The sequence below is a fragment of the Aythya fuligula genome, chromosome 2 (assembly GCF_009819795.1).
Source record: "Aythya fuligula isolate bAytFul2 chromosome 2, bAytFul2.pri, whole genome shotgun sequence".
Taxonomy (NCBI): Eukaryota; Metazoa; Chordata; class Aves; order Anseriformes; family Anatidae; genus Aythya; species Aythya fuligula.
Genome location: NC_045560.1, coordinates 78,625,095 through 78,746,990, shown reverse-complemented (window position 1 = coordinate 78,746,990; position 121,896 = coordinate 78,625,095). Strand labels below are relative to the sequence as shown.

General features: G+C 41.3%; 1 protein-coding gene across 1 annotated transcript; it reads right to left on the bottom strand.

Moving 5' to 3' along the window:
- Positions 1-14,312: 14,312 nt before the first annotated feature.
- CDH6 (cadherin 6) lies at positions 14,313-69,251 on the bottom strand. The gene is made up of 12 exons (XM_032182308.1): positions 69,215-69,251; positions 63,774-64,128; positions 39,623-39,917; positions 37,971-38,090; positions 35,784-35,951; positions 34,216-34,403; positions 32,480-32,733; positions 26,548-26,684; positions 22,110-22,231; positions 21,167-21,284; positions 20,828-21,079; positions 14,313-16,975 (listed from the first exon to the last, which is right to left on the bottom strand). Exons 2-12 carry the CDS (start codon positions 63,999-64,001, stop codon positions 16,485-16,487), a joined length of 2,373 nt encoding a protein of 790 aa, XP_032038199.1. The 5' UTR covers positions 64,002-64,128; positions 69,215-69,251; the 3' UTR covers positions 14,313-16,484.
- Between the last annotated feature and the right edge of the window lie 52,645 nt (positions 69,252-121,896).

Genomic DNA, 121,896 nt, shown 5'->3' with positions numbered 1-121,896 from the left:
GAAACTTGGGTTCAAGTGTTTTTTTCCAGGAAAATCTGAAGGACTGCTGGAACACCACAAAAGTCCTTTTGGAGTAGGTCACCAAGGTTATGTAGGCACCCGAGTCCTTTTTAACTGCATGTCAATTGCCCATCTGCAAAAGCAGAAAAGAACACTTCTTGGCCATACAATGTTGGAAGTGTAAGTCTGTTTTCGATTTCTGAGTGCTCGCATACAAAGGCATTGAGCACTGTGAGGACTGAAGACAGCCTGTTGAATTACAGTGCAGTTGGTGATGGCAGAAGTGGAAGCTATTGTACTGACTGTGTTAAAGGATCCAAATGGCAAATTTATGTTCTGGGTTACTTAAACTTGAATAGAAGTATAAGGCCTCATTCTAAACTCATCCGAGTTGATAGGATCCTTCCCTTGACTTTAATAAGTGTCTATACTCAGCTGAAAGTTGAACCTTGAAATGAAACCTTGGCATGTGAGTAACTGAGACTTTAAAAGCATGAATTTACAGTTTGTCAAAATATCAAGGAGACAGTGTTGATGAAACAACACCTATTCTGTGTACTAAATCATAATGTACTTATTGAAACACAGATGTCTCTTGAAAGAAAATACCTATTGAAAACCACCCCCGTGTTGAACAAAGGTCATCCATTTGTGCAGCTTTTAACAGTGGCCACTTACATCTGAACAGCTACGGGCTCTCTTTGCAACATGACGATTTGAAATGCTTGGGGCAAATGCAGCTGAAGGAATATACAGCCGAATTAGTGCTCACTGCAAAAGAGGCATCTGTCTATATGTCCATATAAACAGATTGAAGGAACCGGATGGAGAGAGGAGAAAATGATGAGCTGAGCTGAGGAGATGCTGTGACTGAGGTATAACTGATGAAAAGTCAAATAAGATCCAAAAAAAAAAAAAAACCAACAAAAAAAGGGACTGATGTCAGCTGTCACAAAAGAAAAAACTTACGAACAAGCAGGTGTAATGAAAAAACAGGTATGTTGCAAGTAACAGAAGTTGAGCACTGTGCCAATCTGAAGTCAATCAGATGATTGAGGAGAAAAGTCACAGAGTGCCAGGGAGGAAGACTTTCTTTTTTGCTTCCTCTCAAAGCTTAAATTTTACAGATCTGCTCTCTCCAATTTTTTTCTTCTTTGTCTAGTGTTCTTAAATCTGGGCATTAATTACATCTCAGCTATCTCTGAATTTATTTCACTAGCCTAATTACTCTTAGATTTTTGCTCATGTTTAGCCTAAACTTCTCCTTCCTTTGCTTGTGGCCATTACTTCTTTATCTGTTATCTTCTGAGACTTGGTGTTATTTCCTTCCTTCATTTACATTGTTACCTTGAAGATATTTACAGGCTATGTTCATTTTCCTCCCGAGGTTTCACTTCTCCCCCTGTACTGCTCTCTTCGGTTCCTTTATTTTTTCCTCTCTTTCCCTCATTTGTATGCTCACCGTCTTTTCTATCACCAGTACAGCTCAGTACCTTAACTAATTTTACATGTGATCTTCTTTCCCATGTTTGACTAATAGTAAGGAGCAGAACTCACCTTAAAATGGTTTGGGGGCAGGGAATATCATAAAAATACTCCATAATATTGCCAGTTTTCTCACATTGTTTTGTGCTTTTAATATACATCAGCAGCAAACATTTTGTATTACTAAAGTAGCTGCTGCAGTGGTGCAAAAACCCATAGCAAAACCAAAACTAAAACCTTCATTTTTTCAAGGAGGACATTATATTCCCATTGCTTGGATTCATTACTGGTGCACAGTTATTTGCAAGCAGCCTGGACTTGCATGGAGCCTGTGTAACTTGTGGTCTGTGTCTGTCCCTGGTGTGTGCATTTGAACAAGCAGGTAGCGAACGTGTGCTCTACAACTAATGTACAAGAATGGCACTCAGGATGCGTTTTCTGCTTCGGATGCTTTTCCTTTCCTTTTTCCTGCCAAGGGTCAGGCCAGGTTTCCAGCTCTATTTAAGCACATTGACCTGCGTGTAGAGGTCTAGGGGGATTTTCAGGAGTGACTACTAGGCTGGCTGAGTTTCTAATGCTTACATTTTTGATCTTACCTTCCAACTTTGAATTCCTTTTGACATCTGCAACCTGGTTGTGGTAAGTTTTCTAGGCAGAAGCTGCCCTTTTCTCCATGCAGTACTGGGAACAGCAGAGCCCTGCTCTTCCCAGCTCCTCCTCTGCACCAGGCTGCAAACAGCAGCAAAACAAGACTGAAGCAACACCAGGGTGCCGTACAGGGTGAATTTAATGCAAAGTAAAAGGAGCCAAGCCAAACAGACACAATGCAATCAGCTCATCTGATGATGAGGGAGTGAAGAACTGACAAGCAGAAACACCTTGCTAATTGATCCAAGGTGAGGCATTGTGTTTCTGTTCCTTGCAAGCAGTCTGATAAAAAATATATCCTTAAATAGAATGGAGGAATAGAAAGTGCAAGAATACACTTTTTCTTGCAGCCTTTGGCCTCATATTTGTTACCACTTATAAAAATTGTCTAATAGAGGGGCAGCCACAATATGAGAGTGTGCCAGTGCTGGCAATACAGTGCTGCAGTGCCAGGGAAGGGGAAGCTCGAAGATGCCAGGAAAAGCAATGGGCATCACAACTGACAAACTGGAGGTGATGCTGCTCCTGAGCCCCCTGTTGTCCCTGGCTGCTGTCATCCAGAGGGTTTGGTTTCAATGTTGTGAGAAACCTTAGGCGATCTCACACGAAGCGAGTGAGAAAATGACAGCCCTGTGATGATGCAGCCGGTTTTCCTGATCAGCGTGATTGTAGAAGAGTGCTGTACTTAGTTATATTGATTTGTCTCTGAGAGCTCTTTCTGCCACATAAATCTCATCGAAAATCTTTAAAGATCTTGCCCCAGAAGGCCACTGTGTTTTCTTTCTCAGTAAAGAGAAGCAGAGCCAGGAATTCATTTCTCCAAGTTTCAACTAGAACAGCCCATTTTTGAGGCAGGTCTGAATGCATCCCTGCTTTACGTTCTGAAACATGTAAAAAGAGCACTGCACTTTATGATTAACTTTCGCATCTGAGCAGTGCCACAAAGAGCTGTATCTATCTCCTCTCCCTTTCTTTCTCACTTCAAGGGACTCAAATAAAGAAAATCACCTTTCTTGTACACGGGGGAATTTGGAGGAGCATTGTGCTTTTTTGTAGCTCAAGCGTTAAGTACAATAGGCACCACATTATAAAGATACTATGTGTGCCAGTCTTGTTAAAAAGCCTGATAGTGTTTCCCTGATGAATTTTTTCAACTAGGGTAACTAAAATGATTTGAAAAATAAATATCTGAAATTAAAGCATCAGGTCTTTCAACTCAGCCAGAGATAAGGAAGCACAAAATACAAATTCATAGTTATTCTCCATACAACTCTCAACAAGTCTGAGTCATAAACTCTGTCTTTATGCCTGGCAGACTCATTTGTTCTAGTATATATAAAAGCAAGTAGGAGAAAACAGAGGGAGCCTGACCTTTTTTTTTTTTTTTTCCCCAGGACAAAAATACCCTTTTGAAAAAATGAATTATTACATCAAGTCAACCTGTAGCATGGAAAGAAACTGTTTGTCTGAACACTTTCATGTGTGTGATTTTTGACTGTCTGTGGACAGAACAGCTTGTACTCTGGGGCTTTAAATATATCACTAACACTAAATGTTTAGTAACATTTTATCTTTTTCCCTTTTGATAGCCTTGTAAATTATTCCTTGGCTTGTTGTGCTTCTCTGCACTGATGCAGCTGTCTGTCCGCACACTGTAATAGAAGACTGGGGACTGCGTTTCCTTTTTTTTTTTCCTAAACAAACTAACTCCAATGCATGCCAAATTGTTATTTATTCGCTTAAATTGTGCAGCACAGGGTGATTTAAATATAGTTACTGCGTAGCAAAGAAAGCTACCTCCATAAAATCAGGACATGGCAAACATCTGATTAGACAAGCATCCTCAGACAGGTGCAGAACCATTGACAACAAAGGAGAGTATTGCATTAATCCAGAACGTAACAAGAAATTTAACAAACTCTTGTTTTGTCACTTATTGCAGGGGGGCACACTGGTACATTGGTACAGAGCCAATTCAAGGAAGTGAGCACTGTAGCAATCCTTCCAAATGCAGCGAGTTTGTGGATAGGGCATTAATTGTGTTAATGAACCCTGTCCTAGAGTACGTTCACACATTGATGAGTTTACTCTTCAAAGCTTCTTTGCACAAGTATGCTTATTCTGACTTTATTGTAAATGACTTGAAGTTGTTACAGTAAATAGAGGAGAAATCTAATGCAGTAAAGCAGCAGGGTTTTGAGGACTAGAACTGACAATGCCTAACACCACATGATAATTTTGTCATGAGTGTGAACCCTCATACCTGCAGCATATCAGCACTTATTCTGATATACCCAGCTCCAGCTATTTGCCCTGCACAACGTTATCATACCTTTTGGTGTGGAGTGAGTGAAGAATGACTCAAAGAGATGATGGAAAATACAGATAATGTTATTTAAAAGGATTGTTCTGGTCTTCACAAGTGCAGAATTGTGTTTTCAAATAACAGCTCAGTCTGGCTACAGTTTGGATCCTTGTCCTGCTGCTGAAGAAAATAAGGTACCCATTTTGCCCAGATTTATGCATATTTTTCATTTATGTACCTGGACTAGCATCTTTGGTTTCAAAGAACTGGCAGGTGGAAAAAACATCAAACTAAGTATATATATAAAGTCAGTTTCTGAGCCCCCATCAGGTTCTAGAAATTAATTCATGTTTTTTGGAGCAGTCTTTGGATTTTTGAGTTCCCCTTGCTCAGCTCTTGTGTGCTTGTGATATTAATGGTTCAGGGTTATGGATGTAAACGTGCCCAGTAACCCTGTATGACAGTCCAAGTTATAATTGCATCAGGAACAACATTTCTCCAGTCTACCACTCTGTTCTTCCTTTGCCATGGTACTACAGGTGGAGGGATGGGAAGATAATTTTAGCTGGCTGCTGATTTGATCATTAAAAAGGCTTCTTAAAGCTACTTTCTGCTCTATCCTTTCGGTGCTGTGCTTAACACCTGGTACCTGGCGGGTGCCCAGACCTAAGGGCAGCAGTGAAGCGTGAGCAGCCCATTTACACTGAGAGGGGTGACCCAGAGCATGGGCTTTGTGCCTGGCAGGGTTTCAAAACACAATATGGAGCAGGATAAGGCTGTGCCATCATTCACATTACAGCTCTATACGTACAGGGTTAGTATATAGCACACATGTTTATGAATGTATGCAGGCTGCGCAGAGGATAAAAGAAAGGAGATGCCAGAAGAAGAGCTGAATGAAATGTAAGTCTGCCGTTCAGCTTTGGTCCAGTTAGTCTAGAGGCTGGGCATGCAGGAGGAACAGCCAGAGCTGGCACAAGATAAGGACCACCAGACACACCAGGGATGTGACCTTTCTGTGGAGAGGGACTGGGAGAGAGCAGGGAAACAGCTGGCATACAGTGAGGTTGTTTATTTTATTTTATTTTATTTTATTTTATTTTATTTTATTTTATTTTATTTTATTTTATTTTATTTTATTTTATTTTTATTCTTGTGCAAGGTAACTGTTCCTGAGCAATGAGAAGAATTGCTGAAATCTCAACAGAATATTTTGTATGTTATGTTCCTTCTGCCGGAAATCTTTCTTCATGTGTGGTTCTTTTATTTCATGGCCCTCTGGAGCAATATCCACAGTCTGAGTCCCTTTGCCCTCTGCTGCAGCTCCTCCTGGCCATCACACAGTTAAGGCGTGTTGCCTTCCAGGAGTCCCGTCTCACTCCTGCCAGAATCAATGATAAAATTCTGACTGCAGAAGCGATCGAGCCCATGGGCCAGATGGGTATTTGTTATCAGAACATTCGAAAGGCTCTTACTGCAATAAAGAGCTATATGAAGTATCTGCTCTAAAGAAAAGTACCAATCTCTTGTCTCCAGGGCATTCGTAATCAATATTATATTACAGGTTGATTAAATACCAAGATATTAGAACGGTGAATCTCCAAGTTTAGTTTTGACTTTTCTCTGTTACTCAAAAACAACTGTAAAAATTGTTTAGAGAAATGTTGACAATACCGGAGAACAACAGAATCAAAACAGCATCGTAGCTGCTGTGTCTGAATGTGTAAGCTTGGCTAGGGGGAAATGCTCATCACTGGATCCGTGCCTGGCAGATGCTGTAGGTGTAGAGTATTACATCTTTGTGGGCTAAATATTTTGCCCATGTATCCTGTGATCTGTGCAAGTGGGACGATTTCTGTGTATAGCTTCTTAGGCTGGAACCCAGCATGTGTATAAAAGGTGGGTGCCTCTCAAAAAGCTGGTGGCAGTCGTGGGAAGCCAAATAGGAAGGTGAAAATCTGCAGTTTTCACAAATCTGTAGCAAAGTGTGTGTCTGGTACTGGAAGCTGCAGCTTTGATGCATTGACACTGTGATGAAAAATGGGTAAGCAGGAGACCCAGGGCCATGTGAGGAGGCATGACTACACCAACCATCATCTGGAGCTGTAACACTTGGCTTCTCCCTCTTGCCACAGGACTCTCTTTATTTCTTTAGGCTTTCCGTGTTTGATAATAGGTATTAGGTTCATGTCCATCAAACAGGAGTGATAAAGTCTGGGAGTGGAGTGAGGAGGAGGTGGAGAGAGCCTGGCTCCAGCCTCAAACTGTACAGAGGCAGGGACAGCAAAATGCCCAGCGTTATCAAAGCAAAGTTGCATTTAGCTCAGCGTTTTGTTTCTAAGAGGAACCCTTTGGTATGTGGAGGGAAAAAGCATATGGAATGAGTGACGGTGAAGTGCTCGCCCTCTGTGAGTCACCAGCATGCAGACCTTTAAGAATGCTAAATAAGAAATTGAGCTGGACAATCAGACCCCACTTTCTCCTTCTGCTTCTCCAGCTTCCAAAGCACCCCACTCTTTCCCTTACCAGAGCTGTTTTATTCAGTCCCTTTCTCAGTGTCTTGTTACCAAAGTTAGCATTTGTTCTTTGGGGGTGTTTCTGGTTGTATTATATTTTATTAAAGGAGGTTTGAGAGTTTGTTTGTTCTAATAAGCTGGAGCTGTAATTGGGAAATGGGTTAAGCTTGCTTCCAATTAAGATAATTGACGTGAAAAACCCAATTGCGTCCTGAGAGAGAGAAAGAAATAAGTTCCCCAGCTGAGCTGTGGAAGAGAACAGCTTTGTCTAACAATGTAGGTAGAAGCAGATGTTTAGAAGAACGTGTAAAAGCAATCAGGAGGGGATTTATTCATTTGTTTATTAATTAAGATGCATGCATGAGCAGACAGCCAGCAAAGTTCTGAGTGAAGAAAGGCGAAGTTCTAGCAGGGGGTAGAGAGAAGCTCAATATGGGTGATTATTGGCTTTTTGTACAGGAAGAACCACCCCACTGGGGGGGAGGATTCAGGTTGATGTATCCCCTTGCATACAACTTTCCTATCTGTGTTCCCCTGGTCCTAGTAAATCTCTTCTCTTTTGCTCAAATGAAGTGAGATGCACGATGAGGTCCCATTAGGCCAAAAGTAGATCCACAGCTAGTGTACAGGGGTTTGCGCACTCAGTGCTTAGGCATGGCTTAAAAAATGCATGATGAGTACTAGGGCAATTCTGAGGTTGACAGGGAGTGGCTGGGGACTTCTGATGGTGCTGAATTTTGCTTTCTGATTTGGTGGGAATAAGCAGAGGCTGACTGGGCAGAGAGTGGCTGAGAATCTGTTAGTTGGTATGGTCAGTCTGGAGAAAAGGGAATGCAGAGGATAGGCGTTTGCTAGACAGCCATCTGTGCTTAAAATGGGACAATATTCCATTGTTGGTAAGAAAGAGGGAAGGTTTTAAAGGCTTTGGGTGGGAATATATATATCTTTCTTTTCTTTTTTGTTTTTCCTTTTTTTTTTCTTTTTTCTCCCCCATGCCCTATGGTCTGTATCTTATCCTACGAAGTTGGATTTTATTTACAGTGTCAAATGTAACATCATCTGGTATTAAAATTGGAGGGACCAACACTGATTTCACTTGGCTGCTCATGTAAATGATCATTACTGCAATTCCTATGTAAGGATTAAAGCCTTAGTGAAACATATTGCTCTCGTCTTGGGTTTCTTGTTTGAGCTGCCCTTGAAATTCAGCAATGACTGGTAAAACTTTTTTAAGACACTGTAGCCATTAATGGCTCATCTACGTAACTTGTCTCTGTGATGACTTTGATAGGATTAATGAATGATGAACTTTCAGCATGTTTGTGGTTTGTGTGTTGCTTGTTGCAGGGTGGAAAGAGGCATTTTACATAGATAAAACTGGTAAATGACTGTCTGAGAACCAGATATGCTTTCTAGCTGAAATACCAGCCTCTAGCTGACTTTCCTGTGATTGAGATGCTCTGTAATACAGTAAATAAAACAAATAATGGTTCCAATTCCTCTTTCCCATAAAGAAAAGTTGTAGGGTCCATCTGCTCTGATGCTGGCACTCAGCCCTCCGTGTATGTGGAGGTCTGCAGAGCCTGGACCACTGCTCAAGCAGTGGGCAACCAGGATTCCTCCTCCTCCTCTTCCTGCTGCTGCTGCTAACATCTTCATTTAAAAGATGGAGCACTCAGTCTGATATTTTCTGAAATCTTGTAGGGCTGCTCTAACACCAAAAGTAACATTGGTAGCCTCTCTGTGCTGGCTCCTGCAAGTGTGTGACCTTACTGCAAGGTCTGGGGGAAAGGAGATGGGTGCAGGGCTTAGTTTCTGTGATTTGGTGTTTGGATAATGAAACAAAAATAAGCAAAAACTTCTAGTTAATATGTAGACCTCTGTATTTATCACTTTATGGTCTATTATTGAGTGTCCAACAAAACTGTTTCTGGGCTAATCATACAGAAGACCTTCTTGAGGTCCACCAAGGATTGCAGGTGGATGTTTAGGTTAACTCCTTTAACCAGTTACAGAAGTTCCTCAGTTCATTCATAAACTACAGGTAGATCTCAGTGTTATACTACTTGCTCTTTTTGGTTAGTAATGCTTTTGGTGAAGTACTGCTTTGCTGTAACTTTTCCCAGTCTGTTCTTTGTCCTTCCATTTAGGAAGGATTTTAAATACGATCAAATTTCTGGAGATGTAGACAGATCTTTTATTTAGGAAATGTTAAAATGAATCATTTTCTCTGGAGGTTGTTCTGCTTATGTAAAAAGATATTGAAAATGACATTTGGACTCTTCTCAAGTGAACCAAGATTTAGTCTTTTTTTTTTTTTTTTTTTTTTTTTTTTGGTACTTCATGCAATGAAAGGCAAATAACCGAACAGTGCCACTGTAGATGCTATGATCTTTATATCCTTCAGGGATGGTATTCCACATGCTTTACTTAGGCAAAGCTCCTGCTGACTTCTAAGGAAGCCAGAGCTAGTCAAAATGTGGCTTGTTTTCATAGATTAATATCCTCTTGATAGTAAGCATAACTAATGAATGCTTTCTGAAATTATATCACTCTTCTGGGATGCCTCACTGACCACAGGCTACCGATCCTACTGCTTTTACAGCATGTTGCAAGCCAGGCACTTACAAATGGTGTTTTAAAGACTGAGCCAGTTTACCTCTGTACTTCAAAGTGATTGCAGAATCTTTTTGAAGGCTTAGTGTTACAATTGCTTTGTAAATACAAACCATATCTTGAGAGAATTAGGGAAAAAAAAAAAGCAAGTTAGAAAAAAACAATTTATTAAGTAGCATCATATAAATAACTTGTTACAAAAATCAATTTGCAAAAAGGCAAATTCATTCTGTCTGTGAGAAATTGTTGTTCAAATTGGTTTCTCATTAAATCCTTAAGTTTCATTTCCCCCTGCTCCCCACCCCCAAAAAAGAAGCCAGTACAGTGAACAAGAAATATAAGGGAGAGAGTGCACACTTGCCATCTGACCATAACAAATTGCCCACCCATGCTGCAGAAGAGATGATCGTTCCAGCATGGATCCCTTTGTAATAGAGGGAAGCTTCTAGGTGTAAATCTTGAAAAATGTTGTCACCTGCAAATGTTCTTCAGTGGTGAGCAGATCCATCCGATGCTCAGGCTTCCCCTACTCAGGGGGACACATCATGAGAGACTGTGTAGCTGGAGCATACCAGCAAGTAAATCTTCCCAGGTGGTGGCACTAGTTTCAATTTATGCTTGGAAGTATTTTTAATTAAAAAAGATCAATACCGAAAAGCATTTATTTTAAGGGTTTAAAAATCACAAATCGCAATAGGAGTTTGCCAGATTGATTTAGCTCAGTAACACAGTTAAGATGCACATAGCATTTATTATAAGGCCTTTTTTTTTTTAAGTTTAATTTTCAAAGCAATGAAAGTAATCACAGAATGAAAACAGTACAGTGTTTCTGAAGAGTTTTTATATGTCAAAATCCAGAACAGCTTTGTGTTTGCAGTGTTGTTTCTTTGTTGTGTTCACCTGAATGCTTAATAATACTATACATTTGTTTCCTTAATAAACACTAAAGTAATAGATTGTAGAAAACTAAAAGCTTATAGAAAGTGTCTCCAAGTATATTTACATAAATAGTGCAGTCTCATAGGAAAGGTCAAAAGCCCATGGGAGTGGAAAGGATTTCTCTATGTGCTGGACTTGCATCTTCTTTGTCAAATTAAATTTGCAGAAGGAAAAATTTGGAGTTTGCAGCACCTTTTTTTCCTTTTTTTCCTTTTTTTTTTTTTTTTTTTTTGAGAGAGAGAAGACATGCAGAAAACAAAATAAGAGCAGCTTCTGTAAAAGCTCCTTTGAAATCTAGTAACTCTATGTATAATATGACAGCTTTGTGGCTTTTAAGTGCCGTGGGCCTGCCTTGCACATGACTGATTACCTCCCCCTGTCTCCCACCCCCTGCAATTCATTTTCCATTCTTCTGCCTGAAAATCCTGGGTCTCTGACTCTTGAACTCCCTGCAACCCTAGACATGGCTTTTGGATACTGTTCAGGGAAGTGTTTAGTGTGTGACCAGTGCAGGTATGGGCTGAAAAGTATAATATTGCAAAATGATGGGCAGGATCAAGATTGTCTCAGCTGTGCCTAAATAAAAGTGCTGAGAGGACAGGCTGGTGTTAAATCATGGAGTCGGCTGCTGTGTTTTTTCCCTTCTTCTGGAGCATGAAGCTGTAGATATTAAATATACTTTTGTTCCTTTTTTTTTTTTTTTTTTTTTTTTTTATTAAATAAAGAATCAACCTCTAAGAAAACAAGTCTTTCTGAAGGCTAAATTTAAAATAATAAATGTCGTGGCTCTGACATTTACTGGGGAAGGCTGCTGTTTCACAGGTCTAGAGGGGCTGGAAAAATACCCTGCCTTTCACAACTTACAAAATAGTTCATACTTGTCAGAAATAGCATAATGGCTGTTAATTTGTCAGCTCTCATTTGACAAGGGAGCTCAGACTGCAGTGTTAATTGAAACACAAATGGGCAGGGGATGGCAGCATCCAGTTGGGATGGTGGCCTTGTAAAACACTTCAGTACTGCTTATAGCCAAATGAAACATGGAGAGATTTGAAACAGATGGTGGCAGGAAGAGGTAACATGATGGTGTCTGCAGAGAGTTACCTGCTCAGAATCACTGTCCATAATTCACTGAAAACACTGCAGGAGGCCATCAAGATATATCTGATGCAGAAATTTAGCACATTTAATAATCAAGAGAAAAGGACTTTCTTCACTAGAAATTTGCATGGAAATGGCCTTGATTTAATTTACTTGGTCTGAAAAAGATGATGTCTGTCTTCCTATCCACACCAGTCTCCCTCTGGCTGTTGTACGCAGTCTGGAAGTGTAGAAGTGACTGCGCACTGTTGTCCCTGTTCAACACAGTTAAGTCTGACTTTGAAACATGCCTAGCTCCCAATGTTCCCTTTATTATTTCCCTTCTTTTTATGCATACTGTACATGTGCACACATTCCCAAAGGCATTTCTCCCTGTTCCACTCCTTTATGACCACTGTATTTCTGTAGGACTAGAAATATTCAGTTAATGGTTTTTGTTAGTTTATTTCGTGACAGAGAAATGAAAATGTTGTGCCTTATAATGCAGCCCTTTTACTTCCAAAACTGGATCATTTGAAAGTTGCCTCTCCCATTCGTGTTTAACAACTATGAAATACCTTTCCATAGAATGAACTAAGACCTGACAGCTAACAATATAAACAATCATCAGAAAAATATATCTGTTTCTTAGGACAAATTTAAAAAATATTGTTGTTGTTACATGTAGAGTGTTTCTCTTCTACTTGGGATCTTTCCCAGACATTTTTTATAAGCAATAGCTGAAACATAGATAACTTGTTCTTGTGGGAGATTTTTTTTTTCCTTATGATTAGATAGTGTATCCATCCATATCGGGTCTGGGAACATATTCCAGCCCTGTGGTACTGCCAGTCGAGCCGTCTGGAAAATCCCAAATTCCTTTGTTCAGAGCTCACTGCAAGATTTTGCCTTAGCTCTCTTCCAAGGGCCGGTCTGCATGGGGAGGTGTCCTGGCACAATCGTGTCGGCACCGTCTGCAGGCGCGCTGGTTTGCTGCATCTTCACATACTGTTGCTGCTGAGGGATAGAGGGATTCTTAACCTGAAACATTCATTCTTCTGGAATAAAAATCCCTTTTCTGGAATAAAGTGGTTGATTTGGGAGTTGGGATGGAATACACTGTGTTAGAAATGCTATTCTATTTCAAGTGTGGAGATGTTATTGTTCTGCAATAGCAAGGCTGGAAATGTCTCCCTTGTAAACAGGTCCCTGTGAATTCCTCGGTATCTTTTAATAGCTCCCCTATTGTTAGATCAGATGCATTTCCAAATTAAAAGCCAACTGTGTTGCTCATCTCTGCCTGGCTTAGCTAAATTTACTAGTAATGTTTCTTCTCTTCAAATAGGTGTGGTTGTAAGAACAGCAGGCTTAAAACAGCCTTGAAACCCACTTTATAGCCCCTAATCTAACACTTGCTTATCTATAAATGACAATTCTAGCGATGTGTGAAAGCATTGTTAAATACTAATTCTATCATCTAGCACGCTGGCATGCAACAAGGTGCAAAGAAATACTACTGCGAATTTTTGTATCCACTGCAATATGGCACTTTCAATATTTAATATGCAGTACTGATTTTATAAATTGCACTTTGTGGTACTGCCAAGCAAGAAGAAAAGACAGAATTGAATTCTTCTTGCTGTGAGAGGGATGCTAAGTCTGTCTAATTTGCAAGAAAAAATAGACCTTAAAACCTAGATGCATAATAAAGAATTTGAATGGAGTTTGCCTTGAGTTTTCCTAGGAGAATCCATTTGCTATTCAGGCACCGTATTTGTGGTGACACTGTATAATTTTATATATAATATATTTACACAACAGGCACAAGAAGCCACTCTGTTATCTACTGTGTCACACAGTGGACAAGATAGAACCAGCTTTCAATAAAAAAATAATAAAAATAATAATAAAAAAAAATAATAATAATAATAAAAGAGGACAGAAAAAAAATAAACTTGAGCTTGAACTGCCACTAACAATCACTAAATTCGACAAAGTCACCATACAAAGGTAGGGAAGTAGTTACAAGGAGGTGAGCAGTCCTCCTGTTGTGGAAGTAATGGGCGCTGCCTGGCGGGGTGCCTGCTACTGTCAGGGCTGCGGCCGGGCTGCCTCCAGCCAGATGGCCACAGTTCCCTCTCCCCGGTGAGCCAGGGAGGTTTTGTGGGGCTGAATATGCTCGGGCAACCCCTGGCCTGCAAGGTTTGGCAGCCACCTCTGCTGTGGCTCACTGGTCTGAGGTGTGGGGAGGATTGGCCTGATCGCTCTCGGCATCCAGCTCTGCCCTGAGTTTTTGAGGCAATTTGCTGCAGGTGGACCTCACAAAAAGGGCGAGGAGCCCCTGAAGGGTACGCTGTCTCAGTGTACGCTGTCTCCAGGGATTGAGCGTAGCCCCAAGCGAGGAGCCTGTGTGAGCACCTCCTTTTCCTACTATGTGTCTGAAAACCACTGAGAAACCAGGCGGCCTGCTCCTGTGCCAGGGCTGGGGTTGAGGCAGGTTGCCTCCTGGATACACTGATTTCTAGGAGGCTACAAAGGGATAGGCTTTCAAAGATTATCATCTGAAATTGCAGAGAGGCCCTGAGGAGAACAAGAGAAGGGTCTGGCTGTGTCACTGCTGCCGTGCAGGCTCAGCCCTGCTATGCAGTGGAGTTGGGCACCTGACCCCTGAGAGGCCTCCACCAGCGGCACTGGGGATCAGCGCTCCCTGAAATTCTGGCCTCCTCTGTTCTGAAAACCCATCTGAGCTGCAGCGCTGGGCACCTGTAAACCATTAGCTGCCTTGCCCTAAGCCTGCGAGCGTGTGGTGCTCCCCACTGCAAAGGCGTCCTTCCCAGTGCTGCGGGACACCGCAAATCCTGCATTTATGTCATCGTGCTTATATGTGTCTCATGCTCTGGAATCTTACTACTCTCTTTATTTAACTCTCTTGGAGTAATGAATTCCAGGGATTAATTTTTAATCCCTTTTAATTTTCTGTTTATTAACTTTTTTCCCTTGTCTCTTCATGTTTTAAAGTAAATTGGAGCCGTTGTTTAGTTTTCAAACTGATTCACGAAAAATTCGAGGGGAGAGGAGGAAGGAAATAGATCCATGCCTGTAATTCTAGTATTAAATACAGTTTCAAAATAAAATACATTAGATTAGTTATTTATGAGGTATATTAAAAATAAAAATTCTTCTTTCCTTGGCACAGTGCCATAGGCCATATCCCTACTTTGGGTCCAAGAGGTGCTCCTAGCTCCTGGAATTGGGTATGTCCCATGGCTGTCCCTTAGAGTTTTCTCCAACTAGCCTCTCCTAGATCACTGGATTTGAAGAGTAGCCACTGTATAGGTTTGACAACCAACAGAAAGAGTGAGTGGTGCATAAGTCATACGTAGAGAAAATTGTTCTGGCCTGAGACTATGGCATCTTCCCTGCCCTCATCCTTGGACAAAAATTACTTCGCTTGGCAAAGAAGATAAGCACACCCATGGAAAGACGTGATTAAACTGTCACCTTTTGGTGATGTCTTTAACAACCCTGGTTGAGTTGTTTATGAAAAAAAAAAAAAAAAAAGTTATAAACCCTACTTTTCAGGCCATTAGAATGATAATTGATTTTCACTTATTTTTGCATTCAAGGCTTGAATCTGAAAGGGGGTTGGGGTGAAGGGAGACAAAAAAGCATGAGAAATTACTTCCTCTGGCAGAATACCAGCATTGTCCATCTGTAAAGTATTTTCCAAATGACTTATCTAATTCTTGCAACATCCTGATGAGGTAGGCATTATTTCCCCACTTTACAGATAGCAAAACTGGGCAGAGAATCAGTCAGAAGACACCCTGGCAGGGGAGTTTAGGACATAAAAGCACTCCTTCCTCCTTTGCGCTTGCTTCTTTTGACTCAATGGGTGGCAGTCACCTTGAGGTTACAGCTGCCCTCCTGCACGTGGGAACAGGCAGAAGTAGATGGATATGAAAAGCCTGACTCCTACCTCCCCAGCACAGTGGCCTTCACCACTGAACTGCGGTGCACGTGGAAACTATCACAAGTACAAAGAAAAGCACAGCTATGTTCTGCTCCTTCCTCTAAATTGTGGTTCAATCTGGAGTTGGATTAGATGACTTGTTCCATATCACAAGGCAAGTCTGGGTCAGAACTGGGAAACCACTTAAGAACTGGATTGGGGTTACTGACCACACACACATGCACACACATCTCTCCAGCAATGCTAGGTCAGAAGAATATATACATAGCAGTCAATGAACTATATATATGTGTTTCTATGATTCAGTGCATTGGGGGCAATGGCAAGTTCTGAAAAAAAAGACTTGGATTTAAATGACCATTAGGCCTCACTACCCTCCTCATGAGTAAAATGCATTTGTTTTTTTCTCAGCTGACTCTACTTGTATAATAAACCTTCATTCCATCACCACTACTTTTGACTATAATACATAGGTTAAACTAGGGTACCTCATTACATTGGGATGTGCAATACACAATCGACAGAGCAGTCGTCTGAGCTGAATAATCTGAATACAAGTAAAAAGAGCAAGTGAGCTTAAACAGTAATATACTCCAATTTACAATATAAGCAGAACAAGTAAAAATATTGCTCCCCATCTGATCTTTTTTTTTCCCCTCCACTACTGCTGTGCCTGTAAGGTTGGCTTAGTAAACCGGATGCACTAAAAAATAAGAAGTTTGCCTCTTGGAAGCTCATAAAATGATATTAGAAAAAGTTTTCTGACAGCTGATCCACACAGACTGCAGTCATTAGACAACTGGAACCGGTTGGATAGAGAACCCTTTCACAGAGCTGTGGAGAAATAGAAAGAAATAGCCACTTCACATATCTCAATGCTGTTTCTGAAAATGAGGGAGGAAAAAAAAAAAAAGGCAACATATTAAGAGTCTTTGTCACTGTCCATCGTGCCATACATATCTGCCAGCTTTTTAAACCGTGGCCCCCAGTCACTGAGGTAATCATAGTCCTGATCTCCGTCCGTGGTCACCGACTCCAAGGAGCTGAGAGACTCTGCCACAGAACCATTACCTTCGTATGCGTAGGTTGCTAACGAGTCATACGGGGGGGCCGCTGGATCTGTATCGTTTTCCTTTAACCTTTGGTTAATGAAATCTCTGACATCCGTGTTATCTCGTGCTGTCGCAGTCCGCCGTGGCATAAAAAGCGTTTCTGGCACAATGTCTCTGCGCAATTTATTATCGTCTATGGCTTCGGGATTCCTCAGCGTGCCGATATCGAATGCCTGGGTGTCTTCCTCTCCACCACCTTCATCATTATAACTGACAATGTTGTCTCTGATGTCTTCTTTGGAAATAATCAAAGGCTCTTTTTTCCGCTGCCGTCTCAGTGCTGCAAACAGCACCACTGTAACTAGAAATAAACCAACAGGGGGAGAGGAAGGGAAAAGTTAATCCCCAACTCCATTAAAACCCAGGCGAAATGCTGCACCAGGGCTTACATTTCAAGTTTTTCTAAGATGTTTAGCAAAACTGCAGACGTACACATCCAACTTTTAGACTGTGTTCTGTCTGTGAGTACTGTGAGAGATGGGGTGGCATGGGTGGGTACGAGATGAAAGGAGATGTCAAGCTTGCAAGAAGTGGAGTGTCTTTCTGTCAGTAGGCATGTTTTTACTGGAGTCAAACAGCAACTTCATTGCTTGGGGAACAGAATTAGTTTCAGGAGAGCTGGGAAGGGAGAAACACCTTCCCCAAAACAACCAACCTGCAGTGTTATGTATCTTGGACCTCTGGGATGAAATGAAACCTGTGCTGTGGACTATGCTAGTATCTACTGGGCTACGATAAAAGGTTAGCAAAGCTGCTCTTCAAGATCAGTAAATCTTTCCTCCTCTGGAAACGTTTGGAATATGGAGTCTCAGCCAGCAGAAAGTCCAAGCTGTATTAACTTTCCTGGCATGCTTTTACAATGGATGCCACATTAAAAAGTCTGTAGCTTGCCTTAAAAATTACATAGCTTAAATCTTAAAGCCTGCCAACATACAGCAATGGTTTTGTTTAATCTGACAGGGATGAGATTTCTCAAACAGATATCTTATGCTTTTCATTCTAGTTTGTGTAAATTTATACATTTAAATTACAGAGAGGGCAGGAATTCTATCCAAGCCCCCGATTTAAACTTAAGTATTTTTACTCAATAATGATCCATGGTACTGTTGGAGAATTGTGCTATGTTCAATGTTTTATTTCCTTTTGAAGCTAATTTCAAATTTCTTAGCTGGATTCTGTCTTAAAATGGTAAATGACTGAATATTTACAAATGAACAGCAGCAAGAAGCAGGGATGTATTACTACTATCACTGTTGCTTTGGTAGTCTGAGGTCCACAGTGCCCAGTTTTCAGCTCTGCTTGCAAACTCTGAGAAAAAAGACAAATCTTGCTCTTTATAGTTCTTTCAGAGCAAAGCAAAGCAAATCAGAAAACGCCTGAACTCATTGATATGAGACGATAAGGTGGATCAAAGTTATCTTTCATGTCAGCTGTATTTCTAAAACTGTATTTCTAAAATGGTATGAGTCAAAGCACAGTAACTTTAAGACTTTTTTTTTTTTCCCTGCCTGCAGTCCCTTCCTTGTTTGTAACTCTGTTAAGGGCAATACTAAGGACTAAGGATATACCCAAAGCAAAATTTAACTCCATAGAAACTTAGTTTCACCTCACAGACAAAAAGCTGGCTGTTGCCCCCCCCCCCCCCCCCCTTTTTTTTTTAATGTTTAGTTTGTTTTTGTTTGTTTGTTTGTTTGTTTGTTTGTTTTCATTTATTTATTTAATTCTCTTCCCTGGAGAATTGCTTAGATCTACATGCTCTCTGCAGGTGTGCTCAAGCATGCTGTGAAAGTGCCTCATACTCTTTCTCTACGTTGACTGTAGAGGGATCCTGAGATGATAAGGTAAAATAGTCTAATTCTTACTATGTCTTTACCACAAGAATTGTCTGTTGTATAATACAAGTCAAAAGGAAATAAGTAATGTGGTGAAACTGGAAGAATGAGGAAGACTGGTTCAGATGGTGAAAGCCTCAGACTCTCACCCCAGCGATGACGATTTACTTATGGGGTCACATAAATGCCCTAACTTGAGCGATGCTTCTTTGTGCTGCTGTGCAGTAAGGGAGAAGCCTTGTCTTTAAGAGCATAAACCTTTGACCCTACTCAGGAAACTGGGTCTATGTGAGAGAACAATGATAGCTGGGGAAAATTTTGGAGAACTTGAAAAATACAGTCAATTTTGAATGGGCTCCTGTAACAGTGAGGGGCAGAATTATCTGAGAAAGCATAGGATTGATAGTTTTTATGTGAAAGGGTTTCTAAAGTATCTCATTAACAAAACAAAAAAAAAAAAAAAAAAAAAAAAGGTTTTACACAGAATATTCTAGGCAACTGGAACTTGCAGGGAAAAAAAAAAAAGGAAAAAAAAAAAAAAAAAGATGTTATATGTTAAAGTACATCACCTTTATTTGTATGTCAGTTTTTAGCAATATCTGAGGCCTCCTGATAAGCTGCTAGGCTTACTCAATCTGAAAATAAACCCAGCACTTTACAGGCACTTTTTGTTGCTGCTAAACTTTAAATTGTGGTTCAGGTCTGCCCAGAGTATTGTTTTTCTCTCAGTAGTGGTTGCACATGCAAACCCTGCAACCAGCCTGAAAATAGAAAATTATATAGCTGAGTTAATTGAAAATCTGCTTATGGTGCATGGTGGCGTGAGCAGTAATTGACATAAAGTGCTGCTTAGCACACAGAATCAATTATTTTCGATTGACATAAAACAGGAAATCGTTTAATGTCAGATTGATATTAATGAGTACAGTTGTATTAACTAGTGCAAGACTATCTGCAGCACTAGATTTCTTTTTCTGGAAAGGAACTTGATGCAAATTGAGCTCTATCTTTAGAGGCAATGATAAAACGTTTTGAAAAATAAATTTAATGACAAATTAAGAGCACGATTGTTATTGTGGGAATCTGTTCTGAAGAGGTGATAGTGCTTATTTGGGCAAGCCATGACTAGGTTGTTAAAGCCTGAGTGTCACAACATGTCTTTGGCTTATCACTGGAGAGGGAAGTCATTTGTTAACAGTAACTAATGATCAGGGTGATTCTGCAGTGGTGATAAGCATGTCTGAGGAAGATACAAGCATGGCAGAAACAAGTGAAATCACTGAGGAAACATTTTCTCCTCTGCTTGTCCCTTCTGCTACAAAATTGGTCTGACTCCCTTCTTTCCTGGCCAGATGCTATTGGTGACTAATAAAGTCTTCCTGAGGACTGACTGTGGTGTGTTGGACGGTTCTCCTCAGACTAACAGGTTATGGCTAATGGCTGTTGGATAGATCTTCTCCGTTTGCTGAACAAGAGGGATGGAAGTTGCCTAACAGGAATGTGAGAGATGTTGCAAACTGGCCTTATTTTTTAAATTAAAAAAAAAAAAAAGAAAAAGAAAAAGAAAATAAAAGGTGACCACCTGTAAGTGCTGTGGCCAGATATCTGCACATCCTTGAGATGTGAGAGTGTGCCTTAGTAGCCACCCTATTTCAGCGTCCTTTTCCAGAAGACCAGAAAGACTGAGTGTGACTCGTTTCCCCTTACGTTAGACAGGGCAACTTAATTGGTTAAAACCAAGCTATCTCGCCTCTTTCTATGGTCAACAGTAAGAGTCATATTCACCCTGCAGAGGGTAATTAGTCTCGTCCTCCTCAGATACCAGTAACGGGATGGGATGGATGGCTTTCTAGAGGTGCCTGTCTCTTTCCCTTGAGCAGAGGGTAGAGCTCAGCTGCCTCATTTTGATTGGACATGTCTAGCTTTTAGACAGGGAAGATAAGGTGGGATGTATTCTGTACACACTACAGAATATATCACACATATCCAGCATCCCTCAAAGGATGACATACAATAATAAAAATGCAGGATAACACACAAATGCCTCTGCTTTGCTCTTGCCCTAGCCTTGGTATAACCACTTGCAGCAATGCAAAATAAGTCCCTGTCATCTGTGACACCGATTGCTTTGATCTGGCAGGCTTACCCTCTTCCCCCTTGTGCCATTTCTTTTGAGGTGAGCCTTTTGAATTTCTTGTTTGTTTTGAAAGCGTTAAGAAGAGAAACCTTCATTTTTTGTTTGTTTGTTTGATTGATTGTTTTGTGAAATGCTCAAACCCAATTCAACTGTGAAAGCAACAAAATGCCACTGAGCCACTTACCAAGTAATATAATGATACAGAGAAGAATGGCAATAAGAGCCCCAGTGCTAAGACCGGTAGGATGAATCAAGGCTTCTGCATTACAGGACAGCATTTTTCCTCGATGGTCACAAGCACATACTCGAATAGTCACTGTTTCAGTGCTGCTCTGGATAGGGTAGTCATTGTCTGATATTACCACTGGCAAGAGGTAGGTACTCATTTCATGCCGGCTGTACCTGGTTTTTCGGGTGAAAATCCCTGCTGTGTTATCTGGAAACACAAAACACACATTTTATACTCATCTGAAGACTGAAAGCAAGGGTGAGATAATAAAGAAAGGTCTTCCTAGAAATTCACCTCTGTTGTCCTGGAGTGTAAAGTTTGAGCTGCTGGCTGCCTCAGGAGCTAAGGAGAATGAAAACTGGTGTCCACTGTAAGAGTCATCTTTATCAACAGCACTTAATGTTTGTATCAGCTGAAACAATAAGAACAAAATTACCTTTGAAGTCAGTGGACCTTACATTTATTTATCTACTGTAGGATTGTAAAGTGATATAACTGTTGTTTTTTTTTTTTTTTGTCTGTTTGTTTGTTTTATTTGTTTTGTTTTGTTTTCCTGCTTTAAGGCAGCTGACGTTGCCATGTTGACCTTAACAAAAGTGATCCATGTGCTACTGATGCTGTTTCAGATCATCAGGCTATTGTATCCCATGCCGTTAGCCAGTAACATAATGAATCTGAAAGCTGGCAGGGAAATTGCATTGACATAGAGAGCAGGTTTGGGTTGATGCCACTCCAGCTGGGTAGGAAATCTTTGCATGTGACAGGCAACAGAAATGACAGGTGAGACAGTCCAAGCTGGCTACGTGTTCATCTAACCAAATCCCCCATCACAGGAACTGTTTGGCTGACTCTTTCAAATTATTTGCTACTTTGAACCATTTAGTAATGGGACTGGTAGAGTGAGAGTTATCTGGCAGAAAATAATTATCTCAGAGACAGGACCTGTAACAGTTTTTGAAGGAGACAGTGGAGGTGCCTGAATATAACAGAGAATCACAGAGGGAAAATGAATCAGAGATAACAAGGCACAGTACGGAAAACAGGTGTAAAACACAGTGTCACATTAGCTGCAAGAATACTAAGTGTAATCAGGTACTGTGCAGCCACTGTTTAGTTTAATTTTGCAAAACTGACAGTTTGATGCAATGCAAAGTATATCTCCTGATGAGGTGATGCAAGAGTAGTAGAAAAACTCAATTCATTTGGAATATGTTCTTAGTACAAGCACGCAACACACCTGTTCTGCCTTTGCATTTTCACAGACGAAGGTCTCATAAAACATGGCAAACTCTGGAGCATTGTCATTTACATCCAAAACCTTAATGAACACTGGGACACGGCTGCTTTGTTTTGGGTTGTCTGAAATGATAAAACCAGAAAGAACAGAGATTTTATTTAGCCTAGCTACTGACCCAGTGCAGGAGAAGAAAAGGACAGACTTGGGGCCTCATTGCCTTAATTCTTTTCTCATTCATTATATTCTCCTGATTCCTGTGGAATGAATTATGGGGTGAATTCGACAAAATCATGCTCTATCACCACACTGATTCTGTGTAAGCTACACAGTTAAGATTGGATAGGATTTTAAGGTTTGCAAATTCCTTTTTTGAACATTCCAAGTATGATTATGAATGTATGTTTCATATATATATACACACATACAAACCTAATAATGGAATTAAATTAAATCTGTGTATTAGCCTAACTGATACAGTTTGGTGGTAACAAATTTCCCAGAACTTACTAACTTCCTTATCTCTGAAACGGGACGACTGAACAGTCATGAAAGATGGGCTTGTGTTTTTGTTCCCTCTCCATGCATAATAGACAATATTCCCTCCCCTGCAATCTCCCAACAAAGTTCCTTAAGCTACCATCACTACTCTTATGATAAATAAATAATAACTGCTGTTGTGATCACAGGTATTTTCTAACCTGCTGTGGATTGATTTGGCTACTATTCTAGAGTTGATATTAAAATGTATCAGCTGAAGAACACCAGCACTATGTAAAATCTGCAGGTATCTATATGTAAACTTTTCTTTTACCTTTAAGAACTAGATAGGATCAGGAGATTGAAACTGGCAAGGATATATCTGACCGTAAAATACTGATAAAAATATTGTTAACTTCACATACAAAAATGGAAACATTTGGAAATACAGCACATTGTATAGACCATTCCTCTTCCTGTTGGACTACAGAGGAGAGAGGTTTTTGTCAAAAAAATAGTCAAAATAAGGAAAGAAAGGCAATGGGCAGCAACCTTGCCTGGGAGGCGTGAAAGAGAAAATAGGCATGATTCTGAGGCAAAGGGACACTTTGCAGTGACCGGTGGCTCCTAAAAGAGTAAGACCTGCCAACAAACCAATTGGTCATCACCAATCAAGAGGAAAACAAGAGATTTTTTTCCAGGAATTTACATCAATGTCCTTTGTCCTCCACATCACACAAATATGATCCAAACCAGCTCACCTAGACATAACATACCCGCCTTAGTGGCTGTGGGAGTGCAAGAGTGAAATTGGAGGGAATGAATGGGACTGAAATGAGTTTTGTTTAAAATAAATACCTAGCCCCTTCCTTTCATGAGGACTTGCACTGCATTTTGCTACATTCATTTCCAACCCATGTAAATATAGTTTATTAAAACATTTTAACATATTATCCAAGTGAAAAAATAGTGGAATAAAGTACAGATCTGTGAGTCCACATGCTTCTACAAACATTCATTATAGTAACTTGTTGAGTTAAGCCTTAATAAAAGCCCTATTACTGTATTTATCAAACTTTTATAAATTTGAAAATGCCTTCTCCAAAATTGGCGCTGTATATTTGTATTACAGAGCTCAGTCATTTGGACAAAATACTGCACTTTAAAGCTCCACAGGCCCATTGAAGTTAATATGATTCCATTAGGCATAAAACACTTTCTAATATAAACCATTGGGCTAAATTCATTCAATGTATAAAATATCAGTTTATGTACAATATAGACTAGGCTGAATTTTATGGTAAAATACATCAATATAAATGTTGAATTTTTATAATAGGTGGAAATCAAATGTATTCATTTGAATTTGCAGGACTACTTGGAGGACTATTTATAAGAGTATACCTTTCTAACAAATGCATTTAAATATATAGCCAAATGCATTTCTTTTCCTCCCAAGAATTACAATTTCTTTCTTTCCTGCCTTTTTTTTTTTTTTTTTGGAACTGTTCATTACATATTTTCATTTTACTTCTTCAAGGTGCTTAAGATCCCTACAATTGAAAATGATACTACAATAAACAGTAGCAGTATAAATACTACATGCTCTACGGACAGGGGCCTTCTTTTATGATTTCATGGCAATATGGGTTGAAAGATATTTATGCATCGTTAAGTTCTTTTTGTTTCTTTCAAATTATTTTTGCAAATGAATTGGTGTAGATTAATTTGTTTGCATTATCCTTTCATTACTACTGAGCTCCATCTCCAACAAAAATGTCCACCATATGAAAGAGACACATCTGCTTAAATCTATTCTCCTCTGTAGTGTTATGTTTTGTTTAGCCAGCAATCACACCACTAAAGATTTTTATTTTTTTTTCTGAATGCAGCCTCAACGTCCTGCCAATGTTTGAGTTAACTTTAAGTGTTAAGTAAAGAATATTTATTATAAAATGCTCTCAGAATTGTCTCTGGCGAATTGGCTGTGATTCGGCATCTGAGAGTCAGAAGCCCTGGGATCTGAGCTTTATTAACAGTTTCCCTCAGAGTGTGGCAGATGTAGTGAGCCTGTCTTTCACCAAGTATTTGTTTGCAACACCAAGAGCATGATTCTTAGGGCTGCTGAGCAACTGCAGCTCATGCTGGTGAAAACAGAGAAGATTAAAAATGCAGCTAGCTATGCTTACTGGCAATTTCAGAAAATTCAAAGCAAAACAACTTCTGCATTTCCATTTATTTTCTACTGTCAAATGAAATTATGAACAGTCAGCACTGAAAGATGTTTCTCTTCATGACTACTATTATTATTATTTATTTATTTATTTACTTTTTTTTTTTTTAAAAAAAAAAAGGGAGCACACATCTCTCTGAGTGCGTGTACTGCCCGTAACTTGACTGGCTATTTCTTTTAGCTAACTTCAGTGAAATATACCTGGAGTTCGATGTGATGGGGTGTCACTGAGTGCAATTAATGGTTAGCTCTAAGTTAGTGGAATGGGAAGTAGCTAGCTTTGCTAGAAGTGACTGGTTTTAGCCAGGAGCATTAAGCAGTGGTATTTTCCAGTCTAGTCTCTTGAGACTAAAATTAGTGTGGTAGCCTGGATCAGACCAAGGCTCATTTCAAGAGTAGCTGAATTTCAGCCAAGAAAATTGCCTTTGGAAGGCATCTACCCCAGTTACGCCAAATTCGGTCTGGGCTCAGTGATGCACAGCCTGGGAAGCAGCTTGTTGCAGCCTGGAAGGTTTCAGACTAAAGAGGAATTGTAATTAAGACATAAACCTGTGTCAGACACAAAAGGTTTATTTGAGAGCATTTGGCCCAGGAGGTCTGCCCTTAGGGGAGGAGTCAAGGACTGAAATGGGTATTTCATATAGATGCTAACTTGGTTTTCAGGTAGTATACAGTTTGCTGTAGTGTATATTATTTCAATTCCACTGGGATCAAAGCAAGTGAGCTTGCTAAATATTCTTGCTATTCTGTCCTTTTCAGGTGTTTATTTTTTCACTTCTCTTCTACCCATGAGCTCAGTCTGTACTGCACAACTCTTGACCCTAGATCACTCCTTCAAAGACTTAACAGAAACACAAACAACTGGCTAAGTCAGCCAGAAGTCAGAGTGTTTGGTATGCTAAAACCACATACCTAGCATAAAAAGGTGCAAGCTTTCAAAAGAAGGGGAAAACTATTTAAAAAACATAATTCCTGTAGGCTCTAGTGCACTACTCTCATACAACTCCATCTGCTTGCCTCACTAGTTTTGTATCACTTCAGTTTTCAGCTTTAAAAAGACCTAAAGAACAAAGAAAACTGGAGTGAAATACCCCTTCGTTACACTCTTCTCGCCATAGTGAGAACTGCAGCTGAGTGAGCCATACACACGTACATGCAAAATGAGAAAGTAGAACTTGTATTTCTCTCAGATCATGTTTAAAAAAAGAAAGTCATTTAGCCTCTGCACTGTACAAAGACTCTGGGACAGTCACAGAACTGGTGGCAACATTAGATCTACCATTCCACTATGCTTCACAGTCATAGGCAACGGCTAGCATGCACATCTTTATCTAGATCCCTGGCAATTCAGCTCTTAAAATAAATGCGATTATTAGCAGTACCACAAGATGACTGTTTTCTGAGCAGTCCTAAACTAAGCAACAGACCAACAGACAAATTTGTGATACGGGTTGTGAATTCAAAGGACATTAAAAAAATGGCTATTAGTGATCAGAAAACATAGCATAGTTGCCTTCCTCCCTGCTCAGCTAAGTTACCTCTTGATGTGCGGTGTCCCTAGTAAACATAAAGCTGCAGACCACCTCCTCCAGAGTTTCAGCTTCTTCATTAGTATTGAGTGGACTATCCATATAACCTGACATCTGTCCAGCCGTGCTTTCCACACACTCAGCTAGAAAGCTAAATTCATTACATCAGGGACAGCAGTGGTATTTAGGTTTGACTTACTGATCTCTGCTGCTATTACTGTAATGTTGTGCCATAGCAGTGTTTCCCGGTCAAGGGGTTTTGAAGTAAATATCGAACCGTTTCCTGAATCGATGTTGAATACTCTGTCCATATCAGTGTGTCGATCTACAGAATATCTGCAAATACAGAGAGAGGGGTTAGGAGAATGCTTTCCTTTTAATTTCTATCTTCTTTAACCATTTTCTAAGACTAGACATAAAACACCCAGTAAATGGGGTTGCCTTTTGTTTTCAGCGCAGTCTTCAGCATCGTTATATATTCACTCAAAGAGCTTGTTCTGAGCTTCTGGATAATGACACATTGGAGATTTGATTTAGAAGGTGGGGCATTGTCACTGAATAAATGAATTACTGTGGAATTTACATACCTCGGAGAATCATCAAAGCTTTGTTTTTAGTGAGAAATGTGAAGTCTGTGCCCTGAAAGATAGGAAGTTTATTTTGAGGCTGAGATGTCTTTCCCATTATCAAACCCTCTTTTCATGGTTTGATATCTCAACTGTTCCACATCATTTCTGATTTAAGATTTGACAGCTGGGGCGCGTTCCTGCCTTTCACTTCCCAGTGTTTAAAAAGACTGCCCCCCAAAAAAAACAAGCTGGCATGGAACAGATGTTCCACAGTGCCTCTCACATGCAGGTTTGCAGTAATTCATTAAAACTAATGTGCTCAGCCCCGCTTGATGGTATCTAGACGTGAAAATGAATGCTAACAGGCTCTGGAGGAGCTCAGAGCTTAAATACAGATGCAATTTTCAATCTGAACTTTTTTTTTTCCTGATGAACTGAATCCAACTTTAAATGTGAACACTCCAGTTCATGGGACAGTGTCCTACTATCCTGATCCAGATGCTTTTGCTTCATTTCATCTCTCATGCAAATTCTTGCATAAATTATGATGTTGCTAAAGCAAGAATACAACTGCATTATTCTGCTTTTGTTTCTAGCTTGAATGTGTGCTGACACACAGTCCAGGGCAGAGCCTTATGAAGCCCAGTGTCCTCCCTTGGTCTCCTTGCAGGCCACATCGGTGGAGGCAAGGAAGCTACAGCTATCCCTTGTGTCTAGTCCAGGATAAAGACATGACTGAGCTGGCATGCAGTCAGATGAAAACTGGGCCAGGAGAATGACAGGCAGAGTTCATTGTCACTACAGAACTGCGGGGAAGGCAGAGGGTGAAAAAAATTTCCACTCCCTGCTCTGCCCTAGGAGTAGCTGTGTGACATGTCCCTTACTCTGCACAGATTTCCCAGGGCCTGTGTAGCGTTTCTTAACTTCTGAGAATAATCTTGTATGGAGGCAGGAGAGAATAGAAGAGTCCAGCTGAAATGTGATTTTAAGAAAGGTTTATATTTAAAAAAATAACTTGCTAATTATTTTGTAACTGCATGTTTTCCCTTTTCAAATAAAACATACAGAAAAAGGGATAGAGTATCCACATCAAATTAGACTGGTCTTATTCTAAAATAAGAACTTAGTGTCTAGTACCTTCCTAAACAAAATTATTGTAGGTATTCATTATTCTTTTATCTTTTTACACATGAAGTTCCTATGGAAGCAACCAAATGAGATTCAAAGGTACTCGCACAGCAAACTTTTTTTTTTTTTTTTTTGGTAGGACTTGCATAGGCATGCCTTGTTAGTTGATTTAGTCTTTATTCTTCCTGTCATTTGACTAAAAGTGTCAAAATTTTAGCTGCACAAAGTCAACTGTGGTGTCAACCTAGTTCCTTTATGCAGCATTATAGCATTACCATCAGCTTGAACAGAGCATGTGAGAAGGTACGTAATAGGCAGCGCTGAGTGATGGGACAGCTCCAGCAAACCATGTCATTGTGTCCAAATCTAAATATTACACATGAGTTTGTTGACTTAGCTGAAATGTTTGATGGAAACTAGTTTACACCAAGCAGTCTGACTCTCTTATATTTTGACAAAGTAAGTATTTGATATGGTAAACATTTCATTTTAACTTTCATTCAGGCTTTTATATGATATTATGTTGGTATTTTGTGAATTAATTTTTTTTTTCAGAGATTCTTCAGATCTTTTCCATACCTTTCAGCTGAAATACTTCAGTATTTCCACTTCACAGTATATCTAGATTTTTCATTCTTATTTGAACTGAAAATATCAGGACTTTCCATAGATTATCTGTTCCAGCAAACTGCAATAGTATGTTTCAGGCTCTTATTCAGCAAGATATTTAAGTAAGCATCTAGCTGTAGGCATGAGTTGTCCATTTGTTGTTTTCTTTCTTCAATTATGCCATCACTTATTCTTCATATTATGAATGAACTTAAAATTTCTTACAGCCTTAGCATATTTTAATGCTTTGTCATATTGCAATCACTATCACTACTTTGTAAAATTGCCCAGTTCAATTGCATCTGTTGTAAAGTTTCTGAATAAAATAAAAGCAAATGTTCTGGACTTTTTCTAAGGTTACCAGAGCTGTATACATTGAGGATTTATTCAGGATGTTAAGAATTAAAACATGTAAATCCCAATGAAACAATTTGTATATTTAGTCATTTGTGCAGTGGAAAGTTAAACTCAAAAAATAAAAAATAAAAAGAACCAGAGAGCAGCTTCTTAATGAAATGTTAATTTTATTTCTTCATATTCAAGAGAAAATACATACAAGGTCATTGCAGTTAAAGTATAGTCTAATTATACCATTAACCCTGATCTAGAAGGATGATTTTAATAAGCTAGACTGTCACTTCTGTTTCCCAGTTTGTATAATCCAGTCTCTTTTGATCAAGGACCGTTAATTATGTTGAATTGGTGGTGATTCTGACTTATGGATCATAACCTAGTAAGAATTAAGCAGACATCAAACTCGTTTTTATATTTATTTAATGAAATTACTCGTGCATATTTGTCAGATTTCAGACATTGTCCCTTACAAACGGTTATGAATTGACAAGCTAGGAAGTTAAAGGTATCTATAGAGATTCCATTCTCTCCTTGTACATAACAGGAAAAAGGAGAGAGTGAAAGAGAGACTCAAACACATGCAAATATGTTGTCAGTAAAATACACAAACAAAATTAAGCCTTACATTTGTTTGCAGTTCATTTTCATCTGGGAAACTTTAGTAAATCAAATCACAGCAGGGAGACAGTTCCAGTGACTGATGAACTTCATTATGCCTCTGAGGAGTTACTATAGCAAAAAAACTCAACTAGCAATTTAAAAAGATCTGATGTACAATACAGCAGTGCCAGCTGCAGCATTATTTTTCCAGTATGCAGTGGTTCCTAACATCATTTCTGTTTAGATCGAGCACAAGCAGAATGCAGAACTTTTTTTTTTACAATGCAGCTGGACAGTGGTGTGTTACTCGTGAGTGTATTAATGTCACAATGTATGGATGATTATTCAAACATAGCCAAACATCTATTGGTGTATTTTTGTATTGTTTTAATGTCATGTGGCAGCAAAGCTTAGTTATAAGACCTGGACTGATTCTCTACCAAAACACAGGTTGTGAATGATGAAGCACTCTTACAACCAGGGCAGGTGCCTGCCTCATATTCTGCTATTGCTTCATTGTCCCCTGATGCTCAGCAGCTTGCTGTCTAATGCAACCACAAGTCAGGAAGATTTGTGGGTCAGGAAGGGATGTGTGTGTGAATTTTTCATAATGCATTTTCATAATGATATTGTGAAGGTTTCCTTTAATGGAAGATCAAAGGGGCTTTCATCTAACAGAGTTAGGGCTCACTTTGTTTAAAAAGAGAAATCTTCACTCAAGTAGAGGAGAAAATGAAAGGTTTTCATTGTAATATCAACTGTCTAAAGATCTTATTTTTAACTGTCAAGGAAAATTGACAAGCAAGTGACAAGTCATATATATACAGTCTAATTGTATCTTCCCCGAAGCTCAGAGTGAAAATCAGTTTTAGCATCTCCACTGCATGACGGAAAAAAATCATCCTGTCAAAAAGATGCAGACTCAACCCCTGACCCTAAATTCTAGGAGATACCCAAGATATTAGCACCATAAAATTACATATATTGCAAGATAACATCTCACAGGCTACTAGTCTCTGCTGATTTCATTCCTCTCTTAAGATTTTCATATTTCTTCTTGCTGTGTTTATTTCGGTTACTCTAACCTCTTCCTCATTTTTCTTTCTCTACTCCTTTCACTTTGATTGTTGCTTGTTATTAGTGTATAAAGGAGACAAGTTTTCTGCTGCTCTGCATCAATTTTGACATCTCTACTAAATTTTGTTCAGTAATTATGCTTTAATATGCAGAGTACCTGTACAGCATTTAATCACTGCCCTTTGAAAGATAGGTAAGTTTTAGCACACACATTCATTTAATAGAAAAGAGCCAGTAGGCAACACTCAACAATGCACAGCACAATCCCTATCCACTGTAAATCACTTAACAATTAGGAGGTGGTGTTGGTGTGAAATGCAAATGGTTGTAGTTATCACCACAGGGAAGCAGGGAAGCATTCCCCTCATTCTCCAGTGCCATTAGATACAAAAAAGCAGTTTCATATGAAGACTGGAAGGGGCCTGGGTTTCACCTCAACCAATTTTGTCATTTTCATTGTAGCATACCCACTAAGACATGCTATAGAAGTTATCTGTTTTGTCCCTGGGATTCACCACAGTCAACAAAGTACTATGTTGCCCTTCATGTTACTATGCTCTGCTAATCCAGAACTTCCTATAATTCTTGCATGCTATGATGTAAATGAAAGCAAACCTTAATTAAAATTAGAAGGCTTAATCCTGAACAAGAACTCACGTGCAGTGCATTGCATGAGAACCGAAAACAGTTTCTGCAAGAAAGGGTTTTAGGCTTAGTTTCTTCATCTAAGAAATTATGGTGATAATATTTACCCATCTCACAAGATGAGCTGAGAGCTTAAAACTTATTTATGCTTCATAAGCATTGTAAGATATCTTGATGAAAGATGGTTGTTGCAGAAGTGCAAAGTATTGATGTATTGGATTTTTATTAAACCTGCATTGTTCTATTTTGATCTTAAGACTAACTATTGCATTTCCAAGATGTCCAGAGACATGCTAAAATTTGACCTGGATTTAATATTGCTGTATTTTTTATTTCCATCTCTTACTACCTTGTCAGTATCAATGAAATCTAATTAAAGCACACAGATATTTAAAAGTTCTTTCATGTTCTATCCAATATGATATAAGTACTGAAGTATGTTTTCAAATACCCACTGAAACAATGGATGTATTAATTTACCAAAAAAAAAAAAAAAAAAGAAGGCTTTAGTTTAGCTACTCCAACCTTAACATTTCCTCTACTTCCTCTAAGACTAGTTTATTGATTCATGGCTAGAGCAATTTATGAGGTCCATAAGCCTGATTCTTTTCTTACTAAACTTACACTGATACAAGTGAGAACAGAGTCTGTGTACACGCCAAGCTGCTTTTAAGGCACTTCTGCTTGTGGTGTATAGAAGGTAAATGCAACCTCTCTTAAGCAGGTCTGGATGGACAGGAGAAGAAAGAGATGCTGAATCACTCCCCTGTCATACAGCCAAGAGGATGCACTGCACTGCACTGGAAAATGTTAGAGGCGGAAGAAGAACACTAACATCAACTTAGTGTTCTTTTGCAGTACACTCTCCCAAAGTAAAAAGAACATTACACAAATACACAAACATTACTTACTGAAGAGGCTAGTATGTAATTCAAGATGCAAGTGCCATGCAAACACCATCACACATACAAAGATAAGCTAAAGCGAGAGAGATCATTTACCATCTATGCTACTGCACATGCAAGCATATCTGAACAATTTCATTTTTAAAAGTGATTTTTTGTGTGTGCGCTGACATAAAAAAAAAAAAAAAAAGCAAAATCAAGACAGCAACCAAAGTAATAATGAGCTGAAATAGTCTATGCTTACTTGACAGGGTTCTTGGCAGCATCTGGATCTTGAGCTGTTACTGTTCCTATGACACTGTTTATTGGAACATCTTCTTTCACTTCAATTATATACGCTGGTCTGCTGAACACGGGTGGCTCATCTACATCCTCCACTTGAATTCTGACTGTAGCTGAGTCCTTGAATGGCCCCAAGTAGAGGAATCGAGGGTCCACATGAGTGTTGGTAGCTTCCACTTTCAGAATATACAAGTTTTTATTTTCGAAATCCAGTGCCTGGGAAGAGAAAGTAAAAGCTTGAGAGATGTGTGGGGACTGCTGTGGCTACCAGCCATATGAGCTAAATGAATGGGGGGTGTCATGGAGAGGCCTATGCTATGTAACAGGAGCCTGAACTGGGATTAACATGCCAGCAGAAAGGAGAAAGACTGGCCTCTTTGCCACCAATAAAAAACAAAATAACAAACAAACAAACAAACAAAAACAACAACCACTTTTGCAGGGCATTCTGTGCCCAGAACTTCTGAACTCCAAATAATTGTACCTTCTCAAATAGTCTCAACTCTTCATGCTTTTTTCTTCATGCTCTTTCATGTCTTTTTTTTTTGGGGGGGGGGAAGGGATGTTTTCTTGATTCCCCCCGTTTGTGGGGGGAGTGGGGATTTCTAGGAGCTACTTGTTAAAATATTGGCATTCCATCCCTGAAATGAATCGCTGTCATCTGGTGTCAGAGGACATCCTGGACCACCCACAGAAAATATGATTTTATGATAGTCAATGACTATGCCACACACTGATAAAAGTATTAAGAAGAAGCATTTAGGGACAGTTTGTTATAGTACTTAAGGAAATGTGGGGAGAGACTAGTCACCCCACTTTTCCATTAAGTTGTAGAAAATTCACAGCTTCTGTCACCAACAGACAGAAATGCAAACAGAGTTAGACTGATATCGTAATCAGCCCCTGGAAGGCATCTCTTAAAAAACGAGTAATGACAGGTGTCGTACTGATATCAACAAGCAAGTGCATGTTCAGAAAATCTACACAATGTCTATTTAGTGATGACTGAACTTGAACTGATGGAGGATGATATCTGTAACCTTATCAAGCTTGCCTGATAACCCACTGTAAACAATATTTCTCAAACCTTTTCTGACAGCCAGTGTGCAACCTAGTAGATGATGTCTGTTGTGATCCAACAAGGCACAATGATTATTTTTTTTTTTCTGAAGTAAGAGCATGTTGATGGATTTATTAATTAAATCTTTACAATATGAGTCAAAATAAGTTTGTCTATGTACTTTAATACATTTTAGCTATGCAACTTAATACCTTCTGATAGTGTGAAGCAGGCAATGTGATACCGCTTATTTCTGTGGTGTCAACACAGCACCTTCCTAGTAAGTGAACAAATCTTGTAAGCATGTTAGGGATAAAGTCACAGTTGGACAGTGCTTTCTTGAGTTTTCCTGTAGACATGTTCAAAATCAAGATTTTTTTTGCAGTCCTATCCCACTCCATAGATTATTATTCTTTCAGATCCCTTAAAGCATGGGCATTGTTCTAGTAAAGCAGCAAGCATCCAAGTTGCTTGTATAAAAGAAACTTTACATAAGTAATGTTGTAGAGGTTCCTAATAGACAGCATCCAAAATAATAAACAAAACAAGTTACGCTAAAAATGGCAAACTAATATGCGGTAGATAAAGTTTTTGCTGGTATTTCAGAGGCTGGGACGAAGTGTGTTTAAGAGGTGTACCTTTTTGACGGTTATAATTCCTTCCTGTGTGTCCTTGTCTGTGGTAATTCCAAACATGTCATATCCATCCCCCTCAGTGATGCTGTATTCAATCTCTGCATTTTCATCCACATCTGCATCATTAGCTTTTATCCTGCCGATTGGTGAGTCAGGTGGTGTAGATTCAGGCGCTCTAAATTGGTATGTGCCTACAGCAGACAGAGGAGGAAACTTCTGTCAGTTGGACTTAGGGTATCTTGGACAACATCTCTGAGCCCATTGTCCATGTTAGGCATGCACAGATGAGTTACTGAGCCTTCAGCTTTTGCCTTACTTTCATATGGAGAAAAATAACTGCTTCTACCTTTTTTTCTAGTATGAAGGATACATATATGTATCATTAGCTACATATGTTTTTTTTCTGGACACTATCACAGTCTCTGTTGGCCATGTTAAAACTAGGTAAGAAAAATGTGTTGAGGTCAAAAGACAAATAAAATATTAAGAGCTGCCAGAGGCCGATGCAGCTTAGTATCACTAAATGCAAATCCAGCCCAAATGCATATTACTAATGTGGTACACTGAATTTCTCCTCTGAGAAAATCCTACCTGGGGAATGTTGGCATTATGAGCCTGTATCTTTGGCTTTTACATTGAAGACACTCATGTCCAGAGATGTATAATTAACTCATTGGAGGCAGAGTGCTATATTTCCTCTTAACTTGCTCTAATTTAAATGGAAACACTTTGCCCACAGCTAAGAACAGACTTTGAACTCAAATGACAAGTTGCTTTCAATAACTTTCCCAGTGACTTAACCACCAAAGCTTGCTGATTTGTCTGATACTATCTGCAATTATTTTCTCAAACAGCTGTTCTTGACTTTGACACACACTGACACACTGATACACACACATGCACACACTGAGTATTGGTAAGACAAAGCAAAAAAAGAAGGAAGAAAAAAGAGAGAGAGAGAGAGAGAGGAAGGAAGGAAGGAAGGAAGGAAGGAAGGAAGAAGAGAAAGGGAAGTGGATGAAAACTGCATCACTGAATTACTTATAACCATGAACAATCTGGTATATTTATGTATGTGCCTTTGCTTCTGTTTGCAATTAATGTCAGAAAATCCATTGAGGCAAATGTTTCCTGGGTATAGGCATTAACTTAAACAGAATTGCTCTTGGGATCATTTTACGTACTTAAATAAATGCTTCAAAAGTTAAATATGTTGTATTAGAGCAGATACCTTAAAAGACAGTCAACCACAAGGTCTATTATAGAAATAATATTGATCAGAAAATACAGATTGTATCAGTCAAAGCTATTAATGGGTAGGAAAAATAGGAGTTGTTTCTGTATGTTAATTTACTTCTCAAACTATCTACTGCAACTGGGGTAAAAATATTAAAGATATGTTTCCCAATTATTGCAATTAGCCTTAGCATGATGCTACTGTTTGCTCGTGTGTTCTCTTTTTCTTTCTTAAGTGATGTCTTAAACTCAGTAAAGTCATAACAGCAGAAACAATATCTGAGGTCAAAATAATCCATTTTACTGTAAAGACATAGAACGTAAATGTTTCATACTCTGGGGGAACCGAGGAGGATTGTCGTTTACGTCGGTCAGTGTGATGTTCACAGTGGTGGTTCCTGATAATCCGCCCATCTGGCCTCCCATGTCCTTAGCCTGGATGACCACTTGATATTGCTCCCTGTTTTCACGGTCCATGTTTAGCAAAGCAGTTTTAATAATGCCTGAAAACATGAAAATTAAAGAGGCAAAATTCACAAGTAATGTACTCACTTTGATGGAAATTCTTGTTTAAAAAACAAAACAAAACAAACAAACAAAAAAACCCACAGCCTTAAGAACAAAACAATCTCTATGTAATGAGTAAACTTTGCCCAGTACAAATATTTACTGTTATGAGATGGCACATTAAATTACAGACTTGTCATATCAGATCTCAGGCTTCTGCCTATATGACAGACACAATAGCAGTGGCATCCCCAGAAAGATGTTCTACCTATTTGTGAGCAGTATTATTTTACATAACTATTTACCCCTTTTCAGTTCCATGCTAAAGTCTCTCACTGAACTGGAAGAAGGCTCATTGTTCATTATAATGTGCTCCATCTTTTCTCTCCTGTTCTGTCAATATTTTCATTTTGACAGACATGGCAAAATAAATAAATAAATAAAAAGCTAACTTCAGCAAGACATCATTAAAGAGGCAGTACAACATTAAAATGGGAGAAGAGAAATTAATTAAGAAAATTGTGAGCATCCAAGCATGCCCAAGTATATATATTTCTATTTATACATTGATTGAAATGATTTTGCCAGTCTGTTCCTTCTTCAAAAGAACAAATGTCAGTTATAAGCAAAACTCCTATTGAAATTCAGTCATTTAGATTTACCGTGAAACAAAATGTTTGCATTCTTACTGGATGTCTCAAGGCTAAGAAATTACTCCTTTGTAGGCAAAAGGAGTGAAATCCACATACTGAAATCCATGGGAAAATTCATAGCAGCTTCAACAGAGACTTAATCGACTCTGGGAGTTTTGCAATTGATTTCCATGGCTGCAGAATCAAGCTTGTGGTTTACCTTGCTTTCCCTCCATTCCCCATACAACCCTCTTGCTAAAAGGTTATTAATACTGAACTTCCAGGTAAATTATCCTTTTGTACTCTAAGAATACATAGTATATTGTCCAAGTCAGAATGAGTGCATCAGTGCAAAAATCCTCTTATTTTAGTATCTAATACCTTATGTTTGAAGGGAAGCTTTTTTCATCTTCCATTTTCCCCTGAGACATCTAATCTTTACTTTGCCTGAGTCTCTAAGATTTAGTTAAGAAACAATGTGAAAACCCGATTAATTGTCTGGGATAATCCATTCCTTTCCTGTAAGGTTGCTGAGGAGAATGTCTTCTCTAGCTTCCAGCAACCTAACAAAATGGATGTTTCCGTTTAAAGAATTTCTTGAAATCCTTTGTTTCTTGTAGAAGAAGTTTTTTATAAGTCTTGGGAAGAGAATACCTATGTAGTGAGATAGTCAGTGGTACAGCAGATTTGGTCCACCAGAATTCGTATGTGTTACACGCACGGGTTCCAAAGCAGTCTGTTATTCAGCCCATAAAAAATTCCAGTCACTGTATTTAATTTAAATATCTTCCAAAAACAGAACTCAGAAGTTTGGGATTCTATTTGTGATCTGCTAGTGTAGCGCAACAGCCAATTTTACCTCTTCTATCATTATTCTTAATTAAGATTTCTTTCATAAAATTAGCATTAAAGTGATATGTTGCAGATGTACAGAAATTATAATTACTTTAAACAAGTTTTGAAGAAGCACAAGGAGAAAAAAAAAAAAAAAGAGCAAACCTTCAGTCTTAATTTAACCATTATGAAGATCTATGAGGATTAAGCACTTTTTTTCTACACCCACCTGTTTCTCGTTTTCTTCTAAAAGCCAACCTATTTGGTTTAATTTAAGCATCTACAGCAGTCTCTGTACCCACTGCTTGTTAAAAATGATTGAAAACTGGTTCTCATTCAGTACTAATTGTATTTATTAGACTTTGCTGGTAAGATTAAAATAATGTAGGTGTCATGTTTACAGATGTATCGCTCTATTAGATTTGTCAGATTTTGCACTGAATAAGATGTAATCTCTTTGAAGTTTTTGTCTAATATGTCCTAGCTTGGCTTAGCATGTCATTTTAAATTGCAGACGTTGTCACAGAATGACAGATAAGCTCTCCTGACCTGTCTCAGATTCAACAGAGAAATATGGCTGTCCCTGGAGAATGCTGTAGACAACTTTAGCACTGTTCCCATATGTAGGATCATCGGCATCAGTTGCAGTGACTTGCACAACAAAGGTACCTGCAATGATAAATTAAACAAAATAAGGATCTGCATTTTTTTTTCCATGTCCATGACAGTTTATGATGTAGAAAAAAACATAACTCATGTTCAATTCAAACTTAGGGCAAAAAGTGGAGATATTATTTTTCAGAAATTTCTCTGCCCATAAAGGTCATAGATCCAAAACCAAAATGATAGATGGCTTTTTCTCAGTTCATTAAAATGCAGTTATTGACTGTATTTGTAGATCCCTTACCATAGTTCTTATGAACAAACCTGAAACACACCTTTCCCCACATCCTGAAGGTATTTAGAATTTGAATCTCGGTCAAAAATGTACTTTCAGAAATTTACTCATGCTTATGAGTTAATTATGAGTTAATTAATGAGTTAAACTAAAATTTACAATCTGAACAATCTTAGACTTGAAGGTGCTTGACATTGGAATGTAAATCTGTTTTTTCAAATACCTTCTAGAGAAAGAAATGGTTTTGAATCCTAGGCAAAGTGTTAACAAACATGAAAAATTAGCTTAGGTTTAAAACATTTAAAACAGATTTGTGAATAAAGTATTCACTTCACATATTAAAATGTGAATATTAGGTTCTCCTTCAAAAGATGAGTTTTCATCCATGTGACAAGCCCCATGAATGAGAGGAGAGAGTATGCCCCAAAGTCTTTATTTTCATATTGGCTGAGCTTTATTTTAATCTCATTCTTGATCATGATTAATTAACGTTTCTTTCCCTAGGTATTATTTCAGATTAGAAATGTGCTTCTTGCAGTTCAACCATCCATTGCTCTCTGACAAAGAAATCAAAATGACCTTCCTCAGAATCACAGAGAAAAAATCAAAACCTGTCAACTTCTGTGAAAAAGATCCAATCTTAAAATCATATTTCAAGGAAATTATTTTCTTTTCTTTTGTTGATTGATTCTTACAGCTTGATACATTTGAAACCAATTGAAAGATTTCAGTGGACATCAGTGGACTTTGGAGCTCATTTTTGTTGCCTAAAAAAAGCAACAAGGGTCATAGGAAGTTAATGACATATCAAGAATTAGTGATGAGTTGACTTGGCTGATAGTTTTCTCTCTTGAAGTGTGTACATTCACTTCTGCGCTTGCCATTTTCCACTTTTTTTTTTTTTTTTTGGTACTTTCTTGAACTAAGCAAGATTTGCTTAGTAATTCTAGGGGTTGTGTTGATACACATGGGTGACCATGGCTTAACATACTATTAAACTGCAACTAAATCACTTTAAAGGTATGTAACAGAGGTAAGCGCAGCTTACTTTCACTGTGAACTAAACAAGATTGCATGAACTTTCTTTTTCTGTGGCACAACAGAGAGATTGGGTTGCACTCAGTGGACACTTCTGTTTTCAGCAAGCTTCTGTTGCTAATTCTCTTGGGGTTAGATTTTTTAAAATGGCTGAGGTACCTTTACTCAACTCAAACAACAGATGTCCCTAAACTTTGGGGCCTTAATAAAATCCACATAAAGAACCCGTATCAGACACTGAAATTAACTGTTAGTTAGCACCTACCAACGTCTGACATTTCAGGGATGCTGGCATTGTAAACGTCCTTTGTAAACATTGGCTCATTGTCATTGATATCATGGATCTTAATGATGAACTCAGATTCTGGTTCCACTGGTCTTCCAGTCCTTCTGTTTATAGCCTGGGCACGAAGTATGTATACAGGCTTTTCTTCCCTGTCTAGTCTCTTTGTGGCCTGGATGTCACCAGTGTTTTCATTGATAATGAAGAGGTCTCCTGCTCCATCTCCTGAAAGGATGTACTTAAGTGATCCATCTCCTTTATCCTGGTCTGAATGCAGCTGGTGGTGAAATGGGAATTAAAAAAAAAAAAAAAAAAAAAAAGGAAAAATAAATAATTGGAACACAATTCTAGGTACTTTATCTTGTTATCATGATACAGGCTTTACTATTATTAACGCCCAGCCAAAAGGCTGTACACTGCTTTTAGGAAATGAGATGATACCTCAGTAGGAGCACTGAATTGATAGAGTTGTGTCTTCATGTCTGAATTGAATTGAAACCATTTGCTGTATAATAAGAAACTAAGAAAAACCACGAACTGCAGCTGTAGATCACTTCCACAAGCTAAGCATACGTCGATCTGATCTAAATGCCAGTGGCTCAGGTGAAATCCTAGGAATATATAGGATACTGAGATCCTACAGATGGAAAAACAGCAGACTCGTGAATTGCAGTAAGCAATTAAAGAATTAAAGAATTAAAAAGTGGCCATGCCAGTCACTTCTTTAGTTTAAATACTGTGTTCTGTGCTGTTATGTCCCCTGGACTACTAAGTACACAGCTAACAGGAAAATACATGTATTAACAAATGCAGCAAACTAAGAGCAAAGGCAGGCATGTGTTCCAGACCATTCCAGCACCGGCAATGAAGACATCAGTTCCCTTTATCCAAAGGGACATGGACCAAGCTGAAACATGGTGGGGGCAGGGGAAAGAGAATGATGATAGCATGCAAATCATGAACTGCCCAAACCATCACCTTTTTATCCCAGGAGACTTCCATTTCCCTTGAAATGCTGCTTAGCACACACAAAGTACAACCGATTAAATCCTACTGTGATGGATCTTCCTTTGATAAGGGCATATTTATTCCCCTGGCTTTAAAATCAAGGCTAATCAACTACATTTTATTTTCTTGATACATCAGAGGAAAAATATATATTTATTAAAATGGATTCTAAGTTTGGTTTCATCATTTTATGACAAAATTCTTGAGGGAAAAAAGATCAGGTATCAGATTCTGCAGATGGTTGATTTCATAAAAAAGACATGTTGATGAGTCAGGAGAGATGGACTTTCATTGCTTCTCCTCCTGAATACAAATAACAAAAAATATACCCAGCTGAATGTGTGGTGAAGCATTTAGCATTGCTGGATAGCATGCTGCATAGAACAGAAAGATTTGTAAGTTGGAAGAATATAGAATATTATGATCTTCACGTAGATTTTTCCAGTGCTTGGCTATGCCCCAACCACACTGGAAGGGCAGCCTCCAGTATGACCATATGGTCAATGTTTTGGGCTTCCTCCAACCTTCTGCCCAGATCAGTGCTACGCTGGCAGCATACTGTCAACACCCTTGGTGGCACAGCGCTCCACCACGTGCCTGTGGTCCCTACAGAAAGCATGCTCCATGCAACCACTCCAACTTCAAGGGCAAATCTTTTTGACACCATACATGCAAAGAGTGTCCAATAAAACAAAATCTCAGAACTGTAGCATGCTTAATCATTAGCAGACGTGCCGAGGCACTGTTCCTTCATTTTCTCCTTCAGCGAGAAAATGAGCATTCAGTGTAATTTTGCACAGAGCCCTTTCTCTTGATAATAAGAATACCAATAGCCCGCTTGTATGCAACACTTTTCATCACATTTCAAAACCCTTCACAAAAGCAGTCAATAACACTTGCTCTGTTTTTTGAATAACAAAGTATAGAAACTTCAAGTTTCCCAAAACTGTACATGGAATAGAGTTCAAATCTCCCGAGTCCCAGTCAGTTGGCTATCAGGCCTACAGAAATTATACTACTAGATAGAACCTAAGCCTCTGAAGAATATCTGTTAGACCTGCTTGTTAAGAAGTTAGACTAGAAGTCTACTGTGGGAAGTAATTATAATAGGATATTTGAATATAATTTTTTCAAAGGCAACCTGCAACAACAAAAAAAAAAAGGCATGGAAAGAATTCTGTCTTTAAAAATGTGTGTTACTTATGGTTGTTTCACACCCCAAAATTTAATTTTTTGTTTGCCTTGAATGCCTCTTTAATTTTGTCTGCATCATATTGGGAGAAAAACAGCCCTCGGTAACAGACCATCATTAATTCATATTAATCATGGAATAGTGCTGTTGTGAGATTTATTACAGGCTGACTCCCAAAATAATTTTTATCACCATTTTAATTAAAACTGGTTTCAAGGAACAAGGTAGCAAAAAAGGTCAAGCTAGAAAAGGTGTTGGAACCACCTGGGAATTGTTTTCTATAATATTTTTACATAGTCTAGACCACCTAAAGAGCTAAAAACAGAAATGTGTGATTTTTTTTTTCAAGTCAATAGTTTATGAAATTTCCATTCTTTCCCCACAACTAATCCACCTGTGTAAGATGGATTGTGACTCTGTGTATCAAGAAAATGTATATCTCAGTGTACTAACTCATTAATGTTGAAAATGAGGTGATCTTCATCAAAGAAAGCTTCAGTCTCTAGCCCTTCAGCAAAACCACTAACTTTTGAAAATAAATATTCCATATGACAAGATACTTTTCAACTCTGTTACCTTCAGTTTTAAAACTTTCCTAAGACATGACAGAACAAACTAAGTGTTCAGTTGGTCAGACAGTAAATGGCATATTTACTGTAAGAATGAAATCTGAGGGAGGTCACATCTTGTGACTAGTGTATGTTACACAGAGCTCAGTCTGGCTGAGTGCCTGCTCTTCAAACCAACAGTGCCCTTACAGTGTGTCACCACACATGGCCTCAAGAACCTGCTTCATAAAGATTCTCAAAAGGTATAATTACAATGCTTGATTTCAGTAAATTATGATGATTTTCTAACCATTCAGCATCAGGTGTTTTGTTTCTTCTTTTTGGTGGGATAGGCCAATATCACAGCACCAGCATCGACTGCTTAATAGCTAGGCCAAAATAGTTTGGATTTTGTGCCCTTCTTTTTCAGAAAATAACATTCCTGCAGATATGTAGGAAAGTTTCTTACAGATGTTAAATTTGCAGCATTCACATGTGAGGCAAATATCTGGAAAAACAATTTATTATTAGATTTTACTTTATCTGTGTTTGGCTGTTTGCTTGGTATAAAATTTTATCCAGACAAAAGCAATCTCTTCTATTTTTTCTTAAGTGCCAGTTTACTTGGAAGCAATATTCTGTCTGTGTGACCTATATGAAAGGGGAGATTGCTGCTCTAACCATGTTAAAAAAAAATTAGGAATAAAATGCAAAGGCGAAACTAATGGTGCAAGCTTAGGCCAAAAGAAGGGCCCAGAGGAGAGATGCACTTAAAAATGCAGTTGATGGTGTTGTACATAAAACTTAACACAATTGTTAGGTTATGAAGATGAAATGAGTAGTGGTAACAACCCTGCTTTCCTTTTAAGCTGAGGTTATTTTTCACTACCCAGACACCTCATTTCACAGGAAGTTTGCTGTGATGAGATATGCATATAAAGTACACTGCAGATGCTTTCAGCAGGGCAGATTGTAGCCAACACAAGACATTATAGCTTCACTCTGGGTGCTAACCCGTGTTGCAAAAGAGTGTCCATTATCCTCTGCATAAAGTTGGTCACAGGCCAGATAAATGGACCATGGCAGATAGTCATGGGATAGAATAATACATTGTGGGACACAGTGCTCATGTCAGCTGGACTGTATCGTATTACTGTTCCTCAATACGATGTTAAAACAGCCAAATGTTTTTAGTGCTCCACTTAAAATTAGAGTTTTTATTTCCTGAGGAACTCAGTGTTACTCAATGACATTCATGTCAGCGGGGCACTGAACTGAGCAATACTCCAAAGGTAAGCAAAATTGTGAAGAAATAGGTCTATGCTGTTGAAAATAAAAAAAAAAAAAAAAAAAAAAAAAAAAACAGCAAATGCATCACCAATTGAGGTGTATTAATATTATTGTAAATTGATTCACTCAGAATCTTGTCAGGACACTTGTGAAATCACCCATCAATCACTGGCTAAGGCTGAGGATGAACGACAAATTAAAGATTTTACTATGCCCTAGGCATACTTTTACTCATTGTACTTTAATGCCACTGCTATGTGAACCATCTGGTTTGCCTTTAATGATTTATAGTCAAATAAAAACTGTCCAGTTTTTTCCTTCCCCCCTTCTCCACCCCCGAAGTGTCCTGGCCCCAAATACCAACATGGCTGCTTCTGAAAACAGCCAGGGCCTAATTCCTCCAGCAAGAAACACAAAGAGATGTTTAAAATGCTTGCAGGACTGCAGTGTTAGCCACCTGTATTTGACATCATGCTCATTGTCACATACATAAGTAATTTTAAAAGAGGATTTTTTGTTGAATGTAGCCACAATCTGAAGCAGCCTTGCTCTCCCCAGTGTCACAGTGGCAGAGGCCCCCAAAAGCAGCAAGGGCAGTGACAAGCATCTCCTCAGCATGACTGAAAGGAAAAGGTAGGTGAAAGCTGTGCACAAAGCATTTGTACTGTGAGCATTTTTTTTTTTCTGACTGAATACATTTACAGTATTTGTGTTAATCTCCAATACATTGGGTTGCTTAACTTTAAAGCAAAAATCCATGAAAATTTTACCAGGTTTTCAAAGGTTGAATCAGACACATGCTGCACAAATAGGAATTACTTCAACAAACTATGTGGGGAGAGTTTAAGGGAGTCTTTCATGTACTTTGGTAATAAGACTATAAACTGAAATGGCATGAAAGCAGCAGATCAAATTGGCATTAAGTTGTTAATGTCTGGCTTTGGTACTGCAAAGTGCAAGAGCTGTACTCCAAAATGTCGGCAGTACTCCTGTAAGAAGCAGCGTTAGTGTGTTCTAGCACAGGTGAGGGCCAGGCAAGGCCCCTCCCAGTGCCCCACAAGCAGCCGGGCACTGGGGGCACTGGGGCAGACCAAGCACCAGGCACCTCCATGGGGCCAAGGCCGGGCTGAGCCCAGCTGGAAGGGGGCCATGGGCAGGCAGGGCAGGGCTGCAGGGAGCAGGAGCCCGGCCCTGCTGTGGCCTCTATGGGGCAGGGGCTGGTGGCCACAATGCTGCTGATGGGCCTCAGCCTGGTCAGAGACTGGTGGGGCCCTTTTGGGGCCCTTTACTAATCACGCAAAATTCACCTTGATACAAAATTGTATGAAACAGCAGCACCAAAACCCTGTAATGAAAGTGAGGTCCCATGTATTATAATAGGTTAAGATTAAGCTTTTTTTTTTTTTTTTTTTTTTTTTTTTATGTGTGTTACAATGGAATGCATTAGAGAAAGGCAGCTTTCCAGCACACATATTTGTAATGAGGTTTCACTGAGAATGTACTTTTATAGCTGTGGTAATTAAATTCCAAAAAACTGAAATTGCAGGCCATGGATATTTTCCAGAGCGAAATAACATCCCTCCTCTACCTCACTCTGTAACACTGATTTAAACATTGTAGTTAATCTCATTCAAGAAGTGGCTTTAGGTTATGTAAGACAGCTGTAAATTGCAGTTTAGCTCCCACTAATGTCATATCACTGGTTATGATACCTGGCAATTCAGTGGGCTAGGCGCCTTTCCATCCATCCTACAGACCAAGTTCTGGTTCCTGTTGTGAATATAACCCCCAACTCCCTGAATTTCAGAACAGTTCCTGGACTTCTACAAAGACACAAGCCAATTAACCTTGGGATGTACACACTGAACCATCAACCTACAATTATCTAGAAATAAACTGCCTCATATCTTATTGTTTGTGTTTATTAGAAGAACTTGCTATTCTGGAGTTGCTGTGGTCACATTTTCCCCCCAGCACAATAATGAAATAGAGACCAATTATTAAAGTAGTAAGTAGGCAGTTGGTAACAAAGAGAATCACTGGTTTACACTTGGCAGCATTCACAGCAATGATTTCACTCCAAATTGAATAGATCCAAACAGCAGAGTCTTGTCTAGTACTGAACAAATTCAATGACATGTATTGCTTGAGGTTACACAGTGCGATTCTACAGCATTCAGAAAAAACTAAAGCACTCAAAATACCGTAATACTATAATATTGCACACAGTTTCTATTTCAGAATAATAACCTCCTTGTCCCTCCTGACGCTTTCTATTCCTGTAACGTCAACCAACCCTGTAAATTCATATCATAATCAACACCATTAATATCATGAAATAATCATCCCAAAAGCTTTTACTCTGCTTGGTGACTCTGTATTAAAAGGAAAAAAACATTTTTTTGTACATTAGTACTTAGCACTAGTACTAAGTAATTAGTACTTATTTACTTATGTATATTTTGCTGAAAGTTACTTATTTGCTTCCTAATGCCCCAAAAAGTACCTGCCAAACACTGAACGTATGCTATATACCTACAAATTCATACACTGTGTCACGTATCATCAGGGCAAATACTTAACTAAATAAATTATTTTAAGACGTAAAAGATTTTTTTTCTAAAAAGATAATCCACAAGATCCACAGGGAGATCCAGCATCACCAGAAATGAGAGATTTCCTGGGGATGTGTGTGCCATGTTCTTATGGCTTCAATTATGCAAAGCTCTGGTTCCTTTCATGGTTCACATAACCTCTCTTTCTGACTCACCCCTTAGGCAAAGCATCCTGCTCTTCCTCCTATCAGTTAGCCCCACTGCATGGTATTTCATACATCCTGCTCCAGCCATATCCTCAAAACCTCTTGCCTGCAAAATGCTAAGCTCCTTCTCATATCCCCTAAATCCTGGCTGGGAAAGAGTCAGAATGTTCCATGTTTGGCAACGGCTTATATGCCTACTTACGGCACAGCCAGCTGACCAGTCAAGGCACAAAGTAGGTTTCTTTGCTTCATGCAGCTACTGTTCTTCCAAACTGTTTAGGAAATGAACAGTTTCAACACTTTTATTGCTCTATAAAATTTAATTTGAAGTGGTTAATGGACTTAACATTATTGAAAGAGGACAGTGAACAGAGACTGTGGCTAGAACACTGAGGCTACTTGTCTACCGAGGTCACATATCTGGATTGTTACGTTAAGATGTAGGTACCTACCTTTAAATTATATCATTATTTCAAAAATTTAACTTAAATTTCTGGTAAAAATGGGGGGATGCTAAAAAAGAATTTGGAAGAGAATAGGAGAAGCTGTTTAGAGAGCTATAGGAAGTGATTCCATTCTTACACAAAACAATTTGAAGATTATATGAACATTTATACTCTACAGCCTCAAAAGAGGTGGGGGAACAGCAGTTTGAAGTAAGATTCAAACACTGTCATTTCCAAAGAAAATAAACGAACCAAACTAGAAGTATTGACAAGCTGAAAAGAGAAATGCAAACAGACTTGACCTTACCAGAGCACAGCACCATCTTTCCAGATGTGCAGCTGCCAGAAAGAGCTCCTACATGCAGGGGCTTTATTTAGACTATTATGACAGGTGCTTGAAGTAGATAACCACTTTTTTATATCTCTTCACTAACCCAAGATCTGCTTTCCTAAGCAATCCAGCAATCTGGAGCACCTCCCCTATGAAGAAAGGCTGAGAGTGCTGGGGCTGTTCAGCCTGGAGAAGAGAAGAGGGAGACCTCATTGCAGCTTTTCAGTACTTAAAGGGGGCTTATAAAAATGATGAAGAGAAGCTTTTGCTCATGCAGATAATGATAGGACAAGGGGGAATGGTTTTAAACGGGAAGAGGGGAGATTTAGATTAGAGGTTAGGAGGAAATTCTTCACTCAGAGGGCAGTGAGGCCCTGGTACAGGCTGCCCAGAGAAGCTGTGGATTCCCCATCCCTAGAGGTGTTCAAGGCAAGGCTGGATGGGGCCCTGGACAACCTGACCTAGTGGGTGGCATCCCTGCCCATGGCAGGGCGTTGGGATTGGATCCCAAGGTCCCTTCCAACCAAAGCCATTCTATGATTCTATGATCTTCATTGTTCCTCACTTTCTTGACTTACAGATGTTGCAGTTTTACAGAGTACTTGAATTAGTCTATTGTAGTGATTAGTTTACTATAGAAAGTGTAGTTACTGTATTATAGTTAATACAATAAACCTCATACGGCTCAGTGTGACTGATTCCAGAGTGTTTGAGTTTGTGAATGCAGTTCTAATTTCCTTGCTTCCCACCAGGCCTAGTGAAGAAAAAGGTATGACAGGTACACAGTACCTATTTGAAGAAATCACTGCTCTGATGATTAGAAAAAGTCTTGCTTCCCAGATTAGCTGTGTTCTCATGCCAAGATTGTTTTTCTGTTTTAAGGACCTCCTCCCACTTTCATGTATTTTTCCTCTTCCAACATTTAAAGATAATAATCCCTTATGCTTACAGTACTTTTCTTTGCTAGGCTAACAGCCTATATGTATTCTTCTATTGTAAAATGGGCACTTTTCAGTCCTCAGATGGAATCCTGTTTACAGTCATAGTCTCTCATTTTCGAGTCAAGTGGATTCCAAAAACAGTCAGTGAAGAAAAGGCCAGATATGAAGGACTGATGTTCCCACTAGTTTTTCTGTAATTGGTCCATTTTTATAGTCTTTTCTTCTGTATGAGTGGATGCAGGTTTTTAAACAGTGATGATAATATTTTCCTATCTTCATTACAAATGAGTAGGTACATTTACCATTTTCATTGCCATATTGAGCTAGCTTCTTCCTGTCATCCCAGAACTGACTAAAACACTCAGGTTTTTCTCCTTTTCTTACTGTTTCTAATTTATGACCATTCATTGTGTATTTGATTTTTTTTTTCCCAACTCCTATTTCATGAACATTGCATTTCTATCCTGTTTCTATTCCTTCCATCTTTAAGATCATCTTTTTCTTTCTGTGAGATATTCTGATCAGTGGTGAAGGATATGATACAGTACTAAAATCAGGTGTGCAAATATTAAACCTGTAAAACCTGTAATAAACTGATGAAACAGAATTGAAGAATTGCTAAGGTTATATGAGATTTCTGGGGATGTTGGTTTCTTTGGAGTTATTTGAAAATACACAATGTCTTATTTGTATTGTCCTTACTCCTCTTTTTTTTTTTTTTTTTTTAATGCTATAAAGGGTAGTATAGCAAACCCAGAAATACTTTAAACCCCAAGATATTCAGTTGTGGAATGCTATTGATAAAATAATATAAAATGGGCTATGTTTTTATATAAAGTTCATACCTGCAACCTACTTCGTGCAAAGAAACTGTATCAGCCCTAGTTGCATGGAATCAGGTAGATTAGCAAAAAAATAAAAAATAATAAAAAAAAAAGTGAAAATTGAAATATAAACCAAAAGTTCTGTAAAGGATTCAAAGTCCAATACTTGGACTCAAGTCCAAAATGTAACTGAAAAGTTTTATCAAGAGGCAAAGGTAAAACAAAAATGCCCCCTAGGTGCTCCTTTAACCTAGGTACTGGTCCTTAGCTCTAACCCTGAGGATTTTAAAAGATAAACATCCCATGAGTTTAAAGGAGGAAAAAAATGCTAAGATTGTACCCACAGCAAATGGGGAAAAAAGCTAGATGACGGATAGAAGCATTCAGTAACAGTAGAATCATCTGCAAAAATATTGTGCTGAGACAGAACAATAGGAGGAACAAAAAGACACCGACAAAAAAAAAAAAAAAAAAAAAAAAAAAAACAGAAACAAAACAAGAACAATAATAACAAAAAAACCACCAGGGTAATGGTATCTATCTGCTTCTTGAGAGTATCAAAATGTCAGTGGTATTTCTCATTCACTTTCAAAAGCAGCAGTGCCAATCCATTCTCTGTAATGACACTGAGAGAAGCTAAAAACAGTATTGTGCTTCCAAACAGCTTCAGGAAATGAATGGACCGAGAAGCAGTAAGAACATTTCAAGATTCGGAAGCAAACAGGTGCTTGAAAGGCAAACTGAGACCAAAAGATGGCATCTGATTTCAAAACAAACAAACAAAATGCAGGGAAGGCCCTATGATAAAGAGTATAGAGTGAAAAAAAAAAAAAAAAAAAGAAAAAGAAAAAGGAGTAAGGAATAGAGTATAAAGGGCACTGGAATGAGAATTTATCATTTGACTGGAGACAAGAGACGAAGTGCTCTCACTTTGGACCCTCCGGACTCGCATCCTCCAGGCAGGTTGGAAGGCTCTTTTCATTCTGCTTTTGTGAGGACTGTACGTGAGACTGCATGGCCTGAGACAGACCTGGATGATAATTTGGCTGATGTTGTGATCCTTGGCTTACGGGACAGGCTGCCCAAAGAGTAGTCAGGAACCTGCTGTCCTCTTTAAAACATGCAAAACTAAGATTAAAGATCCGTGCTGTGGTGACTCATGCTTTTATTACACACCCTTCAAAATCACAAATGGGTTTTCTAACCCAAAGTGCAAACATGCAGCCACAGCTAATCAGCTTTGCAGAAAATCAATTGGGAAGTGTCAGTCCTTTCAACGTTGCCTAGGGCCTATCAACTCTTTCCCTCTTGGGTTCCCCAACTGCTGCTGCTCTTCAATGGGATTAAACAGGGACAATGACACACGAGCTTTTGTCCTGCACTGCAGTACATCAAACTGCGAAGGTCTCTTATTCTGTCGGTTGCTCCCTCTAGGAGCAACTTGTTATCACATCTTAATGACTATTTAACAAGGCTGCAAACTATGTAAAGGTGTCTCCATATTCTCTTGAGCTGAGAGCTGCTCAGCTTTTCTGTGGTAATGCAGTGTTATTTGTTCCTCTTGCTATTATCTCTAACCACAATTATAATTGTAAATGATAAATCCACAGTTATGACAGACAAATAAGTCTCTAGTTAATAAGGCAGATTGTGTCCAAGCCTGATCTTCTCTATACATAAGGGCCCTTGAATTTCACGTTTTCACCAAACTTCTTGCTTTTCTTTGAATTACTTGATAACCAGAAGAAAGAGATCCAGTCTCACTCTGTAGGCACTGAAGAACTCAAAGCCATTACATCTCTGAGTAATTGATTTCTCTCACTTAATATACATATATATATTTGTTGTAAACTAATTTGTTATAAGCTGATACAGCAGTTGGGTTTCATTATGCAGTTGCCCTCTCCAGCTAAACAGCAGCAATCATAACAAAATAGCAGACTTCAAGAATTACCCTTACAAAAGATACGGTTGTTAACCAGTTCTCAATTCCTTATGGAAGGCCAAGGTTGTTTAAAAAAAATGTTTTTATGCTTTTTGGTCCGTCCATGTCAATGTCTGGCATTTCTTTGTCATAGTGACTACCAGCCCCTTTTTGCCATTATTTTTTAAGTGTGCATAAGGTTAGAAACAGTACCTGGTAGACTGGTTTTAGCAGGAGCATCAGTATTCACTTAGGGAAAAGCATGAAGGACTTAGCCACCACCAAACTTGCCTACCCTAGCTCAGGTACGAAGAATACTCTCTTGCATGTATATCTAAGCAGAACATTAGGAGAGATTAAAAATTATTTTATTACCTAGTGTGTGAACTTCAGTGGTCAGCAATGAAAATTCAGTCCTTTGAAGCTTTGAAAGCCATAAAGAGCTGCACAAGTCATTTTGTTATAGGAGACAGACTTGCTCTTCACTGCAGGTTTCCTCCCATAACTGAATAGTCAGTCATTGGATTCGAGAATGTGTCTTAAAGACTAAACTGGAAGGTTAGTTTGAGGCATAACTGATGATGTGCTTGGTATAAAAAAATAACAACAGCAAGGAGTAAAGTGCATGCAAGTGCGTCTCTGACAAAAACACAAGATATGTAAGGGAAAGGTAGGCTTGTAGTTGAAAATACAGGACTTGCAGGTTTTAATATTGTCTCTGTCACAGTCTTACTGTCTGATCTTAGATCGCTTTTTGATGCTTCTGCGTTCTTCCTGCAGTCAAATGTGGGTTGTTAACAATGCTCAGTTCAGTACATAATGATTATAACATGATTTGAAAGTCTCAGGTATAATTTGCTCTATGTTAGCTTGCAGAAAGACTGAAGAAACTGGATTAAAGCAAGGGAAATACTGTGGCTTTGCCAGTGCCTGCTGCATTTAGCGGATGGGTTGATGTCCTATTCCTAATCCAGCTACAACACTACAAACTGTAATTGCTCTCAGGTGCTTGTTCTCTACCATCTGAAAGTCCCTGTCATCACACGTTAGTTAAGGGAGGGGGTAGAAGGGGGAGTTTCTGCACTCTGGAGCTGGCTATATGAGCTCAAATAACATCTGGAGGTGTTTTAAAACTTATGACTTTGTGCAAAAGTGAAAATATATGTGTGGTTTTTCTTCTGCTGGGTGAGCTGTGGAGTTAAGGAAAATTAAGTGCCTGACTTGTAATGAGTTTCAGTGGGAGTGCAATGAGTCCCTGAAGAAAAGGCAGCCTCCATGGAAGTCTCTTGCCTAAATCCCCATTTTTTCAATGAGAATTGCAAATACAATTCAAGAGCACCTACTTTCCTTGTAGCTTTCTTTCAAGTCAGAGCAAAATAGCTCCCATATCCTGACATCCTTGTATATCTCAAAGACAGGTATGTGCACAGGAAAAGATACCTACAGCATAGTTAATGTACCTTCATTCTTTAACTTTATTAAATAAGATATTGACTATGTTGCATTTCCATTTTTGCAAGAAAAGGTACTCACTGAGCCAGAAGACATATATATATATATATGTATATATACAGATATCTACTACATATATACATACATATATGCAGTCTTTTTAAAATCACACAGGAAAAAGGTATCATAAGAGTTTGTGTGTGTACGTAGTCATTTTATGGCAGAATACTTTTGTGGGTTGATCCACGTATCTTTGAAGATCTCCAGCTGACTTTTATGGGACTTCTATCCTGCACTGCATTACTTAGTCAGAAAGGGAACTCAAATAATGCTAGCTGACTACAGGTATTTACTGAAATTAGGATTTTTTTCTTCAAAAAAAAAGAGTACTTTCTATAAACGTGCACCTTGGTAACTAATAATTTGTCTCAGTATATGTCCCTTAATACCTAAATTACTTGATTAGAAGAGTTACTGAAATCAGTCTGTATTATACGTCCAGCTTTGATTGCCTTCAGTATCTCAGGAAATTTACCCAGGGCTTACTCTTTATAAGAGGTCAAAATTACCCATTTAACTGAAAAGTGTTTTTCTCAGACTTCCAAACTTTAAAAAATATCTCTAAATCATTGGCAAATACAACACCTTAACTTTAATATTATATCAGCCTTGATCTTTTTTTGTGGCAATAACATGGATTCATAAAGTTAGATGAAGAAATACATTTTTAATGCAGTAAAAATCTCTATTCTTTGGGGAGGGGTGGGGAGGAGTGAGTAGATATCACTTAATGATGAACTATGGAAGAAAAAAAAAAATCATGCTTGGCCTAATATCCAGAAATGTTTTTATTGGGATGTAGTTGAATAAAACATCAGGCTTCTTCAGTAAGTAACAGCTTCTTACTACTCCCTGATGGATGTGCGTGAAAGCAAATGCTCATCCTTTGCTTACTGACAAAGGTGACCCCTTGATTTTCTGAGCTGTACTTAAAGCTGCCAATCAAATCCAGAGGTATGTGTATGAATTTTATATGCTAGGTGAAAGTGTACGTGGCAGGGTGGAAAGTAGGGAGTGGAGAAGCGAGAATATAGACGAACACTCAAACAAAGGAGAAGCCACATTCTCATTTAAATGAAGATCTAACAAGAAGGAAATAAATTCATATCCACAGGTTCAGTAGAGTCTTTAATCTGTTTGCATGCCTGGCTCATCTAGGGCTGTAAAGTGAAGAAAGGAAAAATTTCTCCATGCTGTCATGTTTCCTAACTTTGTTTCTAATGTTTGTGTTGTGTAAACAGATAATTAAGAAGTTGTGTGAGGCAACTGAAAAGGCCTCATATATAAATCTTGACAGGGCCCTCTTGAGGAAGGCTGCTAGACCAAGAGTTTACTTATGGGAAACCTGAGCCTAGGTTGCCACTGAGTAGATTCTTCTTTCAAGAAGAATAACAGGTGACAAATCACTCAAGAGCTTGCAGATAAAAGGACAGACCACCACAAGTGATATCATGGTAGGCATCCACTACAGGCTGCCTACTCAAAGAAACCAAGTATATGAAGGCTTCTTTAGACAGATGGTGGAAGGTGTGTGATTGCAGGCTATGGTACTCGTGAGGGACTTTAATCATTCTGATGTCTTGCAACCCAGGTTTCTGCAAAGTGCCATAAGACAATTTCTTCACATAAGTGATTGATGAGTTGACCAGAGGATGCACTATGTTGGACGTGTGCAGAGAGGTGAACTGCTCGAGAATGTGAAAGTGCAATTTGCCCTCAAGTCTCAAAGGTCCTTGAGCCTGGCAGCAAAAGCTGGTGACATGACGCATTACACGGCAGATAAAAATAAATAAATAAAAATTAAAAAAGAATAAAGACCTTTTAAACAAATCAGATAAAATCAAGTCCATGGGATAATATAGGATGCATCGAAGGATGGTGAAGGAATGTTTTCTTTCCGTAATATTTGAAAAGCCATAGTGACTGAGGAAGGTTCCTAATTTCTGAAAACAGGGAAAGTGATACCCATGCTAAAAGAGGAGGAGAAGGAGCTGGAATGAGAGGCTGGCCGGCTATACCTCAGTCCCAGGGAGCAAATTGCTTGGAAGCTAAATCTAGGAACATGGAGAAAACCAAGGTGATTGGGAAGAACCAGTGTGGATTGAGCAATGGCAAATCTCTTTACCAACCTGTTTGCCTTCCATGATGACATGGATGGCACAGTGGACAAGTAGGGAGTAGAGGATATTGCATGACTTCAGTAAAGCCTTTGTCACAGTATTTTGATGGACAAATTGGTGAGATACAGTAACGTGTGGAAGATTGGCTGGATAGCCATGCTCAAAGGGTTGAGATCTGTGGTTAGAAGTCCAGCTGGCGGCTGATTACTCGTGGTGTTCCTTGGAGGAGGAACTAACTGGGGGTCAGAACTGCTTAATGGTTTTATTAACACCTCGCATGATAGAATGCACTCTCAGCAATTCTACAAATCACAAAAAACTTGAGGTTGGTTGCATGGAGAGCTGTCAGTATTGGGAAGGAAGAGCTGCTATCCAGAAGGACATCAGCAGCCTGGAGAAATGGAGTGGTAGAAGCTTCATGAAGATCAGCACAGGCAAAGGCAAAAAGTCCTGTGTCTGTGCTGGACTAATCTCTTGCAGCAGTACAGGCTGGATAGAAAACATTTTTCCATTGAAGGATCCGGGTGTTTCGTTTCAAAAATCTGAAAATGAATCAGCAGCATGTCCTTGCTGAGAAGAAAGCCAGCTGTACACTGGTTTCTTTTAGAGGTAGTGTGGCCCATTGATAGAGGGCATAGTTCATTCTCCTCCATTCAGGGCTCGTGAGAATGCAAGTGGAGCGCTGCATCTAGTGTCGTCCCTCCTCTGTAAAAGAAAGACATTGACACACTGCAGGGAGTCTACAGAGGGGTCACCGAGAGGGTTAGGAGGTTGGAGTGTATGATGTATGAAGAGAGGAGAAAGGAATGTTTTTGTTTAGATTTAAGAAGAGAAGGCGTATTGTTGTTTACAGCTACATAATGGGGCAGTGTAGAGAAGACGGAGCTAGAGAAGATGGAGGATGAAAGGCAGTAGACAGAAGCCACGATGAGGGAAACTGTGATTAAATATTAGGAGAAAAAAATGAAAGGAGAGAAGGCTAAGCACTGAAGAAGGTGTGGAATCTCTGTCCTTGGAGATACTCAGAACTGGACTAAGCCCTGAGCAACCTCTTATAAATGGACCTGCTTTGAGCAGGGGGTTTAACCGGAGGGCTTCTAAAGGTTTCTTCCAACCTGCATTATTCAGTGATTCTGTCAGAGTGATATTCAGTCCTCAGCAGTTCAGATCCAACACAGCTTGTCTACGAACGGGGGCTGATTTTGAGTAGAGAGCCTGGAATTCTTTTGGTGAGAATATTTGTGTCTGTGTTCTCCAAATTGCTACCTAGTATTTGTGGAATAAAGAAATATCTTAAGAACATGTAATGGATATGATCCAATCAGTCTAAATCATCTGAAAGTAGTTTTCCAGAAAATATTTTCTGTAGGTAAATCAGAGGTATTTGCGTGAGGTGGGCTTGTCAGGGTGCATTGTGTAGATCCTGAGGGCATTATCACTGGAAGTAGCATGAGGCTCAAGCTCACACCAGCTTACAATTATGAATATCCATGCAAGAGTTGTTATGCACAGGGCATTAACTCTCTGTCTGCAACACCCCTAGAGGTTGTTATTCCCTACGTGTACAGGACATTCTGCGAGGGATTTTAGCAGTTGTAAGCAGCATTAAATCTGCTTTAAGCAACTGACCTGAAATGTGTAAAACCACAGAAAGAGCATGGAGTGGAAAGAAGCTGTGAACACTCTGACACCTCTCTTTGCATGCCCTTTAACTCCTCTGTTGGTGCCCGAGTCAGCTGGATTACAAGGGCTGTTATGTAGGAGGAACCATGTCACAGAGCCAAAGGTACAGTGATATGGTTTGGTTCTGTCTTTTAGGGAGATTTTAACCCTTTATTGACTATGAGATGATTCTAAACACAGAAGTTACACACATTACTTGACTTGACTGATGCAGCCTTCCAACATGAAGATATAGTAGGTGCAAAGATGACAAACACACTAAAGAAGACAGAATGGTGATTATGAAGCTGTGCAGGGCAGTAAAACCTTCTTTGTTCAAATAGATGTCTAGTGGTGAAACAACACTTGATGTTTCGCAGAGAGACAGAAGAAATAGTGCCAGGTAGACAGGATTGCTATACAGAGGTGCCAATCCAGCTGGGCTTTGCTAGAATCCTGCTCGGTACAACATGGCATATGGCAGCTGGGGATAGCTGGGCTGCAGTCTTCTTCGGATGATATAACCCCAGAATAAACAACTCTGAAAAGAAAACAGTAGGAATGATAGATCCAGAATAAACATTTGCTGGTAAGCTTTTTCCCTTCTCCTGTAACGTACAGGTTAGCTCTCAGCTGACTCAGTTATTTCCTCTACAAAATTTCTTGGTGGTGGTATATACTTTTTTTGAGTGAAATTAGAAGAAAAAAAGAAAAAAGATTGATATTTTTCCTTTCTCCCCTCCTTTCAGAGTGTGATTCTTACCTTTCCTTCATCTGCCGCCTCAGACTTTGATACTAAGTATAAGCTTCACTGAACCCTGAAGTATTTGCAAGTGCATGCGAAGGTTTGTTTCACCCCATTAATGGTGAAAGCAAGACATGGTCTGCATTAACGCATACGGATCAGCAGTAGCTACTCACATCACAACACATTTTCACTTTGTGTTTTGAAATGCTATGCTGACTGGCCACAGCTCTCAGTCTGCTGCTGCCCCACTGTGAACCTCTGTTCACCAGCAAGAGAAACAGCAGCAGAAGCAAGGGGAGTCACAGAGGATAAGAGTTTCATTTAATAAAGAGATTTCTCTAAGCTTTATGGTTTAATATTGTCGGTGAGCCAACTGTAAATAATGAATGGTGGAATAACAATGGATCTTTGTCTTGAGCCTGAAAAGGGGGGGTTTTAGCTGTTGCTGCCCTGCAAATTCCATATTCGTGACATTGCAGCTTTATAGTGAGGACTTTACTCAGCTATATAAACAAATAGGAAAAGGGTAATCACAGCTCCAAAGACCAGTGATCTAAGTAACCCTCCAAATTGTGTGAACTTCACCTGCAGCCTGTCCTTGGGAAGAAAGATTAATGCGTTGAGCTATTTTTCTGTAGCTAGAAGTCTAAGGGCACACAGTTCAAGAAAACAGGCAGCTTGCTGGCAAGGGGAGGACAGGATGATCTGTGAAAAGAGATGGCCTCAAATGTAAGCACTGGGTCATTAGCATACGGAAAACAAACTTGTGGAGTTCAGGGCACGAGAGATGAAAAATGAGGTTTTTTCATTTCTTTTTGTTTCTCAAGCCAGAGAGAAGTATTGGCTTGAGGGTCCCAGGATGTGCTTGCCTTGGCTTCTCTGGGTAGAATGGGAAGAAGGGGAGGAGGTTATGTACCGTTACATTGTAAGTACCATCATGTGCCATAAAGGAGGAAATGTGGTATGTTTGAGACAGATGGTTGTAAGGCTCTAATGTTGTGCAATGTGTTTGGGCATAAGGATGATGCCAAGCAGATTCACAATTATGAGGACCGTAAACATTAAACATGCTTTGTTTCCTCCCTTTCATTTTCTGAATAACATCCTTGCGCATCCCACCCATTTCTCATTATCTCCTTTCTTAGTCCCCATACGATGGCTTAAAATCTGCAAGCTGTTTCTGGATTCACGTCCTGGGCCTCTAACCTCTCAACTGCCCCTCGTTTCAGAATTATCTCCATTCCACAGGGACTGAGAGTATAGAGAACATCTATCAGCGCCAGTAAACCTTTCAAAGAGGAGTATAAGACAAGCGTGTGTGTGTGTTTGTGTGTGTGCAATTCAATATAGGAACGAAGGGCAGTTGGGAAAGTCAAGTGGTGGAACATAAAATATGAATGATGGATGAGGAATAAAGGAAGTGCAGATGTGCTACGGCATTTGTTCCACTTTTTACAAGAAAGACACATACTCAGCCTGTTGAAGCAGGAGGCAGGTGGGGGCTAAGAACTCTTGATTTTTTTTTTTATTATTATTATTGGTTTTGATCATGGTTTAGAGAGTTCTGATTTTTAGCATAGGTCACTTAACCTCCCTGTACATCATTTTCCTCATTTATAAAGTGCTGGTGCTAGTGCTTCTTTCATGACAGTGTTTAACATATCATTGCAAGTAACTAATATTGGTCTTCGTGAAGGACTTTGTGACTTTCTTGTCAGCAGCAGGGGCAGGAGTTTCACAAATGGTCCACAAACGCCCTGTGCCCTGCTAAAAGAAAAGTGGCTTTGCGGAGCATGGTGCTGACAGCCATTAGTGCTCCCCGAGGACCCTGGTGCCCTCACACAGATGCTGTGCCAGAGGGAGGCTGCATCTGGAAAGGAACAAAGCTTTAATCCTCCTCCTCCTGCGTGGTGTGCACAAATTTCATGTGCACATCTGGCTGTGAAAGAGCAATGCTGAGGTCTTGCCAGGGACAGGGATCCAGCACGGAGCCCTGTGTGGGCTCTGGGTTACGCTGCAATCATCAGCTCGGCTGATGCAACCAAGAGGTGGACAGTTTTGCTGTGAGCCCCTCGAAGACCAGGAACTGCTCAGCACCAAGAGGCCATTCAGAGACTGGCTCGTTTCTCCTGGAAGCAGAGCGTTGAATCTAGTCCAAAAGAAATGATACCCTCAACATCAAAAGAAATCTAAAACTGTTTTGAGTAGACCCACTCAACAGGTAGAAGTCACAAATAGAAGTTTTAATTTTAGGCGATGTAAAGATAACAAATGGTCACTGCATTTGGAACAGGAAACTGAAGACATCAGGAATATGTTACAGCATTCGTTTCAAGGTAGAGCAAGTAAATCCTGTTTGTTTTGTGATTTAGTATGTGACTTAGTCCCACTAACTCAGAGTGGTTTGAAGAGACTCTGCCTTTGGTTTGGTTTGATTCTGATGGTGCTTGCCTGCAGAACAGCTGCAGCCAGAAGTAAAATCAGGGAAAAGAAAGCAGAACAGTACTGGAAATTATACTGCAATATCCAGTGCATCCCTCCTCCTCAGAAGCAGGATCAATGGTGCCTACACCATTCCTGACAGAGGGGAGCCCATCCTTCCCAGTGTTCATTTGACACCAACTGAAAGGAGTCTGGTGCTGCTGAGAGTGCTGCAGTCTCCTTTCTGCTTTGCCAGGGCACATAGCGGCAGGACTTTGACTTTATCTTCCTTGAAAAATGGAGTTGTCAGCAAAGGTTGATTGTTTATGATGGGTGGTACAGGTAGAAACATCAGATAGCTTCCAGGCAAGCATACTGCTTGAATTATACGAACATCAGTAAGACACAGGGAAAATGAAAAGTATGTCTGGAAGTTTCCTTTTACTGTCAGAGAGGCAGAGTGTGACAGATCCGCTCCACAGTTGTGCTCGCTGTTATCAGGAAGGCAAGTTGCTTCCTTCTACTGCAGGCTGCTAGAAGCAGTTTCTGGGTTAATGAGTAAGATTTAAGGTTTGTTCAGACCTTTCTTTAGTCTAAAAGGAAGAAGCATCCTATCCCTTTATGTAACAATGACTTGTGGGTTTGTGCTCTGACGAGATGACTCTGTGATGGATGCCAGTACATGGATTTTATGCAGCCAGTGGAATAGCTGTGTAAAGACATCAGCTGCATACAAATGGCACCTACGCCTCAGAGCCTGCAATTTTAACAGGGCAGATTTTTTTTCACTCTGTCGCCCAGTAATATCTGAAGACCTCTAGGGAACATAGCATGTATTTTCATATATAGCTGTGCTACCACTTCATCGTTTACCTGTGATTTAGAGCAATGTTCACCCCAGACCTTTAAAACTGTACAAAACAACCATTGGTACAACTGGATCTTTGTAAAAACCTAACTCAAGTGTTGCAGATTTTTCTGGGTTGTAGTACTTGGCACTTCTCTACTTTGATGCTCATGTAATCTTTTTATTTTATTTTGGGATTGAGTCCCTGCCAAGTGCCATAATTCCTGAACCAGAAGAAAAGATATCTTCAGGTTAAAATGTCACCGTGCCCATCAATCACACTTCAGCGAATAGCTGTGGCTCACAAGTTATTCAGCAGTGCAATGAATAATTCCAGCCTAGAACTTCTGTACAAGTTCCTTATATTGTCGTGTCTGAGACTAACCAGGACTGGAGGTGTGAATTTCTATTCTTTTTAAAAGGATTTATTTTGTGAATATACGGGAATGAAGTGCAGGAATACAAACACTGGACGACAAAATGGTGGCCCTGGTGTCAGTGCCACAGCCTATGATCAACTTGTATTGATAACACCAGCAGTTTCTTGTGTCCAAGGTGACATGGCAGCATATTTGGGTTGACAGTAAAATACACGTCAAACAAAACTGGGGACCTCTTTGTAACAGTTCACAGTAACCATGGGTACCAGAAAATGGCTAATGTTTCGTATATGCTTGGGCAATTGTCTCCTAAAGGATGGAAGCATTTGGGTTTGTTGGATATAGAGTCCACAGAGCACTGTAGTGCTCTGGTCTGTGACTCATGATGCTTCAGCATTGCATTCAGTACTGCCCTGAGCTCTACCGCTGTTTGATATCCTCAGAGCTTACCTTTTTTATTATCTCGGACCTGAATGCATTCCTTCCCTTCTCTCCAAAACTATTATGATATAAATGTGGGGTTTGTAGCATAAACAGTTACAGGCTTTCACAAGTGTAATTTGGGCAGTTATCGAAATAATGCTGCTGGAGTCTTTTACGGCAGACATGTTACGTCTCAAATTTTGGTACAGGAGTCTGAATTAAACAGATGTGAACAATGAACAGAAAAGACAAAAGCAAAAGCAGCCTGAAAGATTTCTTTTTCTTGTAGCTTATGTACATCTTTTTTATAATTCTGAAGTTAATTCCAACTAGCTTCGACCACTGAACACAAAAAAACAGAACAGCTAGATATGACTGCTTATACAGAAAGACACAAGTACCATTCCCCTTTACTTTACTTTATATTGCTTCTGTTTTCAAAGACCTTCCAATTCACATTTCCTTATGATACAAGAATAAAAAGGAGATAGCCAAATATTTTCAGTTCATATTTAAAGTTAACATTTTGTCCTCTGAGCTAAAATATGCTTCATAAACATGTTCATTATCCTCACTTGCCCACACCAATCAAGTTTAATTGCTCAGTTAAATTGCCTGGTTACCTCGATTTGGAGACATTCAGCTGTTTCTATCATTTATCCTCACACCAATACTCAACTTTCTCTAATAATAAATGGCTGCTCTTCCATGCCTTTTGGCTAATTGTTCAATTACAAGGGTGTGAGCAGTTCTGGCATTTGAAAGACGTGTGAAAGGCCACTTGTGAACAGCCCAGGGACACAGAATCAATGACATTTATACATTATGTGTCATTTCTATGCTTTGTAACAGTAAGTGTATTATATTAAAGTACCAATAGACAGGAGAATAACTTTTTAAAATAACATCCACACTTTTTTTAACATCCACTTTTCTCTCTCAGTGACTCCACTTCAAACTTTCTTGATTTTCTGGTCCAACTAGACCATTTTTAACTGTCTCAGCAAATTTATCCTGCAGGAATATTTGCTCCCCTATCAATCCCTCTGAAGTCAATGGATTCTGCTTGAATTCTGCAGTGGAAAGTGTGGGGGACTTGGGACTGAGAAGGTTTAACGTCAGGATTTGCAGTGGAAATGATGTGCTGCAGACAGACCCCACTGCCTCGACCCCCCCAGGTAATGTGTGGAACAGAAGAGTGCGTGGAGGAGTGCTGTCTTCCAGTTTGTGCTCTTTCTTTTTCCTTGACTCCATATTTCTCATCTGTTTGGGTTTTGTTGTTGCTCTTCGTTTGCTGTCTCGTCTTCTGTTTTTATTGTGCTCTCTTTAGGTAACCTTTCTTCCTGACTCCTATCCCCATTTGATTTTCCTTTGCCCCCGCTCTGTTTTGATTCCTCTTTGTAAAGTTTCCTCTCCATCCACCTCTGTCTTTCTACTTCTCCCCTCTTACTCTCTTCTGGCTTTTTTTCCTACCCTCTTATCTTCCCTTCTACTTCTCTCTGAGGACTTTCTGCCTTTGGCTTTTTTCCTGTAGATTGGGCTCAATGGTACTCTTCGTGAATGCTGATTATCCTGGTTGGAGCTCTATGAGTGTTACGCCAGCTGAGTAGCTCTTCATTTGAATCATGCCTTGCAGCCATTTAGTAGGAAAGGAGTGTCACATCCAGCTTTGAGTGACAGCTGATTGGCAGGCAAGAAAAGCAGCCACCATCTCTCATGGGGATGCTCAGAAGCTTGTAGAGGGAGATAAAATGTCAAACCACTGTGATCTGTAGCCTTTGCTGAGAGGCTTGAAAGATCAAACTAGATCAGACACAATCCCGTTTTAGTTTGGAAAACTAAGCTGTGTTGTTTCTACTTTGAATGTCATCATCAATAGCATAATTTCTATATTCTGCAAGAGAGACTCCTATAGACTATGGCACCTTGGGCAGTCTAGACTCTCTAGATTTACCACGAGTGCAGTCGCTCTACAGTTCACACAAAGGTTGCTACCTACATGGGGTCTGCGGCTCAGGGAGGTGGATATTCTCAGAGTTGGGGTGGTATAAGTTTTGTTTTTTTTTTTTTTGTAGACCCTTTTCTGTCAGCATGCTTTGAGCTTAGCAGTTTTTAGCTGCTTGTCACTGCTTAGTGTACAAGCACAGTGTGCTTCAACTCTTTGTAATAGCATGGCTTGTGGTATGATGGTCATGTCACAGAGCACCACGAAACCTCATCAGAAAGTGGCTGCAGCGTTGGTGTGTGCAGTGCGGAATAAGCACTGAAATGGTTGCCGTCTGTTGGGTAGAGTAAATCCTCACCAAATTATGAGTACTGTGAATCCCAAATATCTTGGACTAGACCCTCTTCAGGTATATATAGTTTGACACTACAAAGCTAAGGAGCAGAGAATGAAGGAAAACACGTATTAAATTTTAAAGCTAATAACTGGCCTAGGCTGTCCTATAATTGAGTTGCATTATTTCCGGACAAAAATTATTAAAAACAAACAAACAAACAAACAAAAAACAACTCTAAAAGAATTGTGTATGATTGGCCATAGGACTTGCAAGTTAAACTGGGAACTTTCTGTTGTGAATTACAATTTGAAGCTGAAGTGTACTAACCTTTCTGCTGAATTAATGTCCTCTGAAGCTGGGCAGACAGGAATGAGAAGTGCAAGCTGTAGCAGGCTTTGTTCTTACCTACTTGCTATTACTGACTTTCTGACTCTTCTAAGATCAAACCACAGATGTGTCTAAAAGAATCTTACCTTGCCAACATATTGGTAGTCAGTTCCTGTGTATTCCTCCAATAAAAAGAACTGATTCCACATCCAGCTCCTTTTGGAACGACTGAGTTCTCTCCTGCTGTTTCCAGACAATACCAAAACCTTTCCCTTCTCTGGAAAGCCACTAGTCCTTTTTGACAATGAAGTTAAGAAACTTTGGTGGGGCTGACCAGCCCAAAACAGCAGCCAGAAGCAATGGTAAGTTCTCATCACGGCAACACGAGAAGATCTAAACAGCAACTTTTTTCTTGTCCTCAGACTAACCTACTTTACTGCACTGAATCCAATCTCATGCCGTCTTCCTCCTTTAAACAGCTTTTGCAGTCTCAAAGGATCTCTGAAAAGAAAAATAATAACATTTTAAGTATTTTCAAAGGTATTCAACAACCATCATTACAGCAAGCAAGTCCAAAAAGTAGAAGAGTAAAAGTGATCATTGAAAAGTAGGGCTATTCCTGGTTCAGAACATTGCAGGTGGTCCTTTAAGTAACTGGAGTTAATCTATGTTGAGTTGGAAGAGGTAGTCTTGATGTGTTTTGGTGGTGTTATTGTTGTTTTTGTTTTTGTTTTTGTTTTTGTTTTCTTTGCCTCGATTTACTTCCATTCAAGGACTAAGGCAAACAAGGCATTTCCTTTTTTATGACCTGGATTTCAGGATATAACTGATTAATTTCTGACCAGAGATCTTGGTAGGATTCACTATGTTGAAGAAGGGCTAGCAAGAATGCACACTCTTCTCAGGAAGCATTTTGGTTGCTATAGTTATGGACTGAAAATAACTCCAGAATATTCCCCTAAAATTTAAGGAATGTTGCCTTTAACTTCATTTAAGAAGGATCAGGTAAACAAGTTAGTGAAATATCTGTATGCATTTGTCAATATGTCCCACACACTAGGCCTGTTTAATACTATATGGGAGATTAAGTGGACATTTCGGTTTTCTTATTTACCTACTGCCTGAGTTTTATGTTGAGTTTTGAATCTTTAAATACATAGTTATATATGTAAATGTTTTCATTAGTTACTTACAAAAAATAGCTCGTTCATCTCTATCTGTGAGCTCTTACTAGCTACCGTTTCCTATTATTAATATTAAATATCTGTGCAGCTACAAAATAAATGTGAAAATGATCCCCATCTCAGAAGACTGCATGATTTTCGTCATGAAAAAAGCCATCCATGCAGTACTACAGCTCGGTGTTGACAGTTCTGTTTTAAAGCAGTTGAAAGCTTTTATTCACAAAGAAGAAATGATATCAGATAACCAAATGCCTAATGATCAGCTCTGGAACATTTTATAATCTGAAGAAATCAGAATTAGTTGACAGAAACATTCTACAACATATAAGAGTACTTTTCATAAACACTTTGTTCAATTTTTTAGTCCAAACAGATCCATACTCTTAAAGAAGGCTCATTTGCTTGATTTTCATTTTGTTTTGCACAGATGCTTTTTGGAAAAGTTTTTTCAATATCCTGATCAAAAAATATAGATCATTCTGAACCAGCTCAAAATTCAACATAACAGCTCGCAATGTTTGTAAATAAAATTGTTGAATAGCAATCTAACTTCATATCAAATCACAAGAGGTTTGTTTAATTTTCTAAGTATTTAATGTGTCACTATTTGGATCGTATTCTACATCAAAGATAATTTTTAAGCTATATTTTATGTGTTTTTTTTTTTTTTTTTTTTAATTTTTTTTTAAAGGTGTAGATCAGGCAGAATTTAGCCTCTGAGCTACACTGATGGAGTTAAAGCATTTACAATGCCTCGGGTTAGCCACTCTTCTGGTTGTCACTGTTCTTAGTAATAAATTGTATAAAATAACCTCAAGTCTCTTACGGTTCCTCTTAGTAAATCATTTTCTATAAAGAAATACCACTTAGCTTTTAGATGGATAGTACGTAATGGAACAGGGCTGTTCAAACAATATCTTTTTACTGCTTCACAAGGTAAAATAGCAAAAGAAGGTAACTTCTGGTTGGGAAGGAGTTGTTTTTTTAACATTAAGAGGAGGAGTGGAAAAGGCACAGTTAATTCTGAAGTGGTATAGTTTCCTCCGGAGAGCAGGGAAGGCACCTAGTGAGCTCTTATTAGCACGGGTGAGTCTTCTGTAGGCAGTATCAGCCCTGCAGGTCTGGGGGCTCTGAGTGCCATAAGGCAGATGCTGACCCATGGCTCTGTAGGCACAACCCCCGTGTAAACATGTTCATACACAGAGAGAGCCCTCTAGCAGCACGCCTGGCATGAAGCTCGCATGGAGCGTGGGTGGGAAAGGACAAGGAGAAGCAAGTTCAGGCTGCACACACGTGGCTTGCTTCTCTGGGGAGGCAGGGTCTGAGGTAGGGAGCACAGTGTACAAGCAAACCTATTATTTTGCAATTAGTGAAGTCTACGTGGATTGCTGAGGCATGAGGGAATGAAAATCATCACTTGACAGGCTCCCCTAGTGCTCATCACATTGCCTCTATGGCCAAATCCCTCAGTGGGGCTCTATGCCTCTGCTCCTGTATGTGATGTTTTCTGAGCAGTGTTGCCTAAAGCAGAGTCACCTGCATAGGATTTGTGCCATCCTTTTAAAGGATCAGTCCTTCAAATGCCAATTGCCAGGAAACAGTTATTCCTGTGGAGGAATTTTCTGCACTTGAAGTCAGCTATATTTCACAGCTCTGATGTCATGGGAGAGGTTTTATAGTGGCTCATGCTGAAATATAACTCACGAAAATGATATCATAGCTGTCAAACACAGTCTTTTATTCTCCTCTGCAGAAATGTGTCCAAAAAGCTGAAATAAGGGCATGATCCCATAATGTTCCTCTTGACTGGGTGGTCTTTGCATAGTGGCTGAGCAGCTAAGCCCTGACAACCTCTGTGTGAGTGGCAAGAGAGCAGAGACACTTTTACAGACCTTGGCTTAAATATGCAGTCAGGGTAAGTACCCACCGAAGTCCAGGGTGTCTTTGCCCTATAGGTGCTGATAACTATTTTATGGGTCATAATGATAAATGCAGTGAGGTGAATAAAAAGGACAGGAACGACATACTCCAAGCTGAGCCTTTAGTAAAGAGTGAGCTCCTGTGGCTTTTAAATGACATTTTGTGCTTCAGTCCCAATGCCTCATGCTCCAGAGAGGTCTCTGCACCGTAATGGTTCCTCGCCTGCAATCTGCGCTCACTCCCATCTTCAGTTTGAAAACAAGTCATTTTTTTTTCTCTAACTGAAGGTGTGCAAATATAATTGATGGGACATTTCCTTTGGTCCACACCAAGGGACAGGAGCTAAAATTTCTTTGTTTTCTTGACATTGTACAAAGACAGGCAGAAAGACAGAAAGAGCACTTCAGACATCTCACTTTGCTCAAACATCAGCTGGTCAGCTGGTTGGGGAACGCACTGTGTTAATCAACTGAAATGTCAAGAGTGAAAAACGATTTTACTGTACAACAATCTCAGACAACTGGCTTAGCTCCGTCAGCTCAAATATATATCAAATCTGGGCTTTTTATGGGAGAAGGAGGAATCTGCATACCCAACCTTAAAAAAAAAAATCCCAGTCTAAGTTTAGGTATGATGATTGTTAACATAAAAGCAATGTCACTTGCAGTCAAAGAACTGTCTTCGATGTGACAAGTCGCAGATTTAAAGTTTATGTTCATGCCTCTTTGAAGGATCAAAACCTCAGACAATTGCTTAATCACTATAAATATCAGCTTACTTCAAAATTATTTCCCCTAGGTGACGATTTTCATAGTCAACCTTTCTATTCGCCCTTTCCCCCAGTATCTCATTAATGTAGATGTCTTCATGCCACCGATGTGAGAACTCAGTGTGAATTTACACCCTTCCTGCGAAGTACTTCATTACTGCAAGTAGAAATCGGAGGAAATGTCCATCAGGGTTCCTCCAGTGTATGAGGGAGCACAGTCCTGGCTTTCCAGCACAGTGACAGCCATCAGGTGCAGGTTCTTGGCAGGAGGAACCCCAGAGAGGTCCCACCTACACTCCCAGCGCTGTGGGTTGTGGTGCTCCTTCTAGGTGGTGGTTAAATCAACCAGACTAGCAAGGAGCCTTCCCATCAGAGGCACCGGTAAGGAGAGGGAAAACATTGTTTTTTTCATTCCTTTCTCTTCAGCCCCATTGTATTCCCTCCTCAATAGACTCCCAAAGGAATATGACTTGTAAATTGTCCTAGAACCTAGACTTGAGAATTATTTCTTTTCAAATCCCATGAATTCAGTTCTGTTTCTGTATACATATCAATGTCGAACATTATGGGCTGCTGATGATTAGATTTAAATAGTCTCTAAATATGTCAACAATCATCAGTGTCTCTAAAATTTCTGACATAACCTTTATTCAAGAAGAAGTACCGTTATAATAGATCTTTTATTCCTTAGTCATCTAAGTATAGTTTCATTGTTTGAGAATTGGGTGCAAAGCTTCACACATTAGGATTAAGGTCCACTACTACATTTGATTTAACATTGATTGTATTCAAGAATTGGTAATTTACTGTTATTCTCACACGAAGAGTGAAAAAGAGGTGAGTGTTAATAGCTGATGTGTCATAATAATTGAGGAAACGGAATATGGGGAATGATACAGATATACTCCATGAATATTCAACTAACAGGAACAGTTAGTTTAACTTAAAAAAAAAAAAAAAATCCTTGAAGAAATAAGCTGTATCTATGCTCATCAAGATTGCTTAGGTTCTTGGGAAAGAAATGTACAAAGGCAAAGAACAGACCCTGCTGTTTAATTCTAGCAGTATTACACTATGAATGCACCTGTGCATGTGCCTCTACTGCCTCAAAATCAAGCCTGTTTTATGGGCAGTGGTGAAAAGGTGGAAACTAGTCCCTGGCTTAAGCAACAACTATATCACTTGAAGTGTCTACCACTACCTTCAGAAGAAAAAGAGGGTTCTGCCCTGAAAGCTTTAATTTATGTTTAATTTTATAGAAGATGAAGGATGGGGGAAAGCGGTACAAGTATTTTGATATAATAACTTCTAGATGTTTACCCAGCCAACACCAAGTGAGTTTACCAGGTGGAATGACCCTGCAGAAATCCCCAACAGTTCTACAGAGCAAACTGCCAGCTGTGGCTGCCAGACCACAGGTTGCAGCTTTGCAGCTATCCTATGCAAGAGGCTCAGCTGCCAGTCCTGTGCTGGGTCCAGGCAGAGGTGCTCTCCATAATCACCATCTGCTGTCAGAAGGACCCTCCCCTGGCCCTGACATCAGGTGCAAGTGTTTAACCTGTCAGGCCTTCCTGAGAGAGAGGAAAGTAGAGCATTAATGGGGGAAAGCAGAATAGCTGGATACCGAGTCCTAGATTTGGTGTGTAGGATGTGGTAGTCCCCAGTTTGGAACTAGGTATGCTAGGTGAGGATCTTTATTTGCTTGGATTTTTACCTTGCTGCAAAGCCATGCTGAAGAAGCAATATCCCAGTCCCTAACAGAATTTGAGCAACCCAGAGGAGGCAGGACCTCAAGCTGTCCTTGGGGCTGTCCTCACAAACATCAAGTTCTGCTACCCTGCAGGCAAGACGGCAAGAAAAGGATTAAGGCTGTAAGGAAAATCTGCAAAAAAATTACTTTCTCATCATGGGGAGAAAGGTTAAAGGAGCAATAGCTACACAAAGAAAAGAAAGTATTCCAACTAACCTTGAGAAATAGAGGCTTCCAAAGTTATCATATCCATTTATTTTCAGTGTCATATTCATATATTCAAATATATCATATTGATAATTTTTTATATATAGGAAAGAATTTCTTGCTTGGTATTTCCAGTAATAACTAAGTTTCATGTACTCAGAAGCTGTAACATTGCAGACTTGTCCATAATTGACTTGGACTTAAAAAGCAGTTGAGTTTGAGCTTACTTTACAATTATGTCTCTCTTATGACCAGTTAGATCTGAAAGTCTCCATCTAATAATTTTCTCAAGTGTGAATTAGCTTTTACTGCTCTGAAATCCAAATGCCCTTTTTCCTTCATTCTCCATGGGGTATTCCTTTGTAAATATCAGTCATAAACAGGAAAAAGAGAAAAAAAAAAAAAAAAAGTCAATTTTTCAGAGAAAAAGATAGCTGATGAAATTTTAATCTTCTGATGCTCACTTTTTTTTTTTTTTTTTATAGATATCTTTGTTATATAAACCCGTATGCCCTAGCGATCGTTTCTGTAAATACACCTCTGAAATACCAAACAGAACAGAGCCAGGAGAATTCAAACCAAAAGATTTGTAGTTTTAACCATAGGTTCTTTCTGAAGACATCAAGTACACAATGTAATTGCAGCCAGCAGTGGTTGATTATAGTGTCTTTGAAAACCATTTTTTTTTCAGTTCTCTCAGCAGGAGAAAAGGTCCAGAACTATAAAAATAACTGAATGCAGCAGAAATGTTAAGATAACTACTACCTCCATCCTGCATTGGGATCTATTAGCATGGCCCTTTTGAACAATGCAGCTGCTTTAACCCCAGTGAACCTGAATGCACACAAACACCAGCCTTCACAAAAGCACACGCTGACAAAATAGGCAAAGTGAGAGGTATCTCTCTCCCTTTTGTGCCTCGGAGGTAATGGCAATAGATGACTGCATGACTTTTATAAGATTATTCAGTAGCCGGTGAGGGGACTGATGATGTGGTTTATCTGCTTTCAGATAGTTTGATTTTTTCACCTGCCGTTTGAAAAGAGCCTCAGTACTGTCTTGTTTCGGAGATGCCGATGCTAAGTCTCTGTATTTAGAAACACTGAAATCATGTCTTATATCCGCTGTGCATAAACAGTCTCAACACACAAGATAGAGGCATGTCACAAAAGAGGAAATCTTGTTTCCACTGTTTGGCTGCACTAAGTGACTAATCCGTGGTCATTCAAGAATATCCAAGTCCTTCAGCTGGGTCGGGGTAATTGCCAATATCAGCACAGACTAGGGATCAATTGGCAGAGGAGCCCTGCAGAGAAAGGCTTATGGCTGCTGGTGGATGAAGAATCAGATAAGAGCTGGCAATGTGTGCTTACAGTCCAGAAAGTCAATTGTACCCTGGGCTGCACCAAAAGCAGCGTGCCCAGCAGGGTGAGGGAGGGGATTCTCCCTCTGCTCTGCTCTTGTTAGCCCTGCGCTCACCTCTGAGGCCCCCAACACAAGAAAGATGTGGACCTGTTGGAGCAAGTCTAGAGGAGGAACAGAAAAATGATCAGAGGGCTGGAGCACCTCTCCTAAAGGCTGAGAAGGCTGGGGCTTTAGTCTGGAGAAGAGAAAGCCTCAGGGGTGACCTTACTGTGGCCTTTCACTACGTAAACTTATACAGAAGATGGAAAAAGACTTTTTACCACAGTGTGTATGAAGGGACAAGGAGCAATGGTTTTAAACTGAAAGAAGGAAGATTTAGATATAAATCAGACATTTTCGATATAAGGAAGAATATATATATGTATGTATGTATATGTATATTTTATTTTTTTTTTTACAGTAAGGGTGGTGAGGCACTGGAGCAGGTTGCCCAGAGAAGCTGTGGATGCCCCATCCCTGGAGGGATGTTCAAGGCCAGGCTGGATGGGGCTTTGGGCAACCTGGTCTGGCGGGAGGTGTCCCTGCCCATGGCAGGGGTCTGGAACCAAGTGACCTTTAAGGGTCTGTTCCAACCCAAACCATTTTATGGTTCTACCTGTAGCAGGGCTGTAACCTGGACTCGGCTTTCCTAAGTCATACAGCAGCACTTTAATCACATTGTTATTTTTTTCCTTCCTGATGGTGTGCCAGTCAAGACATAGTCCCTGTGCTTTAATCACCACGTGCACCTTTGCTGCACATACCAGCTGCACACTGGTGCATGCTACAGGGCGTGCGGGCAGGTGACATTGCAGCAGGAGCACCTGGAAAAGCATCTGATGTTGCCTGGGTCTGCAGGCAAGAGTAGGAACTCCAGCAACCCTACACAGGTGTCACAGGCTGTTCACCTCTGAAGCCAGCAGCTGCATGGAAAGGGTTGATCCTGTTCTTTTTGTGAGCTACTTCTGTGTGAGTTTAACAGGAAGCAGGAACTGATCTTGCCAAAGGCTTCCAGCTGCGTCTGCTTCGTGCAGGTGATGTGGGGACAGGCATCCATGGCATTTCATTGTTCCCCTGCAGAGAAAAGCATTCAGCTAAAACTGTGTTACAACCTGAAAATGGGGACAGGTATGTGACTAGCAGGTGATACAGCAGAATACTGTAAATAATATTAAGCTGGTTCTTGATGGAGGGGAGATAAAAACAGCTAAGAAAACAACTATTTAGTAGGAAAACAACTTGGTAGCACTTCCACTCCTGGGCATATCTAGCACATGGGTCATTTATTCCTAATCAATACCTTGATGGCAAAGTAGTAGATGTGCCTGAAGTGATAGCCAAAGTGCTTTCAGCAGTACCAAAAAATATCCTTGAAGCCATTAAAATGCTGTAGGAAAACCTTATCACAGTACTTGCTGGAAATCTCCAGTTTTGCCACCCCCTCATGAAATGTACTGTGGTTTTCATACATGCAATAAGCTATTATTAAACCTACAAAATATTTTTTCTCTCTTATTATCAGGTTCTTTAAAGCAGGAGTGTCATAAAAGAAAAAGTCACTCCACCTTATGCACCAAAACTTGATGTCTGAAAAGGAACCTAGCCTTCCTACCCAGAGAGGAAGGGTCTTGGGTGACTTGAAGTGCCTAAGTTAAAGCATTTTGTCTCTTCATTGAAACAGATGTATAGTGTGAATATCTCTTCTTCTGTTTCTTTCTAGACTCAGGTACTTGAAAGTCTCATAGACAGGCTCTTAGAAGGGATCAGTGACTTCTTAGACTTTCTTCTTAAAGAAAATATATACAGCTATTTTAAACAAGACTCCATTCTTAGAATAATATGAGATGCCAGCACCTAAAAATCTCTACTAAGGGAACTAATCCAAATTATTAGACACATTAAAGAAATCTTGGTCAGCTTGTCCCTGAAAATTATCTTTTTCTTAACTAGATGAGATGCTGGGTTTTGCTTTTTCCATCCACCTACCATTTATTAGGCACCTGCCTCCATGCCATCAGAGGCCCCTGATGTCATCCACAAGCTCCTGTAAATGAGACAGAGCCACAGGCAACAGATCCTTTCTGTGCTGATCAGCAATTACTCTAAGCCAAGATGTCACAGATACTCTCCAAAACCTGGCTTGAGAAAAGAGAAAAAGCTGGGCTTGCAGCTGTTTCAGTGGCATTGCAGTTCTTCTTAAAGCATTGCAGTGTGACAGTGAAGGCAGAGGCTATATTGCCACATGCGTGGCCAGGAATAAAAGCAAGCAGGGGGGAGCTTCTTTTTCAGCAGGCACTAGCGTATCTTCCTATCAAAGACTGACTATTTTTGACAGTAGTAATTAGGCAGTTCAATAACAGACACGGATAGAAGAAAATTCTTTGACAGAGTATTTTGGTTCTGCTTTGGGCAGTATATATTGTTGTCAAGTGTGATACTAATTGCTGAAGTCCTAATTTGTTTCCTACAGAGGAAACCCACAGACAGAGATACCAGAATTATTAGAGCAAGTGGTCTAATTGAGGCAAACCAGGTAAGCAGAGTTCGCCTGATTCCAATTTAGGCATGTTGGAGTTTATACGTTTCTCATATGTAATGAGTCATTATTATTTTTATTATTTTTTTTATTTATTTACAGCCATCTGTAAATTCACATTTCTAGGAAAGCCCCAATCCCACATTTGACTGCTGCATTTTAGTCTTTTTTAGTGACCCTAATCTCTTCGGCTTGCCTTTTGCAGTTCTCCCTTACAGGGACTTTCCTCACCACCCCCGTTGCCAGCACGCCCCATTTCATCTGTGGCAGAGCAAAGCAGTTATCTTTCTTAAGTAGTTTTCTAGTTACCAGCTGCTGTTTGCTTCTTTCTCTCTGCTAGAGGCTTGATGCTCTCTCTAGTTGTCTGTGCTTTTTTGACAGTAACATATGGTAATTCCCACTCTGAACTTAGGAGAAAACAATTGGTAGGTGGAGCATAATGTACTGGACCTGGGAAGGGCAGAAATAGCTAAACTTTAGCTTTGTATGTGATCATTAAGGGCTTTCTTATTTCTTGTGGACTTCCACAGCCATTTACCATGGAGAAATGGATGTGGGCTGCTACCAATCAGCAATCCCTGTAAGGCTCAGCATATTGCGGGCAAGTGAACTCCATTTATGCAAATACGCTCCAACAGGAGCAATTAACAGGAAAATAGAGGAATGCCCATTAAGACTCATTTCATTACAAATGTGCTATTAAAAGAACTGTAGATTAGTAGGTCATGTCTCTTTTTTTGATGAAAGAGTCTCTTATTTCTTTGATCATGGCAGTAACAGGCTGCACTAAAAGGCTATGGCTTCTTTAAAAGCCTCTTAACGCTACCCCTATTAACTGCACAGCTTAAGAAGCTGTAGCAGAAGGCAGGAGAGCTAATGTAGGTCTGCCGGCCTCCCTTCTCACAGCTCTTGATCCTCCCTGGGATCCCATTAAGGAGCTTGGAGATCTTCTCAAGCAAGACTAGATGGCCAGGAGTGGAAACACCTGTGGTGAGTCCTGGGTTCTCCTCACAGCTGGCAAAAGAAGCTGTAGCATTTAGGGGGATTGAGCCCTTTGTGAGTGATTTCAGAGTTACTAGGGCTGGATGATCACTGTTAAATGGGAATGAGGCATGCTCCCTGTTCATCTAGGGTGAATAAATACCATGCCATTACAGCAGGGATTTTCTAGGACTCTGCTCTCTAGGATATTCTTGTCCAAACAAGATGATCTCTAAACAGCTCTAAACTGGAACTATCTGTGATGTATCTCTAACCCGTATGGGAAATCAGCCCGTGACTTCAGGTGGGGCAAGAAACTTCACCACTTCACTGCAATCCAGCCATGGTGACTCATTACTTAACTGAGGTTTTGTGAACGCTGAGTGATGTTTCTGAAACTCTTGAAGTTCCCTGAATAGGAAACATGCATACTTGCTTTTCAAATCGCTAATCTGAGAGGTGGCTTTCTTCTTTGAAAGGGGCCTTTTAATATGTTTTTGCTAGTAATTTCATGTTTCTTAGAATATGAAAATGTATGAAAGAATAACGTTACTTGTGACTGAATAGCTTCTGAAGTATTTCATAATGCCACTTATGTCACTAGTTCTTTGAAAAACCTTAATGAGTTGTTTAATTAGGAATATTGAAGAAATTTGAATCACAAATTTATTTATTTATTTTCTCTCTTTTGGTGCACACAGCTCAGTGTGCATATACCATTAACATCAAATGTTGTGCGGGTGACTAAGCCCATGCTTCTGTTATTCAGGCATGCTTCTCTGGGCATTGAACCCCATGAGAAAACACCTCTTGGGGGTTTATGATCAGATCCCTGTAAGCATGTTGCTTCTTAGGAGTAAAGAAGTCTGGGAAACATTACTTGATCTGCCTTAAAACAATGGGTGTTCACAATGTTGTTAAGTTCTTTGCAATTGTAAGTGGAATCCCTTTGGAATAGAAGGCGAATATATATATATATATATATATATATTTTTTTTTTTTATTATTATTATTATATATTTTTTTTTTAAGTCAGGTTTGTAATGGGATTACTGAAAACTTCCCCTGTGTAATGGAGACTTGAATATGGTGTTTTGTTTTTAGATTTGTTCCAGCCAGACTCTGCTACTATTTTCAAGGAAACGGACTGGGGAGTCATACTGCAACTCTTAATTATGCTATTAATGCTAAATAATTATGTGATCGTATATGCAGCAAGCTGGGGGTTAGAAACATCTAAGATAGTTCTGTCTTATGTTTTAGGCAACCAAAGAAGCTAATCCTAAATATACAAAATGGGCAATGCAAGCGGTTGTTCTTGGTCCAGGATTCAGAGGAACATTGCTCTGTGCAAGCCATTGAAGACTGCAAAATTGGCCCTTGTTGCTCAGTGGAGTTTTGATTCTGAATTAACTCCATGGAGTAGCCAGGATTGATAGCCAAGATCAAAGAGAGAAATGGATAAGCAGTTTGGGAGGAGCAGAATTAAAAGAATCTGTTTCTGCATAATCTCTGCTTTCATGCCTGTAAACAGATGTCTCTGTTTAAAAAACAATGAGATACTAATCTGGACAAGAGAGACTGCCCTCTTATTTCTGAAATTCCTTTTCATCTAAAAGGTATTCCCCAAAGCAGTAAATGTTCAGGAGAAGTAATTCCAGTTATAAAAGGAAGTTGACCAACTGAAGTGTCAGTGCAGTCTCTGACACTGCTCTGTATCAGAGAAGGGTGAGTCTGCTGTTCTTCCATGACTGCAAAGAGTACTCTACGTCTTCAGTTTTGGCTTGAGAAAAAAATAAACTTCTCTGATACTTTTAAATATAGCAGTGTACAGAAATAACTGGCTTTGGTCTTGCTGAAAATGATGAGAATTTCCTGATTTTTATATCACTGGAGCTAGTTTGTTGCTTTTTTTTTAAAAACAAAACAAAACATTTTTAGTTCTACAATTGCTTTTTTCAATAGCAGCTATTCCAGTTTTATTGGTAAAATTTCTGTTAGCCCGACTTTAAAGACTACTGCAGAAGATGCTGCAGCTTAAATATTAAATGAAGTGATCAAACGTTTACTGACTGTACCTAGGGAAATCCATGCTTTTGCAACAAAATATGCATTTAATTAAATCTCAGACTTTCCTAAAAATTGCACTTATTTGCACCCACGATATGTCCCACACCAAAATCTTAAATATTGCATGAGTTGTGACTGTCGCCAACTGAGGCGGCTTCTTTCTGGAGAGATAAAAGCCTCCTTCCTGTCAAGGTCACTTAGCTTTGATCCCGAAGTCCTCCCACTTTCTGCTTTCCTGTTTCCTTCTCACCTCTAATTATGGGGCAAACTGATGTAAGCTGAAAATTGTCAAATTGCCCTGAAGGCAAACATGAGTGTTTATTCACCTGTCTAAGGTATCCGCGTAGTCTCAATTACCAAGGAGTTCGATCACTTAATAATCTTTATTGTATTTATCCTCAGAGTCATTTGGGGAGAACTACAAAGCTAGCATTTCTGGAGATGGAAACTGAATAGATGTAAAGATGAGACCTTCAAAGGCATTTAGAAACCTAACTTACTGCAATCAGGTCAATGGGATTTAAGCCTCTTATCATATTATGTTTTAGCACTAAATAAAAACCAGAAGATAATATGGCCACCAAAAAAATCTGGGGAATCATTGTCATTTGAGCATGGATAAACTCAAGCATACACATGTGTATCTTCCTCACTTCTCTGTAAGATTTCATGTGTTTCTACTCAGGTCTTAACAAATTTTGTTTTTAATGATCTTTTCTTACATAAGCTCTGAGACATTTACTGTTTTATGTTTTTCACTTCCTGGATGAATATAGTTTCAAAACAAAATGAGAATTACACCAGCAGTTTATTAACACCATCTACTTGTCTTAACAAAATGTTGTATTTTCAGTTATGTAAGCAATCCATAGTCTATCTCTTCTAACCAGAAATTAGGTTCTCTCTATTATTTAAAGCCTTTGCAACTTAGCAACAATGCAGAGTTATGTACGTGCTGGTAATACAGGGGAAGATTACCCTGGAGTTATCTGCCTCTGCTCCCTCCCCATAATCTCTAACCAGTACCCCTTTCTTCTGATTTACTGCAGGTTATTTCACACTGCAGGTTGTAAGAGAACTTATTTTCAAGCATGGGCACATATAAAGCAGCAGGGATTATCCAAGGTTCAGGCTGTCTATGGAAAAAATATGGTATTTCATTAAATGGGCAATCTGAGATTTATGATTTTAGATTTTCATTCTTTTCTGTTTATAAATGCCTGATTGTCAAAAATTAGGAGACATTTCTTCTCAGAAAGAGCAGTCAGGTATTGGAATGGGTTGCCCAGGGAGGTGGTGGAGTCACCATCCCTGGGGGTGTTCAAGGAAAGGTTGGATGTGGTGCTTAGGGACATGGTTTAGTAGTGACATTGGTGGTAGGGGGATGGTTGCACCAGGTGATCTTGGAGGTCATTTCCAACCTTAATGAATCTATAAGAGTGTGACATATTGTCATTTAGTACCGTGTCCCAAGTGTTGAGCTTACGCGTGTGTGTATATATAAATATATTATGCCTGTATCTGTGTGCTGTATACTATTTATACAACTAAAGGCTATAGTAATGCTATTGTTAACAGTGGGAATTGAACTTTGATTTCAGTGCTGAGTGGTTAACGTGTTTCTGGCATGTTAGTGACCAGAATAGGATGGAGGCTTAAAACCATAAGGTGCTGTTGCTTGAAATCAAAGCATGGCTTTGTCAGATGTGAACAGAGCTGAGCAACTTCAGCTTGAAAGAAAACCTCAGGTGTTTTGGGGAATAAAATCTAACACTTTGGCAGTTAATTTGACTGTAACTGGAAAAAGATGAGGTAAGCAGAGTTCTACTGACAGAAGTGTTTATGGCACAGCTAATTGGTACGTATGCTTGTTTGGAGGAGAGTGTGTGTGCACCAGCAGTGCCGGTGTGAACACAGCTCCTACAGCCCTGTGCCTTAGGAAGCATGATGCTGCCCTTGTTAGCCACAAACTGCAGATTTTATTCTAACTTCACACAGGCTACTTCAGGCCTTGTCTGGTCTGAAGCTTGTTGTAGCTGAACCAGCAATTGCCCAACGGGTGAGTAATGTCTAATTTAGTTCTTGTGTTACCTTAACTCTGTGAAATTGCATGGTTTTAACCTGAAGAAATTACTGTAACTGAGCTCGTGGACCTATTAAAAAAGTGTTAGCAACAAACTGCCTGAAAACCCCAAGCAGACCTCAGACTGAGGAGGAAGAAACTCTGGCCCCCAAGGGCGTCCTCCTCCCAGAGGGGAACCTGGGGCATCATAAGTCACGGTGACTGCCCAGAAGAAAGGTGAGCATAATGGGGCAGAAAGGGGGAGGTACCAAGGAATCACTGACTAGCAAACTGAATTGGGTTATTAATGGGAATTAGCAAAGAAAATAGATAACATGGACAGAAAGTGTTAGTATCAACGTAACTGGGTGATAAATAGCTGTTTGCTTCATTTTGATTTTACTGCTGAAATGTTAATTAGGCTAACAATGAATGCTAATTGTTGGCTCCACATACAAGGTGTGTTCCCTTGTGCCCATAATGAGACTTTGACTGTAGCACTCTATGTCAGACGGGTAACTTGTGCAGCACAAGTGTGGAAAAAGGGAAACTAATGAGAAGTAGCAGCACAGAGAAGGAAAAGGAGTAGCAGCAGAGAGGTTCCTCGCTTGGCAGCGCTTCAGGGCTGGGATACAGCTGGTTATCCAGCTGCAAGCCTGGGACACAGCCAGGCAAGGAAGGCTCAGGGCACAGGTGCTCCTTTTCTTCACGTCTGCATTAAGCCCATGTCAGTGGCTCTCAGACATGCCGACAGCCCAGGGGTCAGGTATTTTATGAGGCTCCAGCCCACTGAGCACATGCAGCAGGTGTCCCTCCGCATGCTGTCTGCAGGGAGCTGCACCCAAGGCTGGGCAGCGTGCAGTCACAAAGGCTGCCATCAATGCTCACAGCATCGATTTATTTAATTTTTTCCTCTTGAAGCAGCCCCCTGTCCTTATCAGTTTCACACCACTGGCACGAGCTCTGCGACAGAACCGGCAGCGTCAAGTTATTAGTTGAGACTGACTAAAAGTCGGTGCCACCTCTCTGAGATGCGACCTGTAATTTAGAGGCCTGAGGGAAGCGTGGATGAGGCTGACTTTAAGCAGCCTTATTTTCTGGCATTTTGGAGGCCTGAAGTGACCCTGCACAGTCCTGAGGGAGCTCTGTAGTCCCTGCAGCTGCCTGTGCTCTGCTGCTCAGTCTCCACCTCCCAAAATGTCTGTAGCACTGCATCTAGGTGCTGCAGCCCAAGCCGTCCTGGTCGTGCTGCTCCCTGTGCTGACACGTACGTGAGCAGAGTCACTGAGGTTCAGTTCCCATGCAAATGATGAAAACATGGGGAGAATGTCCTTCCTGGCTCAGTCTGGGGCTTTTAAAGCTCCCTTAACACCTCCTTAAACAGACCCTTGAGCAAACATGGGGAACCTGGGAGAGTGATGGATGGCTCCCTGTTTATGCCCAGTTGCGGTGTGCAATGTGACGCACGAGTTGGTTTTCTCAGTCATGAGATGGGGGGGGGGGAAAAAAAAAGAAAATCAAAACAGCCCTCCAGACCGCATATACCTCACTGCTGTTGAATGCTGAAGACAGAAAGGGAGCAGAGTGTGGCATTTCAGTGGTGTCGCACACCCATAGAGCTGATGTGGGGAAGGGGACAGGATGGGGCCTCCCAGATAAAAGCACCTGAGCCACGCATCCTGGATAAGCATATAAAGGAAAATGAGCTATCTCCAAGGAAAAATGGTAATGTCTGGCCTTCCCTCACCATTCTTTCTCAAAGAGGGGAGTAAAATATATCACCCCTGCCTCAACTCTGCATATTCAGTTAAGCCTAACATTTGGATTTATTAATAGCACAACTTCCCTCCTCCGTTCCCCCAGGACAAGAATTCAATCTTCTTCAAGGAGGTGCACTTTTATGCATACTTATGGGCAGGCAAGGTTCACAGAGGGTGACTCCCTACAAGAAATGTGTGTCTTCTTAATGTCAATTTGTATCTGCATTTGCTGGAGGACCCTGTAGTAACCTGGATGAGTACTTGCAGTAAATTGAGAACAAAATACAATGTCCTGGAAAGTATAGGCTAGCTTGAAACATGAGGGGGAAAAAAAAAAATCCTTGTCCCTGTTAAAATTAGCAAAGTTGTTACAAAATGGAGAGATTTCCCTTTGTGTTCCGAAGTAATTTAGAAGTGACTTTTTTTTTTTTTTTTTTTTTTTATTACAGCTGTTTGGTGAGTGGGATGGGAGAGAGACAACTGATGAATGTGCTTGTCTCTGACATGGGGGGATGTAAGCACAGCCTGCGGCTGGGGGAGAAGGGAAGATTAATTGTCAGTTGGTCTATTGTGAAAAGCTTTGAGGAAAAACTTCTGCAGGATTGCATCTACACTTCTAAACTCCTTTTCTTTCCTTGGATACATGTGAAAGTAATGCTCGCAGTTCTGGTTGTGGCAGGAAGGATGTTGAAACGCGAAACTGCAGGAAGAAAATCAGAAGTAGAATGGGTCACTGTCCAACTGCTGAACATTTCACAGCCTGGGAGGGGTAGGAAGGGAGCAGCAGACAGCTGTGGCTTGGGCAAACAGAATTTCCCCTGGGGCTTAAAAGGGAGCACAGGCTGGCACTGCATGTCTTCCAGTCACTGTGAGGGGGAGCCCTGTCAGCCCTTTGAGTGTATAACCCTATTCCTTATACTTTTAGCTGGGTAATGTCAGCCTTGTGCCTGTGGCTCTTTTCTGCCTGCAACTACACTTGTTTTAGTCATTGTTAGCTTTTTTTTTTTTTTTTTTTCAAATTTGCTTTTAATTGCACTCTAAAACTATTGTTTCTTACTTTATTTTCATCCTCGCAGTGAAGAACACTGTGTGGCAGCAGTAGAGTAAAATCTATAAATTTTACTTGAGACAAGGAAAAAAGCTCTGAACAATTTTTTTAAACCTTTTTTTTTCTTACTTGCTGGTTATTTATAGGCTTGATCTCCAACCCCACACACCAGCTCACCTCTGTACCAAACCACATTAAGTCTTAATGAGAAAATCTTTAGGGTGAGATCATAACAAATAAATAGCTGTTTACCCATGAGTCCTCTCTGTTGTTTCTCTTTTGTGTATGTGTGTTGTAGCATTTCTGTGGCTGATAGGATCAAAGCAGTCTGGCTTTTGTATTCCCATAGCTGGTCACAGGCTATATGAACATTTTTCAAATGCAACCTTCCACCCAGGACATGTACTAGCTCTCAAGGAGGCATAAAGGAAACATCCCAATCCAATGACTGCTGCAGATGTGTTCAATAAAGGAAGAGCTGTAACTACACAAATTACCTTTGCTAAGCTGCAGGGTGCTGCAGAACTCCTGGAATGAGTTTCTCCCTGCCACACTTTTCATTCTCTCTGCTGGTTGTGAATGAATACAAATTAAGACGAAATCCCTCAAAGAGGTTATAGGCCTACACAAATATCTTACAAGAGAATTGGACTGCTCGTGCTGCTTATTTTCTACATTGCTATAGTTTTAGGAAGAAGGGGATGTTACCTCTTTTAGAAACCTGTATTGGTAGGAGAGGAAACTGAGACATTCAGCACAGCTGACTGGCAATTTCATTACAAGTCTTGCAATAATCAATATTTTAATTAAAGCCCCAGCTCCTGGAGATAGGTTATTGTGTGCAAATCTTCGTTTTCATTTAGTAAAGCATGTTTCTAGCCTGATGTTTGCCAAATAACACTGGAAAGTATAACCTGTGTCCCAGCCACCCAAAAGCTAAATGCAGTGGAAGCAAATCTGTCCTTATGAAGTTTTTTCATTGTTTGAGACAAAACACCTCCTGTGTTGAAAGCCCAACTCGCTCGTGTTGGGGCCAGGCCCCAGGCTTTTAAGCATGGCATGGTTAACTCTGGGCATTTAAACTGAAGATCTGAAACATGCTGAGACTGAGAAGAGCAGAAGGAAGGGGCCATGGTAGCCTGGAGTGGAGTGAAGAGGGGAGAGGGATGCAAAATGCCTGCTGAGATCAGGAGGAACAGAATAGTTGCAGCAAACTCTGTCCGCTAGCTGCGTCCCCAGGAGGAACAAAGACATGCTCTCTGCCAGAGAATGAGAAACTAACAGGGAAAAATTGCTGTATTACCTTCTACTGAGGAAAACATCTTCTTAGAGATTGATTTGCTCCATCTTTTGTCTTCAAAATACCATTGAACAGTGCATTCAATACCGCCAATAACATGTGAGCCCTGGTTCCAGTCTGTACACAACCTGGACTCTCTCCAGACCTAACCTCCCAGCCCACTTCTTTCACCTGTGGCATCCTTAGCTCTGCAGTGTTTTAAGAAATCTACCTGCTGCTTCTTCTCTGGCAGAGGTGCAAAGGAGCTGGTTGTCATTTGGCTTTGTAGGTGTGGAGGCAGCATTTTAATTGTTCCTCTGCATATACAGGTCTATTTTACTTCTCCTAGCAACTACTTTGTAGGGTCCCTCCTGCTGCACAACCCTGGGATATGAGACCAGCAGTCTACCCGCATGAGCGAGATGTTCTCCTATAGTTTTTTTGCTGTTTGTGGATTTGCTATGCGCAATCAATTTTAAATTGTTATAAAAAGAACCAATGTGAAAGAAATCCAAAACCCGTAGCGAAGTGTTGCCTTTAAAAATAACAGCATTTTGGCTCCAGGCCAAGCAAGCTGAGAACAAATGGAAGAAAAATTCTCTTAAAATATTTAACATTACAAACGGGATTATACTGGATTACAAATAATCAAATATGTCTGTTTACTTAAAAAAAAAAAAAAGACATGCATGTCAAGTGCAATTTTGTAGCTTGTGTGTTTGTTACTAGCCAGTAGTTTACTAAAAGCCTCTTATGGGTCAGCAAATGATACTTTATTCTTTACTGTTTTTTTGACTCTTTCTGATGTATTCAGAGGATTCTTGCATGGGTTTCCAGAAGAGTGGTGTGGGATCCGTACCCAGTTAGCAAATGGTGATTTCTCCTTCCTTCCCCACTTGATGAACCATACCATGTTACACATACAACAGCGGCCGTGGACCGACTTATTTTGGTGTACCAAATTGTTGGTGTGCATGTATCCAGTTGAACATGTAATCTGCTCAGGCACAAGCTGGCAACATAGGTAATTTGAAGCCTTTTTTCTCCCAAATGTGGCTGATAAGTGTCTACTTATATAATTGGCAGAGTTTGGGTAACAAGCTATATTCATTTGTTCTCTTTTAAAAAGACCAGTACATCAGGAAGATAAAAAAAATAAAATTAAAAAGGCAAAAGGAATGTAGTAAGAGTGGTTATTACGTGGGACTTTTAACAGATTAGTGACATTTGAGGGACAAAGAGGGTTGAAAACTGCAAAAGCAACTTCCAAATCATGGAAGCGATGTTTGTCCAACCACTGAAATAAGATAGGGAATAGTATCAGTTCACGAAGTCTGGACAGGAGCACTGGGGCCCTGAAGCTCAATATTTAGAGCCTTTGAACCTTTATTCAGCTGCCAGCTGACCCTAGAGGTGCCAAAATTCCCCAGGCACTTGTGTTTCTGCCATCAAAGCCCTCCAGGTGTGTGCACTTCTGCTACTGAGAAAGGGCAAAATTATGCAAATCTGATGCAGGCAGGCAATGTGGCAGCTAATGCTTGGCACCATTCACGAGCTAGACCCTCCTTTTCCTATTTCCCCTCAGGAGCCCCAGCTGGGACATCAAAATGCATCTACCAAATCGGAACAGCTTTCTAGCCTGTTTCCCACCTCCAGCCCCCATGCTCTGGTGGGGCTCTCCGAGCTGGATCCTTTTCAATGCGCTGTGCTGAGGCTGCGTAATGTGCCATAATATTCACAGCACAGATTAGCACCCAGGCTGTCCACCTGACTCCTATCCACCAGACCTAAGCCTCCTTTACCATCTTGCTTTGGCCCAGTAGCAAAAGGAAACTTTTGGCTCAAGTTCCTTCTCCCATCTGATTATTTCCCTCTTCCCCGCTCCTGCCTAAGTGGGTAGAGCACAAACTGTGTTGCAGCCCTGCCTTACACAACCCAGCGGGCTCAGACGGGGGAATGAGGTCTCATCCACATGTTCTTTCTGCTGCAGCTGTGTTGGCTTAAGAGCTTTTTTGTCACCAGACACTCATCTGCACACCCTGCCAGGAGAGGAGCCCGTTAGCTGTACTACTCCTTGATACATTTCAGCTGAAATAAACTCAGTGCATCTTGCAGATCTCATGCAAACCCCTACAATCTGGACCTGAAGGAGGTGAGGAGGGCACTCAGGAGGGGTCTATCCTAAGAGGGATATTTGGTACGATGGCCAGCAGATGGAGGAGTGGTCTCTCCTTCACCCGCAGCATGCAGCAAGAGGAGCACGGAGGAGCAAGACCTCAGCTGCATCGTGCAACGGGGCCAGTGCAGCCTCTGTGCAGAATAGATGAAGGGACTGAAGTGCGTCCACGCCCCTGTGCTCGCTTCTGTTTTCTGGCCTGTTCCGCAAGATGCCAATTTAGCTATTAAGGTCTAACAGCAAAATGGAAAGCTCAATTATAAAAGATGAAATGTTGTGTTAGAGGTTAATAGAACGGTCAGATAAACAACTCAGTTGTTGTATTTCATCTCCCTATTACCAAATGACTGGTCTGTCACTTGTATGCTCCCACCCTCCTCTACTCGCTTTCCATGCTTTTTTTTTTTTTTGCTTGTAATGCAGCTGATTTATATATGATCTTTCTTCTCTTTGAAGATAACAAAATATAACTAAGACTTAGCTACGTTGCTTTAGCTAAAATATCTCCTGTCCTCTTATCCCTCAAACCACATCTCTTGCTTCAGTCATGCAGAAATGGATGAAATGGGAATCGGCTTGGGGGATTTAATCACGGTGCCGAAAGGCAGGGTGAGCCCTAGGGATTCGGCACCCTCTTTTAGCCGTGTGACGTTGACACCGGAGAAATTTGAGATGAATGTATTTGATAGAAGGGAGCCTGCACATCATCTCCATTAAAATCCTCACTTTTTTTCCAGTTTCACTGCATACTCCACACTTAGACACTTCTGCCAGAGGAGTTGAAAAGCACTTTAAAGGCACTGAGTGGAGCCTCGCAACACTTCTTTATGCTAAGTGCTATCTTTATTTAAAAGATTGAAGGGGGAAGCAGAAGAGGGAAGGGAAGCCAAGAGGGATTAGTGCCAAGAGGGACTTACAAAAATACTTGCGTGAGTTAACTTAATGGGAATTAGGCACCAGGCTGACTTCTGTGCATCCCGAGAAGGCATCTCGCTCCCATGGATGAGCTCCCTCAGGGGCTTTTGCAAGTCTCTTGAACTAACATTGTATCTCTGTAAATCTCAGAAGATTGTGTCAAGCCTGAGCCAACTGTGATTAGTGCTGAACATTTCTGCCTCTCATAGAGTTGAAGCAAATGGGATTTGGGACTGTAGAAGAAGCAACCCTGTACGTCTCTGAGGGTTTGACAGCGAGCCTGAATAACCCAGAGGCTTGCCATCCTAGTGTACCAGCCAGCTGCGTGTGCTCACACACGAGAGGTCCACAGGTGTGCCCAGCATCATTATTTACCTGGTACTGAGAATGGCCCAGGACAGCCCCCAGAAGGTGAACACCTCTGTGGGGCCATGCACATGCCCATCCATAATGGAACGGGGATAAAATCTGGCTCAATTCAGGGCAGCCATGGGGATGGTGCTGCTTCTTGACATAGGTAGGGGAAGGGCAGGACAGGGCAGGAGCCAAGGCAGTAGAGGCTACGGGGAAGCAGCCTGCTCCCCCTGAATTACTGGGATATCTGGTGGCTCTGTTGTGGCAGGCAGTTCGGAAATGCTCAGTATTTGCAATGTAAGGCTTTCTTCTTTTCCCGATCCCTTGATCTCTGTGATTACACAAGCCTTTTGAATTAGAGGATATGCTTTAAAACCTTATTGTCTTTTCAAAGCCGAAGCAACATGTCCCTCCCCATAAAATATCAGCAAGACAAGGGAAAGTATAAGGTAGAGATTGAATGATACGTAGACTGCTACATCCCCGAGCATATACCTAATGCAAGTTCACTGCAGACGAGACACTGTCAGTTGTTTTGAAACCTCTTCATACATTTTACAGTGTGCTGCAAAAGCAGCAGGCTTGGCCCCAGTGCTTCTCTGATCACGAAGCAAAGAGAAAAGCAACAGCAGAAATGAGAGCTACGTCTGCTGATACAGGGAGCACTATCTAACCTGCTGGAGCACTGCTGATAGGGGCTGCATGCAGAAGTGTGTGTGTTTGCTCAGGTGTGAATATATGCATTGCCTCCCTTTGTTTACATGGATGCTTTTGTTTCCTGTGTTTATACAAGCTTGTTTGAAAGGCTGGCACATCTCATCTTTGAAGCTGTGAATCCCTCAAATTCCATCCAAACACACTGCCAGCAATCCACAGCTGTACACAGCAAGAGCAAGTGAATAAAACAAGTGTAACTGGAAGGAAAGCAATGCTGCTTTGCTCTCGTGTGAGCTTTCGCTTTAGTCCTGTGAAGGACCCAATTTAGCAGAGCACTTTACTTTCGAGCTGTATACTTTTACTGAAGACTGCTACCAGACCTAAAGATAAAGATGTACTTGAATGCTTTGCTGAATTGAGGCCTAAGCAGCAGAGCATTACAGAGAAAATTTTGATCATTATCTAAGAAATGATGGGCTGGCATCATGCTGATGGAAGTACTTTTTCAATACACATAAAACAGTAGGGATTACAGGCAGGTGAGGAATGGATTTTTGCATCTTATCTCTCACTCATTGAAATAAATGGTTTTATGTTTCCAGCAAGTTTATTTAACTTACTCCTTCCAAACAGGCGTTTTGGGTAGGCAAGAAGTTGAACGAACTCCTCTGATTGTTTAGCAAGTTTGGGGCAGCCTCAGTTTTCCTCCAGCAACACATCTGTAAGTGTGATGGAAGGCTCTGTGTAGGAAGTTTCGCACTGAGACTTCCCCTTTGCCAAGTGGAGAAGAACATTTTCTCTTACAGCGTGCTGGCAGATCAGGCATGCAGTGACTCTCTTTATCGTCGATGCTGGAGACCCCTGCACCTTGCCTTTCCCAAAGTACCGAGCCTTTGTGAAACTGGGAAAAGCAAACAATCGTCTGGTAACATAAATGTCTTCCTTAGTTAACAATTTCCCTTGCAGGGAGAGAGAGGGGATGGGAGAATTTGAATTTGAATGTGCCCCCCACTCGGCACACAGGCACGCATACACACCTCCTGCCAAAAGATGCATCTGGTTCTATAAAAATCCCGGATCCTCTTGCATGAATGCAATCTGAAGTCATAGGTTTGCATAAGAACCAAATCCTCAGCCAGAGGGCTGTGAAGTATCTGTCAGCTTGTCAGCTGGATGCATACAGAGTGAGCTATTTAGGGCCGATGTTGCTGCTTGGAAGACAGGGACTCGGTTACCTTTTTTCTTTGGTGCACCTGTGGCCTGCCTTGTCTATGCCGTAAGACTTCTTGCTTTTACCTCGCCTCATTTGAGCTGAGGGCAGCCTCGTAGCAAGTGGCTAACATTCAGGTGCCCTAACCCTCGTGGGAGGCAAACCTTTCCCTGGGAATGCTGAGGGAACATGGTGCCTTGTGAGTGGGGTGGGGAAGGAGAGCCTGACCAGTGTCAGGGGGAGAGGCCCTTTTAGTCAACAAAGCCAAGAGATGTGTGCCTGACCCAGCTGGTCTGCAGAGAGGTGGCTTGGGAAAGGTCTGCTTTTATAAAGGAAGCATCTGCAGCAACACAAGGGCCATGTGAAATAGTGCGAGGTAGGGTTCACCAGATCCTCCCACGCTCACCTCAGGCAATGCAGTGTAAAGTTGACCATATCTTTCTGCAGATAATTGCCTTCATAACAGAGGGCATTACTGAGTTTCTACCCTTTAAAAAAAATAAAAGGAAGAAAATGAACCATGCTTTTGGTCCCACTGCCTCTAGATCAGCTACAGATGTCTACAAACTTTCAGGATATTACGCAGAAGAGACACTGCAGTCCTATAACAGTGATGGTGTCAGAATTACTTCCTAGATGCAGGTGCTGGCCAGCAAACCTGAAATTAAATCTCACTGTGATGTTCTTTATCTTATTGCACTGAAACAAATGGGATAGTGGTTCACTGCTGACTCTTTCTCAAAGTGTGGTCTGTGACAGCGATCTTGGAAATGGGTCTGCAAGGCGAGCTCTCCCATTCCTGCTTTGAAGTGCTCTAGGAGATTAAAAACAGTGGGATGGAGAAGGAGAGGTTGCTGAGCAGTTAATGGCACTAGAATGGGGAGATTGCATGTTGTGATGAACATTGCCATAGTTTGTGACCTTGCCTGGTGCATGCGGTGCTGATTATATGAAAGGATCAAGCAGATGTGAAGGAAAATCGAGTTTCATCTCCTCCCAGCTATCACAGGCCCTCTTTGGTAAGTGGAGGATTATGATACTTTAGGAAAATAATGTATCTATCTGTGTGTGGCTGCAATAATGATGGATTTTTTATATTTTTCCCCCAACCAAAGTAACTGTGATTGATGCAGCTGGATGCAACCTATAACGAACACTAAGGTTAATTGGAGCCAAGGGCACAGCAGTCCTTAAGTAGCATTATTCTGTGGTGCACTCATGTGCTGTCATTAATTTTCCTATTTGTTTGACTTTACAAAAACACACAGAAAAAAAAAATATCTGAAAAGAACAGAAAAAAGAGCTCAATTATACCTCTTACAAGGTAGTACTGAGGATGGGGAGGAGCTGAATCACCCAAGTGCTTGATGACATTATGCTTTTGTACAGCACAACGCCTCCAGGTAACTGGAGAGAGCATACTGTGCAGTGGCATTTGCTACATCTGTGTTCTTCCATCTCTTCTAGCTGGTGCATTAAAAGGCTGGGCATCATCACACTGCCAGGCCACAGGTATTTTTAATATAGCAGAGTTCAGCCTGAGTCAGAATTCGAACTCCCGATGCAAACACCAGGATGTGGAACATAGGATGAAAGCCATTTTGTTGGATGAGAACAAACAGGTGGCAGATCTAGACTGGTGTCACTCCTTTGAAGATGGCCAGCACTGGGTAAAGGAGTGGTCACAGGTTCCAGCAACAGGCTGATGTGGGGGTGATCTGCCTTCCATGTGGGGATCCTGGTTTGGTGGAGGTAGAGACTGCTCTGAACTCTGAAGATCTGCGGTGTTTACGGCCTTTCCAAAAGCAGCTGTGGGGACCTTAGAGCATTCTCATTCACAGACAATTTTTTCTGGCCACACACATCTCCAGTTCCCTTTTGGATGTTACTGAAATTGGGTTTAGCAGAATTATGTATTGCAGTGGCTCCTGCAGTACAACAGTTTCATGTTGCATGAAAAAAACATTTCCTCTCCTCAGTATTTATTCGCTCTGGGAGTGGACCACAAAGCTTTGTGTTGTGGGGCATACTGTGAAGGGCAGAAGGTAGCGGGAATTACAACAAACGTGAATGAGGACTGATAAATCACAGAGACCTGACAAAGGATGTTTGTCTCTGCTGATCCCACAGTGTTGCACAAATATGCAAGACAAGTCAAGCCCATGAAACACGTGAAACATTGTACGCTTGTCAGAATACTCCAAACAAAATCCCACCAGCCTACTGCCTCCCCTCCCAACAAACAATGCGATGCAAGATCTGTTGCTTTATTACAGAAGTCAACAAGTCAGAAATGATTCATATCCTTATGTAAAGTAGATTTTTACAAGGTTTTGTTTGAATGAATGGTGATTGCCAGAATATGGCTATATTAGGACATGTATAAGAAAAGCTTTCAGTGTAATATAAGCAAGGTGGTAAACTAAGTTCAAATTACAAGTAAAATTGGGTCCCTGTTATCCGTCTGAAGTGATATCCTAATTTCTGATACCTTTGCAAGATTTCAGGGCAACCAGTAACATGCCAGGTACAAAAATTCATTCCATGATAACAAATAATGATGTTTGGCCATCAAAAATAAATATACACAGCAGGAAAAAATGACAGGCATCTCTGTGCTGCCTACATGCAACTGTGTATGGGTGCTTTTTCACACTTGGACCCTTGCAACATATTGCATGTGAGTGAGGGAGAGGAGGAAATGGAAGCGGGGGTAGGATTTTTGCATGTCGTAGATACTGTTAGCAGATTTTTTGACTCTTTCCGTAAGACCTTCTGCCTGCTGTGCTTCATACATGAGAAGACTTCAAGATCCTTCCCTTGTTATCACTTGTTCTAACAACTATGTGTGCCCCGATAAGACTGTTTTCTTGGACATATTCTTATTAGTGCTCTTAAACATGATATGCCTCTTTTGGCTCAGCTGCAGCACAGAATTGTAGATGCACTGGGAAATTAGGACATAGCTAGGGTTTTCCAGACTACTGAAAACAGATAGACTTCTGAGGAAAAGCAATTATTATTGCTTTTAGATTAGTCCTTTCTTGGGAAACATGGTGCCCTGCCACGGTGTCCAGTATCACATAGAAATTTATTGGGTGGGCAGTAACTTGTAATTGTCAAACCAATAAACAATGGAAAAAACAGGAGGGGTGAGGAGTGGCTAATAAAATTCAAGCTCCTGAAAATCATTTCCGAGTCTATTTCACGTTCAGGATTTTGATTATTCATCGAAAGAAACCAGAATGACTGACAGGATCACAATCCTTTTTAGTGGGCCCTAAAAAGCAATCAAGATATTAACTCTGCTGGTTTTGCTCATTTGTTTGTTTTGTTATGTTTTGGTTTAGTGTGGAAATGTAATTAGAAAGTAAGAAAAAAAAAAAAAAGGTCCAATTTGAGACAATATATTCCTTAGTTGTTGTTTTTGTGTATTACAACGATAGTAGAGCAGCGTTCACTTGTTGTAAAGGCCTGTATTTTATAGGGGGATATATTGATGGGACATAAGACATAAGACTTGGGGCAGTACATTACCACAATGAGCAATATCTTGCTTTTGGCCACTATCAAGTGAAACTATTTTATCATGCATCTCTCAGCTCCTCAGTATGACGTTACATGATCCAGCAGAAACCATATGGTACAAACTCCTACGGAGTTGCAAAGCATTTGGGCTTTAAAATGAGTGCCACGAATCTTTCTGCCAATGCTTTGTGCTTCTAGAAATGATTGCAAAGTCGGCGTTGCACAAAGGGAGCGCAGGGGAGTGTGATTCATTCCAAGCAGTGGCTTTAGAGCAGCTTGGGGAGTAAAGGTAAGGTTAAAGGTGGCTTTAAGTCCTTCTCATACACCACTAGTCCTCACTCAGTTTCTGCCAGATCATACCCTTGATCTCTTCCTTTCCCTTACTGCAATGTTTTGCCATTTTTAAGCTGCTTCTGCATGTTCTCTGGGTCTCAGGTGGGCTACAGGATGTAGCAAAGGGTGAAGTGCGCTGTGCACTCCTGCAAACTAGATGCCTATTATGGGGAGACTTGTGATTATGGGAAAACTAGACTCAGTGCCCCAAATGATTCCTTTTAGTGCTATGCTCCCAGGAAATTCGGCAATATTTAGAGTAGCCTGAAGGCTATTTTAAGTTGTGCCAGCTGCTAAACACAGCAGGGATGCACCAGGACAATAAAGGACATTTTAGACCAAGCCCTGACTTATATTCTCTGCAGAGAGTGTGATTTAAATAAATAAATGCTAGAAAAGCTTGACTCAGTCTGTGAATTCACCTATTTTGGGATAAGCTTTCCAGGGCTGAGTTTAGGCTGAGGACAGATTTATACTGGAGGAACAGTGACAATCTGCTCTAATGCAAATAGGGTCAGGCCGTGGAAAGGGACTAACAATAGCAGATTTATTTAAGGCTAAAGATTGATATTTGTGACCTAGCTGTCTGGAGGCTGAGCTTTTGGTAGCTGAGTTTTTGTTCATTAAGCCGACACCTTAACCCATTTACAGTCTCCAGTAACCAACTCAACTGCACGGGTGCTTCACCAAGCTATTTAGAAAGCAACTTAGAGAGAAGATGAGCAGAATGGTGCCTGAATTACTGCCCTGTGATTCTGAGCATGGCTGTAATGTATGATAACGTGCTCCTTCACGACTTTTATTGGGGGATAGTAAAAAGTAAAGGAAGGGTGGGATGCTGAGGGAGAGTCAGTAAGAGCTGTGCTTTTGAGTGTGATGTTGAACCTGGGCTTTTGACACGCCATCAGCGGGCTATGAACTGGGAGCTGCAGGAAGCAGCAGATAAAAGCACGTAGCCTCATTAACCACACGGAAAGAAGGATGAGGAAAAACTTGGGAGAAACTTGCTGCCACCGGCCCTTGTGCCGGCTGCACGGCCGGGCTTGCACGGCCCCCATGCCTGCGGCCTGCACGGCGCCCCACGGGCTGCGGGGAGCCCCGGGGCCCATGGCCGTGCCCGGCCGGGGGGGAACAGCCCAAGGCTGGGCCCCGGCTCCCGGCGGTGGCCCCGGCTGCAGGCAGTCCCCGCTTGAGGTCGCTGCAGGCTCGGCTGAGGCACGGCCCGGCCCGGCCTGGCCGGGCACGGCACAGCCTCGACCTCTTGGGCGGGCTCCCGGCGGCCGGGAGGGGGAAAAGGGTCTCGGCGGCTGGCAGACGCTTCGCAAAGCTGCTGCTACCGCAAGCTACGAGCACCTCACCGCTTCCTAGGCATGTGCTTAGTGTGACAATTACAAAAATAAATAAATAAATAAAAAGTTTTCCTTTTTTTTTTTTTTTTAATTATTATTATTTTTATTTCTATTTCTTTTGAGTGCGTTTAACAGCTCAGCTGGAAGCACGGAAATTAGCATGGAGTGAAATATTTATGGGAGCTTAACGCAGTTTAAGAGCGTTATTTTCCCTGCCATCAGACACCAAGGCCAATTAACTATTTCCAATGAAGTGGCCTAAAACAAAATAACGTGCGTCGAGAAATAGCAACTGCACGGTTATAGCTGGGCTGTGCAGCGAAGAGAGGCTGATCCCGAACACAGAGGTGAATGATTCTCTGACAGCAAAACATAAAGCTGCTATAGCACAAAGAGGCAACAACTGGATGAAATCACATTGGGAATCAACGCTATTAAACGCTGCTCTCCTGAAGTGCCGTTTGCTAATCACAAAGCCTTTTGTTTGTCTAGATGTGCCTCATACTGCCTCAGGTCCTGTGGCATGCAACACAGAGGGACAGACTCCTTCCTGCTCATCTGCCGCGTTAGGAAGTTTGGTCGTGTTCTGCGAGGCTCCGATAGAGAGCACAGCTGAATGTATACAGCGAGAGAAATGCATCCAGTTTTGTCTCTGAATGACTCGAAATTAGCTAATCATCTGTCTCACAAAGGCCGCGGCTATGTGTTTTATTACTCCACATTTTTCGAAATTATATTTTACAATGTCTAGCATTTTTGACGTCTGAACAGTTGGAGCTGGAAGTTTGCGCCTCAGATGGGGAAGAAAGTTAAAATTTCTCTGAAACGGATGAGGTCATGTTTACAGACTCACAACCAGACTGTTGCTTGTGCTGTTGTTTGCTCTTCGGGGTTGGGTTGACAGTCTGACTGCCATGGTGACCCTCTGGAAACCTGGCAGTGTGCAGCAGCACTTCAGCAACTGAGAAAGACAGAAAGCTAGCGCTAGATTACAGGATAGCTCATAGCAAGGCAAAAACTTTGGCCGAAATCCCGCAATCCCAACGGCTGCATTTATTTTTCACATTGATGATTTATGATCACAATTTTCTCCCACTTTGTAATGACACCTCAGGTAAACTGTCTTGCTCACCAAGCAGAGCGTGGTTGTAATGGGGAGGACAAGTGCACCGCAGTCTCACTGGCGAAGCCTGACAAAAATCTTAAGATGTTCTGATGCTTTCGGGTGCTGAAAAAACAAGCTCAGAGTGGCTTTCCAAATGACAAATGTTTTCCTGGGAGCCCAGGATGAATATATACAGCAACGGTTATTTTTCAGCTGCCATTTTTCACGGTTCAACCACCTTTGAGTTATTTGTGCTGGAACAGTATCTTAAAGAGACCTAAAAAGGAGTTGTTTTCAAGGTATGTTGTAACAATCTTCCGTAAGATCATTACACGCAATGATAGGATCTTCCTTAAGCCTTTCTGAATGATAAGCAAAATTCTCAGAGTGGCTACACATGTAAGTGCTTGAGACTACTTGTGTCCCTAAAAATACACCCATGCATAAGTATTTGCAGGATTGCGATCATCTGGTCTAACTGGAGTCCACTGCAACTGTTATTAAATATACCGATAACTTTGTCTTGCTGTTACAAGAAGCAGCAGCAAGTTTAGTTGCAATTCAATGAGATTTTTTTTTTTTCCAAACACCAGAGAAGAAGGAGCTTTGCCTTGAACTAGCACTCCGGTTTGACAGCGCTCGAGAGCTGTCTCCCGAGCTCCTGCTGGGGTCCGAGCCTGGCGTAAAGCAGCGCTCAGTGCTTGCTGCCTGCCTTCACTGGGGGTCAAGCTCTGTCTGCAGCATGGGGTTGTGCAGCGGGCTGCAACGTGCAGAGCCCCCAGCCCTCCCAGCTGCTGCCCCAGCACCGTGCTGCACCGTGCCTAATTCATCCTGCTGATAGGCAGCGTTCATCAGCCCGGAGGTGGCACGGGGCTGGTGCTGCTCGGCTGCTTTGGTGGGACCCCTGCCCAGCGCCACGCTGGACCCTGGCACAGGAACCAGCAAGCGCTGGGATCTGTGGCATGGTGCCAAACCGCCCCGTGAAGATATTCTCATCACCTTGGTATCGAAATCAACAGCACTGCTATCAAACACCGCCTGGGAGAGACATCTGCTATCTAAATGGGTTGTATCAGATGAAAGGAATCGAGGCACGAAAATCCAGCACTTCACTTTTTCCTAAAATAATCAGTACTTTTAGGCAGTTTATCTGTTTATTAACAGGAAGGTTTTAAAACATTTTGCTTGAGCTAACATTCTTTAATTATAATATTCACACTGCTGAATATGCAGTCACACCAGCAAAAGCTCCATTGTGAAAGAACACGCAGATTCAATCTGTTTCTTTCTGTATATTTTTCTAACTTGTTCATGTATTTTTTTCCATTTATAATTATTTTTTGTTTGCTTCTCATATTTCTTCTTAAATGTATGTGTTGTTTTTTTTCTTCTTACTCTGTTGTTCCACTTGAAAACACCAGGATTAGCATGCAGATGTTTTTTTGATCAGAGACTTTTTTTTTTAATCATTCCCATTTTCCACAGCCTATTTGGATAGCTGGGGATTTTTTTTTTCTTTGTTTGTTTTCAGCCCTGTCTTGTTGCTTTTCTTCTGATAAATGCTTTACCTTAGTCTTCTGAGTGTAAACACCTTCTGTTTGCTATTGTTTTCTTAAGACAGCATTTTAGAAAATAAACTCTCTCTTCTAGGTAAATACCTCATGGGCTATGTGAACTCTACCAATAATCTTATATCTTCCATGTTTTTGGTGCTTTACTAACCATGAAAGCTTGGGTCAAAGAGATATAGTGATAGGAAGGTTTTGCCAAAAAAAAAAGGGGAGGGGGGGGGTGAGGAAGAGGGGAAGGGATGAGCATGTCTGTCTGTTGTAAAACTGCATTTTAAAACCTGTAAAAATTGCTTTCAGAATTCTCCTTATAGGATTTACTGAATGTAGAGTAGGTTGAGGAGAAAAGAAAGGAACAAATTTTTATTTTGCATTTCTTACAAAAGAATAATCCCCTCTTTAAATCAGCACCAACTGAAATTATGGCTGTTTTGTAATCTGCAGGCTAAGTTTCACAAGGGTTGAATTACACTTAATTTTTAGAAAGCTGAGAGGAGAAAAAAGGTGTTCAGCAGCTTAGCCTGGGGAAACTGCCACCAAATGCCACTTACGCATTGACCAGCCGAATGAACACAACCCAGGTTGTTATCATCCACGAAACTGCCAGCATCCACCGTCATTAAATCTGTATTATAAACATTGAAGAGGTTCAGAAATGCCCTCTCTCTTGCATTAGAACAAGTAATCAATGGATTTTACAGGGCTGGTATTTCACTATAAATTTTTAATGTTGAGAAACTAAAGTTGAGGTGGGGGTTGTTCCATAACCCTGAACATTGCCAGTAACTAGGGTTTCCACCACTGCCATTTATTAGCTACATATCTTTTTATGAACTCTTCTGCCTGAAGGAGGAGAGGGAAGCTGGTCTGTATGCCATTCCTCCCAAGGAAAAGCCGCGTAAGATCGCTTCAGCCAAAATTACCTTCAATGATGTGTGCTGGGCAAGCTCAGAAATGCCATGAACTTTAGTTGTGTGGGAGCTTGGCCAAATCAACAGAATGAGCTGCTCGTTTCCAAAGTTCATTTAATGTCTCAAACTTTGTTGGTTAATAGCTCCCTCTCATCCAGAACGATTCTGTTTTAAAGAGATTGAGTCTCGGCATCCTGGCAGTCCCGAGGAGCAGCTCTGTGGCAGCCCCGCTGAGTCCAGAGAGAGCTCAGTTCAGCAAGGCACAAGCACAACCTACACAATTAATTTGCCTCTTACAGAGCTTTTGCCACCACCATGCAGCAAGCTGGATTCCTGGAAAGGGGTATTGGCTGCAGCTAATAAGCTACAAGACATTAAAATGTGAATTATCCCCTGAAAGTTTTTCTAGAAATAAGTAAATGCAGCAGTCTACAGATGATGCTTTTCCTTTTCTTTATAGCTAGACACCTCATAAAAAATGGATTTTTTTGAGTAAGTTCCTAAGACAAAGTATCTTTTCCTGCACAAGCGAAAGCAGGAGATTATCTCTTACCTGCAGCTATAATCAGGATAATATTACAAATCTGTTTTTCCCCTACAATCCTATTTCTTTTTGCTAAAGTAATTAATTTTTTGTGGCATCACATACTTCAAGGAGAAAACACAAGATGACTGCTACAGCAGAGCAGCAAAGAGGAGATTTTTTTTTCTTTCTTGTTCTGCAATATTCAACAGAAAATGCTTTAGGGGTTAGTCATCTTTCTTTAAACCCGTGGCAGTTAAGAAGTGTTTTGCCAGCCCTTCTTCTGTGTCTGGTCATGAACAGACAACAGCAGAAGTTCTGGCAGCCCTGCAGCCCTTTTGCACCAGTAGAGCTGAAGCAAGCACAATATGGACAAGCTGCAAACCTCTCCCCGCAAAAAAACAGCAAGGTGTTTGTGCAGAAGTCTAGATGTGTGCTGTCTCCAGTGAGGGACCTGGGTGCATGAGGTTACACAGGTATTATCCTAAAGCTGCTGCCTCCTGTCTTGTAATCTAGTGATTTCCCACCCCAGCCCAGCCATTTATTACAGTAAGAACACAATTTAGTATCTCTCTGAACCATTACTACTGAATGTATCGTAATTAGTTTCTGCTTGTGAAGCACTTGGACACGAAGGAACACTGTAAGTGCTAAGTCATTACCATTCACCTTTACTTAATACATTTCTGGTTTATTTAGCTGCTTGCAACCAAGGAGTCGGCATGTCTTTGGCCAGATTATACCTGGATGAAGCCAGTGAGACCACAGGAACAGGGAGACGGAGCCCTGAAATCTGCCTTGCTCCAGAAAGCTGAGAGGTAAGTTTTCTGGTGATTTAATAAATTACTAGTTAATGAGAAAGTAATAAATTATTGCGATTAAATTAACTGTATTGCCAATCCCACGTCTCCAAATAAATCTTGAGTTGGATTGACTTGAAAATAGATGATTATTCTTTTATCTTTTCCCCTCAGTAGAGTTTATGCTTTCAAAGCTTTCTTTATACCCAAGAGTTAGAATTTTTACTTTTTTTTTAGAGAAAATTTAAATCCCTGTATAATAATATCTTTATCTTACCAAGTCAGAGCTTAAAGAAAAATGAGCGGACAATAAGAAATGGTGCATGCAGGGGATTTGGAAATGAAACAAACACCACCAAAAATTAAAATATAAGGGTCTGATTCGTTGCCACCATTCACATCAGCTAAGAATAACTTCATTAAAATCTGCGGGTAAAATCTCAGCTTCTCGAACTCATGGGATTGCATTGAAAATGCTGCCAGGATTCTCCACTGGAGAGGGAAGAGCAACATTTCCATGTAAATAAGAGCGAGTGTAGGACCTGTCATTTGACCAGACTGTCTTAATGACAGAAAACTAGATCATGTCCTCGGGTGTTATAATTTTCGTGTTTCTGTTTTGTTTTTCCCTTGGAGGTATACTGATTTGGCTGTCTTATGAAATGAAACTTCAGGCTGAATTTCATGTCTAACCTAGACTTCATTGGAAGAAAGAGGTGTCTGTGTGAGATGAACAGCTATATGCATTTTAGATTCGTATACATCTATTCCTAAGAGGATAAAACCCATTCTGTTTATGAACGTATGCCACATGGTCTCTTTTGCAAGCTTATGTTTCTGTTAAGGTGCACATCTACAAAGCATAAATACAGATTCTGCAAACCCCAGTGTGCAGGTCTGCAAACTCCTATCTAAGTGAGTTATCATTGGCTTCATGAAATAACTTCTCCACTGTAATTGAGCAAATGATCTGCTCCAGGGTACAAAGACCTTAAAAGCTAGTGATACAATACTCTTTGTAAAAAAAAAAAAAAAATTGAACTCAGCATGAGTAAGAATTACTTATGAAAAGAAGGACACTGATACTTCAAGCTTAAGTTATCCGGTTCCTTTTCAGAAACTATTCTCTAGTGGGTAGTTGCGATACTGTGGATGTATGCGGTCCTCTCTTTTCTGTTGCCCCTCCATCACAGGAGATATCACAAGTCAAGGTTTTAAAATTTAAGCACGTGGCCAGAATGTATCGGGTATATCACTGCAGATCTTTCAGTGCATGACTAGAGTGTGCGAAAAGTTAATTCCATCCTGAGATAAGAGGCTGCCCTGCCTGTAGCTCTCTGCAGATATGAGAAAACAAAAGCTATGGCCTCTCTGAGTAACTCAGTGCATTGTACAGGGGTCCAGAGGTTCAGGAATCCTTTCCTTGCCTGACTCCATGGCAGATGAGTTACTCTGGGATGAGCATTTATTCTTTTTCTTTTTTTTTTTTTTTTTTTTTCAATCTTGTTACTGATGCAGTCCTTCTGCAGTGTAGACACTTGACAGCTGTGGAGGCTGAAGACCTTTATTTATCCAGAGAACAGATAGTGGATAAACAGCAGCAAAGAAAGGTTCTGCAGCTCGACAAGGAGCCTCACACCTGTTCTGCAGGGACCGTGCCTGTGTGCTGGCTACCAGTGCTGCTCTCTCTGCCACTTCTGCCACTGGCTCATGGGCCAGTGCCACTGAAGGTCGCAAGAGATTATGCTGTTAATACAACCCCCCCTATTTATTTTCCCTCCATGAAAGGGAATGAAAACTACGTGTTTTGCTTACACAGTCCTCTGAAGAGCCATTAGGTGGTACTGATGGTGCTTTAGACTGCTGGCATCTGTTCTAGCTGGGTTTTGAGCAGGGGCCGTGAAGGTAGAGGGCTTTCAAAACCCATTTGCTTGCCAATCCTCCGAGGTATCCCAGCTATGTTGATATCAACATACTGAAAGATGTGTGATACCAGCCAGCAAGCCAGGTGCTCCCAGTGGCAGAGTAATAGTTTTATTGGAAGAGACAGGTATGTGAGGGTGAGCCGCGAAGTAAAGATGCAAAATTTCTCTTGCAAGGCCTTTTAAACACTGTCACTGAATTATGTTTTTCAAATAGCATTAGTTAAAAGCTTTTGGAGAGTGTTCTGTGCTGTTCCCCTGTAGCCCTCTCCCAGAGGCATCTACTAAACCACAGCATTGAGGGGAAAGGACAAATGCTATCAGACTCTTTCTTTTTGAAAGAAGGAAGGAAGGAAGGAAGGAAGGAAGGAAGGAAGGAAGGAAGGAAGGAAAAGAAAAAGAAAGAAAGAAAGAAAGAAAGAAAGAAAGAAAGAAAGAAAGAAAGAAAGAAAGAAAGAAAGAAAGAAAGAAAGAAAGAAAGAAAGAAAGAAAGGAAGAAAGAGAGGCAAGAAAGCATTTTAAAGACTGTTAGAAGGAAATACATTCTTTATAAATCCATTTAATATGGTCCACCAGTCTCATCCTACATTTCTTTCCTTGACAGTCCTGTTTTGTTTTCAAGTGCCAGTGGCCTGCATGGTAATCATGCACCATGAGCCAGGCTGTCACATGCTCCTCATCCTGAGCAGAACACAGGTCAAAATGCAAACTCCTGTGCCCAAAAGAACTGTTTGTTGTTGTTGTTTTGTTTTGTTTTTCCTGATGGAGGTAAAATCCCACAATCAAAATTTCCCTTCTGGTAAGAGATGCTTCCACATCCTTTTCTCTCTTTGCTTAGGGCTTTTAAAGAGATCATTTCTGCAGGACCTAGGGTTCAGCCTCCTATTTTTAGCACAGCATCCATGCTTCTGGCTTTGCATGATCAGGGTTAGAGCTTAGAAAGCAAAGCTGAATATTTATATTGCAAGGTATGTGAGTTGTGTCCAGAGCCAAGTACTCGGGAGGACAGAAAGCTTGCAGTTTGAAGGTATGCACCCTGTTCTGCACAGCAGACAGCCACCAGAAGGCTGCCTCCATGAAAATGTACTCCTGCCTTTGGCATCCGTTCAGCCAGGCAGAAGCAGCGCATAGCACAAGTGCTCCAAAGCATCCACTGCCTTGTGGTCACAGAGGCTAATTCATCAGATAGTAAAGGTGATGACAGTTCCTTAAAGTTACTTGAGATACACGTGGATTTACTCCAATTAAGGACTTGGCCCAGATTGGTTTGTTTTTTTTTGGTCTTTTTAAATGCATTAGCAGATGGCAAATATGTACTGAACACAGCCAAACTACTGGTTTTTGAGGGCAATGACTGCTTGCAATGCTAATTTGGGGTTTTATGTTTATGCAAGCTAACCTGAAGGGACACATTTCAGAGCTGGTTTGAAGCAGCAGAAAGACTCAATCTGCAAAGTGCAGAGCTGGGTATCGGTAACCCATTTAAAGCTGGGGTGTGGATGCAGGGCTGTCTCCATGCTCATTCTGAAGAGATTCAGAAAATAAGGTAGGAGGAGATGTTAAGAGGTCACCTACTTCATGCATTTCCCTCATTCATTCATTCATTCATTCATTCATTCATTCATGTCAAGATGAAATCACTTGCACAACATGGACGTCTGTTCAAGTCTCCAAACACCTTCATTGTCTGAAGGTATTTGACTTTATGGTTTGGATTCAGGCCAGCTGACACTCCACCACAGGCTGATAACCACATGTTCTCCTGGAAATGACATCCACATGAGAAAAATTTAAGTGCACTGGTGTGTGGTAGAACTTCATTAGTAATCAGCATCTAAAAGTAGACATTTAGAGAGGTGTGTAAAAGAAACATTCCTTTTTTTTTTTTTTTTTTTTTTCATCTAGCAGTTCTTTTGACCCAAACACCATGTCTGTGACTGCAAACTGTGCCATTCTACTGCAGATTGACGTAGAGCAAAGTCAACATTTCCCACAAAACTTTGTTACTGTGGAAAGCAACCCAGTATACCCATAAAATACCTACTGACTGAGGTTGGACATTTTATTGTCTAATTCAGACTGTGCACACAGACAATAGGAATGAAATAGGGTTTTATACACTCTGGGGAATGACGATTAACAAAATAAAACAGCAAAGGGCTTTTTTTTTTTTTTTTTTTTTTTTTTTTTTCTGGACACAGTTCCATCTGTGAATACAGTAGAAAGATGTGTGAAACAGGGCAGAATTTGTCCAGAAGACCACTGAGGCTTCTTCATGTAATATATTATTGTGTGTTACTTTCAATGTCTTGCATTTTTTTCACGTCTGATTCATATAAGGGAACCAAGAAGCCATCTTTGTGAAAAAAAAATCACATTGATCTTACCTGAAAATTCTATGCACAGAAGACTTTGAAATCATTCCAGTGATTACAGGGTTCACATATACTAAGCACATAATATGTATAAATGATATACTAAGCATTCAGCTCTTTCTTTTTTTTTTTTTTATAATAAATGTGCTTTAATTGGACAAAAGCATATTTGACACGTTTAATTTACACATCTATAACAGGGTAGAACTCGCTTAGCCACTCTGTTCTAATATGATTTGCTGCAAAGCTAGCCACAGTTTGGTCAAATACTCCTGCAACCAAGACTGATTTCTCCGAACATATTTGCCAGCTGGGACTCTATTAGGTTAGTGCAGTGCTTCATGCAATTAAGAACTGTGGGGACTAATGTAAGACCAATAAATAATAATATGTTGTTGTAGAATACTTTGGATAAATAATTCATTTCACAGATTAAGTATGAACTGTTTGCTCATGCTGTTTGCTATGTCACTGCCCACAGAAGTCCCATGACATTGCTTCTGCTCTTGGGCTGCATGGTTGAGGATTTTTCATGAGAGAAAGTGAAGGGAGCTCACTGCTCTCTGTTCCTGGGCATGTCCACTGTTGATAATTTTTTATGGATTTTCTTTTGCTTTCTTGGACCAGTTTTTCAGTTCATGTTTATCATTACAGCTCCCCAGAAGTCAAAGGCATAATATTCATTTGTCCTCTTTGGACTGAGAATGTGACTAGTTAAAATTTCAGCCAGAAATGAAGGATAGAAACCTTGAGTGTCACTAATCCCGAATCTAAGGGACTTACTCCTCACAGATACTGCTTAGTCCCTGATTCAGCACAATCTTTAGAGCATTTGCTTAAATCCCACTGACAGTAATGGCCCACAAGCACACGCTGAATGCAAGCGCCACAGGAAAATGTTCTGATTGCACTTCTCCTAACACCTTGAAATGTGAATACAGCCCTAAAACTGAAAGTTAGTTTGTCACAACCTGAAAAGCCAGGCATATGAGAGATCTTCCTCTGAATGTGTTAGTGCTCGTTTTTGCTCTGAAGAACCAGCACTTTTCAGATTATGACTCCAGTATTTTAAAGCTTAAAGCCCTCGAGTCCAAGACAAAAACTAAGCTATCGATTAAATGAAAAGCCATGGAGATGTTGAGAGTTCAAATAAAGCAATGAAGATGCTTAAATAATCAGCATTTCTTTTGAGCCTTTTAGTGTCTTACTGACTAGGGAAACTCAAGAGGACAAGAATCACATCTTCCTTGCTGTGAACCAGTGGAGCTCGTAGCCCCTAGTTGACAATCTTTTCCCTTAGCTCTACAGGCTATGACCACCACATCTAACCCTTGGTGAAATGAGTGTTAAGTCCGCTGAAGAGTAACAGAAATGGAAATAAACAGAGGGAAAAAAAAAAAAAAAAAAGAAAAAAAAAAAAGAAAAAGAAGAAGATATGCCATACAATTTCCTGAAGCAGCCGAACCTGGAGAGGAAAAAGTCAAAGGGAACATTAGGTCAATTTGAAAACAGAAAGATAACAGAACAGACTGCTGTTGTTATTTTCTATTTGAACATTAAAATAAATAAATAAATAAGAATAGCCTCGCCTGCGGTGGAGTGAATTCCACTGTGTTCCACTAAGGTGCATGTCTTTGGCCTGCCTTTGTGAGCAAAGTTTGGCCAGCAGAGATACTGGTATGTACTCCCTTCCACCTGGTGGCATCCTCCTTCCTGGGCTGCCTCTGTTACAGCAGAAATCGACAGCTCCTGCTCCACTGCTTCCCAGAACACAGCAGCAGGATCACCCCCTGCCTTCTCTCCTAGCAGAGGCTGCCCAGCAGTAACCTAATAAGCAGGGCAGAGAGGCTCATCAAAAAACATCACTGAGAAAGAGATACAACTAGTTGCATCAGATAAATGTCAGAAAAGAAAATTCTTCTCTCTGAGAAGGTATGTCAGGCAAGCCTCAGTCGTGTATCTCTGGATTTCACCCTCTAAAGTAGCATTAGCTGGACAATGTTCAGCTCTTAGGCTTGCAGATCTCAGCCTAACTCTACCAAGTGCCAATCCCTTCCATCCCAATGGACTTCAGGAAAAGCAGTGAAAAGCAAATGAGCCCAGCGAGAGGCAAAATCCATCATTTTGCAGGATGAGACCCATCACATGACACAGGAGGCCAGCTTTTCCTCTGACGTGTGTGAGGGGATGAGGCACGAAAAGATCAGTACAACAAACTGGTGCTCACACAAGCAATGTTTCTGAACCAGCAATGGTAATAATAAAAATAATAAATAATGAAAATGTAAACCTGGGTAAGGTTTCTCTTAGATGCAAATTAAGATTTAAATATAAAAATGATAGGCCTGTGCTAATCCTTCTTAGGAAGTCATAAATTGTTAATCAGACCCTAGGCGGTGTTGTTTAATACCAACTTTAATAAAATAGCTGCCTGAAGCACAAAGACAGTTGGGATCCTGACTCTAAAACTTTGGTAGCTTCATCCACATTTTTGTAGCCTGAGGCTCTTATACTACTATTGATACCAACTCCTTTGAAATATGCTCATTTTTTAGGCTGCTCAATTATTAAACACCTTATTAGTAGAAAGATTAGATGGAAGAGAAGCCATCTCTGTATGACGGAAAATGGATTGGAAGAGGAAGAAAAAGTTGAGGGAATATTTACATAAAAGATATGGCTCTGTTGTTGATATACAGAGGTAATCCATAATCCATAATTCACTTAAGAAATGAACCCATCAAATTACATCACAATGGATGACAAATTGCTACTGTTGATCTATCCTATGATAAATTACATGGAATCATTCCTGTCAGAGTAAAACTTGTCTGAGATTGAGAAAGCAAAGTCACTGGAAGGTTCTTCCCCTTGTTGTTTCACATGATCTCTCACACACAGTGTTTCACATTTCCATCACACACTTTGATAGGGGTAGCAAAAGTTCCTTTGTACGGGGTAACCACAAAGTCTACCAAATTAAAACTATTCTGAAAATCACAAGAAAGAGGAAAGGCAGAAGAAAGAGAAACGTTTCTTCTCTACTCCTTATCAATACTTGTCAGTCAGGTGAACAGATCTTTAGACTCAAAAAAAAAAGAAGCAAAAAGCAGTTACATCCTTAAGTGCGATGCTTTCTCCCTGTATGTCCAGAGCAGCTTGTTAGCATGCTAATTGTTTAGTTTAATATGCAACACAGAGCACACATGCTACTTTGAAGTGCTTATTCATGATGTCGTGGATATTAGTGTATATTTCTTAATTACACAACAGGACAATCTTTTCCCCCTTCAACCTGCACTTTCTGTTGCTCTGATTGGTTTCTCTAACTAGCCAGAATAATCATTTTGCCACACAGAAGCAGATAAGAAAAAAAAAAAGTAAACAATTTTAAAAGCCATTTTAATTTAATAACAAATTGGGAGCTGTACTTTGTGTTAAATTAGCACTGCAAGCCTCATAGTAATTCAAGGCAAGCTTTCTTGTTCGTTACTGCTTAATTAATCAGTCCTGTTTCCATCTAAATGAAAAGTTTTCTCTCTCTCCCTATCATCTCTAATATCTCATTTCAGGCAGCACATCAAGTTAATCTTGCTTACATTAGCAGCTTATTTTGAATGGCTCAGCTCAGTTATTTACAATAATTCATCCCATCCCAGCTTGCAGCTGAATCCTGCTTAGGCCCCGCTCCACTCGGACGGTCACAGCCCAATTGGTACACCAGCAGGTGCAGGGCAAGCTCGCCCAGCCCTGTGACACAACGTGTGAGGATAGAGACCTACTTCCAACGCATTGATGTCTCCTGAACTTTTGGCTTCCTGATGTGTCTTGTCTTCCCAGAGGCAACATGCAGAGAGCTGGGCGAAGGATCATTTTGTTATAGAACTACAGATGAGCATGAAACAATCCGAGAGAAGAACAGAAATAGGGAAGGGAAGGAGAAGATAGGAAGTTGGGTGGTGCCTGGAAATACGTCCTCATCACCCTTTATGCAGCACATCCCATAAACAGAGCTGGAATAAACATGAGTCTTACACTACCATCAGTGGTATGTATAAAAAAACACAACAAACCTTCATCCATTTCCCCTTCAAAGGAGGTGAAGAATGGGACTTTATGCAGCAGCTGGCTGAGCGTCTCCTCCACGTGCTCACCTCACCATTCACAGAGCTGAAAACTGTTGCCACAGCCATAATATACTGCCTTCTGTCACCACCATAGCCAACTCCACTAAGTTTGGGAGTTAACAAAACACCCCCAGTGTTTTGGATCACGCTGACCTGGCCCCGGCCAACCACTTACTGAAGCTGTGGCCTCTGGTAGCCCTCCAGTCTATGTGCCCACGGTTCCTAGGTTCAGCCTCCAGGAGAAAGTTTTCTGGTTGTCTCCTGCAGCTCAGATGCCTGCTGGGGTCAGGAGGGCTGCTACAAATCCCTTTCCCTCTTCAGGCAGCACCGCTGCTCCAGCAGCTCCGTCCCCGGTGACCCAGAGAGGTAACTGATACTTGCTGGGGTGAGGGCTCGAAACTAAATCTGCATCTGAAGTGCCTGAACCACGTGAAGGCTGCTTTTAACGCCAGTTTGGCCAAACATAAATGCCTCTGTAATAAATACAAAATATGCTTAATTAAACGAGCCTTTCCAAGTGGACAAAAGCTGTCCCCCAGTAACCCCGGCATTTACTTTTGCTCCTCCAAGATGCAGGATGGTATTTCAAGAGGAAGCAAGGATGTGCGGTATATTTTAATCTCCTAGGTTTGCAACAACCAGCTTCTGACCTCACATTTACCAGCCTGGCTGAAATTACAACCTGTTGCTAAGGAAAACTCTATCATACCTTAAAGTAGCTGTGATATCAAGTAGCTTTGAGATATCTGTCAAATGGATTGCAGGAGATTAATGGGGAGCCGTTTTAGAAATCCTGTAAAAGACAGCCTAAAATGTTAAAATATGATAATACATTTCATTTAATAACAATATAAATTCTGTGCTGAGAAAAGTGGGAGCTTTTTTTTTTTTTTTTTTTTTTTTTTTTTTTTTTTTTTTGTTAAGAGGAAGAGAAATCCTTTCTACAAATCAGAGCACGCCGTTCTGTTTCTGACAGGAAACGCTGCTCTGAAATGCGCTGAATTTCAAAGCTGCTTGAGATTAGATTGTCTGTGGAATTGTGCTGATGGCTGTAAATATTCATAAATAAGATGCACTGGGCCAGCATTTTCGCTTCAGATGTGCATGCACGTTCTCTTAAACACAGACAACCTGAAGGCACAGGCACCTGAAGGAAGAGTTTGAGCTAAGTGTTGGCTTTAGAGGTGCAGCACTCATGCAAAAGAAGGATGCTCCTGCCACATTCAGCAGCCCTGCTTGGCATCCCTCCCCGACTTCCCCTAGCCACCGGTGGAAGCAGCAGCACAGCAGGGAACCCAGCTCCATGCTGTGCTAACGAGCCAGGGCCATATTACTTACTGAAGGGGTTCAGTGGGAAATGATGATCATTCCCCACTCAGTGGTTTCCACCCCTACTATTCCTCATCTTCTGTTCAGGGACACCAAGTTTACAAATTTTCAGAGGTCACCCTTTGGTCAGCACTGAATTAATCGCGGAGTTGTAAACACTGCCTTGCAAGATCCTGACATCTCGATCCAGGAAGGCACTCAGGAATTCAAACAGTCTTGTGGACTTCAGTGCAGTGTGGTGGTATGTTTCAAAGTAAACATGTCCTTAACAGCTTTCTGCTCTGGGACCAGGTATGATAAGGCAGAGAGAGAGAAGAGCACTGCCTTGTTTATAGCAGAAATAACTTGGCAATTATCAGCAGTGAGAAGGGAAGTACAGTAGCAGGACATTCATATTATTTAGACTTAAATGGAGTTTAGATGAAATACAGATTTTTATAAAACTGGTTGGCACAGCACGGATTGCTTAAAGGGATGTGGCTGGTGGACTTAAAAGTTGCTTCTGCATCTTTTTCCCTTTCAGCAGTGACAGCTAAATTGAGCACCAATTTCACAAAAGGAATTTGCTCTCTGAAAGGGATTCTAACTCCATATATTCCTGCTCTGTGATCTCCCAGAGCACTCTTCGCAGTGCGAAAATGAGGAAATAGGCTCTCTTGAATCCTTACAGTGGCCGCTCGGTTTGTAAGGCCAGCTCCAAAAGCATTAGGGCACAGTGGGTTGCATGCAGCTCAGAGCCTGGTGCTCTTTGGATCTGACCCCACCATATAACTTGCAAATTCAAGGCGTCTTTTTTGTGCGCATGTCTTCCTGCCTCTCCCTCTATTTATTTACTCCAGGATCAATACCCAAGGCAGGGGTGTTGGTGCACGCCATGTCCTTATTCAGGTAGCTTTCCTTGGGCTCACCTTCATAGCTATGCACTAGGAATACTGCTCCTTAGATGTTTACAAAGCAGGGGTGCTTTGAAATGAATTCCTACAGGCACAGAGGTGAAGAAGAGAGAGGAGCATGACCTCTGGCTGCCCCAAGCCACAGGCAGCAGCATGCAGAAGAAGCAGATTTTTATGAGACTTCTTTATCCCCTCCTGTCTCACACACATAAGTAGGTGGGAATGGACAAGGCAGGGAATGGCAAAGAAACTCTGTGGCTGCTCCAACCAGGCCAACGCGGAGAGGAAGGTTATCTCCACCTTGCTCAGGGACAGCTCAGATTACTGTCCCCCGAGGATGAAATATTCAGTCTTGTCCCAGACTGCTCCGGAGCTACCCAGCCTCCCCCTTCCCCTCGGCGCAGAACACGACTGAACAAACAAGCAAAAGACATCCAGAAAGTCCTTTGGGAAGAGAGCGTCAAAGCGGCTGCAAGGAGTCCTTGAGAAAAATAATTGGCTTTCTTCTGGATGAAAAAAGAGACCCAAATCTGATTTTTTTTTCCCCAGCCATTCTTTGATCAGCTCCAACGACTTGAGTGAGCAGCAGAGAAGCGGGAGGGTTGACTGCAAGCTGCACTCGCTGTAGATCCTGGTTCAGCATCCCTGCTGTGCTGCCGACTCCTGGCATGACCTTGGGCGAGCCACTCACCTCCGCTGTGCTCTGCTTCCCCCCTCCGTAAAACAGGGCCAGCTGCAGAGGCCAGCCTCTCAGGGGGCCGCGTGGTGAAGACGTGTATTTTTAGAGACGCTGAAATACTCAAATAGCTTCTGAGTGAAGGCCCCATGTAGATCGACGACGCCTTGTCCCTTGTGTGGAGCAAGACCACCAGACATCCACACAGCATCTCACAACGGTAAAGTGCTATTTTTGTGACATGATACCATAAGCTATTTCGCTTTCTTTTTGTCCGTGAAGATGCTTTTGTCAAATAATGATTGCCAGGCTAATGACACCCTAAAGTTACAAACCACCAAGCACTCAAAGAGAATCAATTCAGCAAGGAAACTGTTTTCACCTGAATGCTTAGGGCAAAACTTAAAGCAACCGTGCTTTTAATTGTTATTTTTGTTAATGTAGTGGAACTGGGGGGGAAGAGGACACGTGGGTTTCCTTCTAAGCGAGAGGGCTTTCCCTTGGGTGAGAGCATCAGTGCAGAGGTCAGTCCCTGTGCTGCTCGGTGTCCTCGCCCTGCTGGGACCCCCAGGGGCATGTGGTCTCCCACCAGCTGCCTGTCCCACATGCAGAACAGAGCTGGATTCCCACCTCCTTTGAAGACCCAGTGCGTGGTTGCCATCAGAGGCAAGTATTTCTTTGAGCCTGGTCCCACCAAAGCTGGGCTGGATGCTAATGATGGTGTTGTTTGAGCAGCCTTTCTGCTTATAGGAGCTATTTGCTGACAATTGAGAGGCAGCAGTTAGGGAGAAGGCAGCTCTGTCTCACACCCAGACCAGCACGCACTTGCAGTACCTGGGGAAACGACTTGTGTTTAATTTCCGTGCTAATTTCCAGTTCCTGCTGACCCTTCTCCTAGGTGCTCCTGCTCTGGTTCTGTGATTAGATGCAGAAGTGGGAAAGAAACACTAGCTATTATCTTGCAGAAGGCTGTAAACATTACAGCAAGATAATGGAATTAGTTTAGCTGGGAGGAATTAAGGTACCCAGATAGGACGGACCCGATCCCATTCATAAAGTGCTCTCCTCTGTGTGCTGCGGTGTGTCATCAGGGAAGGGCTGTGGGGACGCGATGGGTGTTTATGTTGCAAATCAAATCAAATAGTCACATTCTGGCTATGACTGAGCACTTTCTGAATATACAGAAATATATATGTGTATCCTGGCAAGGCAGGCTAATTAATCCATAAAATATCTGCCCGCAATGCCAGAATGATGCCGTTATTGAGCAGGTTACTTAAAGCATAGCAAGGTTGGCACCGTTCCTGAGCGCAACCAGAGGGAAGTGTGTCTGCTCTTTGCATGTGTACTTGTTGGAGAGGACGGCACAGGGACTGCTTCTCGTGGCTGGGGTGAGATGAAGCCCTGTCAGTGCAATGGTGGACGTCTCAGCAGTTTTGAGGGCTCTGGCACCGTCACAGTTAAGCAACCACTGCATTGCTTCCAGCTTCTTTTTGGGGGTCCAGCACCATAACTCCTGGGGAACCCCATGCCAAATGCACCTTTTCCATGCTGGCAGGGCACACGGGCTCCCCACCACAAAGGCACAGTCATTCTCCCCCACCAGCATTGCCCCTTGCTGCTATAAGGGGGCTGCAGCCTTGTGGAAACTGTTCTGGTTTGCTTCAGAAGAGGGAAATACTGAGAGGGAAGGGCAGCTCCACGGGATGGGACGTACTGACCAGCCACATTCATTCATATTGCTCTAAAAAGAGTCCTGAACTACAGTTATCCTGATTTCTTCAGGGAATGCCCCTGTTAACAAACAAAAGCATAAATACAAATATTCACAATATTTGTCCGGGCCTTTCAACGCCAAGCACACGGCCAGGAAAATAACTAAAGTGAGAGACAATGTTGGCAGCCGGCCACACCTGGAGTAAGTACCGGGGACGGTCACGGGTGCAAGGCTGGAGAAGGCTGCCTGAATTAGGGAGGGGAAGCCGCTGGTGGGCAATGAGGATTGGGACACACAGCAGTGCCCTAGGGAAGCCAGGGAGCCTGAGGCTGGATGGGCCCCCAGCAGGTATGGGGCAGTCGTTTGGGAAGGGTGAGAGAAGCTCTTAGGGTGAGGTGTAAAGCAAGAAGAACCCACACCGATGTGAGGAGGAGCGCTCAGAAAAACCCTGACTTAAAAAACACTTTTATGCAGCACTTTCTCCACCTAGCTCTCCTGCAGTGTCACTCACAATGCGACCCGGAGAGGATGACTTTTTCTGTCACTTCCCTGGTTAGCATAAGGCTGCTGGTGTTTTGCATTTATTATGCATTCTTCAAGGGTGTTTTTAAAACTCAAACAGGGACTGCTGATCTGCCCTGTACCTTTTGTTAAGCGAACGGAGACAGAAAGCAGCTGAGTTTAATCACGCTAAATGTCCCTGCTGCATCTCTTCTCTCCCCATCCCGAACGAAAGGAGCCGGGATGTCAGGACACCTCTCCTCATTTCTCCAGCCCCCTTGGAAAGGGCTGCCATGACTAAGCAAGCAGCACCAGCAAGCCAGCTGCTGCCGGATTTTATCTCCACCAGAGCACATTCGGGCACTTAGGCTGCAACTTGAACCCCGCATAGAGTCCACGGAAGAGATTGGGTTCGGCAGCATGCGGAGCCGTCTGCTGATGGGGGGCTTGCCTCTGAGGTTTCTGTTGGAAAGGAGCCGGATTTGGCCCCCGGCGGGGGTGAGGATAACCACAGCTACGGTTATCTGCCTTGTTTCTGAGAGTTGGGAACCGAAGTAATTATTTAGAAACAAAGCAGAAAGAAGCAAAACCCCCAATGACTCCAAGCCTTTGAAGAAAGCAGCACGGTTGCTGCGGCTAGCGGTGTCTTGAAGGGGTTAATGAAGAAGTCTCCCTGACACCTAGCTCCCAACGCGGGGCCTCTCTGTGGCATTTCCCGCACGTGCACAATAATCAAAAGATACTGAAAACCAATTCTGTTTTATTCTGGTATAATTGCAGCAGAGCCACCAGAGGAATTGCAACCATTATGCAGGATGAGGCACCATCGCAGTGGGGCCTGCTGTTTCCAGCGGATTTTACCCACTCGTTCTTATAGATTTCAGCTACCTTTCATTCCAGTAATTAGCCACCATTTCCAAGGAGATCCATAAGCAATTTCCTGCCCATCTTGAGCCATACTGCTACGAGACTGCACTAGCAACTGAGCAGAGTTTAAAAGTAGTCAACGAAGGGCAGGCAGCATGCTAAAAAGTTAAGCAAGAGATGGATGCCACCATTTAACTGCAGAGAAGTGACGACGCCCTCCAGATCTGTTCATCCACTGCAAAAAGCACGGGCACCTGCTGGAAACCCAACAGCGATTCCTTCCCAACCCCAATTTTTGGAGTCTACAACGCCAAGCAGGTCAGTGAGCTGAAATCTTCTGCCAAAGCCAAAATCGTGGAGCAGACCCGGGGGGGGATGATCCTGCCCGAGGGACCCTGCGTGCCCTTGGGTTGCCGAGCGGAGGAGCTCAGGTCAGATCTCGGCTGGGGAGCAGCACAGGCACGAGCACAACTTCCACCAAGTTAACATTGAGTTCAAGATCTTCAGCAGAAAGGAGCCGGGGGGAGGAAGCATTTTTTTTTTAATGCATGTGTTTTGCTTTCAAGGAAGTCTCTCAGCTAAATATTTTTGAAACAGCAGATGGCAAAACGCAAACTTTGTGAAAGGGAAGGCTGCCTTGAGCGGCAGGTTACTGCTTGCAGGGGAAAGCTGTGCAAGGGAGGGAGGGAGAAAGGAGTCAGAAGTTAAGATGCATATTTCTAGCAGAACAACTTGGTTGGAAAATGACGACCATGTCTATAAATGTGCTCTTTGGAGTGCTGGCATGGCAATATGTAAGAGCTGTGAACTGGTGTGAAAGCTAAAATACCTAGAGGGACTAATAAGTCCCCATGGGGACCCCAGTTTGCCAGGTCCTTAAACGGCTGCAAAGGATAATTGCAGAGAACTACAACAGGACTGAATCAATGCCACTTGCCCTGAAAAAAAATAAATAAATAAAATAAAAATAAAAAATGTATTGCTGCCTCTGATTACATTGCTCTGCAAGGACTGCCTGCCTGCCCCCCTGCCTCCTCCACCTCAAAAGTCAACTGCAAGCCACTAGAAATATGTCCAGAAAGATTATGGTGCAGCTGAAAGCCAGAAGCATATGAGATTATATATTTACCGGTGCCGTGTCAGATAACATCTGAGAGGAGAGGAGAGGAAAAAGGGATTCAGCCCTGCAGTCTTTATTAGCATGTTTGGGCTGTTTAAAGGAGCTATCCAATTGTGCCATTGCTGCCAGGCCTCTAAAACTGTATATATCCATGATAAAGGAATCTACTTGATCTTGATCACAAGCCTCCAAGCCCGACCCGGCTCTCCTGTGACATGCAAACTTATTACCTTTAAAAAGGAATTAGAAAAAAAAAAAAAAAAAGAAAAAAGAAAAAAGAAATGAATAGGGCTGCACCATTACCCATGGCATTATATTGCTCAGGAACAGATGTTAATCAATTTTATGGAATGCTTTAAGTAATATGCAAGCACTTCTGCACAGAACTGGCTGCGTAATAGAGATTGCAGCCCAGCACATACATGAGATAAGCCTTTATCTTGACAGGGAGAATTATGCCTATTTTGCTTAAAACCAAAGAGGTCTGCACGTTCGAGCAATTTTATTTCCCCCCGAAGTATTTTATTTCCCGGGTGCTATTACACACGGCCCTATTACAAAAGGCAAAGAAAATAACCTTGCTCTTGGTCGTACCATTCTCCTTGCACATGTGTTTGCACACACAGCCTGTGAAGTGCACATGTGGACATGTGTGCTGCCCTCGCCGATTCCTGGGGAGCCGGGCACAGCTTTCCCCTGTGCTCCGGCTGTGCCAGAAGAAGGGTCAATCAGCGAGAGGACTGACCTTACGCTCGGCAAGTAATTTTTGCTGCACAGCCTCCCCATGCAGTGCTAAGTGAACTTTGAAACCTCACATCGTGCAGAAGTAGAAGGAAAAAGATGCCCCAGCCTCTGGATTTGTATAAAAGTAGCAGCTGTGCCATCACACTGGGAGTAATTTTGGTCATTAAGCTTCTTGATCCTTGAATGTCATCAGGAGTTACTTAGGTGACCATCCACTTGCACTTACAAAGTACTGCGTTTAACTCGCCATAAAATATGGATTTTATTGCAGCAGTGACAGGACTTCTTCCCACAGCCACTGACCTCTACCGCTACTGCTTATCTCTTGGCTCAACCTTCTGCACGAGAATACACGCAGAGAGTATCCGCACCGTGTGCCGGAGTGCGTGCATGTGGGTGTTGCATGCACATGAATATAGAAACAGTTCAATCTATCTGACACACGAAGCATGTTGCCAGCTCCTTAGAAACACTGACAACAACCAGATTCAGCACTTTCTTTCTGTAATTATCCAACTTCTCTCCTGTAAAACGCCGCTACGCCTACCCGCTCTCTTCCCCCAGCTCCATCGCTCCCCAGCCCGTGCCTTCCTCAGATGAAGGCAGGCATTCACGTTTGTGGGTGCCGGCAGCGTCCCCACATCTGCCCCCTCGGCCCCTTCCTGGCACCGAGGGAGCGCCTCGCTTCAGCCGGGCTCCCCGTTCAGCTCCGCACTTTGCCTCGCCTTTTGCTTCCGATCCGGGGAAAGGGGGGGGGGGGGGGGTTGCCCTGTATCCATTTCCCTGCGACTCGGCGGTGCCAAAAAGCCAGGACAGTTTTCTTTTTTTTTTTTTTTTTTTTTTTCTCTTTTAATTTTTTTAAGTTCTTCTACCGCATCTCCTCTCCCGGCGTTATTCGTGCTCTTATTCTTGTTTTTAGCGTTCCCACCATTGTTCCAAAGGCACGCCACCCTCCTCCTGCCCTCCCCACCTTCCCTCGCCCCCAGCCCCTCGCTGCCCAGCGGGGACACGCCGCATCCCTTCGCCCGGCTTGCGGTGACAGCGCCGTGCCCCCCGCCCGCCCCCAGCCCACCCGGCACAGCCCCGGGGCTGGGATGGAGGGTTGGGGTTGGGATGGACGATTGGGTTTGGGATGGAGGATTGGGATTGGGATGGAAGGTTGGGGTTGGGATGGAGGGTTGGGGTTGGGATGGAGGATGGGGGGTGGGGGTAGGAGCCCCTCGCCGCCCTACAGCCAACTTTGCAGCATAAGTGCTCCCCCCCCTCCCCACCCCCCAAATCCTTGAATTTGCGTTCCCAATAAGCGCAGGGAAAGGGCAGGAAAAAGGGGAAGGCGGCTGGCAGGAGAGGGCGGAAAGTTGCGCGGAGCCCCCGCTCCTTACCGGCACGCAGCGGCGGCGGCTCCCCGGCCCCTGCTCGGCGGCGCTCAGCCCGCCCGCCTCTCTCTGGGGCTGCCGCTCGGCCGGCAGCACTTTTTAACTCCAGCATGCAGGCAGCCCGAGCCGAGGGGGCTCTCCATCTGATTGGTTTCCATTCAGTGCTCCTGATTAATAAAAAAAAAAAAAAAAAAAAAAAAAAAAAAGAGAGAGAGAGAGAGGGAGAGAGAGGAGGGAGGGGGAGAGGGATGGGAGGGAAAGAAAAAAAAAAAAAAAAGGCAAACTCCTCCCTCCCTGCCTGCCTGCCTCCCCGGCAGGCGCACACCCGCATGCACACGCACACAGACACACGGACACACGGACACACACACCCGCACCCCCAGCGCTGCGGATGCCGGAGCCGCCGCCCCGGGGCCGGGGTGCTCGGAGCGGGACGGGCTCTGCGAGGGGCGCAGGGGGGGTCCTGCTCTGCCGCCCCCCCTTTTTTCCAGCCCCCCGAGCGGCTCCGGGTCCCCCGCGGGGACGAGTGCGGCGGGCAGGGGGCGCAGGGGGACCCCGGCCGCCGGGGGCTGGAAGAAAGGGGTCGCAGGACGGGGTGGCAGCTGCCTGCCGGCACCGTTTGCACCCAAAAAAAAAGGAGCCCCGGGCGGCTGAGCTGCGCTCGGTCCCCGCAAGACGCACGGCAAATGTCGCCCCAAGTGCGGCTTTGCGCTCCTCGCCTCCCAGCGCCTCTCCCCGGCCTTAGGTTTGACCTTTATCGTCTCCTCGCCTCCCTTGCTAGCCCACCGTAAGCCTTCGGGTATATATATTTTTTTTCCCTCCCTTCTTCATCCCACCTCCCGCAATCTGCGCTGGCTCTGAACGTCTTAAGGATGGCTCTGCGCTGGCTCTAAGCCACCTTTGTGTCCTCCCGCTCCTGGACCGTTTCAAGGCTTTTTAGCGTGATTTAAGCGCTGCGAGCACCACGAGTTCAGGTAACTCTCCTGCTGCCCGTGCTGTCCCTCCCACGGTGCTGCAGCAGCTCCGCAGCACGGCCCTCATCCCCCACATAGGGCCTGGGCTCCTTAAGGCTGCCCCCGAGCTGTTCCCTGCAGTGGCTGTGCTGGCAGAGCCCTTCCTCAGCACAAAATCGGACTCCGCGTGATGCCTCCCATCGCCAAGGCACTGGAAAGAGGCCGGATTCTGCCTGCCGTCCGGTTGCAAGCCCTCCTAATGCAGATGGCCCCAAAAAGCCACCGAGGTGGCATGGCTCTTGCCGGCCACATCGCCTTTCCACGAGGCTGGCTTGATGCAGCGTGCAGATCATTCTGCTGGCTCTTCTTTGAACTTCCCCTGGTCCTCTCATTAGCAGTTTTTTTGGCATTGATGGGTCAGGAGTATTTGTGGAGTATTCCCGAGGGTCCCTCCTGGACACTGTCTCGCTCTCCCTTATGACAGACCACATTTGCAGGCTTCCTTTTTCCCTGCCATATTGCATTGTCAATGTCTGATTCACTGCCCACTCTGACCCTGAGGTCTCCTTGGGCATTATTCATTCCTGGATGTGTCTCATTCTAGTTAGCTTTAATAAGGCTGCTCCAGGCTTTTTTTTTTTTTTCTTTTTCTTTTTCTTGGCATTATTTCCTCAGTCAGGACAGGGCTATTTATGTCCTAGATGGACTTCTGTATTTTCGTCAAGAAGGGAAGATTAGCATGGGAACTGTTGTGTTCTCCAAAGCATCTGCTTGGGGTTTTTGTTTTCTCATTAATTATATCAATTTGCGGTTGACAATTTTAAGTCCATAGCTGTGTGAAGAAGACTTGTTTTCATTTTTGACGGACATTGTCAAGGTGATGCCCTTCCTCTTCAACCCTCTCCTGTTGACAGCTATAATGATATTAGAATTCCCAGACTGGATCAAGCCATTAGGCCATGAAGTGTCCTGTACCTGACACGTCAGCTGAGTGAAATGTTCAGCTAGGCATGTGAAAATTAATCAAAATCAACATCGGTTGAAATCTTCTGCCCTGACATGAGGTGGAGAATTTAAGAAGGTTCAAAGAAGGACTGGCTGGCTATGTGTCCAGCTTGCAGTGGTCAGAGTTGTTACACTTAATACTTATAAAAACAAACAAACAAACAAAAAAAAAAAAAACACAAAACTGGAAAGTAGATTAAACATATTTTTATCTGCTGTTGAACCCATCTAATATTTGGAAATAAGGATGAGTACTCCATGTAAAACATATCATCACACACCCACGTCGCCTGTGGCTGTTTTCTGAAGCAACTGTTTCTGCCCATGGATAGACACAGCACTGAACTGGTGAGAATGAAGATCCAAAGTGGCGACGTCTGCCTCTGTGGTCTCTGTGGAATACCCAAACTGTGACCAAAATGTCTATGAGGCTCATCAGTGCAAAAAAACAAAATACAGTGTGAGCTAGGAATATGTGATATTTTCCTCTAAGCTATTCAGGAGAGATCCCATTTCTAAACAATGGAAGATTTTTATGTGGGGCTTAAGGACTAGAAAGAAACTTTCTGAAGCCACTGAAAAGCTACCTGCGGTTCACTACAAGCTGCAGTATCTGTGAAACAATCTGAAGGTCTCACTTTGTAAATTCACACATGAACAAGACACTTCAGAGTTTTCACAGCCCTATTTATTTTTCAAAAATGTGAAGGGATCTTCTGACTTGGTGAAGGGGAAACCTCAATGTAACAGAACTTCTCCTCACTCTTTCTTTTTCTTTTTATTTTCCAGATGAAGACAAAAAAAAATCCCCCTCTCCCCCTCTCCCCAAATTACAATTTTTCTTCACTGCAAGAGCAGGAAAGAAAATTGTATTTAAGCTGGTAAGCAATAGGCTGATGCCAAAAATTTTAAGGTAGAATAAATTATTAACTTGGTGTCACATCATTACAGATGCAATGCATGGTCACCATGCAAATCTTTAAAAATCCACAGTTTAACACTTCTGACCTTCTGTGATAATGAGTTCCACAGGTGAACCATATAGGTATAAATGTGTCTTTTATGTTTGTTTGCTTTGTATTTATAGCCTTTTAATTGCAATGTCAGTTTATATTAAGTATCAAGAAAACAGTGAGCTCCTGGATAGCTTAAACCATGTATTTTTTTTTTCTTTTCAATTTATTCTTGCTACTAGAATCCAAATTGTTTTCATTTTTTGCCTCCCCAAGGTTGAATGCTACATGTTTTCTAAGTCTCTATACCCTGTCCTGTAGATCTACGTGCAGGGATCAAGGATCAGCCAGACAATTGTATGAGGCCAAGATCCCTCAAGCCATACAAGCTTCTCACAGTACTGAACATGACCCTGTGTGTGTTTCTAATCCCAATCCTTTGCAAATACAAAGGAAACCAGCTAGTTTCAACCACTTTCCTGTCCTCTTCTGCACATACCTATGGTCTGCTGGACCACTGGAGAGGTAATGGTTTGCTAGATGAATCCCAGTGATTGCACACAACCACCTGTTGCATGTTTTTCTTTGAATAGTTTTGTTCTTGATGACATCCTTCTTCCAATCAGGCTCCCGAAACAGAAGAGGTTATTCCAAAAAATCTAAATTCCTCATTCTAATTTGAGTTTGTTGGATTTTTTACTGCCTTCAAGAAGCGTAAAGTATGTGAAGAAAAGTATGTGATAGCTTGATTTGTGGCTTCATAAGCCATGTAAGGAAGTACTCCACTTCTACCTATGCCATAGATATTTTACAGCAAAAAAGCTTCCAATTGCAAGGTACAAATGAATAAAGAAACAAAATTTTCATCATCCTTTGCTCTTTTCATGGAAACATTATGAAATCTGCCTGGTTTCTTGTAGCTTGTTCTCTGAACCTCTCAGCTGCCACCCAAGTAGGGAACCTGGAACTCCAAATTCTCTGAGTTCTCAAATTTGATGGTTTCTTGAGCATCTGTCTTTTGCAATTTCAGTAGTGAAAGTCAGGAGATGAAGGTAATTAGAAAATAATAACAATTTTTTTTTTCTCCTTTGTTTTCTCCTTTTAACAGCGTGGAACTTCTGGTTGAACTTTTAGTTGAAGATGAGAATTTATTTTAAAAAGCGTTCTGGAAATTCAATTTTCTAACATGCTGTCTATTTCTCTGCTGCTCTGTGCACCTCTGAACTGTACAAAACAACACAATTTTTCTTTAAGAAATGGTTATTACTTTCAAATTGAATAGTCCTGACTATCATGGCCCTCCCCCAGTTTTTCCTCTGGTCTCTTGCCCGTGGATGGTAAAAACAAGCTCTGTTTCAGTGAAACTCATACTGAAACAGATATTTTCAAAGCTGTCACACACCTCCAAATTTCTTGCCTCTCCTAATTCCAGTGGTATTGAAATATCACAAGAACAGCTGTTGTTATGTTGCTTACGGAGTCGGTAATTACAGAATTGTGTTGTGAAAGCAACAAGCTAAAGGATAGCAGATACATCTCACATATATCCAATTCAGTTCTGTTCAGCAGGACTGAACCATTCAACTTCAGGGTTCAGCCCAGATTCGTTGCAAACCACAAGGAAACTCCTCTTTTAAGCGTGATGGTAAGGAGTCCTTCGCCTCAGCATTACCAATATGCCTGACTGATCATTCCTGACAGAAGCATAAAAATGTGAGCATAGACAAATAGGACATGTAAATAGCAGCTAATGCATTGGGAGTTTCGTTGCCTCAACAGGTTATAATTGCTCTAATCAGCACTCCCACGAGCAGTTAGCACTTCTGCTTCCCATAGAAAAGGCCTGAAAGGGCAGAAACTTCTTCCATTTGAAACACCATGGCAATAAATACATCATAACCAGTATGGTCTTTAAAACCAAAAGCTTGCAGATTGGGATAAGTGAGGAGCCAATGCACATCTGCATGCATGGGCTAGTAGCAAATGGAAAATCAGATTGTGTCCCTTCAGCTGAACAAATGCTACACAGTGAGATCAGTTCAAGACCACGTTTCACTGTAGGTCATTTGGGCACACTCTGAATCTTGATGGCTTCCCTGTAACTGATAAGAAATGTTATCAGTGATCTTCTGATGCTGCTGTTGTAGGAGGTGTTAGTCATGGGCACTGGGCAGAGTCTGTAGACATTACTCCTTTCCACATGCAAGGATACAGCAGTAATATTAGAAGCCAGTGCTGTTTGGCCAGCTCTGTCAAAGCTTTGGGTGTTTTGGGAATATTTTTAAAAATGCACAGAAGCATTTTTCAAGACATGCTTCATTTTCTTGGAAAACTCCCTCTAATTTGTTGTGGAACTCACAGCACGCGTCTGCAGGGCTGCATTTGCTATGAAAGTGCACCACTTGGGCTGTGAATGCTATTATTTATTTCTGTGAAGCTTGCATTCTTGGCAGTCCCCAGTCTGTTTATATTCATCAATTCTCTCTTCTTCTAGGGATCAAACTTTCTGTGTAAGTTACCCTGGCTTAACCAGTTTCTCCTCCCTGCCAGAGCCACGGTAGCTGTCTGTGTGTACTCTCGGATGGTAGGGAACACCACGTAATTTGACTTTGTTGTTCCTGTTCACTGTGGACTCGGCTAAAAGAAATTATCTTCCATTTGTTCCTGGCTAAGTGTGCCTATATGAACAGTGTCTATGCTTCAGCTGATGCAGGCTACTCGCTGTGCAGTAATAACTTGCTTGTGAGTCTACCATGAACATACTTTATATTTTAATAACCTCTGGAGAATTGACTGTCTTTGCAGTCTGTGCTTGCACAGCACCTAGCACAATGGGACAAAAAGCACTAAAAAGGTGATGCAAATAATTAATACATCAGAATCCATGTGTATTTTTCAGTAGTACACACGCGCACACATCCACTCACAGACTTCCCAGCCCAAAGGGTTTGTTACCTAAATTGAGCCAAAAGGCAAGTGCTGAAAAGGAAAATGAAGAGATGAAGTGAGTTAAGCTTCACACAGCAGGTTGGTTTAGATCTGGGGATGAAATCCAAACCTGATTCCTGCTCCACTCCAGCTCACACCAGTGTCTTATCCTCCTATTCACAGTGCCTGCCACATCTGACTCCTACCAAAGGTTTCAGTCCAGACATATCTTTCTCATGTCTCAGGTAAGTCCTGCTGAAAACCACAGGTCATTCCCTCCTCAGCTGATCAATTCTTCCTTCTCAGGATTATGACTTATTCCAAATCTTCATCTCTCCTGATAACACTATTCACTCGTATACCTGCTTGTGTGTGGTTAGTTCA

What these genes read in the sequence shown, in the direction of transcription:
- CDH6 (XM_032182308.1), bottom strand. Translation starts at nt 64,001, where the DNA reads ATGAGAACTTACCATTGCTTCTGGCTGCTGTTTTGGGCTGGTCAGCCC. An exon ending in CTCTGTTGAATCTGAGACAG is followed by an intron (nt 35,952 to 37,970) that starts GTCAGGAGAGCT and finishes TCATGTTTTCAG; the next exon opens with GCATTATTAAAACTGCTTTG. An exon ending in GCTGCCAAGAACCCTGTCAA is followed by an intron (nt 26,685 to 32,479) that starts GTAAGCATAGAC and finishes CTGTATTTGCAG; the next exon opens with ATATTCTGTAGATCGACACA.